Source organism: Dama dama, chromosome 20 (assembly GCF_033118175.1).
Source record: "Dama dama isolate Ldn47 chromosome 20, ASM3311817v1, whole genome shotgun sequence".
In the NCBI taxonomy this organism is placed as follows: Eukaryota; Metazoa; Chordata; class Mammalia; order Artiodactyla; family Cervidae; genus Dama; species Dama dama.
The window spans coordinates 2,446,445-2,590,623 of record NC_083700.1 but is presented as its reverse complement, the minus strand read 5'-3'; the positions used below and the strand labels follow the sequence as shown (position 1 = coordinate 2,590,623).

The following is a 144,179-nucleotide window of genomic DNA, read 5'->3' as shown; positions in this document are numbered from 1 at the left end:
TTCCCTCTCCACAAATTGAGGGGGGATTATGTTGACTCACAAGACAAAAGGGCACACAAACCCACAAACAAATGAACTGGCTGGACCGGCTATTGAATTGGGTAGACTTACTCTATGAATGAAGTTGAGTCCATTGACTTGTAGAAGTTTGTCAGTTCCTTGCCTCAACGACCAAGGACTGGGGGCAATTGGTGCCATTTCAGGTTTCTTGAAGGGAAGATGCTCAGGACAAATGGTCCCAGCAGTTGCTAGGGCCTTGCCCCAATATTCCCTAACCAAGATCAGCTAGCCATGAGCAGCAAGACTGCTGGCTGGCTTGCCAAATTTGTTATGGAGTCTAAGCTTGCTCTGCTTAGCACATGACAGGCCAATGAATCCAAGAGAAGAGGTGTTGAGGCAAGGAATATGACTTTTTTTTTCCAGAAAACTGGCTAACAAAGAAGATGGCAGACTAATGTCTTGGAGTAACCACCTTCCCAAGATCTGGATGCCAGGTTCTTTTATAGAGTCAGAGAGAAAGAAGCAATGAGGAACTTAAGTCAAAAGGCAGAGTAGAGAAGGAGAGGCAGTGGGGAAGTAAAGTGAAAGGGTCTTCAGTCTTCCAAAACATCTCCAAGAATGGCCAGCCTTTGGAAGGGGTATATTAATCTCTTCTTTTTGTTGTACCTATTCACAGGTGGGCTGGCTCAGATAAACTCTCTATGAGCTGAACAAAGGCACTTTAGTTTTCAGTCAGGCAGCTGGGCAGGGTCCTTTGAGGCAGGCTATTATATATGATTGTAATAACAAAAGCAATGAAAAGCAAGTCAAAGAAATGATTTCCAACATGGGGTCAGAATTGGCTTCTTCTCTGCAACAAATTAACCTGTATAAGTTTGGTTCCTCAAATGCAGAATGTGCACAATGATAGAACTGACTTCAGAGAGTAGGTATTAATGAGGTAACACACATTGATATGTATTAGGGAGATGTAAGAGACACAGTTTCCATCCTTGGGTCAGGAAGATTCTCTGGAGGAGGGCATGGCAACCCACTCCAGTATTCTTTCCTGGAGAATCCACATGGACAGAGGAGCCTGGAGGGCTATAGCCCAGAGGGTCACACAGAGTCAGACATGACAGAATGACCAAGCACGTTAGCATGCACAAACACATAGAGAACTATGGTGCTCAGTGGCTAAAATAACTGTCGTGACAACAGCTTTTTGGAAGAGTAGGTTTCTCTGGGGTTGGTCTGGGCCAGCCGTAAGTGGAGCCTCTTAGGTGGTCACTGCCTGGGTCACCTTGGGCCTGACTCTCCCACTTGAGGGAGCCACAGGCATTTGGTGCTGTGGACATCCTGGTCAAGTTCTCTCTTGGCCTGAATAAACACATAAGTGGGACTGGCCCTGCACCAAGAGGATCCAGGAGGTGGGGGCCAAAGCAAAGCAGGACAGAATGGGTAGTTGGCTTGGAGAGGAGTTATCCAGGAGAGAAATGGCTACCATGGTCAAACCATGGCTTGGGCAAAGCTGTGGCTCAGGGAAAGTGGTCAGCAGTGGTCTCACTTCTTTCAGTTCCACCTCCTTCCTTGTTTCTTTCAAAAGCTGACATCATGGGCCAGAGCCACAGGATATTCTTACATGGGACTTTTCCCTTACCTTCCATCAACTACGAACATAAATCTCAACAATAAATGGCCTTCAATTATTTATTTTAAAAGACACTTTCCTCAACCTTTTCACCCATCCATGGAAATTCTGGCCACTTTTACTTTGGTGATTCTTTTTTGTCCTGTTAATTAATCAATCAACATCACTACAAACAAAGCTAGTGGAGGTGATGGAATTCCAGTTGAGCTATTTCAAAGCCTAAAAGATGATGCTGTGAAAGTGGTGCACTCAATATGCCAGCAAATTTGGAAAACTCAGCAGTGGCCACAGGACTGGAGAAGGTCAGTTTTCATTCCAATGCCAAAGAAAGGCAATGCTAAAGAATGCTCAAACTATCGCACAATTGCACTCATCTCACACATTAGCAAAATAATGCTCAAAATTCTCTAGACCAGGCTTCACCAATACGTAAAGCATGAATTTCCAGATGTTCAAGCTGGATTTAAAAAAGGCAGAGGAACCAGAAATCAAATTGGCAACATCCACCATATTATCGAAAAAGCAAGAGTTCCAGAAAAACATCTACTTCTGCTTTATTGACTATGCCAAAGCCTTTGACTGTGTGGATAACAACAAACTGTGGGAAATTCTTAAACAGATGGGAATACCAGACCACCTGACCTGCCTCCTGAGAAGTCTGTATGCAGGGCAAGAAGCAACACTTAGAACAAGACATGGAACAACAGACTGGTTCCAAACTGGGAAAGGAATACATCAAGGTTGCATATTGTCACCCTGGTTATTTAACTTATATGCAAAGTACATCAGGCAGAATTCTGGGCTGGATGAAGCACAAGCTGGAATCAAGATTGCTTGGGGAAATATCAATAACCTCTGATATGCAGATGACACCACCCTTACAGCAGAAAGTGAAGAAGAACTAAACAGCTTCTTGATGAAAGTGAAAGAGGAGAGTGAAAAAGTTGGCTTAAAGCTCAACATTCAGAAAACTAAGATCATGGCATCTGGTCCCATCACTTCATGGAAAATAGATGGGGAAACAGTGGAAATAGTGACAGACTTTGTTTTTTTTAGGCTCCAAAATCACTGCAGATGGTGACTGCAGCCATGAAATTAAAAGACGATTGCTCCTTGGAAGAAAAGCTATGACCAAACTAGACAGCATGTTGAAAAGCAGAGACATTACTTTGCCAACAAAGGCCCATCTAGTCAAAGCTATGGTTTTTCCAATAGTTATGTATGGATGTGAGAGTTGGACTATAAAGAAAACTGAGTGCCGAAGAACTGATGCTTTTGAACTGTGGTATTGTAGAAGACTCTCTAGAGTCCCTAAGACTGCAAGGAGGTCAAACCAGTCCATCCTAAAGGAAATCAGTCCTGAATATTCATTGGAGGGACTGATGCTGAAGCTGAAACTCTAATACTTTGGCCATCTGATGCAAAGAATTGACTTATTGGAGAAGACCCTGATGCTGGGAAAGACTGAAGATAGGAGGAGAAGGGGACGACAGAGGTTGGGATGGTTGGATGACATCACCAACTTGATGGACATGAGTTTGAGTAAACTCCAGGAGTTGGTGATGGACAGGGAGGCCTGGTGTGCTGCAGTCCATGGGATCACAAAGAGTTGGACACACTGAGTGACTGAAATGAATCCATACTTACCAAGCACGGGTTATGCATACTGGACAGTAGTCAAGTCCTAGAAATGATCATTATGGTCTCCCAAGGTTACTTCAGGCACAAAAAAGGGTCATTTTGGGTGGCAGGAAATGAAACTTGCTTTCCATTGGGAAAATTTGTGGTGGCTATATTACCCAAAAACAGGGTTTGCCTCTTGGTGGGTGTCAAGTCAAAAGATACAACCAAGTCAAAGATTGGGAGAAGGGAGGATTTACTATTACTTGTAGCAAGTAACACTGGGACTCTTTCCCAAAGCAGAGTCTCTCTGAACAACAAGACTGGGTGAGTTTTAAGCTAAGCTGTGCTTAGTCTCTCAGTTGTGTTTGTGTCTGACTGCTTGTGACCCCATGGACTGTAGCCCGCCAGGCTCCCCCATCCATGGTGATTCTCCAGGCAAGAATACTGGAGTGGGTTGTCATGCCCACTTCCAGGGGATCTTCCCACCCAGGGATCAAACCCAGATCTGCATTGCAGGTGGATTCTTTACTGTCTGAGCCACCACATGCATATTCAAGAAGGGGTTTGAGCAGAGGAGAATTCAGCATTGAAGTGGAGCAAAGGTCTACAGAGTCTTCATTGACTGATGTCAGGAGGGTCAACATCATGATTCTCTTTTCCACCTGGGTGGGAGCCTTAGTTCCTATAGAAGTTAAAGTGTCAGATTGTTATGTACATTCCTTGACAAGGAACTAAGACTCCATTATATTGCTGAACTATTTTTTCTTAACTGCTTTTCCTTTGTTCCTGGGTTCCCTCATTTCCCCTACAATCATTGATTACTGAGACCCATTCAAGGGCAAGCATTGTGGCCAGGCTGATATTATAAAATGGCTTAGGCCAAAGTGGCTTCTCTTCTATCAAGTAAGCCATTCCTGGTTCTCTTTCTCCAGGGACCCCTTACCCAATCTGCTTACAGCTACACTACCAACTCCTGAAACTAGGGACTATGAATGAATTTTAAGCTCACTGTGGTTTATAAATATGATAATGGTTGGGATGGGTGGATGACAATTTGGATTAGCATGGAGAATGCTGAAGTAACTCCTGCTTTAGTCACCTAGAACCTGCCTACCTTTATGAGTTAATTCTGTTTCATCTCAACTTTTCACAGAACTTGTCTACCACTTAATCTAAAAGCTAATCCAAATTCAAGGACCTGTCTTCTTGATTGCTTTCCTAAGTAGAATTTCTTTATTATTTTAACCAAACAAGGCAGGGATTTCCTTGAGAAAGAGAAACAGACAAGGCTTTCTTGATGTAAGAGAAACCATTTTTGGCCCAAGTCATTTTGTGTCCTAAGCCTGGCCACAATGTTTGCCCTTAAATAGATCTCAGTAATTACTGATCTTAAGGGAACAAGAGAATGCATAAGCAAATGATTATTATCAGGCAAATATTAGCCTTAAGTGCTCAATTTCCGGATCAATTGGAACCTAAGGGATGATGATGTTGACCTTTTCTGACCCTCGTGACTTCAATCAACTAAAGCTTGGACTCTGTTGACTACCCAAGCCCCTTCATGAATATGCATGTATTAGCTTAAAACTTCTGAAATTTTGCTGTTCTGAGAGACTACCTTGGGAAAGATCCCAGCTGTTTCTTATTTGCCATAAGTAATAAATCCTTCCTACTCCAACTCTTTGGCTTGACTGTGTCTTTTGGCTTGACACCCACCAAAAGGAGAACCTGGGTTTCAGGTAACATTATCTCATGCTCCATTCAGCACAAGATCCAGAAATTCACTGCAAGTAAGGCTTTGGGAGCTTTTATCCTACTAACTAGACTTAATAGGAGATTGATGTATAAATCTGTATTACCAATTTTTCTCGGAAAAAGGAAATATACCTAACCAGGGACATTCTGCCTATTACATAAGGTTTTAGGGGTTGTTCCACTCTTAGCAACAGAGCTCTGGAATAGCAGTGACTTAAAAAAGATGGAAGTTTATTTTTCTCTCATGTAAATTAAGTTTGAATATGGGCAGTTTAAGGCTAATCTGCTGTCTCTGCAGAACCCTTTAATGCTTCTGACTCCTTCTAGAAGCCAAACTTATTGTGTGGTTACCATTCACAGATCACTTCAAGGTCACGGCTTGGACATTGCATGTCCAAACATTGAATCCACAGTTTTTTTGCAGGAAGGAAAGCAAGGGGAAGGCCAATGGGGACTCCCAACTGACTCAACAATCTTTTTTAAGGGGCTTTCCCCAAAGGTTCAATATTTTAGAAGCCAGAGCTTAGTCATAGAGTTACCCAATCTCTGTAAGACAAGTTGGGAAATTCAGTTTTTGGCTGGACATTTAACCACTCCCCTCCCCCCAAAATCACAATTATATTATAAAAAAAAAAGGGGAGAGAATGAATAGTGGGCAGACAGCTGGCAATCTTTTCCATTATTGAGGAGATAGAACTGGGCTATACATTGAAGTGAAGTGAAGTTGCTCAGTTGTTTCCAACTGTTTGCAACCCCATGGACTGTAGTCTACCAGGATCCTCAGTCCATGGAATTTTCCAGGCAAGAATACTGGAGTGGGTTGCCATTTCCTTCTCCAGGGAGATATATATATATATATGTATATATATATATATAATCAGAGATTAGCCAGTTAGGTAATTTTGAGTAATATCTTTTCTGGGCTATGGATAAGATGGATGAACATCCCAGCCCCAGTCAGGGTTATTCATTCCATTCCTGGAACACAGCGTCCACTTCCGTTTTGTGGGATTGAATAAAGACGGGTAGAGTCTTAGTGGTGTTCTTCTCCTCCTCCCATCCATGCAGACCACACTCTAGTGTGGCAGGAAGGGAAGTGGAGTGTGAGACCATAGTCACACCCCAGGGACTTCCCTGAGCCCTGGCAAGTCCCTGAGATGGCCTCCAGGTGTGGGCCTTGGCTTCTGACAGGAGAGAATTCAAGAGCAAGCCACAGTAAAGCAAAAGGAGGTTTATTCAGGGAGATACACACTCCACAGACAGAGTTTGGGCCATCTCAGAAGGCAAGAGGTGCCAGGATACGAGGTTGTCAGTTTTTATAAGGTTGGGTTAATTTCATAGGCTAATGAGTAAGAAGAGTATTCCAGCCATTTGGGGGAAGGGTGGAGATTTTCAAGAATTTGGCCACTGCCCACTTTTTGTTCTGTTTTTGTTGGCCTTGTAACTGTTATAGTTCTTATGGATGGGTCATTTATCATAGGTCGATGTATTACAATGAGCATATACTAAGGCTCTAAGTCTAGTGGAAGTAAATTGTATGCCATCTTGGACCTAGTTCGTTATAACCAGTTTGGTTATAACTTCAGTGGCTGTCATTCTTTTAAAGATTGTGCCCTGTCCCCTTCCTGTCTCAGTAGCACTCTTCAGCTTACACTGACATTGCTGCTCAGAGGTTTTCACTGAAATACTTATGATGGTTATGAGTAGAATGCTGATTTTTTTCCCTCTCTGGCTACTTGTTTCAGTCTAGGAAAGAGGAAAAAACAATCAGAGGCTTGTGACTCTGAGGAAGTTTTATTCTCTCTTCTCTCTATATTCTTTAACTTGGAGACTAGAAGGCAACAAAAGAGAAGACCAAGAGTAAGAGAAAGTGCTGGATAGTTCTGGCTCCCTGGCTTTCTGGCATCAGTAGGAAAACTCTCTGATGTCCTTCAAGATGAAACTTGGGAAGCTGCTCAGAGCTGTCCTTCACTTGAGGTAGGTGTGATGTAATTGACAGCTCTAGGTCCCAGCAGTTTAACCCATCTAGGATGGGATCCTGTGATTCCTGCCTGTGCTGGGGGAATGTTCTACCTGTCCTTCAGTACTCTGAACTCTGCCTTGACATCAAATTTTTAGTTAGCATTAGATCAGTTTCCTTTGGCTGATATCCAAATGGCCAGTTTCTGCTTTAATTGCAGAATGTTTTAAGTTTCATGCTTTCTAGGGCAGTCTCTTAGGTGCTGAACAGAGATAAGTTGAGTCCTTCACACAAACACATAAACACACACTGATAATTATTACAGAGAACATTTTGCTCTTGCACCACAATTCTGCAGCAACCTGCCAAGGGAACGTGAGTAAAGGCATTCTCTTAGGGTCTGGGGCACAGCTTAATTAATCTACCACAGTCAAGGATAACGTTGCCTAGCATCACTAATCATCAGAGAAATGCAAATCAAAACTACAATGAGGTATCACCTCACACTGGTCAGAATGGCCTTCATCAAAATGTCTACAGACAATAAATGCTAGAGAGGGTATGGAGAAAAGGGAACCCTCTTACACTGTTGGTGGGAATGTAAATTGGTACAGCTACTACGGAGAACAGTTCCTTAAAAAGCTAAAAATAGAGCCATCATTTAATCAAGCAATCCTACTCTTGGGCATATGTATGGAGAACCCCATAATTTGAAAAGATACATGCACCTCAGTGTTCATTGCAGCACTGTTAACAATAGCTAGGATGTGGAAGCAACCTAAATGTCCATCGACAGAGGGGTGGATAAAGAAGATGTGGTACCTGTACACAATGGAATATTACTCAGCCATAAAACACAATGAAATAATGTCATTTGCACCAACATGGATGGATGTATAGATTATCATACTAAGTGAAGTAAGTCAGAGAAAGACAAATATCATATGATATCACATATGTGGAATCTAAAGAAATGATGCAAGTGAACTTACTTACAGAGCAGAAACAGACTCATAGACTTAGAGAGCAGACTTGTGGATACCAAGGGGGATATGGGCGAGGTGGATGAATTGGGAGGTTGGGATTGACATACGCATACTACTATATGTAAAGCAGTTAATCAACAAGGATCTATTATATATCACAGGCAACTATACTCAATACTCTGTAATAGTCTATGTGGAAAAAGGATTTGAAAAAGAAGAAATAAATGAACATGTGTAACTAAATCACTTTGCCTCACACCTGAAGCTAACACAACGTTGTGAATCAATTATGCTCCAATATAACATTTAAAAGGTTAAAAAAGAAATAAAATAAACAATAGAGAAAATCAATAAAAAGCTGGTTCTTTGAATAAAAATCAACACAAGTGACAAATCTTAGCTAGACTGAGCAAGACAAAAAAATGAAAAAAAGACAGAAATTACTAAAGTCAGGAATGAAAAAGGGACATCATTACCAACCTTCCAAAAATACAAGAAGTTGTGAGGAAATACAATGAACAACTCTATGTGTAAATATAAACGTGCATGTATGAATTACTAAATAAGAAAGACATTTCAAAGCAGAAACTATAAAGAAAAAGTACCTGAAGAGGGTGGGCTGGAAGGGGAGGGCAATGGGTGTGCAGGTATAGCCAGGAAGTACAGAGCATCCTGGGGATAATGCACAGAGAGCTGGTGGCCAGAGCACTGACTCGTGAGCATTATCAGATGAAAGACTGAATCAAAGGCAATGCTGTTTTAGTTTCTGGTCTCTTTAAGAACAATGGATAATGAATAACCTGGACTAGAAGGTTGGTCTTGCTTGGTTGGGCTGATGGAGGACCTAACAATGGGGGACTCACATGAGCTCTTAGTAAGGCATTAGCCCAGTACCTGGCAGCAGGAGGCATCTAATAATCTTAGTTTTAATTAGAATTCAAACGATTATTCTGTATCGGCAAAAGTGTAAAACTGTATCGGCATATTTGATAATAACCAATGCAGCTGGGAATGTGAGAACTTGGCACTATTGCTGATAATGAATTTATACAGACGTTCTAGAAGGCAAATTGGCAATATATTACAAAGAAGTTTTTGTTTTTGTTTTTGTATGTGCAGGAATTTATTCTGAAGAAATAACAACACAAATACACAGCCAGGGATGTATAAGATGACTCATCTCAATAGTGTTTATTACAGGAAAGCCAGAAAATATAAGTAATAAAATATAATATAAGTAGTTAATCAATCATAGAAATTTGCAAAATGAGCCCCAAATCAAAAATAAAAATACTATAAAGTTTATTAAAAGTATCTTATATGGGAAAACTATTAAGTGAATACTAAGTTTAAAAATGTTAATGGCAAGAGTGAACATCGACATTTTAGGAATTAGTGAACTAAAATGGACTGGAATGGGAAAATTTAATTCAGATAACCATTATATCTACTACTGTGGGCAAGAATCCCTGAAAAAAAGGGGAGTAGCCCTCAGAGTCAACAAAAGAGTCCGAAATGCAGTACTTGGGTACAGTCTCAAAAATGACAGAATGATCTCTGCTCGTTTCCAAGACAAACCATTCAATATCACTGTAATCTAAGTCTATGCCCCAAACAGTAAAGCTGAAGAGGCTGAAGTTGAACGGATCTATGAAGACCTACAAGGCCTTTTAGAACTAACACCAAAAAGGATGTCCTTTTTATCATACGGGATTGGAATGCAAAAGTAGGAAGTCAAGAGACACCTGGAGGAACAGGCAAGTTTGGCGTTGGAGTACAAAATGAAGCAGGGCAAAGGTTAACAGAGTTTTGCCAAGAGAACGCACTGGTCATAGCAAACACCCTCTTCCAACACAAGAGAAGACTCTACACATAGACATCACCAGATGGTCAAAACCAAAATCAGACTGATTATATTCTTTGCAGCCAAAGATGCAGAAGCTCTATGCAGTCAGCAAAGACAAGAGTGGGAGCTGACTGTAGCTCAGATCATGAACTCCTTATTGCCAAACTCAGACTTACATTGAAGAAAATAGGGAAAACCACTAGACCATTCAGGTATGACCTAAATCAAATCCCTTATTACTATACAGTGGAAGTGAGAAATAGATTCGAGATATTAGATCTGATAGACAGAGTGCCTGAAGAACTATGGACAGAGGTTTGTAACATTGTACGGGAGGCAGTGATCAAGACCATCCCCAAGAAAAAAAAAAGGCAAAAAGGTTGCCTGAGGAGGCCTTACAAATAACTGAGAAAAGAGGAGAAATGAAAGGCAAAGGAGAAAAGGAAAGATACATCCATCTGATATATCATTGTTCCAAAGAATAGCAAGGAGAGATAAGAAAGCCTTCCTCAGTGATCAGTGCAAAGCAATAGAGGAAAATAATAGAATGGGAAAGATTAGAGATCTCTTCAAGAAAATTAGAGATGCGAAGGGACTATTTCATGCAAAAATGGGCACAATAAAGGACAGAAATGGTATGGACCTAACAGAGGCAGAAGATATTAAGAAGAGGTGACAAGAATACACAAAAGAACTGTACAAAAAAAGCTCTTAATGATCCAGATAACCAAGATGGTGTGATCACTCATCTAGAACCAGACATCCTGGAGTGCTAAGTCAAGTGAGCTTTAGGATGCATGACTATGAACAAAACTAGTAGAGGTGATGGAATTCCAGCTGAGCTATTTCAAATCCTAAAAGATGATGCTGTGAAAGTGCTGCACTCAATATGTCAGCAAATTTGGAAGACTCAGCAGTGGCCACAGGACTGGAAAAGGTCAGTTTTCATTTCAATCCCAAAGAAAGACAATGTCAAAGAAGGTTCAAACTACTGCACAATTGCACTCATTTCACCTGCTGGCAAAGTAACGCTCAAAATTCTCCAAGCCAGGTCTCAGCAATACATGAACTGAGAATTTCCAGATGTTCCAACTCGATTTAGAAAATGCAGAGGAACCAGAGATCAAGTTGACAACTTCTGCTGGATCATATGATATGGAGAAATATCTATATCATACAGAGAAATATCATATCATTTGGAGAAGTGTCAATAACCACAAATATGCAGATGACACCACCCTTATGGCTAATGCAAAGAAGAACTAAAGAGCCTCTTGATGAAAGTGAAAGAGGAGAGTGAAAAATTTGGCTTAAAGCTCAATATTCAGAAAACTAAGATCATGGCATCTGGTCCCATCATTTACGGCAAATAGATGGGGAAACAGTGGAAACAGTGACAGACTTTTTTCTGGGGGGCTCCAAACTCACTGCAGATGGTGATTGCAGCCATGAAATAAAAAGACGCTTGCTCCTTGGAAGAAAAGTTATGACCAACCTAGACAGCATATTAAAAAGCAGAGACATTACTTTGCCAACAAAGGTCTATCTAGTCAAAGCTATGGTTTTTCCAATAGTCACGTATGGATGTGAGGGTTGGACTATAAAGATGGCTGAGTGCCAAAGAATTTATGCTTTTGAACTGTGTTGGAGAAGAGTGTTGGAGAAGAGTCTTGAGAGTTTCTAGGACTGCAAGGAGATCCAACCAGTCCATCCTAAAGGAAATCAGTCCTGAATATTCTTTGGAAGGACTAAGGCTGAAGGTAAAGCTCCAATACTTTGGCAATCTGATGACAAAGAACTGACTCATTAGAAAAGACCCTGATGCTGTGAAAGATTGAAGGCAGGAGGAGAAGGGGACGACAGAGGATGAGCTGGTTGGATGGCATCACTGACTCGATGGTCATGAGTTTGAGCAAACTCGGGGAGTTGATGATAGACAGGGAAGTCTTGCATGTTGTGGTCCATGGGGTCATAAAGAGTTGGACACGACTGAGCAACTTAACTGAACTGAAGTTTAAAAATAGTCTGTATAATGTGATCTTGAAAATATAAAGTACATATTTATATATGCATAGAGAAATATCAAAACAGTGATTATCTCCAGGTGGTATGAAATTCTTGTGTATGTTTTTCTTTATGTTACAAACTTGCTTCACTGAAAATTTCTTTTCTATTTTTTTCTTTTTTGGTAATGGAAGAAGGAAATCTCAATAATTAAAAAAAAAAAAAAACGGTCTGTATCATTCCAGTTTACACCTCATTATCTACTCTTTTAATTCTTTAATTTACTCTCTAATTGATCAGTGAGTGTAGTTTTGTCTTTTCTAACCTGGAAACTGAATGTCTTACAAAAAATACTTTTGACGTGGAGAGCTTTCCTGTTATTCTCAATGTTTCTTTCAGACCAGAGCAATTAAGCCCCCTTTAAACTGTGCCTTTACTCTAGGGATAGAGCAAGTCTGCAGTAGTCACTAACTCACCAACATCCTTTGGCTACAGGTCCCCATAATTCCACAGTGGAATTACTGATTGTCTGTAATAGATGCAGATCTTTTACTGACACTGTGAAGAGGTGCACCTCTGCTTCAGAATGGCATTAGCAGGGCCTCCATTTCTCTTCCACATGTTCAGAGTACCTAAATCATAGTATTCAAACAACTTAATTAGGAAAGCTGAGAGTGGCATTACTAACAAAGGTCATTTTCAGTTTACCAGAACATTCTCAAGCAATAGGTATTAATAATGTTTTTGGTGTGAACCAACAAATCTGAGGGAGCACATCTGATTCCTGCAGCTAGCTCAAAGCCAAATGAGAAAATTGTTACAGAAAATAACAGATGGTCTCAGATCAAATATATCTCCTCAGAGGAAAAAGGAACAAACATAGAAAATAACTCCCAACATGGTCAGGACATTCAACTGAGGAAACATCAATATATAGACAATTCAATTAAAAATTGTGTGTCCAGGGCTTGTTATGCTATCAGTCTTTGATTTAGAGGTCTGGGAATGATAGTTAAAATAAAGTATGAGAATCAGAACAGCCCATGGAGTTCTAAAATTCCATGCCATATTTGTTAGAGCATTTTGTAATTGTGAGGTCAAGTAACGCGTAATTGAATTTCTCTAAATCGACTTCAGGTAAAATGGGTGGAGAAGGGCATGAGTGGAGAAGGGCATGACAAGCCACTCCACCCATTTCACAGATGAAGTAGAGTTAGAGAAATTCAATTACCTGCTAGGTCACACATCTAGACTGGCAAAATTAGCCTTAAAAAACATTTCAGCTTGACTCTGGAGCTAACGTACTCTCCCTTGCTTTACCTGAATGTAAATTGGTAGAGCCACTATAGAGAACAGTACAGAGTTTCCTTAAAAAACTAAAAATAGAGCTAACATATGATCCAGCAATCCCGCTCCTGGGCACATACCCAGGGAGAACCATGATTCCAAAAGACACATGCACCAGAATGTTCATTGTAGCACTGTTTACAATAGCCAGGACATGGAAGCAACCTAAATGTCCATCAGCAGAGGAATAGATAAGGAAGATGTGGCGCATGCAAGGAACAAAATAATGCCATTTGAAGCAACATGGATGGTCCTAGAGATCTCATACTGAGTGAGCTTAAATCAGACACAGAAAGACAAATACCACATAATAGCGCTTATATGTGGAATCTTAAACAATGGTACAAATCAACTTATTTACAAAATAGAAATAGAGTTACATATGTGGGAAACAGACTTATGGTTACCAGGGGGTAAGGAGGAATCAAGTGGGAAATTGGGATTGATATATATACACTGTGATATATAAAACTGATAATTAATGAGAACCTCCAGTATGGCACAGGGAACTACAGTCAATGCTCTGCAGTGGCCTGTATGGGAAAAGAATCTAGAAAAAGTGTATACATACATGAACGTATAGTTGAATCTAAGAAGAGTGTATACATACATGAATGTATAGTTGATTCACTTTGCTGTACATCTGAAACTAACACAACATTGTAAATCACTTATCCTCCAATACAAATTGGAAAAAAGGAGACTGTAGACTCAAAAAAAAAGCTGGGATTTCACTGAAGATCAGGGCTACAAGACCAGAGTTTAGAGCACCTGATTTATATTGTTTATTGTCATGGGGTGGTGAAATTATTTATAATAATTAATGCAATTTTAAAAATCATCCAGTTTGAAATCATATTGGAAACAATATTGCTGTGTCCAGGAAACACTACTGCCTAAAACTCCACAATTTTCGTGATGAAATAAAAAGCATTGCTTGGCTTGACTAAACTGCTGACACACACAGACTTTACAAAAACAGAAAGAGTGCTCTGCTCACTTCTTGTGATTCACTGCATTGTGTGCAAAGATGTGTGTGTCTTAAGAAACATAAACCAACAGAGAAGAAAGGTGGAAAGAGGTGCTCTTTTTGATTTGTAAATGGCCTCACATGTCCTTTGTTATTCCACTGACAATTTTTAGACTCTTGGGCCTTTTGATATTCCTCCATCAAAACTTTCTTTCTCAGTGTCTGTCTCATTTCAAAGGGACACTAGCTAATCCATGCCACTGAGCTACCCTTAATTCACAGACACTTTAACTGTAGCTGGTGCCTTAACTCAAAGGAAAGATTCTAACACTGGGATTTCAAGCCAAAGTAGCCTCTGGGCTCTGGAGTGCCTTTCATTAGAGAATCTGCTGGACTGTATTCAAACTCTTCAGAGAAAGACATTGTGTTTCATTCATCTTTCCATTTCCAGCACCCAGAAAAATTCTTGTCCCCTAGTAAAAACTCCACATGTGCTTGTGCAATGAAAGAAGGAATGAAAGGATGAAATCAACTAGAGGGATCTTTTATAGCAGGTCCCAAGTATTGTTGATTAATAAATATAATGTTTGTCTACTATTAAACCTATTTGGCTGAATTTTGCTCATACTGTTGTTGATCCCGGGTTTGGGTACCTAACGCACAGTGAGGGCAAACAAACCAAAACATTGGAATTTGGAAAAGAGAAAGGTTTATTGCAAGGCCCAAGCAAGGAGAATGGGCGGCTCCTTAACAGTTCCAGGGAAGGGTTTTAAAAAAATGATTTTATTTATTTATGTAGTTTTGGCTATGCTGGGTCTTCGCTGCTGTGAGGGTTTTCTCCAGTTGTGGTGAGCAGGGGCTACTCTTCATTGCGGTGCTTGGGCTTCTCATTGTGGTGTCTTCCCCGTGGAGCATGGCCTCTAGGCATGTGGGCTCAGTAGTTGTGACTCGTAGGCTCTAGAACACAGGCTCAATAGTTGTGTCACATGGACTTAGTTACTCTGCGGCATGTGGGGTCATCCCAGATCAGGGATTGAGTCTGTGTCTCCTGCATTGGCAGGTGGATTCTTTACCACTGAACCACTAGCGAAGCTCTCAGAGAAGTGTTTAGACAAAATCTGGGGGAGAAGGGCTGCAGGCTGTGTGACCTTCTTCTGTTTGGTTGGTGATAAGGTAATGGGGTCACATCTCAATTATCAGCCATCTGATTCCAACCAATCTGGAGGTCTAACTACTTGTGCTCAGCCTGAAGTTACAGCCTCCCACCTGGGTCGGGGGGAAGGCTTAGCTCCAGTAGAAAAACTCCAGTAGAGATATATTGATTGAAACTTTGCTTAAAACTGTACTGGTGGGACTTCCCTGGTGGTCCAGCGGTTAAGAATCCACACTTCCATTGCAGGGAGCACAGGTTTGATCCATTGGTCTTACATATACCCCTCAAGGAGAACATTGCTTTATCCTACACGACTGTTCCTTGACCGCTCCTCTGTTTCTGCATTCCCTCTCTTCCCTCATTAGTAACTGAATCTGCCCTTTGGAACTCAGGGAAGGTCAGGAAGGCTGTAGCCTTTTCCCTACAAACAAGAAACAGGGGACATGTAAAGGCTTTTGTAGGCTAGAGGGCACTGCAGGGTCCTGCTCCATTTCAAACTGCCCCCCCCCCCCTTTTGTGATACTCCTCGATCTGGAGGGGAACAGGTGTTGGAATCATAAACTCAGTAGAGGAACTTGGTTTTAGTGGGACTTTTTCAGTAACTGAAATCTTCATTCATCTTGAGTCCACTGCCATCAAAGATGGGGCATGTTCCTTCTGTTTAAGGGACCGAGAGGAGGAGCGATTTGCCTGATATCTCTTTGTCTGTTCCTGTTTCTCTGTCTCTGCCCTTGTTTCCTCTCTCTCTCACACACACACCCTCCAGCTCTCTGCATCTCTCCCAGCAGCCTTTGTAATAAATCGAGAGCTCCACAACTGACTATACTGTGCAGCTTTAAAAAGAGAAAGCTGTCTGAAAGATGCACAAATATTGTGACTCCCTGGAATGAAAGCTTCTCTCCTGGGAGTCAGAAGAGAAAGCGTGTTGAAATCTCAACCTCTTTGAACATACCATCCTTTAAGTAAAGCTCCTATTTAACAGCGGTCCCTCGGGGTTCTGGGCTTGTCATCTTCCTGGAACTCTTTCTCACTGGACTGATTATTAGTGAGCAGGCTAATCCTGGATGGAGGAAAGCCAGTCTGAGCTTGGGCTTTGTTCAGGGACTGTATCTTCTGGATGGTCAATCTGTCAGCAGCCTATAATTTGATTTCAGATTTTTCTGCAATTGTGCTTTTAATTCCTCCCTGGGCATAGATCTTTTTAAAGGAAAATGGTGGGGTAGAAAAAAGTGGCTTTAAAATCAGACAAATCTAGGTTCGAATCCCTGTTTCCTTACTTACACTGTGATCCTGAGCACATCATTTAATTCCTCTCAGGCAAATTTTCCCATCTGTAAAAGAGGGATATTAACACCAGCTTGGTGGAATTGTCATGTTGGTCAGTAGGCTAAATGGAATTGAGCTGAGAGGTGGTCAGCCAGCTTCCCAAAATGGACTCCCTAAGGAAGAGAAACACAACTCTGGGGACTTTCTTGCTCTGTATTCTCTGGGGCAATGGTGCTGGTGGGGAGAGGGGAAACAGGAAGCCATTGCACTGCTTCCTGTCTAAGCGCTTGTTTACATCTTCCTCTTGTTTGAGGAATGCTAATAAGGCAATGATCCATTTAAGCCACAGGGTCTCAACGTCCAGCAAAGGGCAGTGAGTCACGCCTGCGATCTGCCCTTTTGCCTGCTACAGGGGCCTTTGTTGCTCTGTGTTCCTTTCAGGAATGCCTTCTTCTCCCCAAAAAGCTCTTAGTAGCCCCATGTGAACGAGATCACAGCAGGCTGGTGGCAGCTGGCACAGAGCAGGGCCAGGAGCAGTTACTACTCCGATGGCTTTCCTTTTGCCTCCCAGCCTTCCTCCCCAGCCTCTGCTCTGGTTTGGAGAGTGTGGACATTTGTCAAGACTGGGCTCTACTGAAGCATTGGCAGAGTTACTGTGACTTGGAGAGAAATGCTTCCAGCAACTCTGGCCCAGCGGTCCATGTGAGAAGGGATGCTCTCCCAAGCAGCTGGCTGAGCCGCTCTGCCTCCCAGAGATGCCTGGAATTCCCTCCAACCTCCAGTATCCTATGATGCTTTCTCTCCCATCACTCCCTAAACAACTTGCCCACTCATCAGAGGTGGGTGGAGAAAGGGAGGAAAGAGGGAAAAGTGTCACTAAACAGAAACAAATTGACATCTTTGGGTCCTAAAAATGATTCATGCTGAATCATTAACTCACTAGTCAATCAATAATTCCACACTTTTAAAACAAATTGATTTAAAGACTAATAATTTAGTAGAAGATGTAAAAGATATTTACACAACAATTGTTGTGTGCCAGGCACTGTCCTGAGCTCTTTAGAGATGTCGTCTATCCTGCAAGGTATGTGGGCTCTCAAACCAGATCTCAATTTGAATTTTGAATTTGAGGTAGAGCAGCTATGTGGCCTTGGGTAATTTATTATTTTACCTCTCTGAGCATCAGTGTCCCTATCAGTTTCTTTGAAACATCAGAGAAATATTTCCCTAATCATCATGTCTAAGGTAACACCACACACCCCACCACCATCTTTCAGAGCACTATTATTTTTAGCCACAATAACTGTCTATTGAGAGTCCCCTTTTTGCTAGGCTTGGCTTCTAGTGCTGGGGATACAACAGGAAACAACTACCCCATGGAACTTACACTCCAGTGGGGAGAGAGAGTGAAAGTGAAAGTGAAAGAGTCGTGTCTGGCTCTTTGCAACCCCATGGACTACACAGTCCTTGGAATTCTCCAGGCCAGAATACTGGAGTGGGTAGCCTTTCGCTTCTCCAGGGATCTTCCCAACCCAGGAATCGAACACAGGTCTCCTGCATTGCAGCAGGATTCTTTACCAGCTGAGCCACAAAGGAAGCCCAAGAATACTGGAGTGGGTAGCCTATCCCTCCTCCAGCAGATCTTCCTGACCCAGGAATCAATCCAGTGTTTTCTGCATTGCAGGCAGATTCTTTACCAGCTGAGCTATGAGGGAAGCCCAGTAGGGAGAGAGTGACAGACAAATAAGCAAACAGATAATAAATATATAAATAATATTCTAAATTCCCTTTTTACCATCTATCTCCCTCAATAAAATTATTAGCTCCTTGAGGGCAAATTATCACCTGTTTTGACTTCTGCTGAATTCTCAGTGCCCAGCCTGGTGTTTAGCATAACACATGTTTAAAAACTGAAGTAAATAAATAAAGTTTAACTTTTTCAAAGAGAATAAAGTAGATAATCCATGCTTGAAGCTCTTAGCGTAGTGCTTGGAATACAGTAAATATGTAATAAGTTGGTGGTTTTTCAGTCAGATTATAAAGCTTCACCACATTGTGTTTATTATAATGATAACTATAACAATAATAATGTGTTGTTTTTATTATAGAATTACATATACCAATGTATAATTTACTTACCAAGTTCTATTGTATACCATGGACTGTCTAGGCATATTAAAATAATACCTTATTTAATTATAACTCCACAATAATCCTTAAGTACTATTAGTCCTTAAGTAAGGTAGACATTCTTAACCTTAAGTACCAAATTCCTATAATAAAAAGCAGAGTGTAGTAAGTGCCAAAGACAGGCACAAAAAAATACTGTGTGATTTCAGAGGAGGAAAAGATTCATGTGGTCAGGGTGGCTGGAAGAATTTTGATAAAAGAGAATCTCAGAGGATGGCAGTGTCTGAGCATGGAGATAGCAGGGTGGGGTGGGATGGGGCACCCTGAGGCAGAGAGGAAAGCCTGAGAAAGGGCACAAAAGAGTGTACACAAGGGTGTGCTGTCTTCACAGAGGCGGAAGTGTGGTACATGAAGGGAGAGGTAGGTAAGGCTGGAAGTGGAGGGGAAGGCGGCTCTCAAATGCCAAGGAAAGAAATTTAAACTTCCTTTCATAAGCAATAGGGAGCCATTAGAATTTTTAAGCAGAAGGATATAAAGAACCAGAATTGTGAACTTGAAGATTAATTTAGTTCTAGACTAGATGGAAAGGAAATGAGGCTGCAATTGCCAGGCAGAGTCCCGGTTTGGGGACGTGGTGGCGACCACAAAATGAAGAAAACACTTGTGAAGAGCAGACTCACCTGGCTCAGTGAGGACGAGGGAGAGGCTGTGAGCTTTAAGATTCAGAGGCTGCTGCTCTTCCTGGCTGCCTGGCATGCTGCTAAGCTCGGGCCCAGGGACCTTGATTGTTCTCTAACCTGGGCAATTTTTCAATAAACCTTTCTCCTGAGGGATTTAGGACTCTCTATTACTTGAGACTGTCTCTGTTTTCCATGACTTCATGTAGAATGATCATAATAGAACAGTGCCCTGGGGCAGTGTTGGTACAAGGCTGGCATTCACTCTAACCCTAACCAAACAGAGCTAAATTGAATTGAATTATTGGTTATGGCCACTCCTCTGGGTTTCCACCAAAGTTGAATCCAGCTTCTGCCTCCAGGAACCTAGACACAGATAGAGCTAAACCAAGTGGCTCTTCTGCCCACTCTGGGAGGCCGTGTCCACCTGGGATCACGGTGACTGAATGGCTGCAGTGGGATGGCTCCGTTGCTGCGGCAGCTGGTCTGTGTGCACAGATGCTCACAGGTGCTAGGTGGGGCCATGATGTCCAAAAATGACAGTACTGGGGTTTGGAACCTACAGAAATAAAGCTATGTTGGTAACTACCTTCACAAGCACATGGATAGATTTACACTAAATTTGGCAGATATTTTGGGGGATGATATGACTTAAAGGTTTTACATGAAATTTACTTTTGAGTCTGTGTGTGGCAGGGATGGGGAGGTGGTTTCTAGTTGGTATCTGAAAGAGATGGAAGGCATCCTGCATAGCCACAGGAGCTGACGCAGAAAATAGACAGTGCTTTAAAATATGAGCCCTGAACTGAAGTTCGTAAGGGTAAATGATCCCAAGGCTAGGTGTAAATTTTTATTCAAGATTCTTCTCACAAGGGCAATTCTGTTTAGCGTGTTTTAGGCAGGTTGTGGCAAGAAGTTATTTAATTGTCATTGGCTAATAACACCAGGAATAAAGGTTTCAGGGAATCCAGAGAAATTCATATGCCCTCTTCTGGTAGTTTTCCAAACACTAAAATCAGAGTCTTCATAACCTAAGGTCAACAATATATCACAGGATAACTGGTGTACCGGCCTGAAACCGTGCCCTTATTCTTGGATATTGTCCATCTGCTCTTGACTCTTCAGGCCCAGGGACCTAACCCTTAACTCCAGGGTACACACTATACCTCTCCATTCTGCCTGCACCTCTGTAAATGACTCCGTTTTGAATTACCTAATTTGGGTGTGTCTCCTGTTTCTTGCTGGGGTACTTCAGATCCACCTTGTTTTTCACAGACTCCATGACTTCATTTCCCCTCCAGGCCTTGGAGGTTAAAAAATGCATTCTCTGTCTCTTACCACCTACCTCCAAATCTTGTACAGGATTTCCACTCTTGTGGGGCCCCTTTCTGTTCTACTATTCTCTCCTTATCATGCAAGTCTCCCAGTGAGCTCTTTGTATAACTTAAAAGTAGATGACACATTCATTCAGATCTGTCCCCTCTTTTTCTTTGCTGTAAAACTAAATCACTGAATCTATTAGCTGGTCTTGTGTAGCTAAAACCCTGTTCGGGTCATTTCTCAATTCTTAGCAGTGGGTCAGTGCATGTTGTCCCCAGTCATTTAAAACCACACCATCAGAAAGGCTCTACTGAGATCGCCTTTCCATGTAAGTGTATTAACACCTGTGCTGGTAACTCTGCTTGCCCCTCCTAATTCACCTTTTGTTCTCCAGACTACTGGGTTTTCCCACCTGCTGGATCACACTTAGGTTTGGCTAAAAAAAAGTTACTAGCATGAGATCAATATTTAGGAGGAGAGAGAGGTCAGGGTATTCATTCTCCTCACTCCCCTGCCAGGTTGCTAGGTGGCCCTCCTCCTAAGGTTATGGCTCTTGCTGGGCTCTACAAATAGCTCCCTCACTTTGCCCCCTCAGTCCCAAGATGGGATCAGTATCCCACTATTCTAGTACCTGGGTGCTTTACGGGTTCCTGTTTGCTCTCTTACCCCTGCCCATGCCTCTGTAAATAGTTCCCCCACTGAACCCTCATCATCCACTTTGGGTGTGCCATCTTCCGAGACCTTTACTGACATAATACATACCTTTTCATGTCATTCAGAGACTGGAAGGCTGAAGTCCACCCCATCATCCTAGACTGGGTCTAATTCAGAAGTCACACTTGGGATCCTAACACTTCAAACCCGATCTATTCCTTCAAGCTCATTATAACTCATATACAGTTTTCATTGATGTGATTTACCAAAATACAATCTGGACTCCAGGAATAAAGTGAATTCAGAATCCTCCTCTCAGGTGGACACCTCCCTGAACACAGGATCCTGACGGAGCCATCCTTGGAGACATAACAAGCAAAAGTCTTTCTGCAGGTCTTGACTTTGACTCCTCTTGGGTGTCCTCCTCTGAGCCAGTCCACATATGGACTATGAGGGCCATTGCTGTCTTTCTAGCCTAGGAGCTCAACTAAAAGCAGACTAGGTCATTTCTTCAGTATGTGTTCACCAGGCTCAAATTCAGGTTTGGAGAAAGACTACATGGCTCTTCAAACCGAGATGTTTTAACATGCTTCCTTTTGTTAGGACCGACTAGAAAGTTTTAAAAAGTTTCTCGACATGATTGAGATCAATTTATTTATTTTCCACCTAGGTTAGTAAAAAAGACATGTGTAGAGATCTGTGTTAATTGTATCCTTATGAACAGGCACTGGGGGCAGCTGCTTAGCTGGCCTGTCAGTTAATTTAGTACTTCGACTTAGGTCTCTAAATATTGATGGTCAATTTGCAAGATAATTCAAGGTAAGAAGATCAGAAAAAGAAAAAGAGAACTGTTGTCCCAGGGATATTGTCAATCCTCTTTCTAGAAGATCAGTCTCCTAGAATGGATGCTCAACTGATTTTCTGTGCCTGTGTCAGAAACTTTCCTATAGGGGTAAAATAAGAGAGGAAGCTTTGAGCTTGCCCAGAAGGTAAAATGAGCCACAACCAGCCTTCTTGCCTGTGAGGATAGTGCCATCTTAGATGATGATAACGACCTGTTGAGCACAGAAACTAGGGACTAAGGCTGACTAAAGTAAAGTGAGCAAAGGAAGAAGGAAAGGGGGAAATGGGGCAAAGGCTGAGCTGTGTTTTTTTTTAAGGCCTCATTCTCCCTCAGCTAGTGCAGGGGAGATGAGCACCATCAGTGATTGAACTGCAGGCTGATGTGTTAGAAGGAAGGAGAGCAAATTAATTCAGTTATTTTGACAGCAGCTAATGTGCAAGTCTGGGTTTGAGCTCAAGTCTGTTCCTTTTGCCTTGGTGTATTCATGCTCACTGAAATGTGTAATGTTAATAATCCATGTAGAAAAGATGCATCATGTCCACGTTCTATAAAACTCAGTTTCTAGGAAAAATGATTGCATGATTAATGATCACTTACTATACATCCCATTGGTGGATTCCTCATTCCTCTTCTGCGCTCCCAACTATATCTCATGAATTAGATACATGCCTGTTTTCAAATCCTGCAAGACGCTGCAGGTTGAAAGGGACTATAGAAATGAGTTCCCCAATGTTTGAGATAGGTGCCCAAAACATGTCTCTTGCTTTGGCAATTCAACCTGTGTTTGGAAGGCTGGAAATCCTTGGGAACAACACATAAGAAATCTCACCAACCTAGCCCGTCCAGAGTCAGAAAAGGATCAAATGGACTGCCCACAGCATTGTCCAGTGATCCTCAAAGGAACGAAAAGCAAGGATGACCCCAAGACCTCATAAAAATACATCTCCATCTCCTTGTACTGGGCTTCTTTTCTTCTCTCCCTCATGGTGGTTTGCTTTTAACCCCTTCCATTCCAGAGGGACTCTCTACCTTTAGTGCACCACTATAAAACCTTTCTCTCTTGAGTTCCATCTATTACTCTCAAGAGTCCCCCTCGCTGTGAAGTAATTAGCCTCCAACTAAAAAAAAAAAAAAAAAAAAAAGTACTGAAAGGAGACTGTGGGACCCTCTGACTTAAAAAAAAAAAGAGTCCCCCTTGCGTGTTCCCCTTCCCTGGGGCTTCCCTGCTGGCTCAGATGGTAAAGAATCTGCCTGCATTGCAGGAGACCCATGGCTTCCCATTGCACTGTATGCTAAATACTTGGTTATTATTTTTATAATAATAAATAACATTTAAAATAATATTTTATATATTAATATTTCTTACATAAGGTGATATTGGTATTGTCTGGAGACACAGATTTTGTAGCACAAAGTGAGGGTGGCCCTTGGCAACACATCTGTGTCTCTTAAAGTGGGTTTCCACTAATATCCAAAGAGTTAAAAGTGACCAGAATGAAGAAGAAATATTTGACAACATATCAATTTAATGGAGATCCAAAACATTCAAAATAAACAACCAGAACTCAACATTGCTGGGAGAGGTGAGACTTGCCACAGGATAGATTTCTTGGGTCTCATTATGAAACCTCTACATATAGAACCATGTCCTGTCCTCACAGCCTTCCTGGAATAAGTTGGAGTCTCCAACAAACTACAGTGCCTTTGTAAGCTCACCTCTAGTCTGTGATGAAAAAAATCAATATAAGTGAAGCATCCAAGTTTAGAAGCATTGGGCAACAGAAATGGTGTCAGTTGGTCCCTCATTTGGACCTCACATTTACGGCTCTTCTTCTCCTTCTCTGTTTCCTCCCTACCCCACCTCTGGTGTCTTTCTGCCTGGTACAACTCATTTCACTTCTGCCCCTCCATACAATCCTTTCCTCATCCTTGTCCTTTGGTGGGCTGTGGCTATGTGTGTCTTGAGCCCTGTGCTAAGTTGTAAGGCTTCTCTCTGTGTTCCCAGTCTCTCCCAGATTCACTTTGCCCAGCTTAATCCTCCCTTCTTCTCTGCAGCTTAGTCCTTGTTTCTTCTTGCCGGCGTCTCCATGCAGCAATGATGGCTTCATCATCCATTTCCTCCTCCTCCTCCCTGTCAGTGCTTCTCCAATACCGGGACCGCCGCCCTGAAGCAAACCTCCCTTCTTCTCTCTTTTCCATCCTCTCTTTCTCTCCCTCCTCTTCAGATCTCATGAAACTCTGGGTGAATTTCCTCTTGGCTCCAAATTCAGAAAAGTCTGACTTGGATGACTCTTCCACATCTTCCCAGTCCCTGGATCTGGCCCCATTTGGATGCCGTGGTTCTGGGGACTCTTCTCCTTCAGAGGGCTCGGGGGTCCGGCGGAAAAAGTAGGGCTCTGGGCTTTCCTCTCGGGAGCTTGAGGTCTCACTAAACATGGACCTGGAGAATGTGTGCATCTCTCTGCCTTCCCTGGTGGAGGAAGCAGAGAACCGTGAAGTGCTTTTTACCGAGTTGCTGTTGGTCTCGTGGTAGGAGGAGGTGTCCTGTTCCTCTAATCGGGATTTGGAGAACTTGTAACTGGAAGACTTAGACTCTGTCTCCCGAAGCAGAGAAGATCTGGTGTACTTTTCCCTGGAGCTTCCAGACCAATCACTTTGGGGAGGAGATTTTTCCTCTGTCCTGAGGCCACTGAGCCACTTATTAATACTGTTATCCATCTCTCTGCCAGCTCTGCTGCCGCTTCCATAGCCATCAGAGACAGCCAGGGAGGAGAAGGTGTCTGTTTCGGGTTTCTGGGAATTACTGCGGGAAGAATACCGGAAGCTCCCTATGGCGCTGTCAGTGTCCTCATCCCTATCACCCACGTCATCATCTTCATCCTCATCTTCCTTGACCTTCTTCTTCTTGAAAAGGGAGCTGCGTTTGTTGTCGGAGGCCAGCTTCTCCATTTTGTACTCGGACATCTTCTCCCTCAGCTCTGTTTGCATCTCCTTCTCCTTCCGGCCAAGCTCCTTTAGATCAATATTGTCAGCAAAGAGGCTATAGATAGGCTTGCTGGTCCCCTTCACTTTGCTCCCAGCACCTTCAGCTCTTGTGCTACTCATGGTATGGGAGGACAACACAGACTGGGTCTCAGAGCTGGGTCTTGCCTGGCTTGGAGGCAGCAGGCAGCCCCCCAGGGAGGAACTGCTCTGTCCACTGAGCATGGAGCCTTGGTCATCTCCTAGGCAGCTGCCTGCTGGTGCCACCTTCATGCTTACAACGGATGGTGGGCGGGACGACAACAGCATTTCATTTTGCTTCTGGGCAAGAGTTTCACTGACTACGTTGGCAATCCAGTTCTGTATGCTGGCAATGGAAATTGCGTCTCCAGGCCCCACATGCAGGTTAGGTAGAGGTGTGGTGGGGGTGGAAGCCAAGCATCTGCCTACTTTGCTCAGGGCCTGAGAGGGAAGGGAGCTTTGGCTCTGGGTGCTGAGCACTGATGCTGTGTCCCCATCAGCGCTGACTGAGGGGGCTGCTGGCCAGAATGCAGACAGGGGGATGCTCCCACTGGCAGCTGAGCTGTCTGCCTCCCAGCTCCCCATGGACTGGCTCTCCTCCAGGGTCTGCCTGCTTCTCTCCAGCAGCTCCAGCCTCCGCTGCCTCTTCTTGAGCAAGGCCAGGTCCTCTCCCTTGCTGAGCTCCACCACCTCCTCCTTGTTCTCACTGCCCACCTTCTTCTGGTGTTTCAGCTTCCAGGCCTGGTAGGCAGACAGATTGACATCAGAGAGGCTTTTCTTCTCTCCCTCCACCTCCTCCGCACCTTGCTCACTGCTGCCATCTCCTGCCTCTGAGTCCTTCTTGTGAAATCCAAATTGGATTCTCTTGATCTTCCACCTTTCCAGGGCAGTGAGTTTGTCCTTGTTTCTGCTGCAGAAGTTATAGAAGGAGCTGGCCTCAGAGGCCACACTCTCCTCGTCATCCTCCCGCACCCTGCTCCCCACCTCCGAGCTGGCATCCACCTCCTCTCTCTTGTTCCTGGAGTGGTACTTCCGGGAAGCCTCCTTCTCAATCTCCTGCAGCCTCTGGTTCCACATGTCCCAGGTGCTCTCCGTGGACACGGAGTCAGAGCGGCGTCTCCCGCCTCGGTTCTGGCTGCTCATCTCCAGCTGCTGCTTCAGGACCCGGATGTCATGGCTGCTCACACTCTCGGAGGTGCTGCTTTCGCTCAGCGTGTGCCTCCTTCTTCTCCTCACGAAGGAGCCGCCATCGCTCTCCTCCTCCTCCGCCTCCTCCCTACCCCACCTCCGGTGCCCTTCTGCCTGGTACCTCTCATTTCGGCTCTGCCACTCCCAGATGATTCGCTCCACATCGTCATCTTCGGGCTCCTCACCTTGACGAGAGGAGGCCGAGAACCTGCCGTCCTCGCCCTGCGGGACCTTGCCCGTGGGGAGGCTCTGCCCCCTTTTCCACGCCTCGCAGAGCTTCTCCTCCTCCTCCTCACGGATGCGGGAGAGGGGCTTGGAGGCCTGGCTGGCCCTCCCCAAGGAGGAGCCACTCAGGTGACTGGCAGCGTCGTCCTCCTCCTCCACGGTGAGGGTGCGCACTCTGGCCGCCGCAGTGCTCCCGGCGTCCTCGTCCTCCTCCGCCGCCTCCTCCCCCCACTCCCTGCTGAAGTCCTCTTCTCGCTCCTCCATCAGCTTCTCGTTGAGCTCCCGGAGCTGCTTCAGGAAGCCGTCGTTGGGGTAGATGGCCCGCTTCTTGCGCACAGTCATCAAGGCCTCCAGGACGGCCATGTTGTGGAAGATCATCAGGTAGGCTACTACCAGCACGGCCGAGCGGCTGATGCCCATTTCACTGCTGACCAGGACTTTCCCTGAGAAGAAAACACAGCAGGTGGTGATGTAACAGCAATAGTTGGGCTGTCTTTGTTTTTTTTTTTTTTTAAGTTTAGGTGTGCTGGATTTAGTATGTTTCCTTTGCCTCTCATATTCATCCACGCTCAAGTCACATTAGGGACAAGCACCATTGTCCCCATATTACAGAAGTCAGACAGAGCAGTGAGGCTACCCTGTGCTTGTGGAAACATTTTCTGAGCATGTGCAAGGACTGGGGAGTGGGTGGGAAACAAAGGCTCTAACGGCTGTCCCCACTTTTGAAACACCGAGCCCACTTCTGCGCTGTGCTTAGTCGCTCAGTCGTGTGCCCAGCTGTTTGCAGCCCCTCTGACTGTAGCCCGCCAGGCTCCTCTGCCCATGGGGATTCTCCAGGCAAGAAGACTGGAGTGGATTGCCAGGAGTGCATTTCTGCTTTCCACCAACCTGAGCATCAGAAGGAGGAAAAATAAAAGAATAGGGATAATGGGGAAGAAAGGAGAAAACGAACAAGGCTAAGATGAATGAATCAGAAAGTAGAATCTCAGTGTTGGAAATGACCACAAGTCATTTGAGAATTCCCTTTACAACATCCTTGATTCTGGACAATCCATCTTTCAGAATCTGCCAGATAGTTCCAGTGACAGAGAGCTCAGTATCTTGGACAGAGAGAATACAAACACATCTCTCACTCCATATTTACGTCATTCTAATTTTCTGAAAATTCTTTTCCATGTTAGGGCAAAGAATAACTCTCTGTAACAGGCATTCAGTATTCCTACTGTGACATACTAGGGTAAATAATAAACCTATGAATTAGGTCTTTAATACAAAAATTTTAAAGAAAATCACTATTATATTCACTGAAGTTTTTTTTTTTTTTTTTCCTTTTCCTGTCTAGTCTGGATCTTTCAGTCATCAGACAAACACCTTTCCATGTTTCATTACTATATGATATACTCTCTTCAGGTCAAACTTGGATTTATTAGCTTTATTCCTAAGGAATTTGTGTCAGTGTGGAACAAGATATTTCAGGTTTGGAATGACCCATATGGAGTAGAGTGGGCCCCTCATTACTCTTGTTCTAGGTACTGGGCCTTCACTGATGCCAGCTGAGCTTGCAATGTGGGTGGATATGTCATACATGAACTCAAATTATTGTTTATATCAACTGAAACCTGTAAAGCCTTCTAAAACTGCTATTAAGTCATGTCTCTCTTTTCTTGTAGCATTCTTAAAGCATAAGAATAGTTGTACAAATTCCTATGAATGCTTTTGGTAAATATAGCCTGTTCTTACAGCCTAACAGAAGCTTTTCCAAGTCTCAACTTTACCATTCAATACATTAGTGATTCCCCAACCTCCCCCTCTACCTTGCCTCCTTCATAAAAATGATAAACATGCCTTCCATGCCTTCATTCTAATAACTGTTTAAAATGCACATTGGGATCACTAGAGATCTCCTTCCAGGCTGTCATCAATCTGTTTGCCAGCAGTCTTCAGGGATATTTATTAAATCATTCAGGACTCCTATCTTACAATATGGGATGGGGGTGACTTTTATTATTATATCTTTGTACCAGTTAAGGCCATGTCTTTGTCTTATAGCAGGTCAGAGACCCAGGCAAGACTTGAGGGGACCTGAGATCCAATAATGCTGAAAGGCCAATTACCAAAGGCCAGCAGTTACTAGGGGTAGGTAAGCAAGCCACTAAAGAATTAAGGCCTTACAAATAGCTGAGAAAAGAAGTGAAAGGCAAAGGAGGAAATGAAAGATATAACCATCTGAATGCAAAATGCCAAAGAATAGCAAGGAGACATAAGAAAGCCTTCTTAAGTGAACAAAGGAAAAGAAACAGAGGAAAATAATAGAATGGGAAAGACTAGAGGTCTCTTCAAGAAAATTAGAGATACCAAGGGAACATTTCATTTAAAGATGGGCACAAAAAAGGACAGAAATGGTATGAACCTAACAGAAGCAGAAGATATTAAGAACAGGTGGTAAGAATACAGAGAAGAACTGTACAAAAAAGGTCTTAATGACCCAGATAATCACAATGGTGTGGTCACTCAACCAGAGCCAAACATCCTGGAGTAGAGTGTGAAGTCAAGTGAGCCTTAGAAAGCATTACTAAGAACAAAGCTAGAGGAGGTGATGGAATTCCAGTTGAGCTATTTCAAATCCTAAAATAGGATGGTGCTGTTAAGTGGTGCATGCAATATGTCAGCAAATTTGGAAAACTCAGCAGTGGCCACAGGACTAGAAAAGAACAGTTTTCATTCCAATCCCAAAGAAGGTCAGTGCCAGAGGATGTTCAAACTACTGCACAGTTATACTCATTTCACATGCTAGCGAGGTAATGCTCAAAAATCCTTCAAGCTAGGCTTCAATGGGTCATGGTGGAGAGTTCTGACAAAATGTGGTCCACTGGAGAAAGGAATGGCAAACCACTTCACTATTCTTTCCTTGAGAACCCCATGAAGAGTATGAAAAGGCAAAAAGATAGGACACTGAAAAATGAACTCCCCAGGTTAGTAGGTGCCCAATATGCTACTGGAGGTCAGTGGAGAAATAATTCCAGGAGAATGAAGAGATGGAGCTGAAGCAAAAACAACACCCAGTTGTGGTTGTAACTGGTGATGGAAGTAAAGTCCAATGCTGCAAGGAGCAATATTGAATAGGAACCTGGAATGTTAGGTCCATGAATCAAGGCAAATTGGAAGTGGTCAAACAGGAGGTGGCAAGAGTGAACATTGACATTTTAGGAATCAGTGAACTAAAATGGACTGGGGAATTTAACTCAGATGACCATTATATCTACTACTGTGGGAAAGAATCCCTTAGAAGAAATGGAGTAGCCACCATAGTTAACAAAAGAGCCCAAAATACAGTACTTAGATGCAATCTCAGAAACGAAAGAATGATCTCTGTTCATTTCCAAGGCAAACCACTCAATATCACAGTAATCCAAGTCTATGCTCCAACCAGGAATGCTGAAGAAGCTGAAGTTGAATGGTTCTATGAAGACCTATAAGACCTTCTAGAACTAACACTCAAAAAAGATGTCCTTTTCATTATAGGGGACTGGAATGCAAAAGTAGGAAGTTAAGCAACACCTGGAGTAACAGACAAATTTGGCCTTGGGGTACATAATGAAGCAGGGCAAAGGCTAATAGAGTTTTGCCAAGGGAACACACTGGTCATAGCAAACACTCTCTTCCAACGACACTAGAGAAGACTCTACACATGGACATCACCAGATGGTCAACCCCAAAATCAGATTGATTATGTTCTTTGCAGCCAAAGATGGAGAAGTTCTATAAAGTCAGCAAAAACAAGACTGGGAGCTGACTGTGGCACAGACCATGAATTCCTTATTGCCAGATTCAGACTTAAGTTGAAGAAAGTAGGGAAAACCATTAACTATTCAGGTATGACCTAAACCAAATCCCTTATGATTATACAGTGGAAGTGACAGATTCAAGGGATCAGGTCTGATAGACAGAGTGCCTATGGATGGAGGTTAGTGACATTGCACAGGAGATAGGGATCAAGACCATTCCCAAGGAAAAGAAATGCAAAAAGGCAAAATGCTTGTCTGAGGAGGTGTTACAAGTAACTGTGAATAGAAGAGAATCAAAAGGCAAAGGAGAAAAGAAAAGATATACCCATTCAAATGCAGAGTTCCAAAGAATAGCAAGGAGAGATAAGAAAGCTTTCCTCAGCAATCAAGGCAAAGAAATAGAGGAAAACAATAGAATAGGAAAGCCTAGAGATCTCTTCAAGAAAATTAGAGATCCTAAGGGAATATTTCATGCAAAAATGGGCACAATAAAGGACAGAAATGGTATGAACCTAACAGAAGCAGAAGATATTCAGAAGAGGTGGCAAGAATACACAGAAGAACTGTACAAAAAAGATCTTCATGACCCAGATAATCACGATGGTGTGATCATTCACTCACCCAGAGTCAGACATGCTGGAAAGCGAAGTCAACTGAGCCTTAGAAAGCATCACTACGAACAAAGCTAGTGGAGGTGATGGAATTCCAGTTGAGCTATTTCAAATCCTGAAAGATGATGCTGTGAAAGTGCTGCACTCAATGTGCCAGCAAATTTGGAAAACTCAGCAGTGGCCACAGGACTGGAAAAGGTCAGTTTTCATTCCAATCCCAAAGAAAGCCAATGCTAAAGAATGCTCAAACTACCACACAGTTGCACTCATCTCACACACTAGTAAAGGAATGCTCAAAATTCTCCAAGCCAGGCTTCAACAGTATGTGAACTGTGAACTTCCAGTAGTTCAAGCTGGATTTAGAAAAGGCAGAGGAACCAGAGATCAAATTGCCAACATCTGCTGGGTCATCAAAAAAGCAAGAGAATTCCAGAAAAACATCTATTTCTGCTTTATTGAGTATGCCAAAGCCTTTGACTGTGTGGATCACAATAAACTGTGGAAAATTCTGAAAGAGACGGGAATACCAGACCACTTTACCTGCTTCTTGAGAAATCTGTATGCAGGTCAGGAAGCAACAGTTAGAACCAGACATGGAACAACAGACTGGTTCCAAATCAGGAAAGGAGTATGTCAAGGCTGTATATGTCAAGGCTGTATATTCACCCTGCTTATTTAACTTATATGCAGAGTACATCATGAGAAACACTGGGCTGGATGAAGCACAAGCTGGAATCAAGATTGCCAGGAGAAATATCAATAACCTCAGATATGCAGCTGACACCACCTTTAAGGCAGAAAGCAAAGAAGAACTAAAGAGCCTCTTGATGAAAGTGAAAAAAGAGAGTGAAAAACTTGGCTTAAAACTCAACATTCAGAAAACTAAGATCATGGCATCTGGTCCCATCACTTCATGAAAAATAGATGGGGAAACAGTGGAAACAGTGACAGACCTTATTTTGGGGGGGCTCCAAAATCACTGCAGATGGTGACTGTAGCCATGAGATTAAAAGACACTTACTCCTTGGAGGAAAAGTTATGACCACATATCAAAAAGCAGAGACATTACTTTGGCAAAAAGGTCTGGCTAGTCAAAGCTATGGTTTTTCCAGTAGTCATGTATAGATGTGAGAGTTGGACTGTGAAGAAAGCTGAGCACCAAAAAATTGATGGTTTTGAACTGTGTTGTTGGAGAAGACTCTTGAGAGTCCCTTGGACTGCAAGGAGATCCAACCAGTCCATCCTAAAGGAGATCAGTCCTGGGTGTTCACTGGAAGGACTGATGCTGAAGCTGAAACTCCAATACTTTGGCCACCTCATATGAAGAGTTGACTCATCGGAAAAGACCCTGATGCTAGGAGGGATTGGGGGCAGGAGGAGAAGGGGACAACAGAGGATGAGATGGCTGGATGGCATCACCGACTCAATGAACATGAGTTTGAGTAAACTCCGGGAGTTGGTGATGGACAGGAAGGCCTGGTGTGCTGCGATTCATGGGGTCGCAAAGAGTCGGACACGACTGAGCGACTGAACTGAACTGAACTGAAGTCTGTGACTGTGTTGTTGTTCCGTCACTCAGTCATGTCCAACTCTTTGTGATCCCATGAACTGTAGCACATCAGGCTTCCCTTTTCCTCACCATTTCCTCAAGCTTGGTCAAACTCATGTCCATCGAATCAGTGATGCCATCCAACTGTCTTGTCCTCTCTTGTTCCCTTCTCCTCCTGCCTTTAACCTTTCCTAGCAACAGTGTCTTTTCCAAGGAGTCAGCTCTTCATATCAACTGTGGAAAATTCTTAAAAAGATGGGAATATCAGACCACCTTACCTGTCTCCTGACAAACCTGTATGTAGGTCAAGAAGCAACAGTTAGAAACAGACATGGAACAACTAACTGGTTCCAAATTGGGAAAGGAGTATGTCAAGGCTGTATATTGCTACCCTGTTTATTTAGCTTATATGCAGAGTACATCATACAAAATGCTGGGCTGGATGAAACACAAGTTGGAATCAGGATTGCTGGGGAGAAATACCAGTAACCTCAGACGTGCAGATGACCATCCTAATGGCAGCAACTGAAGAGGAACTAAAGAGCATCTTAATGAAGGTGAAAGAAGAGAGTGAAAAAGCTGGCTTAAAACTCAACATTCAAACAACTAAGATCGTGGCATTAGGTCCCATCACTTCATGACAAATAGATGAGGGAAAAATGTAAACAGAGACAGACTTTATTTTCTTGGGCTCCAAAATCATTGTAGATGGTGACTACAGCCATGAAATTAAAGCTTGCTCCTTGGAAAGAAAGCTATGATGAATCTAGACAGCATACTAAAAAGCAGAGACATTGCTTTGCCGATAAAGGCCCATGTAGTCAAAGCTATGTTTTTTCCAGTAGTCATGTATGGATGAGAGTTGGACCATAGAGAAGACTGAGTGCTGAAGAATTGAAGCTTTTCAACTGTGGTGCTGGAGAAGACTCTTGAGAGTCCCTTGGACTGCAACGGAATCAAACCAGTCAATCCTAAAGGCAATCAACCCTGAATATTCATTGGAAGGACTGATGCTGAAGCTAAAGCTCCAATACTTTGGCCACCTGATGCAAAGAGCCATTGGTAAAGAACCTGATGTTGGGAAAGACTGAAAGCAAAAGGAGAAGGGGGCAGTAGAGGATGAGATGGTTAGATAGCATGACCAACTCAATGATCATGAATTTGAGTGAACTCTGGGAAATAGTAAAGGACAGAGGAGCCTGGCTGTGCTGCAGTTCATGGGGTTGCAGAGTCAGAGAAGACTGAGCCACTGAACTGAACTCAAAGAATCAAGGCCACTAAAAAAGCATCCATAGATTCAATGTCTTATCCCCTTCCTCTTCCAGCTCAGGGCTCAGCTGTCACATTTAACTGGCGAACCAGGCAACGGTTGACTACTGTGAGTACTGAAGACTCACTCCATTTCTTTAGACATGGTTACCGCTGCTGCTGCTGCTGCTAAGTCACTTCAGTTGTGTCCGACTCTGTGCGACCCCATAGACGGCAGCCCACTAGGCTCCCCCGTCCCTGGGATTCTCCAGGCAAGAATACTGGAGTGGGTTGCCATTTCCTTCTCCAATGCATGAAAGTGAAAAGTGAAGGTGAAGTCGCTCAGTCATGTCTGACTCTTCCTGATCCCATGGACTGCAGTCCACCAGGCTCCTCCATCCATGAGATTTTCCAGGCAAGAGTACTGGAGCGGGGTGCCATTGCCTTCTCCGGGACATGGTTACTAGGCCAGCTCAATTCAAGACACATCAGGACACAAACTGATAGGCTTCTTCAAAAGGGCATCAAATATTGAATACAATTAGACTCAGTCTGGTAGAGGCTAGGTTGCCATCCATGCTTTGTCATAATATGCTCCTTGCACCTGGGATTCCTCTGAGGAGCCTCAGGGGCTGCCTCAGGGATGAGGGAAAGGCTGGGTGGGTCAGACTCAGAGGTCCCTGCCCAATTCACCCAGAGCAGCAAAAGGATTTTCTATTTTCTTAGGCCACACTAAGGTATAGTTTGTGCCTGATATAAACTTCAGGGGGTGCCTTTCATTTTGAAGTGAAAGTAGATTTGTTTGGGTTGTGATGAAAACTCTCCAGCAGTAAAATGGCTTGAGGAAGGAAGTCTTTTCCAAATTTGAAGTCGTCATTTTGATCAATAGGAGGGCTGATTTTGGGGGTGTTGGGGCTCAGTCTTGAAGTAGAAATTACTAGACAGTCAGGGTAGAACTCTAAGACCTTGGTCTTGTTTTCAGTAAGCATCCTGCTCCATTGTCCTGAATTCCTTGAATGTGTCTTTAGTCTGATAAATTATCAGCACTCAGATCCAGTAATTAACTTCTTTTCCATATGCTTGAGGGAAAAACAACTGGTGATCATTAATCCATGGTAAAATGGTCAGAGGGCATGAAAAAGGCTGGTGACTTAATCCAAGAATCAAGAGAAGCCATAAAGATGTCAAGTATCTTGACCTTTAAATTGATTGGTTAGAAATAATGTGATTTAAGGAAGGATATAAAAACTGCAGTAAGTCCCACCTTGGGGTGAGCTCTTTACCCCCTCTCAGGGTCTATGCTGAGAGCTTTGTACTTTCCTCCTCTTTAATAAATTCTATTCTCTTGAGTGTTTGCATGTTCACTTATTCCATTCTTTTGCTCTGCAGGCAAGAACTCGGATTCCTGTCTCAGTCTGTCTAGATGTGCTTAAAAATTTGAAGAGTACTGCTAGTGGAGAGAGCCCTGGACTTGAGTAAGGCTGAGTTCAACTTCTCTCACATGATCAGTATGCCTTTATATGGAGGGTTTTGTGTTGTATCCTCTCAGTTCACAATCCTCTTTTTTCCTCAGAACTTTCTTCCCTCTCTGCATTCCAGGAAAATGAAAAGTACTTGCCCAGAAGTCAACCCTCCTTGTCACTGTGGATAGAATTCAGGGTAGACAAAGGACCAGAGTCTGACAACTTCTCTCTCCAGGGAATGTGGAAATGGAACTGAGGAAGAAAATTAGCAGTTATTGCCAGGCCTGTGGAGGGCCATGCTCTCGAAGTAGAGAGAGAAAGAGAAAATGGAACCAAGAGTCCTGAGGTTGTCCAGTCCTTGTTCCAGACCATCCTGAGGCCACATTCCTGTCTCTGGATTTCTTCTTGTCTTGTTATAGTTAATGCCTTTGCTGCTTGTTAAGTAGTTTGAGATGGTTTCCACTTACTAGCAACCAAGGGGATCTTAATTATTACATGGTTTCAGTCATTTAGGGGCTTCCCTGATAGCTCAGTTGGTAAAGAATCCACCTGCAATGCAGGAGACCGCAGTTGGACTCCTGGGTCGGGAAGATCCACTGGAGAAGGGATAGGCTACTGAATCCAATATTCTGGCCTAGAGAATTCCATGGACTGTATAGTCCATGGGATTGCAAACAGTCGGAGATGACTGAGTGACTTTCACTTTCAGTCACATAAGCTTCCATGAGTGGGGATTTCCCCATCTGTAAAAGGTAAATAACATGTTCTCAAGGGGTCACTGTGATTATTAGGTAAAATGCCCAGTGCCAGGTGTATATTTCCTTTTCCTCCTGGTCCTAGAGTGGAGAAAATTACAGAAACTAAGGCCCAGGAGGTTAATTTCAGGTCTGTTGGGAGGTAGGAACTACCCACAAAAGCAACAACCACTGTAAAGGATATTGGCCTTCCCCTGTCTCGCAGGGGTGCTGAGACAAGGGAGTGGGAGGCTGAAGTTCACGGCAGCAAAGGGAAGAGGAGATGGTCTGCAGGATACACGGGCCGAGCCGGAGACGGGACCGCCTGGCTGGCCCACGGTCTGGGCCGGCTCCAGCTGAGCTGCCACACTGGCCTGGGGCTGGATGCGCCGCAGTGGGTGGGGCTGGGGAGCCGGGCGTAGGGAACCAGCCCTGGAGTGGGTGCTGCTGCCTCTCCTTCCCCGTGACGGGACACTTCCCTGCCCCAGCCACAGCAGCTCCTGGACGTCCACACACCACCCTCGGGCAGCTTCTTGAGATTCTGGGCATACGTTTCCACTGTGCGAACTGCCTCTCTCACCCGGGATGCTGCGTGAGTCTGTGCTCCCCTGGCTCTGCCAAGAAGTTGGCGGATAGCACCGGGGAAAAGCAGCGGAAGAAATCCCCTCTCTCACAGACACCAGGCAGACATGCCCAAGTCTATTTTAGTCAGAAGAAATACGTTCTTAAAAATAGGGTTGTTTTTTTTAAGTATTGAAAAGAGGAGAAAATCATTTTATATAGATATATAATTTATCTATACATATATATAACACATGAATTATTTAATAAAAATATACATACATAAAAATATTTTCCCTCTCTCTGCCTCTTGCTGACCCTGTCTGTCTGCCTCTGGCTCTCTCTCTATGTACACATATACATGTATATGTGCTGTTGCTCAGTCACTAAGTCACGTAGGGCTCAGCCTCATGGACTGCAGCACAGCCAGGCTCCTCTGTCCTTCACTGTCTCCCAGAGTTTGCTCACATTCATGTGCATTGAGTTGGCCATGCTGTCTAACCATCTCATCCTCTGCTGGCTGCTTCTTTTGCTTTCAGGCTTTCCCAGCATCAGGGTCTTTTCCAGTGAGTCAGCTCTTCAAATCAGGTGGCCAGAGTATTGGAGTTTCAGCTTCAGCATCTGTCCTTCCAGTGAGTATTCAGAGTTGACTTCCTTTAGGATGGACTGGTGGGACTTCCTTGCAGTCCAAGGACTCTCAAGAGTCTTTCCCAACACCACAATTCAAAAGCATCAGTTCTTTGGTGCTCAGTCTTCTCTATGGTCCAACTCTCACATCCATGCATGACTACTGGAAAAACCATAGCTTTGACTATATAGACCTTTATCAGCAAAGCAATGTCTCTGTTTTCTAGATTTATCATAGCTTTCCTTCCAAGGATCAAGCAACTTTTAATTTCATGGCTACAGTCACTGTCTCCAGTGATTTTGGAGCCCCCCCAAAAATAAAATCTGTCACTGTTTCTACTTTTCCCCTTCTATTTGCCATGAAGTGATGGGGCCGGATGCCATGATCTTAGTTGTTTGAATGTTGAGCTTCAAGCCAGCTTTTTCACTCTTCCCTTTCACTTTCGTCAAGAGACTCTTTAGTTCCTCTTCACTTTCTGCTATTAGAGTGGTATCATATGCATATGTGAGGTTGTTGATATTTCTCCCAGCAATCTTGATTCCAGCCTGTGCTTCATCCAGCCCAGCATTTTCCATGATGTACTCTGTAGAGAAGTTAAATAAGCAGGGTGACAGGATACAGCCTTGACGAACTCCTTTCCCAATTTGGAACCAGTCGGTTGTTCCATGTCTGGTTCTAACTTGCTTCTTGACCTACATATGGGTTTCTCAGGAGATAGGTAAGGTGGTCTGGTATTCCCATCCCTTAAAGAATTTTCCGCAGTTTGTTGTGACCCACACAAAAAGTTTAGCATAGGCAATGAAGCGGAAGTAGATGTTTTGCTGAAATTCCCTTGCTTTCTCTATGATCCAACAAATGTTGACAATTTGATCTCTGGTTTCTCTGCCTTTTCAAAACCGAGCTTGTTTGGAGGTTCAAAATTTGAGGTCTTTAGTTCATGTATTGCTGATGTCTAGTTTGAAGGATTTTGAGCATAACCTTACTAGGTAGTTTAAACATTCTTTGCTATTGCCCTTCTTTGGGATTGGAATGAAAACTGATCTTTTCCAATTGTGTGGCCACTGTTGAGTTTTACAAATTTGCTGACATATTGAGTGTAGCACTTTAACAGCATTATCCTATTTTAGGATTTAAAATAGCTTAGTTGGAATTCCATCATCTCCTCTAGCTTTGTTCATAGTACTTATTCCTAAGGTCCACTTGACTTCACACTCTACTCCAAGATGTCTGGTTCTACGAGAGTAACCACACCATTGTGATTATCTGGGTCATTAAGACCTTTTTGTACAGTTCTTCTGTGTATTCTTGCCACCTCTTCTTAATATCTTCTGCCTCTGTTAGGTCCTTACTGTTTATGTCCTTTTCTTTTAAATTTCTTTTTTTATTGAAGGATAATTGCTTTACAGAATTTTGTTGTTTTCTGTCAAACCTTGACATGAATCAGCCATTGGTTTACATATATCCCCTCCCTTTTGAACCTCCCTCCCATCTCCCTCCCCATCCCACCCCTCTAGGTTGGTACAGAGACCCTGTCTGACTTTCCTGAGCCATATAGCAAATTCCCGTTGGCTGTCTCTTTTACATATGGTGATGTAAGTTTCCATGTTACTCTTTCCATACATCTCACCCTCTCCCTCCCTCTCCCCATGTCCATAAGTCTATTCTCTGTTTCTCAATTGCTGCCCTGTAAATAAATTCTTCAGTATAACTTTTCTAGATTCCTTAATATTCATTAGAATATGACATTTATCTTTCTCTTTTTGACTCACTTCATTCTGTATAATAGGTTCTAGGTTCATCTACCTCATCAGAACTGAGTCAAATGCATTCCTTTTTATGGCTGAGTAATAGTCCATTGTGTATATGTACCACAACTTCTTTATCCATTCATCTGTTGATGGACATCTAGGTTGCTTGCATGTAACAGTGTATTAGTGCTGTAATGAGTAATGCGATACATGTGTCTCTTTCACTTTTGGTTTCCTAGGAGTGGGATTGCTGGGTCATATGGTGGTTTTATTCCTAGATTTTTAAGGAATCTCCACACTGTCTTCCACCAACAGTGCAAGAACATTCCGTTTTCTCCACACCCTCTCCAGCATTTATTGTTTGTAGACTTTTTGATGATGGCCATTCTGTCCAGTGTGAGGTGATATCTCATTGTAGTTTTGATTTGCATTTCTCTAATAATGAGCAATGTTGAGCATCTTTTCATGTATTTGTTAGCCATCTGTATGTCTTCTTTGGAGAAATGTCTGTTAAAGTCTTTTCCCCACTTTTTGATTGGGTTGTTTGTTTTTCTGGCATTGAGTTGTATGAGCTGCTTGTATATTTTGGAAATTAATCCTTTGTCAGTTGTTTCATTTGCTATTATTTTCTCAAATTCTGGGGGTTGTCTTTTCATCTTGCTTATAGTTTCCTTTGCTGTGCAAAAGCTTTTAAGCTTAATCAGGTCCCACCTGTTTTCTTTTGCTTTTATTTCCATTACTCTAGAATGTGGGTCATAGAGGATCTTGCTTTGATTTATTTCATGTTCTGCCTATGTTTTCCTCTAAGACTTTTATAGTTTCTGGTCTTACATTTAGGTCTTTAATCCATTTTATCTTTGTGTATGGTATTAGGAAGTGTTCTAATTTCATGCTTTTACATGTAGCTGTCCACTTTCCCCAGCACCATTTATTGAAGAGGCTGTCTTTGCCCCATTGTATATTCTTGTCTCCTTTGTCAAAAATAAGATACCCATAGGAGCATAGGTTTAGTTTTGGGCTTTCTGTCTTGTTCCATTGGTCTATATTTCTGTTTCTGTGCCAGTACCATACTGTCTTGATGACTGTAGCTTTGTAGTATAATCTGAAGTCAGGAAGGTTGATTCCTCCAGCTCCATTCTGCTTTCTCAGGACTGCTTTGGCTATTCAGGGATTTTTGTGTTTCCATATGAATTGTGAAATTTTTTGTTCTAGTTCTGTGAAGAATGCCATTGGTAATTTGATAGGGATCACATTGAATATGTAGATTGCAGTTTGGTAGAGTAGTCATTTTCACAATATCGATTCTTCCTACCCAGGAACATGGAATATCTCTCCGTCTGTTTATGTCATCTTTGATTTTTTTTCATTATTGTCTTATAATTTTCTGTGTACAGTTCTTTTGTCTTCTTAGGTAAGTTTATTCTTAGATATTTAATTCTTTTTGTTGCAATGGTGAATGGGATGGATTCCTTAATTTCTCTTTCTGATTTTTCATTGTTAGTACATAGAAATGCAAGTGATTTCTAAGTATTGATTTTGTTTCCTGCAACTTTGCTAAATTCACTGATTAGCTCTTGTAATTTTCTGATACTATCTTTAGGGTTTTCTATGTACAGTATCATGTCATCTGCAAACAGTGAGAGCTTACTTCTTTTCCAATCTGGATTCCTTTTATTTCCTTTTCTTCTCTCATTGCTGTAGCTCAGACTTCCAGAACTATGTTGAATAATAGTGGTGAAAGTGGACACCCTTGTCTTATACCTGATTTTAGGGGGAATGCTTTTAGTTTTTCACCATTGAGAATAATGTTTGCTGTAGGCTTGTCATATATGGCCTTTACTATGTTGAGGTAGGTTCCTTCTATGCCCATTTTTCATAAATGGGTGCTGAATTTTGTCAAAGGCTTTTTATGCATCTATTGAGATGATCATATGGTTTTTATCTTTTAATTTGTTAATATGGTGTATCATATTGATTGATTTGCATATATTGAAGAATTCTTGCATCCCTGGAATAATCCCAGCTTGATCATGGTGTATGAGCTTTTTGATGTGTTGCTGAATTCTGTTTGCTAAAATTTTGTTGAGGATTTTTTGCATCTATGTTCATCAGTGATATTGGCCTGTAGTTTTCGTTTTTTGTGTTGTTTTTGTCTGGTTTTGGTATCAGGGTGATGGTGGCAGGGTAGACTGAGTTTGGAAGTATTCCTTCCTCTGCAATTTTTTGAAAGAGTTTTAGAAGGATAGGCTTTAGCTCTTCTCTAAATGTTTGATAGAATTCTCCTGTGAAGCCATCTGGTCCTGGGCTTTTGTTTTTTGGGAAATTTTTGATCACAGATTCAATTTCAGTGCTTGTAATTGGGTTGTTCATAATTTCTATTTCTTCCTGGTTCAGTCTTGGAAGATTGACCATTTCTAAGAATCTGTCTATTTCTTCCGGGTTATCCATTTTATTGCCATATAGTTGATCATAATAGTCACTTATAATCCTTTGTATTTTTGCATTGTCTGTTGTAACCTCTCCTGTTTCATTTCTAATTTTGTTGATTTGATTCTTCTCTCTTTTATTCTTGATGAGTCTCACTAAAGGTTTGTCAATTTTGTTTACCTTTTCAAAGAACCAGCTTTTAGTTTTATTAATCTTTACTATTATTTCTTTCATTTCTTTTTCATTTATTACTGCTTGGATCATTATGATTTCTTTCCTTCTACTAATTTTGAGGGGTTTTTTGTTCTTATTTCTCCAGTTGTTTTAGGTGTAAAGTTAGGTTGTTTATTTGATGTTTTCCTTGTTTCTTGAGGTAGGATTGTATTGCTATAAACTTCACTCTTAGAACTGCTTTTGCTGTATCCCATAGGTTTTGAGTTGTTGTGTTTTTGTTGTCATTTGTTTCTAGAAATTTTTTGATTTCCCTTTTGATTTCTGCAGTAACCTGTTGGTTATTTAGAAATGTGTTGTTTAATCTCCATGTATTTGTATTTCTTACAGTTCTTTCTTGTAATTGATATCTAGTCTCATAGTGCTGTGGTTGGAGAAGATGCGTGATACGATTTCAATTCTCTTAAATTTACTGAGGTTTGATTTGTGACCCGGGATGTGGTCTATCCTAGAGAATGTTCCATGTGCACTTGAGAAGAAGTTGTATTCTTCTGCATTTGGATGGGATGTCCTGAAGATATCAATGAGATTCATCTCATCTAATGTGTAATTTAAGACTTGTATTTCCTTATTAATTTTCTGTTTTGATGATCCACCCATTGGGTAGGGTGTTAAAGTCTCCTACTATTATTGTGTTACTGTCAATTTCTCCTTTTATGTCTGTTAGTATTTGTCTTATGTGCTCTTATGTTGGGTGCATAGATATTTACAATTGTTATATCTTCCTCTTGGATTGATCCCTTGATCATTATGTAGTGTCCTTCCTTATCTCTTGTAATAGTCTTTATGTTCAGGTCTATTCTGTCTGATATGAGGATTGGTACTCCAGCTTTCTTTTGCTTCCCATTTGCATGGAATATATATTTTCCATCATCTCACTTTCAGTCTCTATGTGTCTTGAGGTCTGAAGTGGGTTTCTTGTAGACAGCATATATATGGATCTTGTTTTTGTATCCATTCAGCCAGTCTGTGTCTTTTGGTTGGATCATTTAATCCATTTACATTTAAAGTAATTATTGATATATATGTTCCTATTGCCATTTTAATTTTTTGGGGTTGATTTTGTAGATCTTTTTTCTTCTCTTGTATTTCTTGACTGTATAAGTCCCTTTAACATTTGTCATAAAGCTGGTTTGGTGGTACTGAATTCTCTTAACTTTTGCTTGTCTGAAAAGCTTTTATTTCTCCATCAATTTTGAATGAGATCCTTGTTGGGTACAGTAATCTTGGTTGTACATTTTTCCCTTTCAATACTTTAGATATATCCTGCTATTTCCTTCTGGCCTGCAGAGTTTCTGCTGAAAGATCAGCTGTTAAGCATACGAGGTTTCCCTTGTATGTTACTTGTTGCTCCTCCCTTATTTCTTTAATGTTCTTTCTTCGTGTTTAGTTTTTATTAGTTGGATTAGTATGTGTCTTGGCATGTTTCTTCTTGGGTTTATCCTGTATGGAACTCTTTGTGCCTCTTGCACTTGATTGGCTGTTTCCTTTTCCATGTTGGGGAAATTTCAAACTATAATATCTTTAAAATTTTTCTCATACCCTTTCTTTTTCTCTTCTTCTTCTGGAACCCCTATAATTCAAATGTTGGTGCATTTGATACTGTTCCAGAGGTCTCTGAGACTGTTCTCATTCTTTTTACTTTAGCTCTTCAGAAGTTATTTCCACCACTTTATCTTTCAGCTCACTGATTCATTCTTCTGCTTCAGATCTTCTGCTATTGATTCTTTCTAGGGTATTTTTAATTTCATTAGTTGTGTTGTTTGTCTCTGTATGTTTATTCTTTAATTCTTATAGGTCTCTATTAATTGATTCTTGCATTTTATCCATTTTGTTTTCAAGGTTTTTTATCATCTTTACTATCATTATTCTGAATTCTTTTTCAGGCAGTTTGCCTATTTCTTCTTCATTTATTTGGACATCTGTGTTTCTAGTTTGTTCCTTCATTTGTGTAGTATTTCTCTCCTTTTCATTATTATTATTTTTTTTAACTTACCATGTTTGAGGTCTCCATTTCCCAGGCTTCAAGGTTGAATTCTTTCTTCTGTTTGGTTTCTGCCCTCCTAAGGTTGGTCCAGTGGTTTGTGTAAGCTTGTAAAGGGTGAGATTTGTGCTGAGTTTTTGTTTGTTTGTTTTTCCTCTGCTGGGCAAGGCTGAGTGAGGTGGTAATCCTGTCTGCTGATGATTGGGTTTGTATTTTTGTTTCATTTGTTGTTTAGATGAGGCATCCTGCACAGGGTGCTACTAGTGGCTGGGTGATGCTGGGTCTTGTATTCAAGTGGTTTTCTTTGTGTGAGTTCTCACTGTTTGATGCTCCCAAAGGTTAGTTCTCTGGTCGTCTAGAGTCTTAGAGTCAGTGCTCCCACTCCAAAAGCTCTGGGCTTGATTTCTGGTCAGGAACAAAGATTCCACAAGTGGTTTGTTTTGGGATTAAGTGAGATTAAAACAAATATCCAAAAACAAGAAACCATAGATAAACCCCAGACAAATGGCAATTACAAAATCAGGCAAATAATAAATAAAATAATGGAATATACACATATACATATACACCCATGAGCAAAGTGAAAACAGTCCACCAACAAAAGTTGAGTATAGTAGATTGACACAGCAAACAAAGGAAATAAAAATTTATATTTACCAGTTAAGAACAAAACTAACTAAAGCACGAACTGGAAAACAAAACTAAAGCAAGGTGCCAAGTGGGGAATAAAGCAATGAAAATTAAACTAACAAAATGTTGAGAGGAAAGGAAAGAAAGAATGAATAGATATGCAAAGTTAAATAGAGATAGATTAAGAAGATTTATATACATTAAAGATTAACTGCAAGGGAAAAAGAACAGTAGGAAAGACAAACAAAGGAATAAATGTAGAAAAAATATAATAGTTTTAAAAAATTAAAATTATAAAGAAGAGAAAAGAAAGAAAAAGCAGAAGAAGAAAGAGAAAAAAAGAAAAAGGAAAACTCCACAGAACTGTAAAAGCCCAACGTTGAGGCAAAAGTTTATAATAGCAATAAAAAATGTGACTGATTTAAAAAAAAAACTCAAAAGCTTAATAAGATTTCATAGTGCCAATAAAATCAACAACTACAACAGGAGGGAAAGGGGGGTGGGGAATCCAAAGGAATCTATAGAGTAAGTCAAAAGTTAAGAATAATAAATGTTTTTCTTGAGTCACTGCTGTCACAGTCCTTTGCCTCGCTGGGAGTCACAGTCTACCTCACCTCCCTAGGATGCCCTCCGACACTGCTGATCTCTGGACCTGCTGTGGGGACAGCTCAGATTCTAATCTGGACCTACTCCTGTGTGTTCTTGCCTCCAATGTCCACAGTTATCAGAACTACTGCATTTTCTTTTGTGGGAGCTCTCGGTGACCATTTATATATTCCATAGACACAGAGTCTGCCTAGTTGATCGTGTGGACTTAATCTGCAGCTTGTACAGCTGGTGGGAAGGTTCTGGGTCTTCTTAGCCACACTGCCCCTGGGTTTCAATTCTGGTTTTACTTCCACCTCTGCATGTGTGTCGTCCACTGGGGTTTGCTCGTGGGGCTGCCCTGGAGGGCTTGGGTCTGCCCCAGTGGGGGCCAGGTGTGGAGGTTGTGTGGCTGCTTGGGTCGCAGGGGTTCTGGCAGCACCAGGTACTCAGGGGTGTTGACGGCTAGGGCAGCAGGAACTATAGTGTTCTAGAAGGGTATGGCAACCAGTACTGGCCAATATACTCCAGTGTTCTTGCCTGGAGAACCCCCTTCCCTGACAGAGAAGCCTGGCAGGCCACAGTTCACAGGGTCGCAAGGAGTCAGACACTACTGAAGTGACCCTGGATGCATAGACACAAGACTTTTTTTGCCCATGGTAGCTCTGCCCTAGTGAAAGTTGAATGTGAAGGTGGCCTAGCTGCTTGTCCTGGTGGTGCGAAGTGTGCAGGGACATGGACTGCCTCCACCGCAGGAGTTATGACTCTATCAGAGTCTTTTTTTGAGCCTGTTGTAGCTGGAAATCAGAAGGCCTCTTTGGCCAGTCTTTCTCTGTAGCTCTGCCCATTCAGACACATAGAGGGATCCCACTGGCTGGGGGTCCTACTCTTGTTCTACACATCAGTCACTTAAAGGAGCAACCTGGGTGAGGTCCTACTCTGCAGTTCAGTGCGTCAGGCGTTTGATGGGCCAGCCTCTCTATTCTTCAGCTGCCAATGCTGGCATGTGGGGAGAGAGAGGCTATGATGATGGCTCCATTCCCTACGTGTGACTCAGCAGTATCGCCTTGCTTCCATGGCCACGTGGCTTTCCTCCACAGGCATTTCCCATCACAATCTCCTCCCTCACCTCCCCTCGATCTGTCTCTCTGCAGTCAACAGCAGCCCTTGCCCTGGGCTCACTCCACACTCCCCAAAACCTAGCTCCCAGCCGCTGCGCTTTCCAGGGGGCCCTCATCCCTGTTCGGGGTATGTATAACTGCAGCAAGGACTGTCTGATTCTCATTCCACTTATGCTGCCATGGATCAGCTGTTTCACTCTCAGACTTAAATGTTTCTCCTCTGACTCAGACAATTACCCTGATGTGGGGATCGGACCCCTGCTTCAGTTCCCCCACCCACCAAGGGCAGGTCCAGTTCTACTAACACTCCTATTTTTCCCCCTCGTTCCTTCATCCTACCGAGTTTTGCGTGGTTCTATATATTCTTTCCCGCTGGTCAGGTACTCCTGTCCGCTCTCAGCTGGTGTTCCGCATGCACTTCTGTATCTGAAGGTGTATTCCTGATGTATCTGTGGAGAGAGATGTAATCCACGTCCACCTACTCCTCTGCCATCTTCAGTCCTCTTTTTCTGTCCTTTATTGTGCTCATCCTTGCATGAAATGTTCCCTTGATAGTTCCAGTTTTCTTGAAGAGATCTCTAGCCTTTCCCATTCTATCGTTTTCCTCTGTTTCTTTGCATAGTTCATTGAGAAGGCGTTCTGAGCTCTCCTTGCTGGTCCCTGGAACTGTGACTAATTGGGTATATCTTTTCCTTTCTCTCTTCTCCCCCCCCGGCCCCTTCTCTGGGAAGACTTCTTGCTTCTTTTCTTTCCTCAGCTATTTGTAAACCTCCTCAGAAAATTGCTTTGCCTTCTTGCATACCTTTTTCTTGGCGATGGTTTTGGTCACTGCCTCCTATACAAAGTTAAAAACCTTCATCCATACCTCTTCAGGCACTGTGTCTACCAAATCCAATCCCTTGAGTCTATTCATCACCTCCACTGTATAATCATAAGGGATTTTATTTGGGTCATAACTGAATAGCCTAATGATTTTCCCTACTTTCTTCAACTTAAGCCTGATTTTTGCAATAAGGTACTCATAATCTGAGCCACAGTCAGCCCCAGGTCTTGTTTTTGCTGGTTGTTAGAGGTTCTTCATCTTTAGCTGGAAAGACTATAATCAATCTGATTTCAGAATTGGCTATATGGTGATGTCCACATGTATAGTTGTCTCTTGTGTTGTTGGAAAAGGATATTTGCTTGATAAAACTCTGTTAGCCTTTGCTCCGCTTCATTTTGTACTCCAAGGCCAAACTTGCCTGTTGCTCCAGGTATCTCTTGACTTCCTACTTTTGCATTCCAATCCCCTATGATGAAAAGGACCTTTGGTGTTCTAGAAGGTCTTGTGGGTTTTCATAGAACTAGTCAACTTCAACTTTTCAGCACTAGTGGTTGGGGCATACATTGGATTACTATGATGTTGAATGTTTTGCCTTGGAAATGAACTGAGATCATTCTGCTGTTTTTGCGTATCTGAGGTTTTTGCATATTCTGTCATTTTTGGATATCTGAGATTGCAGCCAAGTATTGCATTTCAGATTCTTCTGTTGACTATGAGGGCTACTCCATCTCTTCTAAGGGATTTATGGCCACAGTAGTAGATGTAATGGTCATCTGAGTTAAACTTGCCCATTCTAATCAATTTTAATTCACTGATTCTTACGATGTCTATGTTCACTCTTGCCCTCTCCTGCATGACCACATCCAATTTACCTTGATTCATGGACCCAACATTCAAGGTTCCTGTGCAATATTGTTCTTTACAGCATCGGACTTTACTTTCACCACCAGACACATCCACAACTGAGCATCATTTCCACTTTGACTCAGCTGCTTCATTCTTTCTGGAGCTATTAGTAATTGCCCTCTGGTCTTCTCCAGTAGCATGGTGGACACTTTCTGACCTGTGGGGCTCATCTTCTGGTGTCATACCTTTTTGCCTTTTCATACAGTTCATAGGGTTCTCATGGCAGGAATACTGGAGTGATTTACATTCCTTCCTCCAGTGGACCATGTTTTGTCAGAAGTCTTCACTGTGACTCATCAGTCTTAGGCGGCCCTGCACAGCATGCCTCATAGCCTCATTGGGTTATGCAAGCCCCTTCACCACGACAAGACTGTGATCCATGAAATATGTGTATATGTGTGCTCAGTCATGTCCAACTCTTTGCCACCCCATGGGCTATAGCCCTCCAGGCTCCTCTGTCCATGGAATTTTCAAGGCAAGAATACTGGAACAAGTTGCTATTTCCTACTCTAGGGGATATTCCTGACCCAGGGATCAAACCTGTGTCTCTTGCATTATATATATATACATATATGTATATATATGTATATGTACGTATGTATGTATATATGTATATTTCCATTAAAAGTTACCCTTCCTGGCCAGTTGGTGATAACAGGAAATGTCCCTCCCAGGAATCATTACTAATATTTATTATAGTAATAGCTATAACTTTTAAAACATTTATTATTGGTCCAATTCTGTGGTAAATGAGCTCTTACATGCATTTTGGCAATTTTAATCCTCAGTAATTTTAGGAGCACTAGATCTATTTGTTCTATAGGTAAGAAAACTGTGATTCCTTGTATAAAGATAGCATCGCAACTACTGACTGCAGCCTGGATTTTTGGACCCCAGATCCTAAACTGCCACTCACCCGCACTGCATAAACTCCAGTCTCTCCTTGTTGAGACCCTCACGAGACCGATGCCCATCAACTCTGTGGACAGTCTCCTATCATCCCACTGGGACAGCAGTGGCAGCATCAGCTCTGCTCGCCTCGTTCCCACTCTCATCTCCACAGCCAGTCTTGCCTCCAAAGCTCAAGGAATGAGTTTCTCATAATGTAGGTCAGATCAAGGTGCCTTTCAGCTCCCTTCCCCTGGCCCTCAACTTCCAGCACCATGGGCCCCTGCCATCCTCACTCACCCATCTAACCCACCAGGCTAATCGCCTTGTGATTCCTGAACACATAAATCTTATTCCACCTTTGGATCTGTGCACTGACACTTCCCTTGCCAGAAATATTCTTCCAATTTTTCCATGGCGAGTTCCTTTTTGTCACTCAACTTAAATGTTTCCTTTTCAGAGAGGCCTTCTCAGCCACTCTTGTAGGAGCTTGTCAGCCACTCCAGCACATCATCCCAGTTGTCACCTCTGCCTTACACTGACTGGTATCTGACAGTTTTCTTTTTCTTTTCTTTTTATATTGTTCTGCCTTCACTACAATGTAAGTATCAAAGGCCAGAAGCTTTGTCCATATCTTTCACCACAATGTCTAGAATAGCACCTGGCCCATGTTGGGCCCTCAGTAGTTACTTATCAAATGAATACTGCTCCATTCCTTTCCCCTTGTCCTAGAATGAGACAACAAACATCTTAACATAGATGACCTCCAGACAGCAGATAACCTGGAGGCTTTCCCTAACATTCTTTATGTTGCTCCTCCTACTGTGGAATTCCAGCAGCCTGGAGTGAGCAGACCCCCTCACCTCTATAGGTCAGCAGGGCTTCATCCAGGAACTCGGCTGCCTTCCGGAAATGCTGGGAGATATTCACCTCAGGAAAGTCATCAACCTCCACACCCAGGTACTGGATCTCCAGGCCAGTGTAGAATTCAGGCCCCGTGTAGACACCAGTGCCATGGGCAGCATTCAGGATGTGAGTAATTCCCAGCCTCTTCAGCCTCCCCTTGTTCACAGCCACACTCCTAAAGAGAAAGAAGCAGGGATTTTTTTTTTTTTTTTCCAGCATCGGAACTAGAAAGGTACCTTACCACTGATACTGGAAACCTGCTTCAGCAGGGTCAGGAGAGCCCAGCTGGGTGAATACCACTTCCTCTGTTCCACAGTATGTCTGGGGCTCACTGCAAATATTGTTATAAAAATGGACCAGTGACCTAGCTCTAGTAAGAGAGAGAAGGGAGGGAGAGCTGGGCAGGAGAGGACAGGAGAAAGAGAACAGGGCTGATGTGCAAGGAAACCATTGACCCAGAGAGCTCTAGGCTAAAATTCCACGCCTTCAGGATGGATATTTATCAAGACGCAAAAGTGGCAGTCAAAAATAATTATAAAATTAAGTATGTTTCACACTGATGTGGCCTGCTATATTTTTCAAAGTGCTTTCATATGCGCTATTTTAATTTCTCCTAATAATAAACTTAAGAAGTAGAATAACTATTCTTATTCCTATCTGAAGATTGTAAAAATGAATCAAATATGTTTTAGGACTTGTTCAGAAGAAAAGACTCCAAACAAGAACTGGAGTTCAGGACCACTGACAGCCCAGAGCGGAAGTGGCAGAGCAGCCGGAAGTTGCCAGAGTTCCAGTCAGAAAGACTGGCAGACAGACTTTGACAGGAGCCAGAGCTGTGCTGAGGAGCTGGTGGCCCTGGAGTCGGGCGAACCAATCTACAAGTCCGAGTACATCGAGACAGCATGTGAGAACAAAGTTAGTCGCCAGTCTGTGTTGTGTGGAAGTCAGAACATTGGCAAGAACAATGGCAAGACCATTGTGATGAACGACTATTGTCTGAGGGGATCTGGCAAACGTAAGAGTTGGACGTCATTGTGTTGTGAAAAGTCGGAGTGTCCTAAGGCCACCATTCAAGAAATTCAGCAAAGGCGTTGCATTTTTTCCTTTACATATTGGGGACCACATCTTTACTGAGGAAGACTGCGTGGCCAACGCAGCTCATATTGACTCTTATGTTCAAATTGGCAAGAATTGTGTGACTGGGCACCAGTGTGTGTTGAAAGGCTATTGCAAAATTCTTGACAACACAGTGTTACCCCCAGAAACTGTGGTCCCACCATTCACCATCTTCTCAGGCTGCCCAGGACTCTTCTCAGGGGAGCTTCCAGAATGTACCCAGGAGCTGATGATTGACATCACCAAGAGTGACTACCAGCAGTTTTTGCCCTTGACACAGGTCTAATGTCTTTGTCTTCTGTCTTGAATTCGACTGAACTCTAAGAGGAACTTGGGGACAAAGTGAATCAGACAGCATCTACAAAGAGCTCTTGTGTCTTTGACACCTCCTACACTCTTTTTTTTTGCTTGTTTGTTTCATTCTTTAGAATTTCTCAATCCTTCCAGGCTCTAAGCTCTTAAAACTTTAATAACAGAACAACTGGAGGGTTGTCTCCAAATGCTGTGCTTAAACTGTATCTATTCACCGTCACTCTGTACCATGATGTGGGGGCATAGACTCCTCTGTTTCCAGCACTCCCACCCCTTGGCCTGCGGGCAGCCGGATGGAGCAGAGCACTCTATCCCAGCGGGGAGGTTGTATGCAGCCCGTGGCCATGAGCTGCCACAGTGAGCCCCGTTCACAGGGGTCACTGTTGGCTTCCCTGCTGCTCATGCAACTGGCCAGTTGCCACAGCTGCTTGTCATCTGCAAAAAAAAAGTGTTTGCCACTTTTCAGAGCTCAGATTCCTCTTGGCTACTAAAACTTGAAGGGAGAGTGGTTAGTATTTCTCTTCTTTCCAAAATGACCTGATCATCTTAATTGGGGGAGAATAGTTAAAGACTTTCTAGCGTTCTATTTTAGGGCTTTGGCTTTCATTAAAAGGGGGGCCCTTAGCATCCAGATTTTGTTTTTGCCAAGTCCCATGTTTGAGTCTCACATGTGGATGGACCAGACTGGCAGCCACTTCTTGTCTCATGGTGTTTAGGGGCAGCAGTGTATGCCTTATTTCACTGGAGATGTAGCATTTGTGACACTTGCTGTCTGGCCTGGAACCATTCAAACCACCCTGCATGTGCCACAAATCTCACAGTTTAGACCAAAATATCTATTCTTGGGTCCAATCTCACATGCACATGGGGATCTCTTAAAATCATTCTGGGGGCATGGAGTCCCGAGGAGCAGACAGAGTTGCCAGTGCTGTCCTTATCTTCTGGGTAATGGTACAATCCTTCCCATTCTGCTCTAGTATGAAGACTTAGAAGTGAAGGCCTGGGAAGGCTGGCCTTGCCTGATGCTCTAGTGCTACTGGATGCCCTAGTGCTGCTGAGAATGGGATGGGACAGTTCAGCCTCAAAGGTTAGGATCTAGTAGCAGCTGTCTTGACTTAATATCTGGTCTGGGGTTTGCAAAAAGAACTGTATGTAGTCACCTCTGCTAATTCAATGTAAAACTGCTTTCTGGTTTATCATTTTTTATGTTTGTCACATTAAAGGCGTGACACATGAAACAACCAAACAGAAAAAGAACTTGAGTTTGGGATTCCTAGTTCAGAGTTCTTTTTACTGCAGTGGAATACGTGGAGCTTAGTTTGAGGAGCTCCTGCACACAGGGTTGCCCAAGAAGAAGCAGATGCCTTCAGCTGGGGATATCTGGAGATGCCCAGAGTCTCTGTTCATCACAATGTGAATGTTTCTGGGTCTATGGAGCTAATTAGGAATCACTTGGGACTTGGTGCCCAGCTCTGTGAATTGGATTCTGGGCAACATATTATACCATGCTGGAGTATAAGACCCAATGTCCAAAGCTATTTTCCCTATTGCCTGATTTCAGGGCCCCAAATTCCCTCCCTTACATTGGGAAAAGATCTCATTAAGAAGCCAGTAGATCAGCAAAAATGGTTTCACAAATCAGCCTTTTGTTACCAATTATGTACTGGCAAGACCATGATGAAGGAATAAGATGTGAGTGAGTTGTTTGGGGTTTTGTTCTGGATACCACTGATAAACTTTTGAAAAACAACATTTTGTTTTCTGATTATAAAAACAAATGTTTACTGTAGGATATCTATACAATTCAAAAGACACCTAAAGAAAAAAATGAAAATCACTTATAGAACCACCTCCTAGCTAGAAGTATTATGAAATTTTTATCACATTTGTTTCTAATTTGTCTATGCAAAAGTGTGCATGTGCATGCACACACACACACTATGTCAATTAGTATCATATTGTATATACAGGTTTTGTAACCTATCTATCCTCTTAATATATTGTGGATATTTTCATAAATTAGTAAATACATATAAAATCAATATTGTCAATGGCTCCAAATGCCCCATTATATGGTTGTTACGGATGTCATGGAATGATGGTAATAGTGAGGTGTGTGCTATTGGCAAGGCTCTGGGCAGGTAGGGAGGCCCAGAGAGGGCACCTGGGCCAGCGGGGAAGGCTGTGAATGTGGGCCCTGTCAGGAGGTTTGAGGATAAACAATCACACCAGCATTTTTGCCTGGGAGTCCCTGTGTGCAGGTGGGTGGGCTGGGTCTTTCTCCAAGGTGGGGGCTGGAAAAGTGCTCAGGCAGCATCCATTTGCTAGATGGAGCTATTGGAGCTGTCGGTCCAAGTTGGGGGAGTTTCATCTCTCTTGGGCACTACCCAGAGAGGTAGGACAAAGGCTATGACCACCCAGCCATCAGACTCACTTCTCTGCTATGAAGATGTTAGGCCAGACCTCATCCACCTCATTCCAGGGAGCCTCTTGGTGGTCTTGGACCAAGGCCCGCTGGAGGTCCAGGACGCAGGGAGTGTTGTACAGGCTGGTGTCATCCATCTTCTCCCGGACACGGTTGTACAGGTCCTCCACCAGCAACTGTTCGGCAGACTCCAGCATGCCTGGACACTCTGCCTCAACTCTGACCCCACGTGGCTTGAGTTCTAGGGTGAGAAGCAGCATTCTCATCAAAGAGAAATAACACCATGACCCTCCCTGCTCCTTGGGAGAATCTACTCTTGGCCCATTTTCTGCCAGGACTCTGTGTATGGGCTAAATCTGATCTGCCAGGAAGGACTTAACAAGGATCAGCAGTAGCATAGATGTACTGGGGTGGGCAAAGGGAACGTCAGTTTCCCTCATTTCCTCCCATATTTCTATAAAACTGGCTGATAGTTTCTTAGACCAAGGTCCTTAAGTAGCTAGTATGTGTCCAATTTATACTGTAAAACCAATAGTGAAACAAAATAGATGGTTAGAATCATTTACCAAATGAATACATGACATTCTTTAGTAACATAATTCATTCCATTAGTTTGATCCCATTATGTACAGAGGGCAAATAACTCTGGGAAAAGTAAATTTTCAACAGTCACTTATGCTATGTCATGTTTTAATATGCCTTTAGATCACTTATTTCATTTATTGTCTGAATGCAGAACTTGGGTGCAATCTCAAAAATGACAGAATAATCTCTGTTCATTTCCAAGGCAAACCACTCAATATCACATTAATCCAAGTCTATGCGCCAACCAATAACGATGAAGAAGCTGAACTTGAATGGTTCTATGAAGAGCTACAAGACCTTCTAGAACTAATACCCAAAAAAGATGTCCTTTTCATCACAGGGGACTGAAATGCAAAAGTAGGAAGTCAAGAGATACCTGGAGTAACAGGCAAATTTCACCTTGGAGTACAAAATGAAGCAGGGCAAAGGCTAACAGAGTTTTGCCAAGAGAACATGCTGGTCATAGCAAACACTGTCTTCCAACAACACAAGAGAAGACTACATATGGACATCACCAGAGGGTCAATACTGAAATCAGATTGATTATGTTCTCTGCAGCCGAAGATGGAAAAGCTCTATACAATCAGGAAAAAAAAAAAAAAAAAAAAGACTGGGAGCTGACTGTGGCTCAGATCATGAAATTCATGAATTCCTTATTGCCAAATTCAATTTAAATTAAAGAAAGTAGGGAAAACCACTAGGTCATTCAAGTATGACATAAATCAAATCCCTTACAGTGGAACTGACAAATAGATTCAAGGGATTAGATCTGATAGAGTGCCTGAAGAACTATGGACAGAGGTTTGTGACATTGTACATCCCCAGAAAAAGAAATGCAAAAGTCAAAATGCTTGTCTGGGGAGGCCCTACAAATAGCTGAGAAAAGAGAAGCAAAAGGAAAAGGAGAAAAGGAAAGATATACCCATCTGAATGCAGAGTTCCAAAGAATAGCAAGGAGAGATAAGAAGGCCTTTCTCAGTGATCAGTGCAAAGAAATAGAGGAAAACAATAGAATGGGGAAGACTAGAGATCTCTTCAAGAAAATTAAGAGATACCAAGGAAACATTTTATGCAAAGATGGGCTCAATAAAGGACAGAAATCATAGGGACCTAACAGAAGCAGGAGATATCAAGAAAAGGTGGCAAGAATACACAGAAGAACTGTACCAAAAAGATCATCACGAGCCAGATAACCATGATGGGGTGATCACTCACCTAGAGCCAGACATCCTGGAACTGGAAGTCAAGTGGGCCTTAGAAAGCATCACTACAATCAAAGCTAGTGGAGGTGATGGAATTCCAGTTGAGCTATTTCAAATTCTGAAATATGATGCTGTGAGTGCTGCACCCAATATATCAGCAAATTTGGAAAACTCAGCAGTGGCCAAAGGACTGGAAAAGGTCAGTTTTCATTCTAATCCCAAAGAGAGGCAATGGCAAAGAATGCTCAAACTACCGCACAATTGCACTCATCTCACATGCTAGGAAAGGAATGCTCAAAATTCTCCAAGCCAGGCTTCAACAGTATGTGAACTGTCAACTTCCAGATGTTCAAGCTGGATTTAGAAAAGGCAGAGGAACCAGAAATCAAATTGCCAACATCTGTTGGCTCATCAAAAAAGCAAGAGAGTTCTAGAAAAACAACTACTTCTGCTTTATTGACTATGCCAGAGCCTTTGACTGTGGATCACAACAAACTGTGGAAAATTCTTAAAGAGATGGGAATACCAGGCCACTTTACCTGACTCCTGACAAATCTGTATGCAGGTCAAGAAGCAACAGTTAGACCTGGACATGGAACAACAGACTGGCTCCAAATAGGAAAAGGAGTATGTCAAGGCTGTTTATTGTCACCCTGCTTATTTAACTTATATGCAGAGTACATCATGAGAAATGCTGGGCTGGATGAAGCACAAGTTGGAATCAAGATTGCCGGGAGAAATATCAATAACCTCAGATGTGCAGATGACACCACCCTTATGGCAGAAAGTGAAGAAGAACTAAAGAGCCCCATGACGAAAGTGAAAGAGGAGAGTGAAAAAATTGGCTTAAAGCTCAAGATTCAGAAAACTAAGATCATGGCATCTGGTCTCATCACTTCATGGCAAATAGATGGGGAAACAATGGAAACACGAGAGACTTTATTTGGGGGGGGGGGCCTCCAAAATCACTGCAGATGGTGACTGCCACCCTGAAATTAAAAGATGCTTGCTCCTTGGAAGAAAAGCTATGACCAACCTAGATAGCATATTAAAAAGCAGAGCCATTACTTTGCCCACAAAGTCCATATAGTCAAAGCTATGGTTTTTCTGGTAGTTATGTATGGATGTGAGAGTTGGACTGTAAAGAAAGCTGAGCATGGAAGAACTGATGCTTTTGAACTGTGGTGTTGGAGAAGACTCTTGAGAGTCCCTTGGACTGCAAGGAGATCATACCAGTCAATTCTAAAGGAAATCTGTCCAGAATAATCATTGGAACAACTGATGCTGAAGCTGAAATTCCAGTACTTTGGCCATCTGATGTGAAGAACAGACCCATTGGAAAAGACCCTGATGCTGGGAAAGGTTGAAGGCAGGAGGAGAAGGGGCTGACAGAGGATGAGATGGTTGGATGGTGTCACTGACTCAATGGACATGAGTTTGAGCAAGCTCTGAGTGTTGGTGACGGACAGGGAGGCCTGGAGTGCTGCACTCCATGGGGTCACAGAGTCAGACATGACTGAGCGACTGAACGGAACTGAACTCCCTCTCTAGAGTGTAGGCACCTGTGAGCCTCAACCTCCCAGCTCTATGGCAAGTGGGAAAACTTTACAATGAACCCTAATGCCAGTCACAAAACAGCATACAGGACCTGTTTGACAACAACCCAGAAAAGCTCAAATTTCAAATGAATTCCCTCTTGAGTGAAACTTTATCTTCTCCTTCCAATGTATTTTCTTCCAAATTAGCAAATATGGAGGAAAGTAAGATCTTTCATTTCTCTAAGAATGTATCAGTTCAGTTCAGTCACTCAGTCATGTCCAACTCTGTGACCCCATTGACTGCAGCACCGCAGGCCTCCCTGTCCATCACCAACTCCTGGAGTTTACTCAAACTCATGTCCATTGAGTCAGTGATGCCATCCAACCATCTCATTCTCTGTCAGCCCCTTCTCCTGTCTTCAATCTTTCCCAGCATCAGGGTCTTTTCTAATGAGTCAGCTCTTTCAAGCAGGTGGTCAAAGTATTGGAGTTTCAGCTTCAGCATCAGTCCTTCTAATGAATATTCAGGACGGATTTCCTTTAGGATGGACTGGTTGGACCTTCTTGCAGTCCAAGGGACTCCTGAGAGTCTTCCACATCACCACAGTTCAAAAGCATCAAGTCTTCGGTGCTCAGCTTTCTTTATAGTCCAACTCACATCCATACATGACTGTTGGAAAATCCGTAGCTTTGACTAGACGGACATTTGTTGACAAAGTAATGTCTCTGCTTTTTAATATGCTATCTAGGTTGGTCATAATTTTTCTCCCAAGGAGTAAGCACCTTTTAATTTCATGGCTGCAGTCACCATCTGCAGTGATTTTGGAGCTCAAAAAAATAAAGTCTGTCACTGTTTCCACTGCTTCCCCATCTATTTGCCATGAAGTGATGGGACCAGATGCCATGATCTTAGTTTTCTGAATCTTGAGCTTTAAGCTAATTTTTTCACTCTCCTCTTTCACTTTCGTCATGGGGCTCTTTAGTTCTTCTTCACTTTCTGCCATAAGGGTGGTGTCATCTGCACATCTGAGGTTATTGATATTTCTCCCGGCAATCTTGATTCCAACTTGTGCTTCATCCAGCCCAGCATTTCTCATGATGTACTCTGCATATAAGTTAAATAAGCAGGGTGACAATAAACAGCCTTGACATACTCCTTTTCCTATTTGGAGCCAGTCTGTTGTTCCATGTCCAGGTCTAACTGTTGCTTCTTGACCTGCATACAGATTTGTCAGGAGTCAGGTAAAGTGGCCTGGTATTCCCATCTCTTTAAGAATTTTCCACAGTTTGTTGTGATCCACAGTCAAAGGCTCTGGCATAGTCAATAAAGCAGAAGTAGTTGTTTTTCTAGAACTCTCTTGCTTTTTTGATGAGCCAACAGATGTTGGCAATTTGATTTCTGGTTCCTCTGCCTTTTCTAAATCCAGCTTGAACATCTGGAAGTTGACAGTTCACATACTGTTGAAGCCTGGCTTGGAGAATTTTGAGCATTCCTTTCCTAGCATGTGAGATGAGTGCAATTGTGCGGTAGTTTGAGCATTCTTTGCCATTGCCTCTCTTTGGGATTAGAATGAAAACTGACCTTTTCCAGTCCTTTGGCCACTGCTGAGTTTTCCAAATTTGCTGATATATTGGGTGCAGCACTCACAGCATCATATTTCAGAATTTGAAATAGCTCAACTGGAATTCCATCACCTCCACTAGCTTTGATTGTAGTGATGCTTTCTAAGGCCCACTTGACTTCCAGTTCCAGGATGTCTGGCTCTAGGTGAATGATCACCCCATCATGGTTATCTGGCTCGTGATGATCTTTTTGGTACAGTTCTTCTGTGTATTCTTGCCACCTTTTCTTGATATCTCCTGCTTCTGTTAGGTCCCTATGATTTCTGTCCTTTATTGAGCCCATCTTTGCATAAAATGTTTCCTTGGTATCTCTTAATTTTCTTGAAGAGATCTCTAGTCTTCCCCATTCTATTGTTTTCCTCTATTTCTTTGCACTGATCACTGAGAAAGGCTTTCTTATCTCTCCTTGCTATTCTTTGGAACTCTGCATTCAGATGGGTATATCTTTCCTTTTCTCCTTTGCTTTCAGCTTCTCTTCTTTTTTCAGCTATTTGTAAGGCCTCCTCAGACAGCCATTTTGCCTTTTTGCCTTTCTTTTTCTTGGGGATGGTCTTTATCCTTGTCTCCTGTGTAATGTCACGAACCTCTGTCTGTAGTTTATCAGGCACTCTGTCTATGAGACCTAGTCCCTTAAATCTATTTCTCACTTCCACTGTATAATCATAACAGATTTGATTTAGGTCATCCCTGAATGGTCTAGTGACTAAAGAGAAGGAAAAAGAAAGTAATTAGGAAATGCATGTCCTCCATGTTGTTCATAACCTCTTGCCAGCACCACCTCTTCTCTATGGGTGAAATGTGGGTGAAAGTACAGCCGCATTTGGCAAATAGATGTGGCCTTGCTCTTCATGGAATGAGCAGGTGTCTGTAAGCTGGGTTTGCTGTTCAAGTTCTGTTGATCCAGGAGTCCTGAGTTCTGCCCAGGGCTGAGTGCTTCATTTCCCTAAAGCTTCCCTTTCCTTTCCGCCCTCATTTCTGCACCACCTGATGGGCCCCCACATCCCATCACAGGTCTCAGCTCTAAATGTTCTTTGATATCTGTTTCAAAAGCAGAAAGAAGGAAACCTCTGCAATTCCAGTGCTCTATTTTGTTTAAAAATAGATGAAGTGTTCCTATTTTCTCCACCACTCTCGACTCTCCTGGGGTCTTAAATGGCAAATGTAAAAGCCTCTCTCTTTCCTTACTTCTAAGTAGAAGTAGGATTTTTACTTAGATATTTTTACTGCACTGAGAAAAAGACTCCCCACTGCCTCATTAAAATATACAGCTATGCCTTCCTCAGCTGTTTACATAGCAGTTTATTGTTTTGATTTCTTTCCCTTCCTGTTTAAAACAAATGTCCCAATCTCTTACCCACACCAGGAATTCCTACTTTCCCTAGGTTTCTAGTCCACATCTCAGCCACATCAGTTCCTCCCATTTATTTCTACTCCTGGAAGTTTCCTCAGAAGACAGTTAAGCCCAGCCAATTCTCCTCTGCACTCTCTCAGATGTGTGGCATATGCAGACTTTCCTGAAATTGGAAGGTTCTTCCACATCCATTTTTACTTCTGTAGTCATTACTGAATAGGGCAATGTTTTGAAAGATCACTTGGTACATTTTCCTTTTTTCTGTAATTTTTTCTTTGTTTCTTCTTCCACCACCCATCAGCCACTCAGACTACTGAAACTTAGACTTAATGCCTAGATATGACCTAGGATTGAAAAAAAATGCAATGCTCATTTTCAGGTCTCAGTATAAATGTTGAATGTCCCTAGAATCCCATAGACCTGATACTGAAGCTTTCAAAGAGAGCACATGGTTTTCTCACTCCCCCTAAAACCAGACTCTTACTCACACACAGAGCCTGGAGAGTAGCGCAGAAAGTGAAGCACGGAGCACGGATGGTGCAGGATGGAGTGTTAGGGATGTTCCGAACCACACACGAGGGACAGAGAACTTCCGGAGTCAGAGGGGTGCTGGGAGCAATTTAGAAAAAACTAGACTGGGGTCAAGACACCTTGGCCAGGGCTTCTCTGGTGGCTCAGTGGTACAAAATTCTCCTGCCAATGCAGGAGACATGGGTTCGATCCCTGGTCCAGGAAGATCCCATTTGCTGTGGAGCAACTAAGCTCATGTACTGCAACTGTTAAGCCTGTGCTCTAAAGGCAGGGAACTGCAACTTTTGAAGCCCGTGCCCCCTAGAGCCTGTGCTCTGCAACAAGAGAAGCCACTGCAGTGAGAAGCCCTCACACTACAACGAAGAGTATCTGCCACTTGCCACAGCTAGGGAAAAGCTGGTGCAGCAACAAGGACCCAGCACAGGCAAAAATAAATTAATAAAAATTTTAAATGCACACCTTGGCCTGACTGGGAGCAAGGTAATAGCAACCCGGGAAGGGCAATAAAGAAAACAGAAAAAAAGTAGTTATTTGAGAAGTGGAGTCTCCTGGGATTCCCAGACCAACAAGCAACATCAGGTGAAATATCTCATTCCTCACCAAGTGTACAGGGGATCCAGATGTCCTCAGAGACCCAAAGCGTCTAGGACCCAAGGCAGACCTGGGTTACTTGGAAAAGGAGTGGCATGTTTGTTCTCATCACTAGGGATGATCATGACCACCAGCTGTGGATGCCAGATCAGGCTCAAGGCCAGGTGGGTGCTATGTCGTTAATAGGACTGCCTTATCCCACTATACCCATCAGAAGTGAGAGAGACACCAAAGGCAAAGCCATGAGAAGGGAGAGGAATGAAATTGTGAAAGAGTATTGCCCAAATTTCCATCCAATCTGGATGAGTATCCTTGAATGAAATACTGTATGGATTCTGCTCTAAAATTTCCTGCGTAAATATTAACATCTCTTGCCATTCCATCTTTTTTTTAAACCTCCTTCCCATTCAAACGTCAGTTTGAAAACTGTCTTTAATCTCTGGTGGAAATGCAGGTTTAAATATAGGCATGCCTTTGAACAGAACTTTGTGGATGCTACCAGCCATTTTTGGGCTCTCAGGTCTGCATCTCTGGCATAACCCGGACCCCTGAGTTTAACTGAAAAACTGGATTAGAGGTCCCAGCAGGAGATTGGAGTTACCTCCCTGGCTATTTACTAGAGAACTGTTCACACTGAGACATTATAATTTCCACTCTGTCCCATGAAGGTTGATGAGGAGGGATAGGAGGAGCTGTCGTCTTTGGACCTGCTCCTCTTAATGTGATGGGAATCAAGTGAGAGCCACATGACATCTTCCAATGAGCCCCCTTTGAGGGTCTCCAGACGACCCGTGGACCCTCCCACCTGGCATCTGATGGCATCACCTTCATTGATGATCTGTTTAGCTGCAACAGCTGAGGAGAGGTGAATGGGATCCATGAAAATGCTTTCTGTTTCTGCATCTGAGACCATTGAGTACCTGAAAGAAGAGGGTATCATGTGAGATGACTTAGGAGAGCATCTGAATGGAAGGTAATCTTTTTAGACAAGAAGCCTAGATCTGATTATAGCCATGAGTGGAAAACAGTGAGAGAGAAAGGGAATGCTTTCTTAAGAACGCAGAACCCTGGGTATGCTATGGCTTACTCACCTACTTATTTTTAAACCAGAATTGATGCCTTGATATCTGATGATGTGGTAGTCTGGGTTGTGGAGGGGAGAGACTGGGGAGAACTTACACTAATGTGGCTTCACTTTCTCTGTGTGCTCCTACCCTTGGATGTACTGCTGCTCCTTTTTTCTTTTCCTGTCCCTGCCTCTCTGTTACTGTTACTATCGGATGTCCCTACCTGTGCTTCCACCAGGGTTCTGCTGGATTGTTGGGCTGGGTAGGCTGCCATCACTGCCTCCATGCACCCATGTCTTCTGCCTGCTTAAAGGGCATGGGCTGATGAAGGGCTGGCACAGCACCAAGGGAAGTGGGAAGATGTGATAAACTTCACAGTCCTGATTCTGAATACAAGAAATCCAGAATCATCCTAAGTCCAGGGATGCAATAGAGTCACTTAGGTAAATGTTAGTTTTCTGGAAAGAATTCAGCAGAAGTGTCCAAAGGGATCTTTGAAGAATATGGTGAATCAAGGGCAGAAACAAGACTTAGGACCATATAGTAGTGGGTCCCTGGAGAAGATGACAACCCACTCTAGTATTCTTGGCCAGAAAATCCCATGGACAGAGGAGCCTGGTGGGCTACAGTCCCTGGGGTCACAAAGAGTTGAACACGACCGAGCGCACACACATACATGCATAGTGGTAGGCTCCCCGCTCCCTCATGGGTTCTCCTCTTTTCTAGGTGTCATGGTGAGCTTTAGGTCTTTTTTACTTAGTCTTTCCTTTCCTTTATATCTACAGAGGACTTTTTAAAAGTGAGAAGGCTTAATGGATACATTTTCCCATAAAAACTTCATCATGCCTCCTTTGTTTATAGTCAAGCCCTCCCTGTGCCTCACCCCCCAGCAATCAGCAATCTGTTTTCTGTCCCTAAGTGTGGCCTTTTCCAGAAGGTTAAATAAATGTAATAATATAGTAGTCTTTTTGATATGGTTTATTTCACTTAGCAAAATGAATCTGAGCCATCTAATCTATTGCAATAATAGAATAATAATAATAACAATAGAGTCAATAGTTTGTTCCTTCTTATGGCTGAATAATATTTCATTTCTTAGGCATTGCAGGCAGGCTATTGCTGCCATCACTGTCACACTGCCTGAGTGAAGACTGTGTATTCCATAGGAAAGTATGATACACTTACTGCTGATGTGGTGATACTTTGGATTCTGGCTTTCTTCCTCAATCTGCCTTCTATTATTTACTTTTCAGAATCCTGAAACAGTTGCTGTATCCTTCTGTCCAGGTTTTATAAGGGCAATCCATGGGAGAGTCTGGATGGAGGGTGTGTTTTCCATCTTTTCCAGAACTGGAAACTTGTACTTTATCTTTTTGATTTTAAAAGTCTGAAGTCAATATGTTTCCTGACCCTTATAATTGACCTATTTTCTCTCTGTGGAAACCAATAGGGTCTTTTTTAGTTTGCAATGTTTAGAAATTTCCTGGTGATGTTTCTTTTTTGGTATTAGTTCTAGAAGGTCTTGTAGGTGATATCCTTTTCATCATAGGGGACTGAAATGCAAAAGTAGGAAGTCAAGAGATACCTGGAGTAACAGACAAATTTCACCTTGGAGTACAAAATGAAGCAGGGCATAGACTAATAGAGTTTTGCCAAGAGAACACACTGGTCATAGCAAACACCCTCTTCCAACAACACAAGAGAAGACTCTACACATGGATATCATCAGATGGTCAATATCGAAATCAGATTGAATATGTTCTTTGCAGCCAAATATGGAAAAGCTCTATACAATCAGCAAAAACAAGACCAGGAGCTGACTGTGGCTCAGATCATGAACTCCTTATTGCCAAATGCAAACTTAAATTGAAGAAAGTAGGGAAAACCACTAGCTCATTCAGCTATGACTTAAATCAAGTCCCTTACAATTTTACAGTGGAAGTGACAAATAGATTCAAGGGATTAGATCTGATAGAGTTTCTGAAGAACTATGGACAGAGGTTCATAACATTGTAAGGAGGCAGTGATCAAAATCATCCCCAAGAAAAACAAATGCAAAAAGCAAAATGGCTGTGTGAGGAGGCATTACAAATAGCTGAGAAAAGCAGAGACGTGAAAGGAAAAGTAAAGATAAACCTGTCTGAATGCACAGTTTCAAAGCATAGCAAGGAGATAAAAAAAGGCTTCCTAAGTGAAAAATGAAAGTGAAATTTGCTCAGTTGTGTCCGACTCTTTGCGACCCCATGGGATTTTCCAGGCCAGAATACTGGAGTGGGTAGCCATCCCCTTCTTCAGGGGATCTTCCCAACCCAGGTATCAAACCCAGATCTCCCACATTGCAGGCTGATTTTTTACCATCTGAGCCACCAGGAAAGCCCCTTCCCAAGTGATCAGTGCAGAGACATAGAGGAAAACAACAGAGTGGGAAAGCCTAGAGATCTCTTCAAGAAAATTAAAGATACCAAGGGAACATTTCATGCAAAGATGGGCACAATAAAGGACAGAAATGGTATGGACCTAACAGAAGCAGAAGATATTAAGAAGAGGTGGCAAGAATACACAGAAGAACTGTACAAAACAGACCTTCATGAACCAGATAACCATGATGGTGGGATCACTCACCTAGAGCCAGATATCCTGGAGTGTAAAGCCAACTGGGCCTTAGGAAGCATCACTGAGAACAAAGCTAGTGGAGGTGATGGAATTCCAGCTGAACTATTTCAAATCCTAAAAGATGATGCTGTTAAAATGCCATACTCAATATGCCAGCAAATTTGGAAAACACAGCAGTGGCCACAGGACAGGAAAAGGTCAGTTTTCATTCCAATCTCAAAGAAAGGCAATGCCAAAGAATGTTCAAACTGTTGCATAATTGCACTGTCATTTCATACGCTAGCAAAGTAATGCTCAAAATTCTCCAAGCTAGGCTTCAATAGTACGTGAACCAAGAACTTCCAGATGTTCAAGCTGGAATTAGAAAAGGCAGAAGTGCCAGAGATCAAATTGTCAATAACTGTTGGATGATAGAAAAAGAAAGAGAATTCCAGAAAAACATCTACTTCTGCTTCATTGACTACACTAAAGCCTTTGACTGTGTGGATCACAACAAACTGTGGAAAATTTTTCAAGAGATGGGAATACCAGACCACCTTACCTGCCTTCTGTTAAACCTGTATGCAGGTCAAGAACCAACAGTTAGAACCGGACCTGGAACAACAGATTGGTTCCAAATTGGGAAAGGAGGACGTCAAGGCTGTATATTGTCACTCGTCTTATTTAACTTTATGCAGAGTACATCATGCAAAATGCTGGGCTAGATGAAGCACAAGCTGGAACCAAGATTGCAGGGAGAAATACCAATAACCTTAGATGTGCAGATGACACCACCCTTATGACAGAAAGCAAAGAGGAACTAAAGAGCCTCTTGATGAAAGTGAAAGAGGAGAGTCAAAAAGTTGGCTTAAAATTCAACATTCAAAAAATTAAGATCATGGCATCTAGTCCCTTCACTTCTTGGCAAATAGATGGAGAAACAATGGAAACAGTGCCAGATTTTATTTTCTTGGGCTCCAAAATCATTTCAGATGGAGATCTCAGCTATGGACTAAAAGATGTTTGCTCCTTGGAAGAAGACTTATGACAAACCTAGACAGCATATTCCAAAGCAGAGATATTACTTTGCAAACAAAGGTCCATCTAGTCAAAGCTATGGTTTTTCTAGTAGTCATGTATGGATGTGAGAGTTGGACTATAAAGATGGCTGAGCACCAAAGAATTGATGCTTTTGAACTGTGGTGTTGGAGAAGACTCTTGAGAGCCCCTTGGACTGCATGGAGATCAACCCAGTCAATCCTAAAGGAAATAAGCCCTAAATATTCATTGGAAGGATTGATGCTGAAGCTGAAGCTCCAATACTTTGACCACTTGACATGAAGAGCTGAGTCACTGGAAAAGACCCTGATGCTGGGAAAGATTGAAGGCAGGAGGAAAAGAGGCCGACAGAGGATGAGATGGTTGGATGGCATCACCAACTCAATGGACATGAGTTTGAGCAAGCTTGGGGAGTTGATGATAGACAGGGAAGCCTGGTGAGCTGCAGTCCATGGAGTCATGAAGAGTTGGACATGACTGAGTGACTGAACAACAATAACAATATATGTTCCTTGGTCAATGTTAATCCAATGTGTTGGTTATGGATACCATTTTGAGTGCCTTTTATGAATTTATAATAATCCTGACAAAATAGGTTTTATTTTTCATGCTTTAAGGTGAGGAAATTGTGGCATAGAAATGTTAAAAAAAAATTGCCCCAAACAGTAAATAAGTGGACTAGCTAAGTTGCAAACATAGAACAGTCCTGCTCTGAGTCCAGTCTTCGGTCCATTGCAATGCATGCATACCATTTTGATTGGAAAGGGGAGATGAATTGGTTGGTGGAGAAACTCCAGCTGGATCCCAGGCCCAACATAAATTTTGACACAGAAAATACTTAAAGAATACTTGTTGAAAACATGGATGGATGGTTGCATGGATTTGGTTGAGTTGAGCTGAGTACAGCTGAACTGAATGGAGCTAAGTTGTGCTAAATTTAGCTGAATTGATTAGCAGAACAATTTCCTTGTAATAGACAACCACACTGGATTTCCCACTTGGGAGAATGATGTGATCAGAACCAGCAAAGATATGAAGGAAGAAATGTCTTCGACAGAAGAAAGGAGTAGCTAATGTCTCTACCCAGGATGTGGCTAAATCTGTCCATGCAGGTCAGCACAATGTGGCATCGTCACTGGTAGTTCCTGAGGGATTTCCAAGAACAACTGTGATGGATTATTCCTAAGTATAACTTGTGACCAGAAGATGCATTTCAAATAAGTGTAACCAGGGAGTGAGTGTGAATATTAAGAGTGAGATTTGGGAGGCATTAATATTATCCTGGATGCCAGAACTAGAGAGGTTTTTTTTGAGAACTCATTGCTTTGTAAAGATAATAAAGAGTAGACTGCCTGGTGGGGTGTACACAAGCTCTGTAAATGTACAGATTTGTTATTATTCAGTTGCTAAGTCATGTCTGACTCTTTACGACCCCATGAACTGCAGCACACCAGGCTTACCTGTCCTTCACTATCTCCCAGAGTTGGCTCAAACTCATGTCCATTGAGTCAATGATGCCATCTACCCATCTCATTTTCTGTCACCCCCTTCTCTTCCCACCTTCAATCTTTCCCAGCATCTTTTCCAATTGTCAGGAAGCATTTAACAAGAGGCTTCCTGTGTGCTATTTTGGATCTGTCAGGAACCCTCTGGCCCTTACTGATTCCTGAATATTCAGGAATTAAGAGGAGAGGCACACCTTTCCCAGGGCTGAGGAATCCAGGCATTTCTCATTACAGTGATAAGTACCCTCTTCCTTATTATGAGCCAAATGGTAAAAGATGATTGTTTGCAACTCCCTCTCTTTGATAGGGATCATCTTATGTTTTGTAAGTCTGGAATTTTAATCTTTATCTTTGCTGAGAATTACTACGGTATATATGCCCACGCCATGTTGATTAAAACACCTTTGCTCCATCAGAGCTTTGGTCCCCGTGTCTTTCTTTCTTTCCTTCTTTCTTTCTATTCCTTCTTTCTCTCTATTTCTGGCTAATTCCTTGGAGCGCGGAGGCCCGCTGAGCTCACTTTCCTGCCCGGGGTTCTAAGACCCACTCGAGAGGGCGCCCGGTGCCTACGTGCAGCCGCGCGAGCCCTAAGAACAGGGCTCTATTGGCTTTCCGTGTAAACCAGGGGATGTCAGCCTCTTTCTCTTACTCTCGGAACCACTAGGTTCCGGTCCATTAAAGGACCAACACCAATGAGTCAGCTCTTCGCATCAGGTGGCCAAAGTATTGGAGCTTCAGCTTCAGCATCAGTCCTTCCAATGAACACCCAGGACTGATCTCCTTTACAATTGACTGGTTTTATCTCCTTGCTGTTCAAGGGACTCTCAGGAGTTCTCCCGCACCACAGTTCAGAAGCATCAATTCTTTGGCATTCTGCCTTCCTTACGGTCCAGCTCTCACATCCGTACATGACTACTGAAAAACCATAGCTTTGACTATATGGACCTTTTTCATACAGATTAAGCAGTCATATTTATCCCTGTACCTCCAACACATGGAAGGTGAGTGACCAGGCAGGTTTTGATGACTGCATGGATGGTGAGTGGACAGATGGGTAGACGGGTAGTCACATGGGTGACTGGATGAATGGACAGAATCCTAGGCACCAGGCAGGGTGTCCACATACCACCTTGGCGATCAGACTTGATAGTCTCCAAGGTCCTGCAGTCTCTGGTCTCTTTCTACTCTCCAGCCTCGGCTTGTGCTGGTTTCCCTTGGGCTCACTTCTGTCCAGCACACTGATTTTCTAGGCTTTCCATCCTCACCAATTTTCCTTTTGCCCAGGCATTTTGCCAAAGCCAATTTCCACTGCCTGGATAATCGGTCCTCCCCCTACTCACTGATCTTTCAGATCTTAGTTCAATCATCATTTCAGTAGGGAAGCTTTCCTGTTTTCCACCTCTCATTGCACTATACGCCTTTTCTTTATGGCACTTCTATTAATGTAACTTTACATTTATTTACAAAATAATTTGATAAATTCTGTTTCCTATAAAAGACCATACCCTTTGTGAGGCAGAGACCACACCTTCTTTATTAGACTCATTAAACCACATCTGTGGCAAAATAGTCTTAGTGCTGTTAGAGTATTTCATGAGCTGTTAGGTTCCCAGAATCTAGTTTAATGTCTACTTAATAGTTATTTTCTGATTCACTGACTGACTGAATTTGTCCTCAGGGAAGTACCATATTTAAGGGTATGTGGCAGATATGATAGTTACAAAACAATGATATTTATCAAGTATTGGCTACTGGCTCATCATTTTACTGGAATGCAAACCCAGTATCAAACCCAGGGTGCTGGTTATCTTGTGTCCATGCTCATTCTCAGCTCTTCTGAGGCCAAGATGTGTACATCTCGGAGGCCTGTATTGGCAGTTAGAAATTCTTTTCTCATGGTGGCCCTGGATCCATCCTCACACAGAGGTGGTCTTTGTCCCCCTCCCTTGGATCCTGTTGGTTTCCGTGACTGTTCTCACATAGAATATGGTGGGAGTGACACTACAGTGTCTGAATCTGAACCTTAAGGGTAGCTCTCTGCTCCTGGCTCTTGGTGTTCTCTGTTCAGAAGCCCTGAGCTTCCATATTAGAAGTCAGATGACCTCAACCACCCCAAAGCCACCAAGCTGGAAAAGCTATTGACCAACGCTCCCTGCCAAGCTCCTAGCCAACATTCAGCCATGTGGGTGAGCCTTTTAGAGGAACATCTTTCACCTCTTGGGCCTCTCCAGCTGACACCACATGAAACACAGACAAGTTGCCCCATCCTGTCCAGATTCCCACAGAAAGAAGGCAAAATAAAGTTACTGTCTGAAGTCATTACATTTTGGGGCAATTTGTTAGGCTGCAGTAGATGACAGCAACACCATTTCAAGGACTAAGTAAGTAGTGAATTTTGAGCAAATGCCAAGGCCTTCTTCTCCCTGATAGTAATACAGAAACTAGTAAATGTCAGTGGCTGACCTCAGTTTGTTGCAGTTGGGAAGCAACAATAAAATAACACCAATATGAAAGTAAGCCCTAACACTGTTCCAGACCCTGGTGATATTTTGGGCCCAGGATTCAGGGCAGTCTCAGTTTTTTAAAAATTGGAATATAATTGCTTTACAATGTTTTTTTTTCTGCTACAACAAAGTGAATTGCCTATATGTATATGAGTTAGCTATATATATGTACATATCCCTTCTTTCTTCAGCCTCCCTACCACCCCACGCCCATCCCACCCCTCTAGGTCATCACAGAGCTGAGCTTCCTGTGCTATAGAGCAGCTTCCCACCAGCTATCTATCTTACACTTGATAGTATATGTGCACGTCTATGCTTCTCTCTCAATGTGCCCCATGCTCCCTTTCCCCATGTATGTCCACATGTCTGTTCTCTACATCTGCATCTAAATTCCCGTCCCGCAAATGGGTTCATCTGGAGCTGGAGGAAGCAGGCTCCTTGACTTCAGACTATAATATAAAGCTTCAGTAATTAAGACAGTACGGCACTGGCACCGAAACAGAAACGCAGATCAAGGGAACAAGACAGAAAGCCCAGAGATAAACCCACGCCCCCATGGCCATCTTACGTTTGACAAAGGAGGCAAGAATACACAATGGGGAAAAGACAGGCTCTTCAATAAATCGTGCTGCGAAAACTGGATACCCGAGCTACAGGTAAAGGAATGAAACTAGAACACTTCCTAACACCATACACAAAAACAAACTCAAAATGGATTAAAGACCTACGTGTAAGACCAGAATCTATAAAACTCTTAAAGGAAAACATGGGCAGAACACCATATGACATAAATCAGCAAGATCCTTTTTGACCCACCTCCTAGAGTAATAAAAATAAAAACAGAAATAAACAAATGGGACCTAAAGAAACTTAAAAGCTTTTGCGCAACAAAGGAAACCATAAGCAAGGTTAAAAAATAACCCTCAGGATGGGAGAAAATATTTGCAAATGAAGCAACAAAGGATTAATCTCCAAAATATATAAGCAGTCTCAGTTTTAACATGTCAATATTTCATAAAACTAGATTCAGAGTCTTAAATTTTGTATAAGTTTGAGTCACATTTCCATCTCAATGATATTTATTAAGGGAGTTTTACTTTTTTATTTATTAATGCATAAAGTGCAAGCAGGCTCAGCTGTGTTGACTCTTTGCGACCCCACAGACTGTATTTCACCAGACTCCTCTGTCCATGGGACTTCCCACACAAGAATACTGGACTGGGTTGCCGTTTCCTTCTCTAGGGGCTCGTCTCAACCCAGGGACTGAACCTGTGTCTCCTGCACTGCAGGCGGATTCTTTACCACTGAGCCACCAGGAAAGCCCTTATTTATTAATTGTTAATAAAATAATTATCTTGTTTCTTAAGGGTCAGTATTATTTTAAAATGAGATTTGAGTTGATGAGGGGGATCAAATCAAAACCTTGAAAGGGTAGTCAGCCAAGAATTCTCGTGTTACTATGGGGATGATAAGGGCTTCCTCCTAGCATGGCCCCTCATTCTCCCAGAGATCCGTTTTCTTTGTTCCTCTGCAGGTCTCCAGGGCCTTGCATTCAGGGAGGTGACAGGCACAAACTGAAAAGAGATATAGGAGAAGTCCTCACCTGTCACGTGTGCAGAAAGACCCGAGTCAGAAGCTCAGCAGTTGGTGTCCCCTGGGGTCCCCACCGGGTACTGTCTTTCTGCGAGCCCTTGGTCCTAGCATTTTCCCTAAACAATGCTGACTTCAGATTGTGTGGATTTGATTTCACATGACAAACACCGGGAACTAACAGCCTGTCCTAAATACACTGAAACTCTGGGGCTGTACATTTGATAGGGGAGTATTTGAAATTAAAATCTGAAAATAGAAATGGTGGATAAACATTCTTCCTTCTTGTTGGTGGTAAAGACTGAATTCCAGCTCATGCATCAGTGAACTTGAGAAATCACATTTGAAGACTACCCAGTACACTTTTGAGAAGTTGGAGGTTTTATGATTGAGAAAAGAGGGAAGTTAAGCTCAAACTCCCCTCCCCAACCTCACAATGCATCTGTTTTGACTGCTGATGCAAAAATTCAAGCAGCAGTAAACTCAGCTCAGCATCCTCCAGTGTTAAGGAAGGATGTAAATTCCAAGTGCTTTTATGAGTTAACCTGTTATGAGAGGAGGAGATGTAAACCTAATAGTCCTAAGACTATTTTGCTGGAGACAGTTTACTGAGTCTAATACAGGTGTGGGGGTAGGACTTGAAATGACCTGAATGGAGAACAAGTGTCCCAGCGGCATTGTGAAGCTGCCCTTATTTTCTCCTGAGAAGCAGGACTGCAGAGAAAGAAAGGAGGAAGGAGGCTGAGAGCTGGACAAGTGGCCCTATTTATATCTGCAAGGTCAGTGAGACAGCGGCTCTAGAGGTTTTGATTTATGACCATGTCTGTGCGTCCACCCGCATGCCTGAGATGGAGTGTGATTATACACTGTGATTGGGAAGCAGCAAGGGCTGGCTGTTCAAACAGGCTGGCAGGGAAGCAGAGGCTCTAGGGTCGATACCTCGTCACAGGATCAGGAAGCAGCAGCTAAAAAGCCTGGAAGGTGAATTGAGGATAAATAATAAAGCAGAGTTTGATGGACTTCCTAACCAACAGCAGAGATGGGGGCAGCTTTCTTTAAATCTGTGTTTTTTAAAATTGCAGACTGTGACCTATTAGTGTATCATAAAATCAATGGGTCGCACCTAGCATCTGGAAAAGAAAAGAAAAAAAAAAAAGAATAGAGAATGATACTATCCATTTTAAAGATAAATACAATTTTTGAAACCTGTTTAAAATTTACACAAACCTATACGCATATGCTGTGTGTAAATGGTATGTCCCACTGTGGATTACAGTTGGCAAAGTTTGTAAGCCAGTTTTAAATCAGTTGCCCGGTTGTCAAGACCCAAAATAGAGTGGAATTGGGATCCTTCAACCCAGGCCCCCTGACAGCTGGTCACTTCCTTTCAGTGAGTCCCTTGGAAATGAAATGTAGGCAAAGGCACGGGAGGGGGTGTCTTCCTTGATTTGGCTTTTGCAAAAAAGGAACAGATTTCTGAGCTTCAGTGAAAGTGACCATACAGGCAAAGTTCAGGCTCCAAGGAAGAAGAGAAGTCACTGAAGCAAATCTATTTTTAGCAAGCTGCTTCTAGCAAGCTTTGTGAAACAGGCAAGGCAGAAAAATTTTCATGGGAAAAGAGATACAAGAGCAAGGGTGTATGGGAGGAGCCATTTCCCAAGGACACATGATGAAGGCACATAGACCTACCATGCCATGCCCCCCATCTCTTGCCCCTCCCCCCAAACCAGGTGTGCAGACCTCAAGAGAAGAGAGGCAAGCAAAGCACAGCTAAGGATCTTTGCTGAAAGGGAAGGGGAAAATGCCACCGAGAGAGGCCGCCTGACCAGATGAGTGAGAAGTTCTAAGACACTGCAAAGGCTTGAAAAATCAGATCTGAAGTCAGGGCAAGAAATGAATTTTTGACTTGGCAAAAAATTAAGGAAAACAGAAAGACATTATTCAAATTAGAATAATAGGAGGATAAGGAAGTCTGATCCTTTATTTGGAAAGGACGAGAAAACTGGTCATAGCTGAGGAGGAAGCGAAGAAGCAGAGGGAGACTCCAGACCCTCTGTGTGGGCAGGCCTGGCGGGAGCAGCCTCCCGCGACGGAGGGGAGGGCCTGTTGGGAGGTGGGTTTGCATCACAAGAACACCAGTTCTTAAAACTGTGCTGGGTTTACTGGGGAGGTTTGATGGAGGTGATGGATAAGCGTGAAGGCTCCACCAAGCGGCCTCACTGGATAGGGGGTTTTACATTTTAATGTTAACTCAAGAATTACCTCAGGAAATTTGCCCAGATGGAAGATGGGTGACTCTTTACCTATAGATTTTCCTCCGGAGAAAGTGACACACAGCAGCTAGGTTTGAATTTAAGGTGTTTGAGGTCAGGGTCTAACTCAGGCAAAAATAGAAGTCTTGACACCTCTGTGCAATGTCTACACCCCTTTCTTAGGTTCTTCATTCACCCAAGGATGAGATTTGCAGATGAGGCTGGAAATGTTAAGACTCCCTGCTGGGACAGCAAGCACACCTCATCCCTGAATGAACTCTTCCCTGGTTGGCTCTGCCTCTTTGCAGCACTAGGTGCATTTTTGCAAATATCTCTCCTGGTTCCACAGAAAAGAGTACAGCTGTATCACTCCGGGGCTGGATCTAAAGTTACAGTGGGTTGAATGATAGCCCCAGCAAAGATATATCTCCTAGAACCTGCAAATGCAAGCCTTTTTGGATAAAAGATTGTTGCAGATTAATTGAGTCCAAAACTTTGAGAAGAGATCATCATGGATTCAGTTCAGTTTAGTTGATCACTTGTGTCCAACTCTTTGCGACCCCATGGTCTGCAGCACACCAGGCCTCCCTGTCACTACCAAGTCCTGGACCTTACTCAAACTCAAACATTGAGTCGGTGATGCCATCCAACCATCCCAACCTCTGTCATACCCTTCTCCTCCTGCCTTCAATCTTTCCCAGCATCAGGGTCTTTTCAAATAAGTCAGTTCTTCGCATCAGGTGGCCAAAGTACTGGAGTTTCGGCTTCAGCATGAGTCCTTCCAATTCAGGACTAATTTTCCTTTAAGATTGACTGGTTTGATCTCCTTGCAGTCCAAGGGACTCTCAAGAGTCTTCTCCAACACTGCATTCAAAAGCATCAATTCTTCGGCACTCAGCTTTCTTTATAGTCCAACTCTCACATCCGTACATGACTACTGGAAAAACCATAGCTTTGATTAGACAGACCTTTGTCAGCAAAGTAATGTCTCTGTTTTTTAAAATGCTATCTAGGTTGGTCATAGCTTTTCTTCCAAGGAGCAAGCATCTTTTAATTTCATGGCTGCAGTCACCATCTGCAGTAATTTTGGAGCTCCCCCAAAATAAGGTCTCTCATTGTTTCCATTGTTTCCCCATTTATTTGCCATGAAGTGATGGGACCAGATGCCATGATCTTAGTTTTCTGAATGTTGAGTTTTAAGCCAACTTTTTCACTCTCCTCTTTCACTTTCGTCAAGAGGCTCTTTAGTTCTTCTTCACTTTCTGCCATAAGGGTGGTGTCATTTGTATATCTGAGGTTATTGATATTTCTCCAGGCAATCTTGATTCCAGCTTGTGTTTTTTGCAGCCCAGCATTTCGCATGATGTACTCTGCATATCTGTCTCTTCCCTGGTAACTTGGACGGTAAAGCGTCTCCCTTTAGTGTGGGAGACCAGGGTTCGATCCCTGGGTCAGGAAGATCCTCTGGAGAAGGAAATGGCAACCCACTCTAGTATTCATGCCTGGAAAATCCCATGGACCAGGGAGCCTGGTGGGCTACAGTCTATGGGGTCACAAAGAGTCAGACATGACTGAGCGACTTCTCTTCTTCACTTCACTCTGCATGTAGGCTAAATAAGCAGGGTGACAATATACAGCTTTGACATACTCCTTTCCCGATTTGGAGCCAGTCTGTTGTTCCATGTCCAGTTCTAACTGTTGCTTCTTGACTTTCATACAAATTTCTCAGGAGTCAGGTAAGGTGGTCTGGTATTCCTATCTCTTTGAGAATTTTCCATAGTTTATTGTGATCCACACAGTCAAAGACTTTGGCATAGTCAATAAAGCAGAAGTAGTTGTTTTTCTGGAACTCTCCTGCTTTTTTTTGATGATCCAACAGATGTTGGCAATTTGATCTCTGGTTCCTCTGCTGTTTCTAAATCCAGCTTGAACATCTGAAGTCCACAGTTCATGTACTGTTGAAGACTGGCTTGGAGAACTTTGAGCATTACTTTGCTAGCATGTGAGATGAGTATGGTTGTGTGGTAGTTTGAACATTCTTTGGTGTTGCCTTTCTTTGGGATTGGAATGAAAACTGACCTTTTCCTGTCCTGTGGCCACTGCTGTGTTTTCCAAATTTGCTGGCATATTGAGTGCAGCATTTTAACAGCATCATCTTTTAGGATTTGAAATAGCTCAGCTGGAATTCCATCACCTTCACTAGCTTTGTTTGTAGTGATGCTTCCTAAGGCCCACTTGACTTCACATTCCAGGATATCTGGCTCTAGGTGAGTAATCACAGCATCATGGTTATCTGGGTCACGAAGGTCTTTTTTGTATAGTTCTTCTGTGTATTTTTGCCACCTCTTCTGAATATCTTTTGCTTCTGTTAGGTCCATACCATTTCTGTCCTTTATTGTTCCCATCTTTTCATGAAATATTCCCTTGGTATCTTTAATTTTCTTGAAGAGATCTCTCATCTTTCCCATTCTGTTGTTTTTCTCTATTTCTTTGCACTGATCACTGAGGAAGGCTTCTTGTCTCTCCTTGCTATTCTTTGGAACTCTGCATTCAGATGGGTATATCTTTCCTTTTCTCCTTTGCCTTTAGCTTCTCTTCTTTTTCCAGCTATCTGTAAGACCTCCTCAGACAACCATTTTGCCTCTTTGCATTTCTTTTTCTTGGGGATGGTCTTTATCACTGCCTCCTCCACAATGTCACAAACCTCCATCCATAGTTTTTCAGGCACTCTATCAGATATAATTCCTTGAATCTGTTTGTCATTTCACTGTATAATCATAAGGGATTTGATTTAGGTCATACCTGAATGGTCTAGTGATTTCCCCTTTTTTCTTCAATTTAAGTCTGAATTTGGCAATAAAGGAGTTCATGATCTGAGCCACAGTCAGCTCCCGGTCTTGTTTTTGCTGACTGTATAGAGCTTCTCCATCTTTGGCTGCAAATAATATAATCAATCTGATTTTGGTATTGACCATCTGGTGATGTCCATGTGTAGAGTCTTCTCTTGTGTTGTTGGAAGAGGGTGTTTGCTATGACTGGTGCATTCTCTTGGCAAAACTCTATTAGCCTTTGCCCTGCTTCATTTTGTACTTCAAGTCAAAATTTGCCTGTTACTCCAGTATCTCTTGACTTCCTACTTTTGCATTTCAGTCCCCTATGATGAAAAGGAAATCGTTTTGGGGTATTAGTTCTAGAAGGTCTTGTAGGTCTTCATAGAACCATTCAACTTCTTCAGCATTACTGGTTGGGGCATAGACTTGGATTAATGTGTGATATTGAATGGTTTGTCTTGGAAATGAACAGAGATCATTCTGTCATTTTTGAGATTGCATCCAAGTACTGCATTTCAGACTCTTTTGTTGACTATTATGGCTATTCCATTTCTTCTAAGGGATTCTTGCCCACAGTAGTAGATATAATGGTCATCTGAGTTAAATTCACACATTCTAGTCCATTTTAGTTCGCTGATTCCTAAAATGTCGATGTTCATTCTTGCCATCTCCTATATGATCACTTCCAATTTGCCTTAATTCATGGACCTAACATTCCAGGTTCCTGTGCAATATTGCTCTTTACAGCATTGGACCTTGCTTCCGTCACCAGTCACATCCACAACTGGGTGTTGTTTTTGCATTGGCTTTGTCTCTTCATTCTTTCTGGAGTTATTTCTCCACTGATCTCCAGTAGCATATTGGACACCTACTGACCTGGGGAGTTCATTTTTCAGTGTCCTATCTTTTTGCCTTTTCATACTCTTCATGGGGTTCTCAAGGCAAGATACTGAAGTGGTTTGCCATTCCCTTCTCTAGTGGACCACATTTTGTCAGAACTCTCCACCATGACCCGTCCATCTTGGGTGGCCCTATACTGGAATGGGTAGCCTATCCCTTCTTCAGCAGATATTCCTGACCCAGGAATTGAACTGGGGTCAACCTGCATTGCAGGCAGATTCTTTACTGACTGAGCTATGAGGCAAGCCCATTCATGGATTAGGGTAGACCATAAATTCAGTGGAAGATGTCACTTAAAAAGAACACAAGAGCTGTAAGAGTTACTTATATATTCTGGAGATTAATCCTTTTGTCTGTTGTTTCATTTGCAATTATTTTCTCCCATTCTGAGGTTTGTCTTTTAATGTTGTTTATTATTTCCTTTGCTGTGCAAAAGCTTTTAAGTTTGAGTAAGTCCCATTTTTGTTTTTAAATTACTTAGTTTTTAAATTTTTTTAAATTTAATTTTTTATTATTAAAATTTTTATTATTAAAATTTTTTTAATTTAATTTTTAAATTTAAATTTAAATGTTTTTAAATTACTTAGTCATAGAGGACCCTGGTGTGATGTATGTCAAAGAGTGTACAGCCTATGGTTTCCTCTAAGACCTGTGGCTGACTCATGTTGATATAGAGCAGAAACCAACACAATATTGTAAAGTAATTATTTTCCAATTAAAAATAAATAAACTTATATGTAAAAAAAGGACACAAGAGAAGACAGAGACGAGATGACCATATGAAGACAAAGGCAGAGGTTGGAGTTACACTGTCCCAAGCCAAGAAACTCCTAGAGCCAACAGAAGCAAGGAAGAGGCGAGGGCAAAATCTTCCCTGGAGTCTTTGGAGGGAGAGTGTCCCTGCCAGCACCTGGATCTCAGATTTCTGGCCTTTAAACCTGAGAGAATTTATTTGTGCTATATGTGTGTGTGGTTTTTAAGCCACCCAGTTTGTGGGAATTTGTTACAGAAGCCCTAGGAAATGAGCACTGGGATTCTGCTGGTGGGATATTTGCTCTCTCCATGAATAACTTAATTTTAAAAAGGCTCAAGCTTTTAGCTAAAGAGATAAAACAAGGAGGATGGAATTTCAGGCATTTATTAAGTACAGGGAGGATTGTTCAGACTTGGGTGATGATCTGTTGCTTAGAATGGGCTTCCCTGGTGGCTCAGTGGTAAAGAATCCACCTGCTAATACAGGAGATAAGTGTTATATTGTAATAATGTAGGTTATATATTGTATATAATATAAATAATATATGTTTTACTATATTTTTAAATTTCTATCACTAGGTAAAACTGATATCCCAGTTTTATGACTAAGTTATTTATATAAGCTTTCATGGCTACTAAGTGGCAGAGCAGAGCTTAATTTTGGCCTTAATTACACCATTTTCATTCTTCCCACATCACTATATTGGCTCCTAGAAGATAATTTTATTAATAATTCTCTTTCCATAGCTTTAAAAAGCCCACAGTTTTATTTAAGTAATAATTGTTATTCATACAGCACATATTTAAAATGTGCAGATTGGTAAAGTTTGATACACAAATCAGTGAGATCACTACCATAATCAAAATTGTGTTGTTTCTTTTTTACTGGGTTTTTAGAGTTTTTTAAATGTATATTTTGGATATGAGTTCATCATCAGATATGTGATTTTCATTTTTTTCTCCCAGTTTGTGAGCTGCCTTTTCATTTTTAAAGATACTGTAGACATTCATCTGAGCTAGTTTAAGCCCAGCTCTGTACAGTGCAGTAGGGTTGATTGGATGATGACTCAAAAGTCAGTGCAGCTGTCTTAGTTTATACCTCAGATTTTATGATGCTAATTGCAGGAAGGGATAGCCTGTGAAGTGTTACTGTGTGTTTGACTTTCTTGAACATGTCTGAAAAGGGCTAGTTATTTTGGGATCAGCTACTAAAAACCGACTGCTAAGGAGTATGCTGTAGAGAAGGAAATGGCAGCCCACTCCGGTATTCTTGCCTGGGAAATCCCACTGGACAGAGGAGCCTGGTGGGCTACAGTCCATGGAGTCGAAAAAGAATTGGACCCGACTCAGTGACTGAACAACAACAAAGGGATATACCGTACACAAACCAACATGACATTGACATTGAAGTCGCTCAGTTGTGTCCGACCCCGTTTGTGACCCCATGGACTGTAGCCCACCAGGCTCCTCCGTCCATGGGATTTTCCAGGCGAGAGTACTGGAGTGGGTTGCCATTTCCTTCTCAGGGGATCTTCCCCACCCAAGGATTGAACCCTGGCCTCCCGCATTGTAGGCAGACGCTTTACGGTCTGAGCCACCAGGGAAGTCTACACAAACCAAGAGGGGCTTTACAACCAAGTGGACTTGGGAGGAGTCACTGAGAACCCAGAGAAAATGTGCTCTGTCTGCGGGACCTGACTTTTGGGGAGTTCAGCCCTTTTCATGTGTAAGTGGGGCTTTCGGGTTGAGCTTGTTTTTGTCTAGGAGGGGGGACTGGCAGCTGGAAGGACTAAGAACTGAATGCTGCTGGAATGTCCCTATTAATCAATGTTTTTGTCCTGTGACCAGCTCACTTTATGTGGAACTCTGAAACCGGCAGAATTGGTTTTCCCTGCAGTGACCCACCTTCTACCTTCACAGCCAGTACTCACTGATCACCCTCTCCAACCAATAACCTCAGAAGCTCAATCACACCAAAGTGATAGGCACTTAATAAAATGCCTATTCTCTAGGTCAGTATTTAAATATATTTACCAGACTTTATTTATCTAGCCTGCTATTAATTAGACAGTTCTTGTTGTTCAAACATTCTATATTCTTAATGACTGTTAGCTGCTGAAACATTCTAGTATTAGTACTTCTCTTCTGGTGCACATATATACTTACTTCTGTTAAGTGTGAATCAGGAGTGAGCCTGCTGGGCCATAGGACAAGCATGTGTTTAGATACTAGGAAACAATTTTCCAAAGGGTTGTACTAATTTACCCTCTTACCAGCAATGAACAGGAACATCCTGTTTGCTTCACATCCTCATTAATATTTGCTATTGTCAGTGTTTAATTTTAGGCAGTCTGGTGAGTATATCGTAGTATCGAGCTATGGTTGTAATTTGAATGTCTGTCATCCATATATTTCAGTATATCCCATCCCACTTGCTCTCTTGTAAGCGTCACCTTGATGCCTCTCCAGGGGAGTGGTGGAGTTTATGTTGTCTCCTTTTGAATATTTGTTTCATGTGACTTTCTTTCTGAGGCTAGATCATGAAAATCAATGAACTTCCATCCTGTTCTCTTAGATACTAACTCTTGAAATTTCTATTGTGTATTTTGTCTTTAATGATTTCTAGCTTAACTCTGCAATGATCAGAGAACATGTTTTATGTGATTTCAAGCATTAAAAACTTGTTGATATACATATGACCCAATGCATGTGTGAAATTTTTGGTAAAAATTCCACATGCACATGATAAGAATCTATCTCTTGCAACTGTTGGGTATATAGTCTATAAATGCAAATTAGGTTAATTTTATTTATTCTTTTATTTACATTTCTTGTATTCTTGATTGTTTTTTGCCTCATTCTATCAGTTGCTGAGACTGTGTTTTTTAAAACGTACATTTGACTAAGATTGTGAATTTTACTTTTTCTTCAGTTCTGTCAACTCTTTGCTTTACATATTTAGAGGTTACTTTATGAGATCCTAGAAATTTTAATAATTTAAATGAATATATCTATTGTATAGCGAATTTGATTATTCTGAAACTTTAAGGTAATGTCTCCCCTAAGGTTTTCTTTGCCTGCTATCAATAAATCACTTCACTGGCTTGCTTCTAGTCAGTGTTTGCAATTACAGGAGTGGGTACTTTCCAAAGAGGGCCCCAATGTACCCCCTCCCACCCATTCTCCCTACAACATGGCCCTAATACACCTTCAATGGAATGGTAGAGTCCGTGTTGCCTCCTTTGAACTTTTGTGGTCCTCTCTGTGACTTCTGAAGCTAGATCATGAAAATCAATGCACTTTTGTTCTATTGTCTTGGAATTCAGCTGCCAGGCTCTGAGAAAGCCCACAGTGTCCCACATGGACAGATCATATGAAAAGACCATGTTAGGTATTCAGGCCAATTGCCTAGCTGAGGTCTTGACCTCAAGTGCCATATGTGTGATGATGCCTCTCTGATACCAGCTCCCAGCTCTTGAATCACCCCAGGCTAAAATTTATCCCCAGTCTCCAAGTCTTTTTAGCTGAGGCCCCAGACATCCTGAAACAAACAAGCCACACTACTGTGCCTTGTCCAGATTCCAAATTATGAACATAACAAAATGGTTATTTTATGACACTAAGTTTTGGAGTTATGAACAATAGTAACCAGAACAGTGTAGTATAAGTTTTCTATCTTTTGTTCACCTTTGTACATCTTTATTTTTGAGTGTGTCTCTTGTAAAAAGTATGTAGGCTTGTAAAAAAATTGAGTCTGCCAATTTTTGTTTTTTAATTGAAGTATTTAGTCTGCTCTGCTGCACTTAGTCACTTAGTTGTGTCTGACTCTTTGCAACCCCATGGACTGCAGCCCACCAGCCTCCTCTGTCCATAGCGATTCTCCAGGCAAAAATACTGGAGTGGGTTGCCATGCCTTCTTCCAGGGGATCTGCCTACCTCAGGGGTCAAACCCAGGTCTCCTGCACTGCACGCTGATTCTTTACCATCTGAGCCACCAGAGAAGCCCAAGAATACTGGAGTGGGTAGCCTATCCCTTCTCTGGGGGATCTTCCTGACCCAGGAATCAAATTGGGGTCTCCTGCATTGCAGGTGGATTCTTTACCAGCTGAGCTACCAGGGAAGACCATGTATTTTAGTCTATATATGTTTAAATAATTACTTATATATTTGGGTTTAAATCTTCCATCCTAATATTTTCTTATTATCGATTATGCTTTTCCTATATTCTTTTTTCTCTTGCCTTCTTTTGGATTGATTACATTTTATTATTGTATCCTCCCCTCTAATGAGGGAGCTTGTTGATTATACATTCTAAATAACTTTGATCCTGAACTTCCTACTCAAATTTAAAGTTTCAGATAATCTCTCAAGATATCTATCATTAAGCTGAGAGAGTGAAGCATGTACACAAGGAATCAGAGAAATAAATTAGGATTGAAAATTATATCTAAGAAAGAACCATGTGTGTGATTTCTGGCACATGGAGTTGTCTGGTTTCCATAAATCAGAAAACAATTAAACTTTTGAAGGGATAACATTTTCTAAGAAGTCATGACTCTTAAAAGGCCTTTGGGTCATATAAGCCTTAAAACAGCCCTTGGACCTCCAAGTTTTCATAAGCAGGACAAGTCTGCAAAAGTTATGCAGCACTCAAGGAAGAGACCCTCTTCAGCTTCACTTCAGATGTGGCTGTGGAGGATAACAGACAAGGAAAAAGGCCCAGGGGATGGAGCTAGAAGCCACAGAGAACAACAGACAAAGAATGCCACCCTGAGAGCCACATCAAGGTCACACCTAGGAGAGCTCCCCACTTCTGGGGCAAAGACACACTCAACAGGGTCATTATTCATAAGGACTGATGGCTGCTGTATCCCCTACTGCTCCTTTCATTGGGTGGGAGGCTTTTTTCTTTTTTTTGGTAGGGCCAGGGGTTGTTATCCTGGTCAGACCATGAGGAGCTGCATTCAGCCCCGAGGTGGACAGGGCATACTTTCCAGAGAGCCCAGCCTTTGAACTTTGCAGCAATTGGTAAATGGGATTTCAGGCTGTTTCCCTGGGAAGGCAGTAAGTTTGGTCTAAGAGTGGGAAAAAGGAGACATGAACATTAACTGTCTTGAGAGGCTACAGTGGCTGAGCCTGCTGTGTGTTAATAAGCCCACTTCTTCTTTTTCCTGGGTTCACGGACCATCCTCCCTTACAGGAAAGCATGGCCTTGCTGAGTTCCAGCCAATGGAACATGGTCGCACAGAGTCAGACACGACTGAAGTGACTTGGCATGCATGCATGCATTGAAGAAGGAAATGGCAACCCACTCCAGTATTCTTGCCTGGAGAATCCTAGGGACAGAGGAGCCTGGTGGGCTGCCATCTATGGGGTCGCACAGAGTCAGACATGACTGAATCGACTTAGCAGCAGCAGTGCTTAGCCGCTCAGTTGTGTCCGATTCTCTGCGACCCCAATCAACTGCAGCCCACCAGCCTCCTCTGTCCATGGGGATTTGCCAGGCAAGAATACTGGAGTGGGTTTCCATGCCCTTCTCCAGGGGATCTTCCCCACCCAGGAATCAAACCAGGTCTCCTGCATTGCAGGCTAATTCTTTACCAGCTGAGCTACCAGGGAAGCCAATATGAGTGGAAGCAAAATGGCATTTTCAGGCCTGGCCCATAAAACCCTCCTGAGAGAGTCTCCATTCTGTCTCAAGGCTGATGAACACAGTCACTTTAGAAGTCAGGGCTCACAGTGGAGGATCTACAAGACAAAAGGAGCCTCAGTTCCTGAATCACTGCTCAGGTACCTGTTCTGAAACACACCTGAGTGAGAAAAAAAAGTCCATTTGCTATAAGAGCTATCATTACTCCAACTACGACATGAAGCCATCACTTACCCTATCAACACATAAAACTACCTATGCCTTGTCTGGTAGCATAGAGGAGGAGGGCTGTACTTTAAATCTCTCAATCCTGACAGTTTCTCTAAGTGGGAACATAAGCCTGAATTTTAAGGGAAAATTCCTGAAGCTCCATTCGGTCGGTGTGGCCTGGCCCATCATGGTGATGAGTGCCTACATTTGCTCCCATCTCACTCCAAAGGGGAAGCCTGGTGAGCCCCAGAAGCAGGAGCCAGCAAGACCCCAAGAGACCCAAGGAACAGGAAAGTCAAGCAGAATCAGAGATGCTCTGATGTGAATTTATCTTGAAATATTCTGAGTCTTTTCTTCCCTTTTTCTAGATAAGGAGACATAGGCTCAAGAATTAAAGTGATTCTTCACTTAAAATTTGGTGACAGAGTTAAGATTAGAAGTCAGGTCCCCTACTATTAGTTGCGGCAATAGAAAAAAGAAAAGGCACACACACTACTACTTTAGCAAGCAATTAAGTATTTCTTTGTTGCTTTATGCTTTTTCTTAAAATTGTATGCAAATTTTTCATTCTACATTATCATATATCCTCCATGATTTTACGTAAAAGAAACTTTAAAATTAATTGTCACAAAATAAAGAAGACCCTCCAGGAAGCAAACATCCCAGTGGAAAGACACAGCCTGATCACAGATACAAAATTACCTTAGTGCTAGAATTTGGTGTCTTAAGGGCTTCTTCCTGTTCTATTGCCTTCTCTTATCTATGATCTATGGTCTATCATCCCCATTCCAGGCTTATCTCCCTCCTAGGGAAAAAAGTACTATCACCCAAGGACACCTGCCAAATTCCTACTCACCCTTTGAGGTTCAAGTCCAACATCATCTCCTCTAGGAAGTCTCCTATAAACCTTCCAAGCCCAGGTGATCCTTTCCCTCTCCCCATCAACTAAACCCTAAGCATGCTAATTCTAGCACTTACCAAGCCGTGTTGCAATGTGTCTGTTTGCAAGTTTTTTCTTCCATAAAGTATAGCACATAAAAAATTTGCAAACAATGTTTGCTGAACGAGTGAACTTAAGGTTATGGCTGCAGGCTCCCTGGGGTCCACTTGTCATCACGCTCCCTAGCGCACTCCATGATGGCCGGCGGGAGGCCCGCACGCAGCAAGCGCATACTTACTGGCTGGGGGAGGGGCTCCGGAGGTACCGGGCCTGCACAGCCCTCACGTCGGCTTCATCCTCTTCACTCGGGACTACCTGCTCCTCTTCTGGGTCCCCACTGGTTGCCATGTCAGCCTGTCAGCCTCTGTAGGTTTAGCGCGAATAAGGCAGTTAGAAAGCCTAGTTCTGGAGGTTTTGTGGGGGTCAGGGGTGTGTTGGTGACGTCACCTCAATGGAACTAGGAATGGGAAAGTCACCACATGTTAATCGCCTAGTGGGGAAACAACTCATGAGGAAAACCCAGTCAGACTTGATTCAGCTACTATTATCAGGACACCAAAATGCACACTCGGCCATGTAAACAGTCCACCTTGGAGTCATGAGATTTAAGAAGTGATACCTTGGCTCCTTCCACAGGTGCCAGCAAGAAAGCAGTGAGGGGAGTCCAAAGTTTGCCTTGACTATAGCTTAAGCTGAACAAATGTGTATTCCCCAGACCAGAAAGGTCTTTCTCTGAAACTTCTGGGTATACACACTCTCTCTCTCCCGCTCTCACACAAGTAGAGACACCTTTTGTCTCTACTGGGAAGGTAGCTTCTTCAGCGACTCTAACCAAGGCCGCAGGAGCCACTGACTTTGGCTCAGGAGCCATTCCACAGCTTATTAAGGAACATGAGGCCCCCCAGGAGCTGGTCCCAGACAAGGCTGGGCCCTGACACTCAGGGAAGAGCTCCTTGCCTTTGTTTGTAAGTCCCGGGCTCACAGGACAAAGTGAGGGGAGAACACTCACCGCGGATCTGCCTGTATCTCCACACCAAGAGGGCAGCCACCCAGAGGCTGAGGGACCCAGACAAAATGGCCAGAGGCTCCGACCAGTGAGACGGACCTCCCTCCTCTCTCCCGTCTCTTCTCTGAGGCGCAGGACAGCTGTTCACAGGAAACCTTAGCTGTCTTCTAAATTTAGCCTCTGGCCCCTCAGCCTGGCAGATCTCTGAGAGGAAGGCATGCAGGCTCAGGACTCAGACCCGAACGTGGGCCCCACTTAACTCTTTCCCTCCTGGCTGTTTCTTTGGAAACTGACCTTGAGCCGCAGAATTGGGAGAAGTTCATGCTTCACAGAGAGGCCTAAAGAATAGGTTTACTTTGGGCTCTCTCTCCATACCTCCCTGCCTGGGGCTGCCTGTTCAGAGTGCTTCCAGAAGATAATCTAAAGCCAAGGATCTAGAAGAATGAATTAAACTGTACTTTAACCCTCTGTCAGCATAGAGGGGTTTTGGGGAAATACCAGATATATAGAGTGGGGAGGATCCTCTGATAGATGTTGGGAGAGCACCATGGTGAGACTAAGGGGTAGTAACTGCCTGTGACCAGGACTCCATTTCTTTGGAGAGAGATGACTCTGGATACTGAGCTGGGCAGTTGTGCATCTCTTCCACAACCCCTGTCCCACACTCATCCCATGTCATCCTGGGTGATATAAACACCCCTTGAGCTTCATAAACTTCAAATGAGTTTATAATCCATCCTACTCCACTACACCAACTCCCATCAACATTACAATCAAAACAAAGCCCAATAACCCAAAAGTTCATTCCCTCACCCCATACATTCTGTAATGACCCCTATCCCTTCATCCATCCATCTGCCCATTTGTCTACCCATTCACAAATACATATTGATATCCACTATGCATCCGGCTCTGATGTGACCAAAGTTAGTAAGACACATAATTACATGCTTAAAATGGTGTTTCTTCCCAGCTAGGTGGAATAATGCCTGGGGCATAGTATCATTAACAACTGGCCAAACAAATGAATGACCTCATAGCTTATTAGAAGGAATGAGACAGAGACCAAAAATAGCTCAAGCACAAGGCAGAATGTAGTCAGTTAGTGTCCTAAGAGAGATCCAGAGTGCTGTGTGAGTTCAAAGGAGGGAGAGAGCCCTTCTGACTGAAGAAGTCAGGAAAGGCTTCACGAAAGAACAGATAACACCTGAACTGGGCTTTAAAGCACATATCGGATTGCAATAGCAGATATGGTGAGGGGAGGATTTCCAGAGGGGATGACATGGAAAAAGTTTTAGGGTAGCAGAAATTAATTTCACATAGTGACTAGAGCTTTGAAGAAAGAAAACAAGGTTGTGTGCCGAGACTTGGCAAAGCAGAGATGGGAGCATCTTTGGAGAGAGTGGTTCCGGAAGGCATCTCTGGAGAAGCACGTGGTACCACCATTGACCAGTTGCCAAACCGCTGTCCTGGGCATCAAAACAGGGGCTCAGTGAGCAGCTGCGGAAGATGGAAGAAGGACCACAGCCGAGTAACCATGGGGTTCAAGGTGCCTTCAGACTTCAAGGTTCCATGAGGATGAAGGCTTCATGAAAGAACCTCAAGGTTCCATGAGGAGGGAGGGATGGAGAGGGGGTGGGAATTGGGCAGGGAGCCAAAGAGTGGCATCAGGTGGGCAGACCGCCAGCATAAGGAAGCAGAAGGTGGGTGGGAGGTGAGAGAGGGAGAAGGGAGAGTGCGTACACCTAAAAGTGGCAGCAGATAAAGCAGGGACCGCTCAGGAGGAGGGGGTGACAGAGGGCCTCTGTTTTCTTTATAACCTTAATCACCACCCTGAGCTCACAGAGGGTGACATCCAGATCACTAGCAGAGTGGACTAAAAATCAGAAAACCACTTGCCAGCTATGTGACCATAGGTAGCCCATTTAACTTCTTTGAGATATAGATCCCTGTCTGTGACATAGAGAATCGAAACACTCATTTCCGCACTGTGTTCTGACCACCCAGGCCAAGGTGGATCCCCTTCCATGGCCAGTCTTATTACCTGTGTCATCTCCCAGGTTATGCTCCCCACGGCACTGGTGATCTTTAAGTGGGGTGACCAGCTACCTCAGTTTCCCTAAGATAGAGGCATTCCTGGGACATAGGGCCTTCTGTTTTAACACTGGGGCAACTCCAAGTTAACTGAGATGAATCAGTCGTGGTATTTCTGGCTGTCTTGTTTGACTGTATACTATTTTCCTCCTCAGTCAGATTAGCAGTTCTCTGGGGTAGAGACTTCTGGTCTTCTTCATGACTGTGTCTCTAGCATGCCGTGGGATGGGGGGAAATGAAAAGGAAGGGAAGCAGAGGAACAGATCATAGTATGTCTCGAAGTGTTTCAGCAATTGTGGCCAACACCCTTCTTTTATTGACTTTGAAAGCCTTCCTCTGAGATCACTTCCCTTTATATTATAAGGTGGCAACTTCCTGTCTCATACAGGTAAACACGCATTATAGTGAGAAGCCCAGGACTTTGCCCACCTGCTAAATGGAGAGAAGGCAGGGGAAGGAACTGAGAAGGTGAGGAAGGTTCCTGCTGGGGCCTTTGGTGGGGTGGGCGGGGCTGGAGTCTAGTCCCACAGGTGAGCTCGCCTGTCAGTCCAGCTGAGGGGTGGGGCATGGGGGCCAGGCTGGGCAGAGGTAGACAGGAAGGGAGAAACTATAGGACTGACCGAAGGCTGGGCTGGGCCAGAGGCCGCTGTAGCTTTAACCAGTCAGCCCCGACTGATTCAAGACAGGAGCCCACCAGTGCCAGTGTGGACTTGGGGCAGAGAGGGAGCAAGACCATGGAGGGGAAGATACAGCTTCTGCTGGGGGTGCTTTGTGCAGGTGAGTAGTGCCCAGGGGTGGGCAAGATAGGGGCTGAGTGCTCAGGGTCTCCCAGACACCCCCAGGGAGGGCCTCGAATGACACAGTGTATTCCCTCTGGGCAGAACGACATGTTCTGTTGCTGAAACAGCAGGTTCCAGGCCAGAATCAGAATTTTTTTGTTCTCACATTAGTAAATAAAATTTGAGCCCATTTATGGAATGAAGAATTCATAAGGGTCTCAAAACTATATTTTCTGATTCCAAGTCAAATCATCGGATCAAATATATTAATAAAATCTGGAAATTAGAACAAAATATTTAAAATCAGGGTTTTTAAACCCCAGAAAGGCCAGGATGTGTGGATCCAGGATGTGTGTTCACTACCTGAGATTTTGGAGGAGGAAATGGCAACCCACTCCAGGAATCTTGTCTGGGAAATCCCATGGGCCGAGGAACCTGCCAGGCTACAGCCCAGGGGGTTGTGAGAGTCGGACACAACTTACCGATTAAACCACTAATACGTGAGATTTTAACCGTTGCCTTAAAACCAGAGAAAGAGGCACTGGTGAAAGTGGTAACATCTGTATCACATACATGGAAACTGACAAAGAGAGACACTACTCACCCAATATCATTTACAGGGCAAGAGAAGACTAAGCCCTTCAAAAAACAACCAATTAGAAAGGCCCTTTCCAAGGGTCAAAGCTCTTTAGCTCTCTTCGTACTCTGGTCATTGAAAGCTCAGAACATGGGGAAAACCCTGCATAATAAAAAACAGACATTCATTAATATAATGGTAGACTCCAAGTCAAGTGCTAGATAGCCAAGTCATTGTGTGAGGATCCATGGAGTGTCTAAGGGTTAGGATGGAGGTCTTGGCATTAGACTCCTGGGAACTGACGCAAAGTAGAATGAGCAAGGAATCTGAGAGATAAGGGTTGGGGGAATTTTAGGAACCATGCTGAGAATCTCATCAGCTTGCAATTTATTTATTTATTTTAAAATTTGGCCATATTTTAAAACTAAAAATATTGTTTTTCTTTGAATGAAAGATTCTTTAAATTCTGTAGTGTTTTACAATTGTCAAATATTTTACATACAAGATTTTATATAATCCCACAATAACCCTTTTTTCTCCTACTCCTATCTTGCCCTTCCTCTTTTCCCTCTCCCCACTGGTAACCACTGGTTTGTTCTTTATATCCATGAGTCTGCTTCTTTTTCATTTTATTCATCTGTTTGTTGTATTTTTTAGATTCCACATGTTATATCATACAGTGTTCATCTTTCTCTGTATTAGCTTGCAGTTTAGAAATTATTGTGGGCTTCAGGGATCTAGCAAGACTAGGGTATGTTGTTGAATCCAAGTCGATGTGCCCCATGTACAATGAGGCTAAATAAACTGAAATACTGGAGTGTGGAAGAGAAAGTTTTACTGCAAGGGCCATAATTGGAGAAGGGGTGGTTCATGCTCAAAAGACCTAAACTACACAATGGGTTTCAAGAAAGCATTTTCAAAGGCCAGGTGAGGAAGGAGAGTCACAGGATGTGTGATCAGCTTGTGCACAATTTTCTGTTTGGCTGCTGGTGAGGTAACAGGGTGGTGTCACAGGGGTTAACATCATTCTCAGGCTCCAGTAGCTCTGGGCGCTGCATGCTCACGGTCATCAAATACTTCCTTCCATTTGGTAGGGGTTTCAGTAACTCCAAAACAACTCAGGAAATGTGTGTCATGTAGTGCTGTCTAGGTTCTTCAGGGAGGAGGAGCTAAACATTCTGTGACTGCTGTATGGCTAATTTAGTGTTTAAATTCTTACCAATTTTCCTGGCCCACCTGCTACTTTTGCATTCACTCTTGATTCAGACTTTTATGACTCAGGGTAGGCCTGGAAGACCACAGCTTTTCCACAAACAAGGGGCAGGCAGAGGACATGCAGAGAAGGATCTGTCCTGGGCAGTCCCATAGGGTCCTGCACAGTTACAGGAGGAGGTGAAGAGTTCTGCCAGCAAACTTGGGAGCCCTAAGGCCTGGGAAGTGGAATGGAACAGAGTCTGATTTAGGGCTCACTTTTCTGCTTCTAGAGGCAAGCTCCAAACCAGTTGGCCTGCCAGCCCAGGGTGGTTCTCCCAGGTGCCCAGGTTTCCCCAGGTTCCCCTTCTTTCCCCATCTCTCCAAACCCAATCTTGAAGCTGTTGGTTGCTCGGGAGGGTCTGATCAAACTCAGAGGCCCTGCCAGAAGGCCCATCTGACTGGGGCAGAGGGGCCCTTGTCATCAGGCTAGAGGGCCTACTTGGCTCATTCTTTCATCCAAACAGCTCTTTACCAAGCACATAGTTTGTGCAGGAAACACAGGAGTGAGGGGCCTGGAATGAATTACAGTCATCAGGGAATCTGTCTCAGCTATCACATCCAGACCCAAATGACGTGCTTCAAGTCTCGAGGGGAGGAGGCTGAGGGGAAATGACCATCCTTTCTGGGCTGGGCCAGCGACCTCTGATCCTCTTCTCCAGAGCCTAGAAGTCTCTCTCGTGCCTTGCCTCCTCCCCGCCTCCTCCCCTACACACCCCTGCATTTGCTGGCTGCAACCCGAAAGCCATGCACCAATAAAAAGAAGGGCTTTGGGGTTAGGGAAAAAACAACCCAAAACAAAACGGACTGAAAAGTGGCCCTAACTGTGAACAGCCTGGAGCAGTACATTTCACCTCTTCCTGTGAGAAGGCATGTGACCCCTGGGTGAACTCATCCAGTGGAACCAGTTCTTGGGATTGTGTTCAAACACACTGATAGAGTGTTCTGCCCCCCTCCACTTCCCTCCGCCCCCAAGTCTGGCACCAGCGGCTCATCGCCTTTGCCTCCATACTTTATACTGAGGGGAAGGGGCTGGAGCAGTGGAGCCGTGGGAGCTGGGCTTGGTGGCTAGCTCTGGGTATGTGTTTGCCAAGTGGAAATGTTTGTGGGTGAAATAGTCATTTCCATGTGTAAGTGAGCAATAAAGGCCTTCAAAAGTCAAACATAAAAGCTGTTGGGTGAGACTCCCCGCCATGGCAGAGGAGGAACAGGGAAATTAGGGAGGGCTTTCTGGAGGAGATGGAGATTAAGCTGGATTCCAGAGGACCTACTAGCTCTCCCCGTTGTTCTGTTCTTCACCTGAACTTGCTCAGTAACCACTAAAATTTTGCTGATGTCTTGGGCAAAGTACCATAGCAGCATTAATGAAAACAGGCCCCAGGACTCATCAGACTTTGGGGAATCAGAATAAAATCACATTAGGTCATATGAAAGGTCAAACAGAAGGTGGTGCATTTGAGAATTTAAAAACAGTACTTACACCAACTAAAAGTCAACATGACAATTCCAAAAATGTCAGTGACATAATACCTCTCCCTCCCTGGCAGATGCTCCCACCCGCTTCTCCTCTTGTGTCACAGGCACTTGAGAAGGGCAGGCCCTCTTCCTTAACTGACTTTAGCGTGAGGCAAATTAGTTGCCTCAATAAATCTCAGTTTCCTAATCTGTAAAATGGAGAGGGCAACCTATACTGTATAAAAATGCACATTGTAACTCCCATTTGATTATTAGGGATAGCAAATGAGGTTGTCAATGTAAAGACCCTGGATTCAGTGCCTGCCACATAATAAGCATTCAATAAATGCCCGTTATGATTATTGTTGTTATCAGTATGGGCAAGTGTAAATTATAGGAAAGTAACTAGACTTTGATGATCAACTGGCTGATCACTCTGACCTGGCAGACATCTGCCGAGAGAATGAGAGTCACTGTGGATGAAGGATTTTGTCACCCCTCCCAAAGGCTACTAGAGAAAACATACCACCTTGTGTATAAGACCAGGCTCTTCCACTCTGGGGATTTTTTCAGCCACCAGACTCCATGAAAGACTTGACATAGTAGAAGGTACAGCTGCAGGAAGAGAGAGGCATAAAGAGGAGTCCACCAAGGGGAAAAAAGTCTCTGAGACTTTTTTGCATGGAGTCACTAAAATCTTTGAAGACTTGATAAAAAACATAACCAAACAAAAAGCCCTACCTTCCTTGAACTAGAGGAAACCTCAAAGCTTAAATTAGAAAAGCAGAAAGTACTGCTTTTCACCAAGAAATAAGGGAATCTATCATCCCAAAATATTTAAGATGAGAAAATATTTTTTTTTCTCCTCCATCTAAAAAAAAATTTCAATAAGCTCATGGATGATTCATCCATGATGGGTTTTTGTTGGGAACTATTAATAAGTTTCAAATTTCCTATCTTTCTAAAGTTGATCATGCCATTTTAGAATCCTTCCCCAGGGGCCTTTGTTAGTGCTACAGTCCCCAGCAGGAGAATTTCCCTACATGACTTAGATTTGCCCACTCTGAAGTACCATGTTCCTGTTAGTCACACAGGCTTGGGAAGCTTCCTGAGACCTTCCCTGTCAGAGGGTGGCATATCTCAGCCTCGTGTCCCTTGCATCTCTGAGTCCACACAGTGACCTGGTCCAGGCGCCGAGGTTTACCAGGCTGCATCTCAAACATGTACAAAGATGAGACCAGATAAGAGAGTGGCCTTGGGCCCAGTTCATCTTGACCCCATGAGTGCGTGCTGAGTAGCTTCAGTCCTGTCCGGCTCTTTGCAACCCCATAGACTGTAGCCTGCCAAGCTCCTCTGTCCCAGGGATTCCCCAGGCAAGAAAACTGGTGTGGGTTGCCATTTCCTCCTCCAGGGGATCTTCCCGACTCAGGGGTCGAACCTGGGTCTCCTACATCTTCTGCACCGCAGGCAAATTTTAAGAGAGTGGCCTTGGGCCCAGTTAATCTCCACTCCAAGAGGGTGGCATTCAGACCAGAGCCAGCAGTGTGGGCCAGTAAGTGCACTGCAAGATGGCCAGGCTGGCCTTTCATCTGCGCCCTGGCTCTAAGCCCTGTTGCCACAGCAGACCCCAGGGTGTGACTCACACCTGGAACCTGGGGAGGGTCTGCTGGTGCCTGAGCACAAGTCAGAAGCCAGTGCTCACAGGGAGGGCTCGTGTGCCTGGGGAATTACACTGTCTGCCTGTCAGAGACAAATCAGATTAAAATGCTCCAGTCCCAGCTCCAGCCTTGAAGTGGGAAGAGTGCAATGAATGGTCACCCTAAGAGTGGTATGCCTGCAATGAGTGATGGTTTAGGGCAGTGGCTGCCACCTAGGCAGCCCATCAGTATCCCCTGGGGAGTAAAAGTACACATGTCCAGGCCCCCCAGACCCTCTGAATCAGACTCTTGAGAGGCAGAATCTGGCCATCTCTTTGATTATGAAAATTTACCCAAGTGATTCTGATGTGAAAACCTCAGTTCAGAGTTGCCTATTGGACCTTGAGGAAAAATAGGTTTAATGAATAGCTGTTTCTGTGACTGGGGCTGATACTCTGCATGTGATTTGCAGCTCAACTTTGCAACATCTGGCTGCTTCCCTGAATTAATGCCCAGCCTCTAAATTGATGTCTTAACTCACACTTCCATATGCATAGAAGTCATCTGGAGATCTTGTCAAAACATAGATTGATTCAGTAGGTCTAGGGAAGGGCCTGGGTATCTGAATTTCTAACAAACTCCCAAGTGATGTTGCTGCTCCTCCAGGGACTACAGTTTGAAAAACAAGGCTCCAGGGAAGAACTGGTTCATGGGCACAGGTGTGATCTTCATCTTGCCTTTTTGCCCTCTAGGGCCCCATTCCAGGCAGTGCTTACTGTGGTGCTGGGTAGCAGGGAGGAAGCCGGGGGGAAAGCGAGCCTGGCTCAGCAGGTGCTTGTGATCCTGGCAAGGTCTAACCCTGATAATCCCTCCCTCCTTCCTAACATACTCTAGTCTGTCGGTCCCCCAAGATACACCCGTTCCTGGTTCTCCTCTGGCATTCCTGGGCTAACCCTTTCACATCTCCTTTGCAGCTTCATGCTTCTCGGCCTGCCATGAAATGTTAGAATTCCCTCCACTTAGACTCATCTACATCTGCATCTTTCGTTGACACCCATTCTGACTGGGCTTCCCTTGTGGCTCAGCTGGTAAAGAATCCGCCTGCACTGCGGGAGACCTGGGTTCAATCCTTAGGTTGCGAAAATCCCCTGGAGAAGAGAAAGGCTATCCACTTCAGTATTCTGGCCTGGAGAATTCCATGGACTGTGGAGTTGCAAAGAGTTGGACACAATGGAGAGACTTTCACTCACTCACTCACTCATTCTGATTGACCCACATTTGACCCCATTTTTGTCTTCAAACTCAATCTCTCTCTTGAGCCTTAGACCCATAAATCCAAAAGTATGCGTGACTTTTCAATTTAGATATCTCAGAATCAGTTCAAACTCCCAAGTTGTAAACCAAACTCATGATCTTTGTCTCCGCATCTGGGCCTTTTTCAGTGATCTCTACATTAGTAAATGACACCCAATCCCTCCAGGAATGAAAGCCAGAAAAATAGGAGTCATCTGTTACTGTTTTCTATTGCTATGTAATTATCTATTCCAAAACTTAGTAGTAACTTAAAATGGTAATAATAAGCATTTATTTTGCTCACAAATCTGCAACTTGGATGGGGCTTGGCAGGGACAGCTTGTCCCTGCTCCATGTGGTGTCAGCTGGGGTGACTTGATTGGGGTTGGAAGACCCAATTCCAAGACTCTGGCTCACTCGCTGGCAAGTAGTTGCTAACTCTGATTCCTCTTTTTGTGAACTTCTCCACAGGGGAGCTTGGGCTTCCTCACAGCATGGTGGCTAGATTATAAGTGTGAACATCTAAAGAGATATAAGGCGGAAGTTGCCAATATCTTAAAGTCTGGGCCCAGATATTGACCCCGCATCTTTTACCATACTTCCACCATATTCTATTGATCAAGCAATCACAGAACCTAGGTTCAAGGGAGGGGACATGAATCCTTTTGATGAGAGGAGTTCCAAAGTATTTTGGGACCATATTTTAAAACCACCATATCACCCTTGACAGCTTCTTCTCCTTCAGCTACAAATTTAAGTCATCCCTATGTCCTGATGATTTTAGCCCTCCAGTATCTCTTAAATCTGTTCATCTTTCTCTATTTCCTCTGACACCTCTCTGAAGTAAGCTCCCTCTCCTAAGCTACTTACATAGTCTCCAACTGGGCTTGTGAGCCTATTTTGCCCCTTCTATCTGCTGTCCACCCTGAAGCCAAAATGATCTGTTAAGATAAAATTATGACCATGATACTGCCCCTATTAGGAGCTATTCAGTGATTGCCCATTACTATTAGGATAAGTTTCCTCATATAAATATATCCTCATATTGTGAGGATAGTTTCTCCTAACTCTTATTTAGACTCTGTAAACCACTGGGACATTCTTCCAAATTCCAATATTTCAGCACCTAGAATGTCTCTACACTTTTGATATTACAAAAATGTTTGTCACATTACATCTTGCACTTCTTGGTCTGGAAAAATATTATCATCAGACCTCTTTGTAGTGTCAGTACCTTCCTTTTTTCTGACTAACCTTTAAGTATCACAAGTTCTTTCTCTCCATAAAGCCTTTCCAGGTAACTTTAAGCCACATTTTTTTTTTTCCTGATTTGACTTTGAGGTCTCAATCACTTTTTTTTTTCCCATCTGATTTACTGCCATTTAACCTTCCATCCATTTTGGCACCTGTTTGCCTAAGCAGCATGGGGACAAGAACTACTGCTTATATATATATATATATATATATATATATATATATATATATATATATAATACATTTTTTTTTTTTTCTGTATCATAGTTTCCAGAACAAGTGCTCACAATCTATTTGTGAACAATTTATTTTGGTTTTCTAGGATCAAGTTATAGTTTTTCTGGTCCTCTTTTTTTCTCCAAATCTTTTTATTGGGCTCTCTCCTCAAATATAAAACTCCCTTTAATCCAGCAGGGTATCCATCTTACCAAGCATTCTCAGATACTATTGTTGACCTTTAAATTATGAGATTCTACCATGTGTGCTAAACATAAACAGCTAGATTCTTGTTCTTGATGATTGATTTTGAGGCTGTTCTGCCTACTTATCTCCTTTATAATTTTTCTTTTTGTCCCTTCCAAATCTAACTTAACTTTCTATCTGGGCAACTTTGGCTAAGAAGCCAACCTAGGCTTCTTTCCAACCAGCACTGACCTCTAACCAGCCCCACTGCCTCCGCCAGTGCCCATTTCTAAGCCCTCTTTTCTTAGATGGCCCTCAGAAAGCCTAGGGTGGGCCATGCAAGCTCCACTCCTGCAAGGCTACTAGCATCCTGTGGGCCAGACATTGCTGCTGCTGTTGTTCAGTCGTCCAGTCAAGTCTGACTCTTTGTGATTCTATGGGCTGCAGCACGCCAGGCCTCCCTGTCCCTCACCGTCTCCCAGAGTTTGCCCAAGTTCACGTTCATTGCATCAGTGATGCCGTCCATCCTCTGAGGCCCTCTTCTCCTTCTGCCTTCGATCTTTCCCAGGGCCTTTTCTAATGAATCATCTGTTTGCATCAGATGACCAAAATGCTGGAACTTTAGCTTTAGCATCAGTCCTTCCAGTGAATATTCAGGGTTGATCTCCCTGAAGGTTGACTGGGGGCCAGAGGAGGACGGGTTAAAAGAAGATGGTCCCGAGGAGCTGGCACGGAGGAGTGAGAAAGGCCAGAGAAAGAAGTCCAAAGACAGTGGCGACCATGAGGCCCACGGCTGAGCCCCTAGCTCCACACTCTGACTAGAGCCAAGACTGCTGAGCATGGGAAGTGGGGGCCTTACCTTCAGCATCAGGACCTGGAAGTGAGCTTTGCTGTGACACAGATGTGGGGCGAGGGGCACTGAAGAACAAGTGTGTTTGGACCATGCACTTGGATTTGCCTCCTTCATTTCCAATTTGGAAGTATCTTACAAACTATGCTGATGTCCCAAACAAGCAGTGATTCACTGCTTGTCCCTTTATGCTCTCCACCAGGTTCCTTGGGTTGAAATCAATCATCATACTCAATTTGTGAGAACAAAAATCATATCGAGCAGGATACTGTCAACCAAACCAGGAAACTTTGATAAGAGACAGTGGCTGAGAGCATAGCAGTGCCCTCCTTGAAATGAAGACTGGGATAAAGATTTGTCGCAGCAGATCCTGTTTGTCTGGGGCACAGCCAGCTAATACAGTAACACAGCCCTGCAAGCAACTTAGGTACGAAATGTAAGCTTAATCTGGCTTCACACACCCATGTTCTCAAGTCTCTGCCCTATGTTCTGTCCTGGAAATGCACAGTAACAAATATCTATCTCATCAAACGCCAGACCCTAGAGGACTCTTGCTTCTTCCTGCTATCAGTAGGTTCTTCATTTTTCTCCTAATTTAATTATCTAAAGATAAACATCAGTGATTTTCAAACTGACAAGTGCTCACTCATTCAATGCAAGAAAGAACCCTCATACTCAAAAGAACTGTTTCAAATAGATGTAGATAGTGGAAAAAAAAAAAAAAAACACAAAAAACCCTCAATTGCTATCATGGCCTGTTAGACTTGGGCCCATCCCACATTTCTGACCACGCTGGGGGAGGTGTAACTTCGGAATTGCTTTCTAGGAGAGTCCCTAAGGGTGAAGTTTGGCAAATAGCAAGAATTGTCCTAAACTGCCCTGAGGGCACAAGTATGAAGTTTGTACTTGGCCTCTGTTTATCTGGAATCATCACAGGAGGCTAAAGGAATCACACTCTCTGCCCTGCCCCCTCCACCCCCCACCCATTGCTGCACATCGGCTTGAGTTTCTGGACCATGGCCCACCTTCTCCCGTGCCCTGACCTCTGTACAGGCTCTCCTCCTTTCACCTCGCCCCCTCTTCTATTGTGGCTCCCTCCTGCCCATCCTCCAATGTCAGCTCCTCAGGACAACCTCTCCTCATCCCCACATCCTCTGTTATATCCTGTCATTGACTGTGTACCACTGGTTACCATGATGGTTTTACATTTATCTCTGTGATTGTTCATTATTATCGTTTGACTCACACAGAGGATCGGACACCACGAAAGTGGGAACAGTGTCTGTCTCTGCTTGCCATCTTCCCCCAGAGCCCAGCAGAGCCCTTGGAACACAGGTGCCCAGCAGCCATTTGCTGAGTGGGGGTCAGTGAATGAGCACCCACCCCTTTGAACCTCAGCAGGCAGCAAGCTGGTTTGCTCTGTTTCCTGCCTTGTCTTTCTTCCTTTGCCTTTACACTATCCTTCTCTCCAAGCCTCAATTTCCTAATTGCATTTGTTTTTTTATCAACATTTATCCATCCTGTGTCCCCTTTCTAGGGATGGATGGGTGAGAGGGAATACATTAAGGAAATGTATTTGCCCGGCGGGTTAAAGGAAGAGAGTCACTCACTGTGTCTTCCCTCCCTCCCAGGCAGCACTTGCATTCCTGGGAAGATCCCCTGGAGGAGGTCAGGGCAACCTGCTCCAGTATTCTTGCCTGGATAATCCCATGGACAGAGGAGCCTGCGGGCTCCATGGAGTTGTAGAGTCGGACATGACCAAGTGACTAAGCGTGCACACACACACACACACACACACACACACACACACACACACACACAGTGCCTTCACTCAATGGTGGGAATTTTGGTGTTGAGACAGCCAGTGGAGAATCTATTTGACTTGGAGGTAAAGTTCAATTGCTCCTTAAACCACTCCACCTTGACAGCACTCAGGTTTTGTTCCCATATCCCTAACCCCTGACTGTAGAGCTTGTCTCTGTTCGCAGAGCTCCCTGTCCCCGGAGCACCCTCTCTGCCTAGGGCACCAACTGTCACTCTAGGAACCCGCCTCCTTCCTGGGGCTCCTTCCTCTCCTGCCACTCAATGACCTTTGGGCTGCTTCCTTGTTCTCTGCCCTGGTGAGTCAGGGACGCCGTAAACACCTGGCATCAGCAGAACATGGTGACAGACAGACGCTCCCATGCTGAGAGAGAGCACAGAGGAGGGCAGAGCCCCACTCGGAACTCACTTCTCCGCTCCTGCCCACCGGCTGATCTCTTTCTGCACACACGGGCACAGGTACCTCTTGCCATGGGCAAGGCTAGTCCTCCACCTATGCCCATACCCACCCAGGCAGGGGTAATGCTCCATCCAGCTTCTCCTCCTTTTTTTTTTTTTAAAGAGTCACTTCTTTTCTAGGAGCTCCATCCCTGTAACCTAGGAGCCTGCTCAAGTCTCTCCATCTTCCATTCCAGAGGGGTGAAAGAGACCTTCTCAAGATCTTTCTGGCTCAAGAAGCTTGAGCCTTCTGACGCCAGCTTTCCCATTTCTCTGTGTTAGGCAAGCTCCCTGACAAAACAGTCTGTCCCCGCTTCTCTACTTCCTTATTTCCTACTTGACTTGTAGAAATGTAACTCAGTTTAATGGTTACAAGAGTACCACATGTCTGCCGCAGAATGTTTGGAAAATAAAAATACACAAAGAAGAAATCCAGAATCCAGAGATAACTGCTATTAATTCTATACTTTGATATATTTTCTTCTAACATTTACTTTCTTTCTGTGACTCTGTGAAAGTGGGATACTGTTATATGCACAGTTATGCACCCTGCTTTACTCTCTTAGATACACAAGTTCAACAATGTGAACTGAGTCCCTTGGGGGCTATTTCAAGTCCCACCATCTCAGTAAGGCTTTCCATTAAAATCCTTCTTCTGGATCCAAACGCAGTCCCTCCTCTCTCTCCCTACCTCCATCCCTTCACACTTCACTCCTTAACACTTGCACTGAACACTTAATTAGGCTTTGTTAGGATGCTGGCTGACAGGGACTGCTTCCTGGGCAGAGAATGCAAACCACTGGACAAACAAGGTCTTATTAGCACCCAGCTCTGTGCAGACACCTTGGGGGTGGGAACTGGCAAGTGATGAGTAAAAGAGAGGTCTGAGACACAGACCCTGCTAGAAGGAGCTGCCATCTGATGAGGGGAGGCAGCCTGCAGACACAGACCCATGTTGACATGATAATAATGTGTGCATGGGACACAAGCTCCCTGGAGCAGTTCAACAAAGCCAGTAAGGGCTGAGATGGTCCTGGTGGATTCCCCAAGAAGGTGGGACATGAACATGCCTCTGATCATTTTCTCAGTGCCTTGCACTAAATTAGGGCCTTAGGAACAATTCATTAAATTGACCGGAATGTATAGATTCCTAAAGATCTTTGTTGAAAAAAGACTTCCACAAATGTCCATTGAGTTCTAACCCCTCCTCCCCACCTCTCCATCTGTCCTTCCCCAGCTGTCATTCTGAGAGCCTGCAGGGGTCCTTTCCACCTTGGGGGGCAGGACAAACCAACATGCACGTGCACATATGAGCTGCACCCCTTGCCCTAGAGACCAGCACTTTCTCACTGTAAGAGCTCTGTCTATCTAGTCCTAGGGCACAATGGGTCCCTTCTGGCCTCCAGCACCTCCTCCCTAACTAAGATTGTGGTTTTTCTGTGCAAATGGATTTTCCTAAGTGGAGGCATTACTGCCAGTTTCCCAAGGGTTCCCATAATGTGCTGTCTCTGCCTCAAGCAGCCAGTTCCATCAAGCATTTCATTAGCCTCCTTGGATGTATTGCTTTCTAGTTAGCTCTCAAGAGACAGTTTATTATCTTAACAAACCTTAATTATTTACAAGCAATTCTGGAGGCTTCAAGCTGGGTCTTCACACCCCAGTCACTTTGGGAGTTTCAACGACCTTTACCATTTCCACCTGGGGCCACCTGCAGACTTGGTGTCCCCTCTCTGAGGCTCCTTTGGTTATTTATTTGATTTTTTTTTTTTTTTTTGACATTTTCTAGCAACTAAGCTTCTCTGGTTGTAAATCCTACCCATCTTTTAAACTTAGGTTCTCTGAAACTCATTCATTTTGCTGGCAAAGGGTGCTTAATTGAGCATCTCCTATGTATTAATTAGGCACTTTATTGAGCCCTGAGGGTATGAAAATGAAAGAAGCACAGTGTAGCAGAAGAGAAGACAGGACAATACGGAATATGGACGCAGTTCTTGCTTATGTGCCAGAGTAAAAGTTGTGCATGCTAAGTACGTTGTCATCCAACCCTCACAAACTTGAGTTAGGTAGCATAATTAACCTCATTTTATAGTCAAGGAAGCTTAGGTACAGAGAAGTTAATTAAGTTGTGCAAGGCTGCACTGCTAGGAAAACTAAGGATGAGGGTGCCAGCCTGGGCAGCTTGGCTCTAGCAGCTGTGCTTTTGGCCACTCTGCCATGTTGTGTAATAAACTTTCTTGAGCGAGTACTAGGATGAAGGTACTCATGGGTGGTACTTGGGGCACAAAATTCTGAGATTTTGATTCCTTCTTTGCAGGTGAAAGCACTTACTCTCCCAATTTGTATACCCTTGGGAAGGTTAACACATCACCGAACTATTAGTTTTTAACACCTTATGGTGAATTAGCTTCGACAGATGATCTTCATCAATATCAGAAGAGCCCAGCCTTGGATAAAAAGAAAGGAGAGCAGGATGGAGGAGGAGAGAAAGAACACTTCTGGAGTAGGAGAGACACAGCTGTTAGCAGCAATAGGATGTGAGAGTGGCAACTACTGGGGAGAGGGTAGGTTCTGGGCAGCTGGAAAGAAGATACCCAATGTGGGCCTACACAAAAAGTAGAAAAGGAGGTTGTTGGGAGTCTCTAGAAACCAACTTCTCCACGTCCTAGTGTTCTGATTTTAGATTAGATACCCTCAGCGGGTGCTTTTCCCTCATCCACTGGGTAGGATGCAAAGATTCCATAGAATGTGGGTCACAGAGCTAATAAACAGTAAGCCTATGGGAAGAGGTGAAAGGAACTGAGCTTATTACAGTTCATTACAGAACTAGGAATGAGAAAGCTGGTGATTACAAACATGAGAATACTCTGAGTTTATGATGGGAAGTTATTAAGAAGTTAAGCCAGAGGTCTTTGTTGCCAGTAACGTCAGAACAAGAGGATACTGACTGAATCAGTGAGAAGGATTTAGATTAGCTATGGAGGATTCCCAGTGATGGCTGTTGGCATGAAGTTCTTAAACATAGGATAAATTCTCATCTAGGATTATGGAAAATGTAAGTGTGCCTTAGGGCACAGGATTGGCCTTTAAAAATCCTTCTCAGGTTTACAAATAGCATTTAAATAGCACTCTATATTTGTTCAAGATATTTTCCCTTTCTTTATGAGTTCTTCCTCATCCATTTATTTCAATCTCTTCTCTCACAAACTAACATAAAATGACTCTAACTCGGTGTTATTATGATCTTTAAAAGTGGTCTATTCTTTTTAAATTAATTAACTTGTTTATTTTTCGCTGCACTGAGTCTCTGTTGCTGCTCTTGGCCTCCTCTCTAGCTGCGGCACATGGGCTTCTCACTGTGGCGGCTTCTCTAATTGCAGAGCATGGGTTCCAGGGTACACAGGCTTAGTTGCCCCGCCATACGTGGAATCTTCTGGGACCAGGGATTGAACTCATATCCCCTGCGTTGACAGGCAGATTCTTAACCATTGGACCACCAGGGAAGTCCCTTGAGCTATTCTTTAGTTATAGTCATTAGTAATTATTATTTATTTATGATAGTTCACCCATGGTGATGGTGATGGTTTCTCTTGTGATTAAGTTCTAATTAAGGATGCACCTCAACAAAAAACTATGAGATGAGAAAGTAATGTTATTCAATATGTGTGTGTGTGTATATATATATATATATATACTGAACACACACATATATAATGTAACTGTCATATATTAAGCACTGATTATGGGTCAGGAATCTTTCTAAACAAAGTACACATTTCATGTTATTTAATTTTCAAACAACCCATTTTTTAAGCAAGGACTCTGGCACAGAGAGCTTAAGTAAGTCACCCAAGGCTATGTATACATTTAGTAGACAGAGGAACTGGAATTCCAAAGAGGCATTCTAGCTCTGAAGCCTGTGCGTTTAAACTCAGTGCCATGCTCCTTCCTGAACTGGCCACAGAGAGGCTGTCTATTAAATGCGGACTGGTTAGGAGGGGTCCAAGATGGCTACATAGAAAGACCCTGAGCTCACCTCCTCTTCCAGTCACACCGACTCTACACCTACATATAGGGCAATTCCTCCTAAGGAAGATCTGAGGGCTGATCAAACAGTTACTACATATAGAAGGACAACATAGAAATGAGTAGGAAACACAAAGATGTTGTATCCATGTGAACCCAATCCCTGACACAGAAACCAATAAGGAGGGTTATTGCTGATGGGCCCAAGTATGGACTTGCCTACCTGAGAAACAGCATAAAAATCAGCAGTTTGAAGGGCACCCAGACTATATGGGAAGGAAATCCACTTACTAGAGCTTCAGCCAAATGGGCATCACTCACACTGTAGTCACAGGCCCACTCAGATTCACGGGGAGGGGACGCAGACCCCAGGTCTTGATGGAGGAGAGTCAGTGTCACATGGTAAGAATGTATGTGATGAGAGATGCTGGTGTGACCACACTTTCTCTCACCATTTTTTTTTTCCTGATAAACTTATGCAGAATAAACGCCCCTGGCAGTACCCTCTCTCTCTTTACCTTGACTTAATCTTATTCAACAAATTTACCATATATAAGTGCTCCATAAATATGTATTAAATACTGACTGAATTATCATCACAACAAAAGAAGATGGGGGGAAATATTTATTGAGTATGTTCTGTGTGCCAGGCATTAAGAAATGCATTTACATGTTATCTCATTTAATTCTCCAAACAGTTCTGAAAAGTATCAGATGTATCCGTTTTCTGGATGAGAACTGAGGCTAAGAAAAGTTTACACAATGCCTAAGGGGAGGGGTGGGGCTGAGGCTCAAAGCCAGGCTTTTGCCCACCACACAGGCCACTTCACTTTATTGAGATGCTGCAGGATGGGGACAGGGTGAACCAAGGTGTACGTGTTTGTCTTCACCCAAGGCTTGGAGGAGAATAGCTGGTGTGCCATGGCCAAGACTGCAGTTATAGTGTGTTGAGCTGTGGTTGGAGGAGATCCAGTGGACAATGAATGGGCATGCCATGTCATTTACTTTCTGCTTTCTTTCCAGTCTGGATGACTGTCCATACCATCTCTGTGGAAACCCCAAAGGATGTTCTTCGGGCTGCTAGGGGGAAAAATGTTACCCTTCCATGCTCCTACCAAACTTCCTCCCCCGACCGAGAAGGGTTTATCCAGTGGGACAAGCTTCTAAGGAGTCATACGGTAAGGATTCTTAAAACGTTGGGAGTATGCGTATAGGATTGAGTGTGACCTGACCATAAAGCAACAGTTACCAACCTTTTTGGCACCAGGGACCTATTTTGTGAAAGACAGTTTTTCCAGGGACTGGGGGGTGGGAGATGGTTTGGGGATGATTCAAGCACATTAAATTTATTGTGCACCTTATTTCCATTATTATCAAATTGTGATATACAATGAAATAATTGTACAACTCATCATAATACAGAATCAGTGGAAGCCCTGAGCTTATTTTCCAGAAACTGATCTGACAAGAGGCAGAGCTCGGTGGTAATGCGAGTAATGGGGAGCAGCTGTAAATACAGATGAAGTTTCATTCATGTGCCCGCCACTCATCTCCTTCTGTGTGGCCTGGTTCCTCACAGCCAAGGACCAGTGCCGGTCCATGACCTGGAGGCTGGGGACTCCTGTCTTAGAGGACAAGCACTACAAAAACCTTTCAATACATGTTAGATAGACTAAACCTAGTTAACACCCAGGCTGGGCTGGGTGGGGAAGGAGCAGGGAATGTTGGACCCAGGGAGGGCTGTACTGTGCCATCTCTAGTTTGGAAGAGTTACCTTCCCTCAAACATCTTTCTGTTGTCCAGTCTCCAGTGACCTTTACTGTATCATTTGAGTCAGTCTTTACTTTTGATCAACACAGAGCTCTCCCTGAGACCAAATTTTGTTGTAGCTTTTTTTTTTTTCTTCCTGCTTGGGTTCTTTCAGGGAGTATGGGGAGATTTTATTTTCTATTTTGGAATAGATAGTAATCCTATGGTTCAAAAATTAAAACATAATGAAGAAGTACATTGAGAAGTCTCATTCCCATCCTTGCCAATCTTGTCCCATCCCTGCCCCAGTTTCCATACCCTAATCCCTTTATGTCCCCATTCTCCCAGACAAGGCTAATTTTCATCAGTACTGGTTCTTTGGGGGCATCATTTACTCTAATTTATAGGTATTTCTGCCACAATTATTCAGTACTGTGAATACCACGTTTGGCTAAGATATGGTTTCTTGTGTTACCTTCCAATGGTTCTTTATGCCAGTTCAGAAAATGTATATATTCATACACATGAAAATACATCTGCTTTCCACCCTAGAATCCCAGTCCCCTATTCCCCTCACTAGAGGTGTGTATGAGTGTGTGAGTGTGTGTGCTTAGCAGTGTCCAACTCTTTGCAAGCCTGGCAGGCTCCTCGTCCATGGAATTTTCCAGGCAAGAATGTTGAAGTGGGTTGCCATTTCCTATTCCAGTGGATCTTCCCAACCCAGGGATCAAACCTGGTCTCATATCTTCTGCATTATCAGGTGATTCTTTACACTGCACTACCGGGGAAGCCCACTAGAGGCAACCACTATTACCAGATTTTGGAGTGGCCTTCCATAGATGCATCACATGTAAACATAGGCATATATTTACATATATGAATATGTAAGTTTCTATAAACTTCATGCACACTGTCCTCCACTTGGCTTTTTTTCTCTTAATATACTTTGGAGCTGTTTCCATGTGTCAGTGCATTTATATTTATCTTATTTTTTTTTTAATTCACATTATGTATTTCATTTTATTAATGCTCTATATGTACCAATGATGGACATTTGTTTTACTCCCTATATTTTGCTACTACAAATAATATTGCAATAAATATCCATATATGCATGTCTGTAGGTATATATTTATAGCTACTATTGTAATTGTTTATAAATTACTTATAATTCATTGTTTATAAATATCTTACTCATATGTAAGATAAATTATTTTAAAATGGAACTTTGGGGTCAAAGGCTATGTGAATTTAAAATTTTGATAAATGTCAAGTTGCCTTCTTTGTATGTCTGACCGACTTTCAGGTTCACCAACAACAGTGCAGGCACTTATTTCTCTAATTCAGACTATTCTCAAACTATCTGATATTTGTGAATTTGATGAGTGGAAAAATATCTTATTATTGATCAAATTTATATTTCTTGACCTGTAAGCAGAGGAACATCTACTCATAGGTTTTTGGGTTTAATTTTTTTTGCTGCACCAGGTAGCATATGGGGTCTCAGTTCCCTAACCAGGGGTCAAACCCGCACCCCCTGCAGTGGAAACAGTCTTAACCACTGGCCACCAGGAAGGCCCTATTCATAGATTTTAAAGTTACTTCTACTTTTAAAATGCAAACATGCCTGGCATTAGATTCCCAGCTATTCAGAGAGAAAGCATTAAGCTTTTCCCTGACAGAGAAGAAGGGATGACCCAAGACACCCAAGTCCTAGAGCAGCAGGGCTGAGGAGAAAGGAGAGTAATTCTTGGCCTGAGGCACCTTACTGTCTGTTGCCCAAGGGACCCTGATGGGCCAGGGTACCTGTCCTATCTGTTTCAAGAATCCCAGGAACAAACCTACAGAAGTCAGCTGCTGCCGTTAGCTTGCAGAAACTGAAGACATATTCTCTCAGCAAACCAGATGTTAGGTCTCTGCCAGGCACCTAACAAAGATAAATTTATCTCTGTTGAGATAAATACTAAAGATCTTATGTTGACTGATTCCTTACTTCCTAAAGGATTTGGGGCAATCACATTGAGAGCAAGTAAGTTCAGTTCAGTTCAGTCGCTCCATCGTGTCCAACTCTTTGTGACCCCATGGACTGCAGCACATGAGGCCCCCCTGTCCATCACCAACTCCCGGAGCTTGCTCAAACTCATGTCCATCGAGTTGGTGATGCCATCCAACCATCTCATCCTCTGTCATCCCCTTCTCCTCCTGCCTTCAATCTTTCCCAGCATAGGGTCTTTTCTAATGATTCAGTTCTTCACATCAGGTGGCCAAAGTATTGGCGCTTCAGCATCAGTCCTTCCAATGAATATTCAGAACTGATTCCCTTTAGGATGGATTGGTTGGATCTCCTTGCAGTCCAAGGGACTCTCAAGAATATTCTCCAACACCACAGTTCAAAAGCATCAACTCTTTGGCACTCAGCTTTCTTTATGGTTCACCTCTCACATCCATACATGACCACTGGAAAAACCATAGCCTTGACTAGACAGACATTTGTAGGCAAAGTAATGCCTCTGCTTTTTAATATACTGTCTAGGTGTGAGACTACTCTTTCAGTTCTACCACAGCCCTATTTTTAATTTTAATTGGCTGTTACTTGAGAGCAAGTAAGGGTGCAGAGAAAAGGATTACATCTATGCCCTCAAGCAGATTATTGGACAGGTACTAGTAAGAGTGGGAGATGACATGGGGGAAAGTCAAGGAATGGGAAGCCTTAGGGTAGCTGTAACTAGTAGGTCAGAAAAAAAGTTGAACTGAGAAAGGCCAACATCCATACACTCATCCACAGCTCAAGACAGGTCCTCATCTCCTGCTTTCTTCTTCCTCCCTTCCTCAGCCAAGCTTCCTGAGAGTCATCTGTTCCTACCAGAGCTGTGGCATGTAACCAGGCGAATTATGCATCTGGGTACCCAGCCCAGGGGACCTGATCACCATTAGCTTGGCACATATGTGTCTGTTCAACAACTGGAGTATCTTTTCCTGACTTGCATAAAGAGTATGTGCAGACCTCAGACCTGACTCTATGTCTTCACACTCTTTTCCCTACCCAGCATGGTCTGCCTTCCTCCTCTAACACTCCACCGTAATTACCAGCAACTTCTCTTTTGTTAAATTTAATGTACTGATTCTGTCCTCATCTTATTTCATTTCTCCCTAGCTTTTCTTTATCAACCACTTCCCATCTCGGAATCTCCCTCTCTTGGCTTTCTGATAGTCTTATCTTGGCTTCCCCTCTTATCTCTCTGACCTCTCCCTGACTTTCTCAATTAAGTAGCTTAGGGGCTTGCCATTTCTCTACTTGTTTACCTGAGGTGGCTTCATTAAGCCCATGGCTCAATGCCATTTGCTTTTCATGTATTATCTACTTTAATCCTCACAAAAATCCTATGATACAAGTGTTATCATTATCTCCACTTTGTAGAAGGAGAAATAGACTCATAAAGAAGTCAAATTATTTTGCTCAATTCAGTTCAGTTCAGTTGCTCAGTTGTGTCTGACTCTTTGTGACTCCATGGGCTACAGCACGCCAGGCTTCCCTGTCCATCACCAACTCCTGGAGCTTGTTCAAACTCATGTCCATTGAGTCAGTGATGCCATCCAACCATCTCATCCTCTGTCATCCCCTTCATCTCCCACTTTCAATTTTTTCCAGCATCAGGGTCTTTTCAAATAAGTCAGCTCTTCGCATCAGGTAGCCAAAGTATTGGAATTTCAGCTTCAACATCAGTCCTTCCAATGAATATTCAGGACTTCAGAACACTTCCTTTAGGATTGACTGGTTGGCTCTCCCTGCAGTCCAAGGGACTCTCAAGAGTCTTCTCCAACACCACAGTTCAAAAGCATCAATTCTTTGGCAATCAACTTTCTTTATAGTCCAACTCTCACATTCATACATGACTACTAGAAAAACCATAGCTTTCACTAGACAGACCTTTGTCAGCAAAATAATGTCTCTGTTTTTTAACAAACTGTCTGGGTTGGTCATAGCTTTTCTTCCAAGGAGCAAGTGTCTTTTAATTTCATGGCTGCAGTCACCATCTGCAGTGATTTTGGAGCCCCCCAAAATAAAGTCTCTCACGGTTTCCATTGTTTCCCCATCTATTTGCCATGAAGTGATGGGATCGGGTTCCATGATCTTAGTTTTCTGAATGTTCAGTTTTAAGCTTTTTCACTCTCCTCTTACACTTTTGTCAAGAGGCTTTTTAGTTCCCCTTTACTTTTTGCCTTAAGGGTGGTGTCATCTGCATATCTGAGGTTATTGATATCTCTTCTGGCAATCTTGATTCCAGCTTGTGCTTCATCTAGTCCAATATCTCGCATGATGTATTCTGCATATAAGTTAAATAAGCAGGGTGACAATATACAGCCTTCATATACTCCTTTCCCGATTTGTGAGCCAGTCTGTTATTCCATGTCCAGTACTAACTGTTGCTTCTTGACCTGCATATAGATTTCTCAGGAGTCAGGTAAGGTGGTCTGGTATTCCCATCTCTTGAAAAATTTTCCACAATTTGTTGTGAGCCACACAGTCAAATGCTTTAGTGTAGTCGATAAAGCAGAAGTAGTTGTTTCTCTGGAACTCTCTTGCTTTTTCAATGATCCAGCAGATTTTGGCAATTTGATCTCTGGTTTCTCTGCCTTTTCTAAATCCATCTTGAACATCTGGAAGTTCACAGTTCACGTACTATTGAAACCTGACTTGGAGAATTTTGAGATTTACTTTGCTACGGTGTGAGATGAGTGCAATTGTGCGGTAGTTTGAACATTCTTTGGCATTGCCTTTCTTTGGGACTGAAATGAAAACTGACCTTTTGCAGTCCTGTGGCCATTGCCAAGTTTTCCAAATTTGCTGGCATATTGAGTGCAGCATTTTAACAGCAGCATCTTTTACGATTTGAAATTGCTCAACTGGAATTCTATCACCTTCACTAGATTTGTTTGTAGTGATGCTTCTTAAGGTCCATTTGGCTTTGCATTCCAGGATGTCTGCCTCTAGGTGAGTGATCACACCATCATGGTTACCTGGGTCATGAAGGTCTTTTTTGTATAGTTCTTCCGTGTATTCTTGCCACCTCTTCTTATTATCTTCTCCTTCTGTTAGGCCCATACCATTTCTGTCCTTTATTGTACCCATCTTTGCATGAAATGTTCCCTTGGTATCCCTAATTTTCTTGAAGAGATCACTAGTCTTTCCCATTCTGTTGTTTTCCTCTAATATTTTGCTCAAGATCATACAACTACTATGTGGCAGAGCTGGGATTTGAATTGAGGCAGTCTGGTGCAAAAGTAGTGATCTTAGCTAGTACCATGTTTTATTTGATAAATGATGAATATATTGATGAATAAACAAATTCCAAAGGTAAGAGTCAAATAAATAAAGGGGGTTGCAAGCCATGGATGACTGCCCAACACAATGCTTGAACATCTTATATACTCAATAAATACTGGTTGACTGAAGGTTTGAGAGCAGACAATGAACTAAAATGGAGTAAGTAAGAGGTGCCATAGGTTACAAGAAGTGAAAGCCTCTGATGTGAAGTGCCTACCTGCCCCAGGATTTAGTGCTATAGATCATAAGAAGAATCCATGAATGGGCCCCACATGTAGAGCTCTTTGTTCTGCAGGGTCGGCTTGTCAGTACATCTGGGCCTGGGGACAGTGGGTGAGGGTAGACAGGACAGTCTGCAGCATTGTGCCAGGGCCTTAAGCTGAAGACCAAGTGGTATTTCTTCTTCCTTCCAGGAAGGGGTGCTCATCTGGAAATTTTTGACCAAAGAGTATATCTATGGTGAACTTTATCAGAATCGTGTTAGAGTGTCAAACAATGCTGAGCAGTCAGATGCCTCCATCACCATTGACCAGTTGACCATGGATGACAATGGCACCTTTGAGTGCTCCGTCTCGCTGCTGTCAGATCTGGGTGGCGTCTCCAAGTCACGTGTCCATCTCTTGGTCCTTGGTGAGTGTCTCCTCCTTCCTGGGATGATAGGAAGAGGCTGGGGAGGGTGGGGTGTGAGGAGGAGGCACCCTGGTGGCAAGATAAAACTGGAAGCAATGCCTGATGAAGAGCTAAGACTTCTCCCCTCATCTGGTCTGTCCGGAGGCTTGGGGGTCTGCTTCTCCCCCTGGAACCAAATACGATTCTCTCTGGGCATACAGCTCCCCAGGACAGAGGTCAAGGCTGATTTGGAGTGGTTCCTGGGGGTCAGCCCTGGAGATTCTGTCCATGCACCATCCAGTGCTCTTTCCTTCACACTAGCTCCTCTCTTTTTCATGGAAAACTTACTAAAAAGAAGAAAAATGGAAATCCTAGATCCTACTGGAAAGATTCTCACTGCCTTGCTGTGAAGCTGAGGGCCAAATCATGACTCTTACATGTCAGGCATCTTTTCCAGCTCTAAATTCAGCTAATCAGTAGAAGTCCTTCACACCACCATCTCCCCAGCCCTTGGCTCTAACACACCATTCATCAGGTTTTATTGTTTCTGAAATATATCCCACAATAACATTCTTTTTACACAAATAGCTTGTTATTGAAGTTTATAATTTTGGAATGATTGGAACAATCACCTACTTTTAGAATCTTCATTGACCTGACTCAACGTCAAACAGTTGTTGGAAAAACTTTAGTGAGCTGGCCTGTGTCTACTCTAAGAAATGATCCCCACACTGGTGGGTAGCAATACTTTTTAGCCATACTTTAAACCAAAGAAATGGATCATGTTCCTCCATTTTACCTCCTTTACACTACATAGTGGGATTTTATTTTTAATTGCATAAGGTGGCTGCCTGGGTTTTTGAATCATGGTAGTGAGTTAAACAATAAAGCCCTGAATAAAGAATAACCATCTCCTCCTTGCACCCTCGTGCTAACAAGGTGGCCAAGGCCACCTTGAATGATTCCTCTCCAAGTCTTTTCAAGACACACACACACACACACACACATTTCATTTTTCTTTCTTTCCTTTTCTTAAAAAAAGAGATCATATTATAAAGGTTTTTTGTAACTTTCTTTTTCTTAATGTTTTATGTAAATTTCTCCAGATCATTACATACAAATATACCTATTAATATAATACATTCCTTTGCATGAATGTACTATGATTATTCCAGTGGCCCATACTGATGTACATTCTCAAGCTGTTTCCGTTCTTCTGTACAAACAATATATATGTATGTATAATATGTGTATATATATGTATGTATATATATACATATATATGTATATTCTTTTACTGTGTTATCTTTGTTTCTGTTGGATAGATTCTTAAAAGCAGGATTTCTATTTGCTCAACATCATTAGGCATCAAGGAAAAAAAATTTAAAAAGAAGGATTTCTAGGTCAAAGACTTTGCCTTCATTAAAAGTTACTCCATACTGGCAAGTTGCTTTCTCCCAAGCAACTTACTATTGCCATGAACATTATGTGATCATGCTTATTTTCCTATATTCTTACCAGAATTGAATGTTAACAATCTTCTTAATTTTTCTGTGAAAGTCGCTCAGTCATGTTCAACTCTTTGTGACCCCATGGAATTCCATGGAATTCTCCAGGCCAGAATACTGGAGTGGGTAGCCTTTCCCTTCTCCAGGGTTCTTCCCAACCCAGGGATTGAACTCAGGTCTCCCACATTGCAGGCAGATTCTTTACCAGTTGAGCCACAAGGGAAGCTTAATTTTTTTTTACAAATTTTGTTAATTGACTAGGTGAAAAAAAAAAATCTGTTCAGTTCAAGTTTCACATCCATGTTAAGTCACTTCAGTTGTGTCTGACTCTCTGCGACCCTGTGGACCATAGCCCACCAGGCTCCTCTGTTCACGGGACTCTCCAGGCAAGAATACTGGAGTGGGTTGCCACACCCTGCTCCAGGGATCCTCCCAGCCCAGGGACCCAACGCTCACCTGTTATGTCTTCTGCCTTGGCAGGCAGGTTCTTTACCACTAGCACCACCTAGGAAGCCTGGATAAGCTTCACATCTCTTCTTAACTTGGCGCTGACCCCCTAAGGTGAGGAGACCAGCGGTGGATTAAAGGCTGGGTCTGTTTCCTTATTCTCCTTGTTCCCTTCTTCCCACTCTCACCTCTGTGACTCTGAGGTCATGGCCAAGTGTTAAAGGGGAAAGCAAAGCCGTGACCACCTAGCCAGGCCCCTTACCGTCCTCTCTTGCCATCCCGTGATCCCAATCAGAGCAGACATCCCACTGCTGCCTCTTCTGTGGGGTGCGTGACAGGGTTCTCAGCACTGGCCCCACCAAGGGACCCACCTGACACAAGTATTTTGCACACCTGCAGGCCAGATTTTCACATCTTTCACCCTTTCCCACCTTCCCCTGATTATGGTAACTTGCTCTTACTCTTCACTGTCCACTCTGGGCTCCCCTCACCCAGCCAACAGCTCTCTGGGGCCAAATCCTTTCAGTGTGACAAGAACACACCTCCATCCTTATTCTGCTAAAGCCTGCACCTGGAAAGGCAGTTCCTTCTCACTGCTGCATGCTCTCCTCGCCTTGCCACTGCAGTCTGCTCCAGCCAGCTTCTCCGAACAAGTGCTAGGACCTGAATGTGCCCCCAGATGGTTTCTCAGATACCCAAGGACATCTATACAGCCCTTCCATCATCACGTTCCAGGAGTAGGCTGCAGAAACTTTTTGACTCTTTATAAGCCTCAGCGACAAGTGAGAAGTGCCAGTTCCCAACAGTAGAAAACCGCTATCTCCACATGGTATTCTCGTGGTTCCTCCCTGGCTGGGAACGAAATGCGGGGAAATGCCTCCTTACCTTCCACCAAGAGAAGGAGGAGAGATGCTCGTGGTCCCTATTTCTGACAATCTTCTTTAAAGAAATCTCTCTGATGAATCTCTAGTCTTCTCTTAAATGGGAAGCAGGAGGGTAACTGATAATGGGAAAATTCACTACTGGGAAGGTCACTCCTCTCCTTAGCACTGAGGATACTAACCATTCAGAGCCTCAACCCGAAGATTTTAGTGGACATTCTGAGACACAGGAGAAGTACCCCGCCCCCCTCCATATCCTATTGATGTCTTTTGCTCTGGATTTGGGGACTCTTGTCTTGTGCAAGATCTCCCACGCCACCTTTGGGGTTATAAAAATGAACTTAATGTTCTTTTCTTATGTCTGTAAGTCTTGTTTTTTTACCCTTAGATCTTTGTTTCATCAGGAATTTATTTTTGAACATAGGATACTAAGGGTCTTTGTTTTCTTCCAAATGGATAGCCAATTACATCAACATCATTTATTACACCAAAGAAACAATTATTTTCCCACTGGAATGCCAGGTTTGTCACAAGTTAAATTGTTACATATACACAGCTGTTTTTTTACTCCTTATTTCATTTATTTTCCTTTTGATTATTCCTATGCCAATATCACATTGTTGTGATCATAGTATGTCTGTAGTCCGTGTGGAGATACAAACACACATGCACGCATACATATTTAGTTATCAGTATTTGTGTGCATGGCTTTTAAAATCTGGCACTGTGTAATATCTTCTCTTATTAAACTTTTCCAAATCAGTTTTACACATTTATTCTTTCATGTTAATATTAAAATCACATTGCTATGTTTAAAAAAAGTTGGTTGGAATTATATTCAATTTACATATTAATTTGCAATGGAATGACATTTTAATGATATCAGGAAGATGATATATCAGATTTTCTGACCTATATTGGCAAATCTATAATGACTGGATTCCAGGCTTTCTGTGGCCAAATAAAGACTAATGTGTTTACTTAGTTGTGTAAGAGGAGGGCAAGAAACCGAACCCATTCCATGTAACCAAATACCCAATCTCTGTGTCCTCCTGCTCTGCAAACCAAGGGGATCCTCTTAAATGGAGGGAAAACTACCATCAAATTGCAATGATCTTTGCCTGTATCAGTCAGTTCAGTCGCTCAGTCATGTCCAACTCTTTGCGACCCCATGGACTGCAGCACACCAGGCTTCCCTGTCCGTCACCAACTCCCAGAGCTTACTCAAACTCATGTCCATCAACTCAGTGATGCCATCCAACCATCTCACCCTCTGTCATCCCCTTCTTCTCCTGCCTTCAATCTTTCCTAGCACCAGGGTCTTTTGAGATGAATCAGTTCTTCGCATCAGATGACCAAAGTACTGGAGTTTCAGCTTCAGCATCAGTCCTTGCAATGAACACCCAGGACTGATCTCCTTTAGGATGGACTGGTTGGATCTCCTTGCAGTCCAAGGGACTCTCAAGAGTCTTCTCCAGCACCACAGTTCAAAAGCATCAGTTCTTCAGCACTTAGCTTTCTTCACAGTCCAACTCTCACATCCATACATGACCACTGGAAAAACCATAGACTTGACTAGATGGACCTTTGTTGGCAAAGTAATGTCTCTGCTTTTTAATATGCTGTCTAGGTTGGTCATAGCTTTCCTTCCAAAGAGTAAGAATTTTTTAAATAGATAACACCAAGTTCACAGTCATAACAACTATCCTTTTTTGGGCATCTGTTGGCTATGTACCAGGCATCACAGTAAGTCCTCTATGGATATGATCTCATTTCCTCTTTGCAATACATCTGTGAAAGTGGGTATTAACATTCATATTTGATAGAAGGGAACACTGAGACCCAAGCGGTTAAATGACCACTAGAAAGTGTCCAAGCTTTGATGGAAACAGGGCTGCTCAATCCCTTCACTGTTCCCAACCATCAAGCCTTCCAATTCCGGGTGATTCCCAAACTCTTCATCGCTGACAACTTTTCAGCATACCCTCTCTTTCTCTCCATGGCAGATGTAAGCTTGCCAGTTATGTTTTATGGTGTCATTGCATTAACTTGTGTCTTGCCCTTCCTGCACCCATGCCAAGGAAAGAAGGTTGGAGAGGCAGAGCAGTGCGAGCCATGGATGTGCCCACTGTCCACAGGACATGCCCACCTTGGAAGCATCACTCACTGAAAACTGAGGTTCTGTAACTGCTCTTCCACATCGAAGGTCTTAACCTAGGTCTGGGACACTGAAGCCCCACAGCCCTCTGAGTACATGGATATTTACTTCATGGGGAGCTTTCATGGGGAGCTTTGATGGTCTTAGAGCTGTAGGAACACCTCCCCTCATCTCCTGGACAGGGCGACACCTCACATTTTGTTATCTTACGGCATTTTTACAGCGGTGTTTCAGTTGACCCAGACCAGGTGGAGTGCCTTGATGTGTCTTTCTACTGGCTCTGTGGAATCAAGAGTCTGCCCATTTGTGAAAGGCTCCTCATGTCAAACTCTCTAATGCACCAGACTGTTAGAAAGAAGCCTGCTTCTGCTCTGCTGTCCTGTTCTTGTTCTCCCGCCACAAGGACCTTAGTCCTAACACAAATAAACAAATAGCTGTGTTTGGTGACCCCTTGCCTCTTAAAAAAATACTAATTTAAAGAAAGGTGGAACAAAAAAAGACAAACATTCACCTACGTCATTGGGTTTTATTTCTCCATGTTTTCTTCCAGCTCCTATCCACATACTTATTTCCGTACATAACTGAATTTGTAACCTAACCACAGGAACTTCTCTCTTTTCATTTCATTACCTGCTGTCTTGGCACTTGCTGTTCTTTAAGCTTCATGCCACTTCAGCAAGGGAATGCTGAGTCCTCTGTCCTAGAACTGGACACTGTTTCCAATTTAAGCTATTATAATTAATGCTGCATTAAACCGTTGTGTGTTCACGGCGCTTAATTTTATCTGCATTAGCTCCCGAGAGAGATATTACCCAGCCAGGGAAACGAGCATTTTCCTCCAGTTCCTCTTCTGCACTGTCTGCCCTCCCTCCCCGCCGCCCCTTAGCCTGGTTCACCCCCAGCTGAGCCCCTCACTCTGCTCCCCCCACCCGGTTCTTCTCTGGCTGATTCTGGCTCCTCTGGCTCCCGTATTTACCGGCTTTGGTTTTCTTCTGGCAGCAAGCTGCCTCCTCTCTTAGGCACCAGCTGCACTTTAAGAGACGAATTAGTTAAACTCCAAGGGCAAAGACTACAAATTTAATCTGAGATTATGACACTCGGTGAAAAGACTGTTATGCTTTAAAAAGAAAGATAATTGGTGCTATATGTTAAGTAAACCCAGGAAAAAAGATTTTTACAAGTTTTATTTCCAAACGGCTTGCTGCTGGGCTGATTTTAGGCAGAAAAGCTTTTGAATTATATGGGGTTGTCCGTTCAGGCTGCGTGACCTCACAGTAAGCTGAGGCGAGCACGGAGCTTCCGGAAGGAGGGGAACCGTCTTGGTCACCAAGGGGCAGTCACCTGGCCCGGGGAGCCGGGGCCTGGCGCCGCCGGGCTGGACCGGCCGTCTTCCCGGCCTCTGGCGCCCCCTGACGTCTGCAGCGGGAGTCGCAGGCCTTGGAGAGGCCTGGACCCGCTCCCTCCCATCACTCCGCCCTCTATAAATATTCAGGTATAATCTACAATCTGTTTAGGAGCTGGGACGCGCCTTCTGAGAAACCAAGATCTACGAGAGTCCTACATCCCCCTTCAGCGGGTGGAAGGGCTGTTTGAACTAGATCTGTATGATTCTAGGTCCTAGTTGTTCTTGATGGGGAGGGCTGCGGAGGGCGGTTTTGGGGAGGGGCTGGACGGAGTGAGGGCTGGGGGTGCGTAGGATGAGCCGAGGTGGGAAAGCAGTTTGAGGGCTGCGGTTTAGGGCCTGGGGAAAGGACCCTAACACATTCCTTCATAACGTGGGTCTCCTAGGAAGTGGTTAGTCCCTTGTTTGCCGTTCTTTCTACTGCTGCCTCTAGAGTGGATTAGGGATTTGTTTTTAATAATTTTCCCTCAGCAAACCGTGGCATAAGAAAGCTAGTCACTGGATATGTTCAGCATATGCTGGCTGCTAGTCATGCCCCCTTAGCATGGCTCCGAGTCAATGAGAGACTTCGAAGATGGTATTGTGTTTGTGGCCAGTCTCTTTTGTGGAATAAAAGGTTAGGATCCTGTTAAGCAAGGGTGAGAGTTTTTACTGGTAGGGAGGGATGTTCCTGGACCTCTAGAGAGCTCAAGAGATAAAGCTTGGCTCAGGAACAGCTCTGACCAGAGCCAGTCTCCTCAGAAGTGATGCTCACTCTCTCTGTCCTGCAGATACCTGCAGGCTGGGCCAGCAGGGAGGGCGGAGGGCTGTTTGTGAGAGCAGCAGTGGGTAGCAGCCTTTTCTTCCCCAGGCTGCTTCAGTCTCTGGGGTCTGGGCATGGATACCTGAGTCCTGTTCTTGAACCTAGGGCCTTTTAGGTTTAGGGTGGCAATGGGAAATGCCTTTGATTTGCCCCTCGCTGCTCCACGCCTGACTGCCCCTCACCAAGACAACAGGAAATGAGGGGGCACACCCAGCAACCACCTGCCTTTGTCGGAGAGCAAATACCAGAGCAAATGTGAGGCCAGAGGGGAGAGGCGCATCCTGGATAGCTTCTCGCAGCAGCTCTGGGCCAAGCAGAGACGGGAATTCACCCTCCACGCCCTGTGACTATGCACCTGTGCAGTCTGAATTGTGGAAAGGGCAGGATTCTTTACTGGGGCGAGCAAACTGTCCAAGGGGGCATAGAAAGCAGCAAGCAGAATGGACAGGCGTGCCCCTGGGGAAGTCAGCAGTAGTACTTTCCGCTGGGTGTCCTCTTCTTCCCCCAAAGAAGGGCACTACCTGAAGTCTTGCCTCAGGGCCTTTGCACAGGCTGCTCCCTCCCCGCTGGAGCGCCACTCCCTGTCTTTCTCCAGCCCCTCCCACCACCTCCACTGCCGGCTTCATGATTGGGTCATGCCTTTGTCATGCCTTTCCTGTCCCAGCATTGTTGCGTCCTGCCTGGTCATTGCTTCCCCCCCCCCCCCCCCCCCACTGGATTCCTTAAACACAAAAACTCACACACTATGTCTCCATGCATGTCTCCATGCTTTTTTTTTTTTGCCCCCACTGGATTCCTTAAACACAAAAACTCACACACTCATCTCCATGCCCAGCAGAGTCAGGAATACAGTATTTTTGTAGAACAAACCACTGTACACAGTGGTATGGTAATTTACAGTGTTGAGTGAACGGCTTGAGGGCTTCAGGAGTTCTAAGAGGTCAGGTTAGGCTTGTGCGTTGAGGGTGGCCTGTTGGTTTCCGCCACCTTCTTTCTGCGGGCTTCTTTTTTGTGTGTGTCTGTTCCTTTCTGTCCCCTCCATCTCCACAGCCCTCTTTCTCTGCCCTGCACATAATCCCACTGCCGCCAGGGGTCTCTTCCATCACCCAGTCACTTGTGGTCATTCCATTTCATCAGCAAAGCACAGGAAGAGGGTACTGCTTAACTGAAGGGAACATTCCTAAGAAGTTAGCATTGAAGGGTTTCAGAGAGAGAGGTTTTCACTGAAACCAAGGGTAGGCAAACTACAGCCAAATCCAGCCTGCAGACTGTTTTCTCAGGCGAGTGAGCTAAGCAAGGTTTTTACATTTCTCTGCCTGTGAGCAAACAAGGCAGTGCATGTGTGTCTGGGGCGAGGGAGGAGCTGTCACCAAGCCCCAACCCATTCACGGCTTCCCTTCGGCTCTCCCCACACAGTGCCGCCCTCCAAGCCAGACTGCAGCATCCAGGGAGAGACCGTCATTGGGAACGACATCCAGCTGACCTGCTGGTCAAAGGAGGGCTCCCCAGCCCCTCAGTACAGCTGGAAGAGCTACAATGTCCTGCACCAAGAGCGTCAAGTCACACCAGGTAAAAAGGTCTGCAAGGAAGGCCAGCCCCCCACATCGAGGTGCCGCTGGTGTGGTTAGCATTGCCAGAGGAGACCCTGGGCTGACCAGTCAGATGCCCCTGAAGGTTGCCCTTCCCCCCTGCATTTTGCACTGGATTATCTCGGACCATCTCTCTAAGCAGCATTTTTCTCATGGTAGTGCCTACCTCATAGGTTATTGTGACAGATAATTACATCGTGCATGTTAACTTGTTTTCTTTATTCCCCATAACTGAATTCTCTCAAGCAAGCATGTATCAGTAACCAGTCGCTGCACAGGCACTGGTGGGATTTTAGTTTTGATTATGATTATGTCCTAAAGTATACATTTAAGTCCTCTGGTCTAACTCTGTGGCTCCACTTAAGGGCGGAGAAGTTTCTATTTCCATCCCTTATCTAGGCAGATACATCTCGGACTGCCCTGGTTCCCAACCCCAAACTCAACCCCATTGTATGGTCCGCACTACACAACTGGGTCTGCTATGAGGTTCCCACATTCTCAGGGAAGGAAATGGTAGATTCTGCTGTCGTTGCCAGGAGACTGGTTTTGTACCAGGCAGTTTAGTATTTGACCTTTCGATCAGGAAACAAACTGGAAAGAAAAAAGGAGTTGTATAAACATCCCGCTGCCATTACCTTGGAGTCGACTAATGTGGGAAAACCCCAGTGGAATCCCTGGGCCCTGTTTCCACCAGCTGCTTAGCCAGCTGCACCCACCACTCCTGAAGATCAAGAAAGACAAGGTCTGGGAAGTCCCATTGGATTAACTTCTGGGAAGACTTTCTGTCCAGTGTGGGCAGAAAGGAAGTGGGTGGTGGAGCAGTGGGTACAGACAACAGGTCTGAGGAGATGAGATGGGAGAGCAAGTCCCTCCAAGTGAGGGCACAGATAGGGGCTCCTGCCAAATGAGGGGAACTTGAGCACTCTACCATTAGTTTGGGGGTAAAACAAGAACTTCTGGAAAGTTAAAAAAAAAAAAAATTAGTAGAACCCAATCTATTGAACATAAAATAGAAGATGTATTATGGATTTCAACAAGCTTCTGGATTTGTTTACTTATTTCTGGCTGGCAAGTTTTTCTTGAGTGTGTCCAAACTGGTTGGCAGCTCTCCTCTGGCTGTATGACCTCCTGCCTCCGGGCTGTGAACAGCCCAGGGACTCCATAGATGGTCAGGGGCCAGCCACAGACACCGGTTGACCTGACCTTCCAGCAGAGTGTGTAGAACAGAGGGTTGCGTGAGTGCATGCTCAGTCACTCAATTAACTTTTTGTGACCCCATGGACTATAGCCCACCAGAGTCCTCTGTCCATGCAATTGTCCAGGCAAGAATACCGGAGTGGGTTGCCATTTCCTTCTCCAGGGGATCTTCCTGATCCAGGGACCGAACCTCTGTCTCTTACCTCTCCTGCATTGGCAGGCAGATTCTTTACCACTGACCCACCTGTCAGTGAAGCTAGCAGAGGGTAACAAGATGGGAAATGCTGCCATAGTTTGTATCTAGTGGTGCTAGAATCCAGAGGGGTCAAAGAAGGTTTCTTCAAGGAGGGGGCACTTGAACAGGCAGGAGAGCATGGTGGTTAGGAGCATGCATGGGCTTGAATCCTGGCTTGTCAGCTGTGTGACCTTGGCAAGTTAGTCTCTCTTTGCCTTCGTTTGTACATCTGTAAAATGGGCATAAAATAGTGTTTATTTCATAGGGATATTGTGAAGATTTTTTTTTTTTTGGCTTCTCTTTGCAGCCTGTGAGATCTTAGTTCCTCAACCAGGGATCAAACCCATGCCCCTTGCATTGGGAGTGTGGTTAGGGAAGTCCTATTGTGAAGTTTAAATAAAAGTACATATAAAATACTGAGACCAAGTGCCTGGTAGAATGATTAGCTGTTGTCTGAGCTGGTTCCTTAAGAATGAGTTGGCTAAGCGTGGAGAAAGCCTAGGAACTGTGCCTGCAGGAAGGATGGGAGATACCACTGAAGAGAAGCTGAGATGAGAGATGATGTAGGGCCTGCATATCAGACTAGGGAGGCTGGCCTCTGCCCTGTAGGATGTGGGGACTCACAGCTCTCCTGTGAAAGATTCCTCTGCTTGTTAGAAGCCAGAACTCAGTTTTTCAATGATCCAAAAACATGAGGGCACTAAAAGAGGTTAAATGGAGATTGCTTAGTTACCTTGGAAAAGATTTATTCTGGCTCTAATTAAGAATTACTCGGAGTCAGAATTGGGATTTGACAGTGACCGAAAAAAGCCTCTGGATGGTGGTGTGGGTTGGGCATTGTTCTTAAAGACTTCGGCTCTGTCTTGCCTCATGGAGCCCCAGAGAGTCTATCATGTCATCTTCTGTCGGTCAGTTGAAACCTGTTTCTGACTTTTAAAATATTTTGAAACAATCCACAGTGGGCAATCTGGGGAGCAGAGTTCCTCAACCTTCTTTATCTAAAGAGAGAATTCTCAGCATTAGAGATTGTTTCCTTTAATTTAGATCAGCGGGAGTAAACCAGCAGTAAAAAGACATGGAATCTGGAATCAACAAATGAGGGTTTGAGTTCTGGCTTCTTCTGTCACTCGTGGCCTCTCAGACTGTTAGTATCTTCATTTGCAAGATTGGGATGATCATTATACAGCCTTCCCCAAAGACTGTGGAGAGGGTAAGAGGCGATCACGTATGTGATACCTCTGAACATCCTTGTAAACCCTGTCAGTCAGCTGAGTTTCATGCACTGAAGGAGTAGGAGTCTGCATAGTAAGGAAGGCGGGAGAAGTGATTCTAGGGGCGGGAGCACTTTAGGGGAGGATGTTCTGAAGGGTGGGCTTCCCAGGTGGTTCAGTGATAAAAGAACCCACCTGCCGATGCAAGAGACACAGGAGACCCAGGTTTGACCCCTGGGTCAGGAAGATCCCCTGGAGGAGGAAATGGCAGCCCACTCCAGCATTCTTGCCTGGAGAATCCCACGGACAGAGGAGGCAGGTGGGTTGCAGCTCATGGGGTCACACAGAGTCGGACACGGCTGGCACACTGCGCACACGCACTCCCACATGCTTTCTGAAGGGTGGGCGTGGACGTAGCTCCCAGCAGCTGGGCTTGTTGAAGGCAGCTTGAGCTTGTTGACAAACCTTGGGATCAGGGAGATGGTGGGGTAGGGGGCAGAAAAGTCAAACCTTCCAATTTGACATCAGTGTCTCTTACTGACCTGGGCTCTGGAGGGAAACTGCTCCCTAGCTGCAGCAGAGGCAATGTGGAAACCCTACTGTCCAATGTGTTCCCCTTCTTGACCACGAGGTGTCATTGCAGAAGAAACATTCATTTTGGTCAGACTTCAAGAACTATTGGGTCTTTTCCAGAGGAAAAGGGACTCGAGAGCTCCAAACCAGAATCCAAACAGGTCTTGTGGCAATGTGTGTGCACTGGTTAATCCAAGAGTAGCTTCTAATGTCCATTGTTTGTTTTGAGAAACAGGAAGGAAAGTGCTGACTCTGGCCTAGGCTGCCACATGTTCCCTACCCTAAACAAGGCCAGGAGCTCCAAGCTGGGCTCTGAGAAGTGGGAAGAGCCTGGCAAGAGCCTGGAGCTTTCCACCTTGATCTGTCTGAAATGTGCTGGGTACATTCAACACACAGATTGAGTTTCATGTTCTAAAATAGTGGGACTCTGTTAAGAGACATACACCCCTGAAACATGTCCAGGTTCATAGAGTATTTCTCAGAATAGCTTTGCGTTCCTTCAAGATGCCTCTTAAAAATATAAAAACCCAATTGGCTTAGAAAATGGGGCCATTAATACCATAACCCCGTGTTAGAGGTGTCCGGTGCTGTTAGCACGTCAGAAACTCTAACTCATGCTGAACTTGCTTTGGTCATAAACCCTTTCTTAGTATCATATGTTACTATCACATGTAAACAGTGTTCCAGAAAAATTGCCAAGGTATGAAATTCTAGGATAGAAGGAATAGCATGTTATAGAGAATGAGTAACCAGAGACTATCATGCTGAGTTTCAGGGGATGAAGCTGGAGAAAGTATATATGAAAGGATTGGAAGAAAATAATCTCAAATCAAAGTGCTATTATTTCCAGCTGGTGAGATTATGAATGATTTTTATTTTGTTCTCTGCTCTTCATAGAGGCCTCCTCTGACCCTTCAGATGAGATTAAGATCTGATAGGGCTCCCATTATGAACTCTAATCACTATGTAATCACCATTGCTTTATGTCTGTTCTCCCTTATATACACCAAAGGATAGGGACCCTCTTCATCCTGCTTTGAACTGATGTGATGAGCATAGCAAGATTTTCTAGATTAGACTAAATGGAAGTAATAATTTTATGTCATACATTATTGTATGTTATGTACATATTATTGTAATGAGCATAATGTAATATATGTATAAGTTTTTATAATGAGCTTCCATTGCTTGTATAATATATCTTTTTCTTTCTTTTAAAAAAATTTTTATTTTATATTGGAGTATAGTTGATTTAAAATGTGTTAGTTTCAGAATGATTCAGTTATACATATACATATATCTATTCTTTTTCAGGTTCTTTTCCCATTTAAGTTACTGTGCTATACTGTAGGTTTTTGTTGACTATCTTATATATAGTAGTGTGTATATGCTAATCTCAGCCTCCTAATTTATCCCTTCCTGCATTTCCCCTTTGGCAACCATGTTTGTTTTCTAAATCTGTGAGTCTGTTTTGTTTTGTAAATAAGCTCCCCTCATATCATTTTATTAGATTCCACACATAAGTGGGCTTCCCTTGTGGCTCAGACAGTAAAGCGTCTGCCTAAAATGTGGGAGACCCGATTTCAATCCCTGGGTCGGGAAGATCCCCTGGAGAAGGAAGTGGCAACCCACTCCAGTACTCTTGTCTGGGAAATGCCATGGACGGAGGAGCATGGTAGGCTACAGTCCATCGGGTCGCAAAGAGTCAGACTTCACTTTCACTTTCTTTCACATATAAGTGATATCGCATGATATCTGTCTTTCTCTGATTTGTTTCACTTAGTAAGATAATCTCTAAATCCATCTGTGTGGCCACAAATGGCATTATTTCATTCTGTTTTATGGCTGAGTAATTGTATATATGGCATCTGGTCCCATCACCTCATGGGAAATAGATGGGGAAACAGTGGAAACAGTGTTAGACTTTAGTTTTTAGGGCTCCAAAATCACTGCAGATGGTGACTGCAGCCATGAAATTAAAAGACGCTTACTCCTTGGAAGGAAAGCTATGACTGACCTAGACAGCATATTAAAAAGCAGAGACATTACTTTGCCAACAAAGGTCTGTCTAGTCAAGGCTGTGGTTTTTCCAGAGGTCATGTATGGATGTGAGAGTTGGACTGTGAAGAAAGCTGAGCGCCGAAGAATTGATGCTTCTGAACTGTGGTGTTGAAGAAGACTCTTGAGAGTCCCTTGGACTGCAAGGAGATCCAACCAGTCCATCCTGAAGGAGATCAGTCCTGGGTGTTCATTGGAAGGACTGATGCTGAAGCTGAAACTCCAATACTTTGGCCACCTGATGCGAAGAGTTGACTCGTTGGAAAAGACCCTGATGCTGGGAGGGACTGGGGGCAGGAGGAGAAGGGGATGACAGAGGATGAGATGGCTGGATGGCATCACCGACTCGATGGACATGAGTTTGAGTAAACTCTGGGAGTTGGTGATGGACAGGGAGGCCTGGAGTGCTGCGATTCATGGGGTCGCCAAGAGTCGGACACGACTGAGCGACTGAACTGATTGTATACAGGTACCACTTCTTCTTCATCCATTCGTCTGTTGATGGACATTTAGGCTGTTTTCATGTCTCGGCTATTGCACATAGTGCGCATAAACACTGGGGTGCATGTATTTCTTTGAAGTATGGTGTTCTCTAGATGTATGCCCAGGAGTGGCATTGCTGGATCATATTGTAGCTCTGTTCTTGAACAGTATTCTGTACTGTTCTCCATCATGGTTGTACCAATTTACATTTCCACCAATACTGTAGGAGGGTTCCCTTTTTTCCACATCCTCTCAAGCATTTATTGTTTGTAGGATTATTGATGATGACCATTCTGGCCCGGTGAGGTGATACCTCTTTGTAGTTTTAATTTGCCTTCCTCTAATAGTTACTGATGTTGAGCATCTTTGAGTTAATGATGTGCTTTTTGGCCATCTGTACGTCTTCTTTAGAGAACTGTTTATTTAGATTTTCTGCACATTTTTTGATTGCATTTTTTGTTATTTTGATATTGAGCTACATGAGCTGTTTATATATTTTGGCGATTAATCCCTTGTTGGTCATGTTGTCTGCAAATATTTTCTCCCGTCCTGTGTGTTGTTTTTTCATTTTGTTTATGGTCTCCTTTGCTGTGCAAAGGTTTTTAAGTTTAATTAGGTCCCATTTTTTTTAATATTTTAATTTTTATTACTCTATGAGGTGGCTCCAAAAATTGTTACGATGTATGTCATCGAGCGTTCTGCCTATGTTTTTCTCTAAAAGTTGTATACTGCCTGGTCTTACATTGAGATCTTTCATCCACTTTAAGTTTGTTTTTGTGTGTGGTGGTAGTGCGTGAGTGCTAAGTCACTTCAGTCATGTCCAACTCTTTGCAACCCTGTGGACTGTAGCCCACCAGGCTCTTCTGTCCGTGGGATTCTCCAGGCAAGAATACTAGAGTGGGTTGCCATGCCCACCTCCAGGGGATCTTCCTGACCCAGGGATCGAACCTGCATCTCCTGCGGCTCCTACATTGCAGGCAGGTTCTTTACCACTGAGCCACCAGGGAAGCCAGGTGTGTGGTGTTGAGAATGTTCTAATTTCGCTCTTCACATGCAACTGTCCAGGTACCCCAGCACTGCTGATTGAAGAAATCATCTTTTATCCATTGTATTGATATTATTCTTGCCTCCTTTGTTGTAGATGAATTGGCCAAACATGTGTAGGTTTATTTCTGGGCTTTCTCTCCTGTTCCATTGACTTATATTTCTGTTTTTGTGCCAGAACCACACTGATTTGATTATTGTAATTTGTTGTATAGTCTGAAGTCAGGGAGCCTGACTCCTCCAGCTCTGCATTTTTTTTCCCCTCAAGATTTCTTTTGCTATTATAAGTCTTTTGTTTCCATACAAATTTAAAAACTTCTGAAGTCAGGGAGCCTGACTCCTCCAGCTCTGCATATTTTTTCCCCTCAAGATTTCTTTTGCTATTATAAGTCTTTTGTTTTCATACAAATTTAAAAACTTCTGAAGTCAGGGAGCCTGACTCCTCCAGCTCTGCATTTTTTTTCCCCTCAAGATTTCTTTTGCTATTATAAGTCTTTTGTTTACATACAAATTTAAAAACTTTTTGTTTTAATTCAGCAAAAAAATGCCATTGGCTTGGATAGTGTAGTCATTTTGATAGTATTGATTTCTCCAATCCAGGACCAGGGTGTATCTTTCCATCTGTGTCATCTTTCATATCTTTCATCAGTGTCTCATAGTTTTCAGAGTACAGGTTTTTTGTCTCCTTAGGTAGGTTTTTCCTAAGTATTTTATACTTTTTGATGTGATGGTAAATGGAATTGTTTCCTTAATTTCTCCTTCTGATCTTTCATTGTTAGTGCATAGAAGTGTATTTCTGTGTATTTTGCATCTGGCAACTTTACCAAATTCTTTGATGCTATCTAGTCATTTTCTGGTCTCACTTCTTTTCTAATTTGGATTCCTTTTTTTTTTTTCTTCTCTGATTGCTATGACTAGGACTTCCAAAACTATGTTGAACAAAGGACATCCTTGTCCTATTTCCGATCTTAGGGGAAATGCTTTCAGCTTTTTGATCACTGAGTATAATGTTAGCTGTGGGTTTGTCACACATGGCCTTTATCATGTTGAGGTAGTTTCCATCTATCCTACTTTCTGGAGTTCATTTTAATCATAAATAGGTGTTGAATTTTGTCAAAAGCTTTCTATTTTTTCTTTTCTGCATCTATTGAGATGATCATATGTTTTTTATTCTTCAAATTGCTAGCACACTATATCACACTAACTTGGTTAATTTGCAGGTATTGAAAAAGCCCTGCATCCATGGGATAAACCCCACTGGATCATGGTATATGATCCTTTTAATGTATTGTTGTATTTGTTTGAGTAGTATTTTGTTGAGGATTTTTGCATCTATATTCATCAGTGGTATTGGCCTGTAATTTTCTTTTTTGTAGTATCCTTGTCTTGTTTTGATATCAAGGTGGTGATGGCCTCAAAGAAGGAGTTTGAGAGTGTTCCTTCCTCTGTAATTTTTGCAAGAGTTTCAGAAGGATAGGTGTTAAGTCTTTTCTATATATAAGTACCAAGTACTAATGGATTGCATAACTGGAACTCTGGTTAACTGCTCTCTAAATGTTAGGTAGATTAGCCTATGAAGCCATCTGGTTCTGGATTTTTATTAGTTGGGAGGTTTTAAATTGCAGTTTCAATTTCAGTACTTGTGATTAGTTCATATTTTGTATTCTTCTCAGTTCAGTCTTGGGAGATTATACGTTTCTAAAAGTTGGCCATTTCTTCCAGATTGTCCATTTTATTGGTGTATGGTTGCTTGTACTAGTCCCTTATGATCCTTTCTATTTCTGTGGTGTCCATCGTAACTTTTTCTTTTTCATTTCCAAGTTTATTGATTTGAGTCCTCTCCCTTTTTTTCTTGATGAATCTGGCTAAACATTTATCAATTTTTTTATCTTCTCGAAGAACCAGCTTTCAGTTTCATTGATATTTTCTATTGTTTTCTTTGTCTCTATTTCATTTCTTTCTGCTCTGATTTTTATGATTTCTTTCCTTCTGATAACTTTGGGTTTTGTCCGTTCTTCTTTCTCTAGTTGTTTTAGGTGTAAGGTTAGATTGTTTATTGGAGATTTTTCTTGTTTTCTGAGGTAAGATTGTATTGCTATAAACTTCCCTCTTAGAGCTACTTTTGTTGCATCCCATAGGTTTTGAATCATTACTTTTATATTTTCATTTTCCTCTAGGTATTTAAAAATTTTTTATTTGATTTCTTCAGTGATTTATTTGTTGTTTAGTAGCATATTATTTAGCCTCCACGTGTTTGTTTTTCAGTTTTTTTTTCTTGTAGTTGATTTCTAATATTATAGCATTGTGGTCAGAAAAGATGCTTGATATATTTTCAATTTTCTTAAATTTACCAAGACTTGCTTTGTGGCCTAGCATGTGATGTATCCTGAAGAATGTGTACTTGAGAAGAATGTATATTCTGCTGCTTTTGGATGGAATACTCTATAAATATCAATTAAGTCTATCTGGTTTAATGTTTCATTTAATGTCTGTGTTTCTTTATTAATTTTCTTTTTTTTAAAAATCCTTTTGGCCACATCACACAGCATGTGGGATCTTAGTTTCCTGACCAGGGACCAAATCTGTGCCCCCTGCATTGGAAGTGTGGAGTCTTAACCACTGGACCACCAAGGAAGTCTGTCCTTATTGATTTCCTGTCTGTATGATCTGTCCAATGATGTAAGTGGGGTTGTTAAAGTTCCCACTATTATTGTGTTACTATTTCTCCTTTTATGTCAGTTATCATTTGTTTTATATATTGAGGTGTTCCTATGTTGGGTGCGTATATAGTTATAATTGTTATATCTTCTTCTTGGATCAATCCTTTGATCATTGCATAATGTCCTTCTTTGTCTCTTATAACAGCCTTTATTTTAAAGTCTATTTTGTCTGATATGAGTCCTGCTACTTCAGATTTTGATTTCCATTTTCATAGAATACCCTTTTTCATACCCTCACTTTCAATTTGTGTGAGTCCCTGGATCTGAAGTGGGTTTCTTCTAGACAGTGTATATACTGAGTCTTGTTTTTGTATCCATTCAGTCAGTCTATATCCCTTGGTTGGAACATTTAATCTATTTATATTTAAGGTAATTATTGATATGTATTTTCTTATTCCCATTTTGTTCATTGTTCTGGGTTTGTTTTTGTAGGGTTTTTTTTCTTCCTTTCTCTTCTGTTTTCTTGCAATTTGATGACAAACTTTAGTGTTATGTTTAGATTCCCTTTTCTTTTTTGTATGTGTATCTATTGTTTATTTTTGGTTTGCAGTTAGCATGAGGTTTTGAAATAACAGTCTATATATATGCAAGATTGTTTTGAGTTCTGGTCTTTTGATTTCAAATGTATATTCCAAATGCTGCATTTGTTCTCTCCTCTTCTCATGATTGCTGGTTACTATATCATATTTGTGTGTGGATAATTTCTTACCTTTACTGTTTATTTGCCTTTACTGATAAGCTTTCCCATTTGTAATTTTCTTGTACCTTTTTCTTTTCCACCTAGAGAAATTCCTTTAGGATTTGTTGTAAAGCTGGTTTGGTTGTACTGAATTGTCTTAGCTTTTGCTGGTCTGTAAAACTTTTGATTTCTCCATTGATTCTGAACAAGAGCTTTATTGGGTAGAGTATTCTTGGTTGTAAGTTTGCTTTCCCTCCCCTTTTTGTCTTTTAGCCACAACATGCAACATGCAGGATCTTAGTTCCCTGACCAGGGATCAAGCCCAGGCTCCTGTATTTGGAGCATGGAGTCTTAAATACTGGACTACAAAGCAAGTCCTGATTTTTCCCTTTTATCACTTTATATTGTGCCACTCTCTTCTGGCATGCTGAGTTTCTCTTGAAAAATAAGCTGATAACTTTATGGGAATTTCCTTGTGTGTTATTTTTTGCTTTTCCCTGTTGCTTTTAACACTTTTTCTTGATCTTTAATTTTTGTCAATTTGGTGAATATGTGTTCTTGACATGTTCTTCATTGAGTTTATCATACATAGGACTCTCTGTACTTCCTGGACTTGGGTCAGGTTTCCTTTCCCATGTTAGGGAGTTTTCAGCTTTTGTCTCTTCCAGTATTTTCTCAGGGCCCTTCCCTCTCTCTTTTCCTCCTGGAACCCCCACAATGTGAACACTGGTGTGTTTAACATTGCCCCATAAGTGCTCGTTTCTTCTCGCTCTTTTTCTTTATTGTGGTGTGCCACAGTGACTTTCAGCACTCTGCCTTCAAGCTCCCTCACCTGTTGTTCTACCTCATTCACACTATTAATTCCTTCCAGTTTACTTTTCATTTCAGTTACTATATTGTTCAGCTGTTTGTTCTTTATATCTTTTAGCTCTTTGTTTTACCATTTTTGTATCTTCCCCATCTGTGCTTTCATTCTTTTTCTGAGGCCTTGGGTCATCTTTACTATTATTATTCTGGATTCTTTTTTGGGTAGATTTCCTATCTCCACTGCGCTTAATCTTCTTAAGGGGTTTTATCTTGTTTCTTCATCTGGAACACATGCTTCTGGCCATCACATTTTGTCTAACTTTCTGATCTCCATTTCACAAGCTGCAGGTCTGTAGTTTCTCTTGCTTCTGGTGTCTGCTCCCTTGTTTGTGAGGTTCTCCTAGAGGCTTATGCAAGCTTCCAGGTGGGAGGGACTGGTGCCTGCCCATTGGTGGGTGGAGCTGGGTCTTACCCCTCTGGTGGGCAGAACCAAGTCAAGGGCTGTGTTTAGAGTTGGTTGTGGGGTCAGGAAGACCTTAGGCAGCCTCTCTGCTGATGGGTGGGGCTGTGTTCCTGCCTTGTCTGCTGTTTGGCCTGAGGCATCCCAGCACTGGAGCTGTTGGGTGGGGCCAGGTCAAAATGGCAGCCTCCAGGAGAGCTCACACCATAGAGTACACCCCCATACCTCTGCCTCCAGTGTTTTTGTCTCCACGGTGGCCACAGCCACCCCCTGCCTTCCCTGGAGACGCTATAAAACCAGCAAATACTTCTGTCTCAGGCTCCTATGAAGTCACTGCTTTTTCCCTGGGTCCCAGTGCACATAAAACCTTGTGTGCACCCTCCAACTCAACAGAGCTGAGTTTCTGTTTTGCACAGTTCTGTGGCGTTTCTGTGATCAAGCCCTACCGGCCTTCAAAACCAAGTGCTCTGAGGAGTCCCTCACTCAGTGCCAGACCCCCAGGCTGGGCAGCCTGATGTGAGGCTCAGAATTCTCACTTCTGTGAGAGAACCTCTGTGATATAATTATTTACCAGCTTGTGGGTTTCCCATCTGGTGGGTATAGGATTTGATTGGGCATATTGTGAATGTGCCCTTCCTACCGTCTTATTGTGGCTTCCTCTTTGTCTTTGGATGTAGAGTATCTTTCTTGGTGGGTTCTAGTCTTTTTTGTCAGTGGTTGTTTCACCAGTTAGATATGATTTTGGTATTTTTGTGGGAGGAGTTGAGCTCAAGTCCTTCTACTCTGCCATCCTGTCTCCAACCAGAAGCCAAAGTTCTTTAATAACCATAGATGTGGACATGTGGGTAATCCTTTGGGTGTGTCTTCTCAGACAAATTCACATAAAATATATGTCTGTACTTGGTATTTCCACAGGCACAGCAGCCTAAGATTGGTTTGTTGGTCACCCCATCAAATATGGAATCTTGTTCACAAAGTTTCTTGGTCAGAGAGGCCTCATTTTGAAAATAAATGATGTGTTTCTATATGATGCTAGCCTTTAAAACCACAGCCTGTTCCTGCAGCCATTCCTGCAAGTGGCAGTGTCCAGAACACCAAGATTCATGTTCTCTTCCATGGGGTGTTTTCTGAGACCACAATGGGGCAATTACTCATAAACTGTGCTTCTTCTTCATCTATGATATGGGAGGTCCTGGCATGGTCTTTCTACTTATCACCCTCTCTGTTCTCGTTTCTGTATTTTTTTTTTTTTTTTTAAAGAAAGTTGTCAACTGTTCTTGGGAATTCTAGACCTAAAAATGAATTTTTGTTACTGTTTTGTCATTTCTTTTTTTTGTGACCTTGGGGAAATCACTTAATTTCTCCAAGCCTCCAGTTACCTCTAGGGCACTGGAGATTGAAATAATTGTTCCATCCACAATACAAGATTGTTGGAAAAATCATATTTGAGGAAGTATAGTGAGTAGCACATTCAGGCAAGAATAATTCACACTGAGACACAATCTTGCAACAGAGTAGAGGTGGGCAGGGAAAGAACTGGCCACCAGGGGAACTAGTAAGAGGTAAAGCTGGATTACAGTGAATGGAGGTTTGTGACACTGTACAGGAGACAGAGATCAAGACCATCCTCAAGAAAAAGAAATGCAAAAAAGCAAAATGGCTGACTGAAGAGGTCTTACAAATAGCTGTGAAAAGAAGAGAAGCCAAAAGCAAAGAAGAAAAGGAAAGATATACCCATTGGAATGCAGAGTTCCAAAGAATAGCAAGGAGAGATAAGAAAGCCTTCCTCAGTGATCAGTGCAAAGAAATAGGGGAAATCAATAGAATGGGAAAGACTAGCAATCTCCTCAAGAAAATTAGAGATACCAAGGGAACAATTCATGCAAAAGATGGGCACAATAAAGGACAGAAATGGCATGGACCTAACAGAAGCAGAAGATATTAAGAAGAGGTGGCAAGAATACACAGAAGAACCGTGCAGAAAAGATCTTCACAACCCAGATAATCATGATGGTGTGATCACTCACCTAGAGCCAGACATCCTGGAATGTAAAGTCAAGTGGGCCTTAGGAAGCATCACTACGAACAAAGTTAGTGGAGGTGATGGAATTCCAATTGAGCTATTTCAAATCCTAAAAGATGATGCTCTGAAAGTACTACACTCAATATGTCAGAAAATTTGGAAAACTCAGCAGTGGCCACAGGACTGGAAAAGATCAGTTTTCATTCCAATCCCAAAAGAAAGGCACTGCCAAAGAATGCACAAACTACCACACAACTGCATTCATCCCATACGCTAGTAAAGTAATGTTCAAAATTCTCCAAGCCAGGCTTCAACAGTAGATGAACCGTGAACTTCCAGATGTTCAAACTGCCTTTTAGAAAAGGCAGAGGAACCAGAGATCAAATTGCCAACATGCGCTGGATCATCGAAAAAGCAAGAGAGTTCCAGAAAAATATCTGCTTTATTGATTATGCCAAAGCCTTTGACTGTGTGGATCACAATAAACTGTGGAAAATTCTGAAAGAGATGGGAATACCAGACCACCTGACCTGCCTCTTGAGAAATCTGTATGCAGGTCAGGAAGCAACAGTTAGAACTGGGTATGGAATAACAGACTGGTTCTAACTGTCTAACAGACAGTTCTATACTGTCAAGGCTGTATATTGTCACCTTGCTTATTTAACTTATATGCAGAGTACATCATGAGAAACACTGGGCTAGAGGAAGCACAAGCTGGAATCAAGATTGCCAGGAGAAATATCAATAACCTCAGATATGCAGATGACACCACCCTTTATGGCAGAAAGTGAAGATGAACTAAAGAGCCTCTTGATGAAAGTGAAAGAGGAGAGTGAAAAAGATGACTTAAAGCTCAACATTCAGAAAACTAAGATCATGGCATCCGGTCTCATCACTTCATGACAGATAGATGTGGAAACAGTGGCAGACTTTCTATTTTTGGGCTCCAAAATCACTGCAGATGGTGACTGCAGCCATGAAATTAAAAGACGCTTACTCCTTGGAAGTAAAGTTATGACCAACCTAGATGTCATATTAAATAGCCCAGACATTACTTTGCCAACAAAGGTCCATCTAGCCAAGGGTTTGGTTTTTCCAGTAGTTATGTATGGATGTGAGAGTTGGACTATAAAGAAAGCTGAGTGCTGAAGAATTGATGCTTTTGAACTGTGGTGTTGGAGAAGACTCTTGTGAGTCCCTTGGACTGCAAGCAGATCCAACCAGTCCATCCTAAAGGAAATCAGTCCTGGGTGTTCATTGGAAGGTCTGATGTTGAAGCTGAAACTCCAATACTTTGACCACCTGATGTGAAGAGTTGACTCATTTGGAAAGACCCTGATGTTCAGAAAGGTTGAAGGCAGGAGGAGGAGGGGATGACAGAGGATGAGATGGTTGGATGGAATCACCAACTCAATGGACATGAATATGAGTAAACTCCAGGAGTTGGTGATGGACAGGGAGGCCTGGTGTGCTACAGTCCATGGGGTCACAAAAAGTTGGACACGACTGAGCGACTGAACTGAATGGAACTGAAAGCTGTATTGTCAAGGCCAGATCTGTAACAACACATCCATATTAAGAAACTTGGACTTATTATTGAAGATGAGGGACTGTCTCTGAAATGTCACTCAGATCCTATTTGCAATTTAGAATATCTCCTTCGGAGGGAGTGACAGCAGGGGAGGCTGGCTCAGCAGCAAATTAGAGGACAAAGGTCACTAACTCTTCTCTCATGATTGTGGTTATGACAGAGCATCAGTGAGGATGTGTGTGTGTGTGTGTGCTGAATTGCTTCAGTTGTGTCCCACTGTTGGAGACCTCATGGACTGTAGCCTGCCAGGCTTCTCTGTCCATGGAATTCTCCAGGCAAGAATACTGGAGTGGGTTGCCAGAGTGGGTTGCTCTCCTCCAGGGGATCTTCCTGACCCAGGGATTGAATCTGCATCTCTTATGTCTGCTACAGTGGCAGGGGGTTTCTTCACCACTAGCACCACCAGGAAAGCCCATCATTGAGGATGGGATATATAAATTTGTCCAAACATTTATGTTTTATGCTTTAGCTTTCCCTTTCAAGGTGAAGACATTTGTAGGATCATAGATTTAGTAGAACGTCTTCTCATGAGGACATCTAGGCCATCGCCCTGAATTTGGGAGGATCAGATACTTTCCCTCCCAATTCCAGATGAAGTAACTACAGCTCACAGAAGTTAAATGGCTTACTTAAGTGGTGGAAAAGAAAGAGGAAGAGTCTAGACTGAGTGCCTGCCTCCTCCCTATCCCACCACACATATACATACATACACAACATACAAATACCATATACACTCACACACATACCACTCATGGTAGAGAAATATAGAAGCCAGAGTCCTTGAGGTTCTAAAGCCTGCTTTCACATGAGTCTAAGCTGAGGAATTCTGTTTCTGAAGATCATAAAAGTTGTTATAATCATATAATCTAATTATAAAACATTTCTATGTAATATATAATGCATATTATGTTTCCTAAGCATTTTCAGTTCAATTGCTCAGTCGTGTCCCACTCTTTGTGACCCCATGAACCACAACACACCAGGCCTCCCTGTCCATCACCAACTCCTGGAGTTTACCCAAACCCATGTCCATCAAGTTGATGGACATCCAGCCATCTCATCCTCCATCATCCCCTTCTCCTCCTGCCCCCAATCTTTCCCAGCATCAGGGTCTTTTCCAGTGAGTCAGCTCTTTGCACCAGGTAGCCAAAGTATTGGAGTTTCAGTTTCAACATCAGACCTTCCAATGAACACCCAGGACTGATTTCCTTTAGGATGGACTGGTTGGATCTGCTTGCAGTCCAAGGGACTCACAAGAGTCTTCTCCAACACCACAGTTCAAAAGCATCAATTCTTCAGCACTCAGCTTTCTTTATAGTCCAACTGTCACATCCATACATGACCACTGGAAAAACCATAGCCTTGATTAGGTGGACCTTTGCTGGCAAAGTAATGTCTGGAATTTTTAATATGCTGCCTAGGTTGGTCATAACTTTACTTCCAAGGAGTAAGCGTCTTTTAATTTCATGGCTGCAGTCACCATCTGCAGTGATTTTGGAGCCCAGAAAAATAAAGTCAGCCACTGTTTCCACTGTTTCCCCATCTATCTGCCATGAAGTGATGGGACCGGATGCCATGATCTTAGTTTTCTGAATCTTGAGTTTTAAGCCATCTTTTTCACTCTCCTCTTTCACTTTCATCAAGAGGCTCTTTAGTTCTTCTTCACTTTCTGCCATAAAGTGTGGTGTCATATGCATATCTGAAGTTATTGATATTTCTCCCAACAATCTTGATTCCAGCTGTGCTTCCTCTAGCCCAGTGTTTCTCATGATGTACTCTGCATATAAGTTAAATAAGCAGGGTGACAATATACAGCCTTGATGTACTCCTTTTCCTATTTTCCTAAGCATTTACATCAGGCATCTGGTTGTGGGCTTATATTCATTAGTAGTTTATTTCATGTTCACAATTACCCTATTGTGAAGGCACTATTATTATTTTATTTATAAATAAACAGATTTAATGAAGCTAAGTTCCTTGCCCAAAGTCACAAAATTAATGTGGCTTCAAACTCACGGTTCCTGCCTGAATTCTAAACACTTCAGAATGGTGCAGTCCACCTGGTTTAATCGTCCTGCAGCCCTAGAGGAGGATATTTTGTCCACATTACAGATGAGACTCAAACATGTTCAGTGGCAATGGTTTTATCTACATAAGAGTTCAGGAGCCCACACTCCTTCCTAGCTGTTTCTATTCTACTATGATGGACTGTCTCCTCAGCCTGACTCTTCTTGCTTCCCAGTCACAGGACAGACCTTCTCTCTGAAGAACATCTCCACAGAAATGTCGGGTTACTACATCTGCATCTCCAGCAATGAGGTGGGGACCGAGTCCTGCAACATCACTGTGGCTGTCAGACCTCGTAAGAGCAGTTTGGGATGGAGGGAGAGAGGGAGGGTGAAGGCCAGAAGGTGACTGGCTGGGGATCCAAAGAGTCAGCTGACTGGGAGGTGAGCCGGGCAGCCTCTTTGGGGTCTCCCATCGGCAGGGTGGCTGAGGTGACGACCAGATGCTCCTGTCCCAGATTCCCCTCATCTGGAGGCTAGCCCAGTTCCCTTTGTTGTTTGGAAATAGCACCTAAGATTGGCTTCTGGAGACCTTAGTCCTACCCTTAGGGTTGCTGTATGGGCATGGGGCAAATGCCCAGACCTGGCTTCCACAGAGTCATTCCCCATCATTCGGGGAGGGACACCCTGACCTGCTTGGAAATGAGCTAGAGTAGGAACTGGCACGACACCTGAAGGTTCTTTTGGAGCCTGAGTAGCTAGGATCTGTTGGTCATCTGGCCTTTTCTACACTTGCATCCTGAAAAGCATCCTCCAGCCTTGTCTGGTCATGCCCAGGAGGCCGTGCTGCTGGCGGCACTGCCCCTTGGGCTGGGAAGGCAGGCGCCACTCAGAGCCTGGGAAGGACCACCTCTCACATCGGGGACACTGGCTACTGTGGTTCCGCATCCCTGGCATGCGCACCCTGCATCTTGTGTTATGGGCTCGAGTTGGGAACTGCGGTTAGGGCTCACAGGACTTGCGGCTCTGTCTCTCCCAGCCTCCATGAACGTGGCTCTGTATGCGGGCATCGCTGGGGGCGTGGCTGCGGCTCTCGTCATCATTGGCATCATCCTCTACTGCTGCTGCTGCCGGGACACCGGCAAGGCTGAGGACACCGACGTCGCACGGCCGTGAGTGTCGGGGGCAGCCTGTTGGCAAGGGTCTAAGCACGTTAGGAAGATGTGCCCCAGCTCCTCACAGCCTCTTCCTCTCATAGCACCTCAAGGGGCAGCTGTTAACAATAAAAACAACTTTTATCCATCCCATTTTATAGTTGAGAAAAGAGTAAATGATTCACCCAAATCATAAAGTGGCATTGCTATCTGGGACATGACTCCAGGGCCCATGGTTCTCCAGTCTCTAATCCCAGGGTAGAGTTTCCTGTGGGTGTCCAGGGCCAGGTGTGGGGGCAAGCCTCTGTCACAGGCCGCTCTCTCCTCATAGCAAGCACTAGACCCGGCTCCCTCAGTCCTGAGTGGGTGAGTGTGAACCCTTCCCCTCTGTCCTCAATGCCTGCAGGAACCGGGCGGCCTACCGGGAGCCACCAGAGCAGCTGACAGAGATTTCCAGAAGACAGGAAGAGGAGGGAGAGGATGACTACAGGCATGAAGACCAGAGGGACTCCGGCCGAGAGACCCCTGACCAGGCTGGCCGATGATCCAGGCCTGCTGCAGGCTGGGGTCAGTGGGAGGATTAAGGGGTCATCCCCCTGCCTCAAGGCCTCTCCTCTCCTTTCCAAACCTGACTTTTCTGACCCTTTGCCCCAGTTATTGAGGGATGCTTCATTCCCCATGTTGGCTGCTGGAGGACTTGTCTTGGCCTAGCCAAGGGGACGTCACTTCTGACTGACCTGCCAAGTGCCCTCCCCTTTGAAGTGACCCTCCTATTACAGCTCAGGGCCCTTCACCCTGGACTAGGCAGCAGCCTCCACTTCCCCATGGCATTCCTGCTCCCCAGAGGTGATACTAGCCTCAGGAGGGCAGAAGTTGCCCTCCCCACTGTGTGCCCAGCATCCCGGGGAACAGCACCTGGCAGAGGTTTTGCATGCAATACATTTTTGTTGAATGAATGAAAGAATAAATGAGTACACAAAGACTTTATTTATCCAACTTTGGTGTGAACTCCTTGCTTTGGACCCATGTTGGCCTGACCTCAAGCTCCCTCTCCAGCTGCATCTCCCACAACTTTTCTGAACATTCCAGATGCTCCCTGCAAGGGCCACCTCAACTCCCACTGCGCACTCCCTCATGAGGCTTTGCTTTCTCCATTTGACTGGGAATGCCCATGAAACTCCCATCTCTGCCTGTCAAATCCTACCTGTCCCTCCAGGCCCATCTCAAATCCAAGTGAACTCTATAACCCCATCCTAATCTCACACACAGATGGGGACAATCTTGTTACTTTGTCCCACACCCATCACAGGCCACATGGCGCAGTTGTCTGAGTGTCTCCCTCTGTGTATAGTCCTGCCTCCTGGAGCGGGGCCTGGGCCTCAACCCCCTGCTTTTCCTGGAGCCCTCACAGTCTACAGCCATTCTAGCAGGCTCAGTCCAGCTAAATTTAGGAAACTGCTTTCGTAGATTGGGCTTTCCCCTCTCTGGTCCCCGAGACACAAAGATGACTCCCACCCAAACCCACTTGCTAATTTCATGAATGAAGGAAGAGATGATTTCAATGAACACATACTCATGTGAGTACATACACTGGAGTTAGTTTGCAGCTGGTCCTGTGGTCATAGTGATTCTTCTTAAGGCCAGAGTAATTGACATGCTCACTCTGCTTCCTGATACCTAATCCCTGCACTGCCCGGTCTGTTCCTATCTTGGCTGGGCTGCCAGATCTGCTTTGCTGGCTGGCTGTCTAGTTGCCCCTCCCATAGCCTCTCACCTGTTGGTTGATTACTTCTGTTCCCAAGAGCTCCGCAGTGTTCTGGCTGCTTGGGTCTTGTGATCTAGTGGCTAGTTTCACTCAAATGCAATCTACCAGTAAGTAGACATTATCATTTCTTTTTTCTCTGAATGATCAGAAAAGCAAATCTGTAAATCTGTTGTCCTTTAGCTTCACAACATTAGTCCTTCCAATGAATATTCAGGACTGATTTCCTTTAGGTTTGACTGGCTTGATCTCCTTGCAGCCCAAGGGAATTTAAAATATATTTTTTATGTATTTTTATATAAATATATTTTTATGTGTTTTGTTAAATTCTTTGGTTCATTCAAAATGCTGTCAGTAATAATAAAATTGTCAGTGGAAATTCTTATTTCTTTTTTAAAGTGGGTTTTATTCACATCTAAGTAGAGATTATGTCATTCATTGTGGTGTGTCAGCCTGCTGTGGGCCTCTCTTGGGCTTTCTGGGAGAGGTGAGGTGAGGTGAGGGAGTCAAGGAGAGAACTGGGTCAGAGCCTGTGGGTCCCATTGCTTGTAGCCATAGTAGGGTCAGGCAATGATTGCTGGGGACAGGACAGAGCCCTGCCTGATTATGGAAGAATATTCCAGGTGCCTGCAACATCAGAAAGAACACACGGACCTGGGATTTGGTGCATACACTCTAAGGAAGATGGTGGAGAGGCTCTGGCCAGATATACCCCAAAGAGCGCCCCTCCTGAGAGAGGGAAGAAGAAAGCAGACCCCCGTTCCAACTGTCAGAGATCTGGTGATTCTTCCTCCTCCCCAAGCATTCAGCTCTGTCACCCTCTCCCACTACACATTCAAAGTCCTCTTGACCTATGTACCCCTGTCTTGCACCTGTTCCACAGTACTGTCATTACCATGGTCTGTGTCTGCCTAGGCCGGTGAGGTTTGTGAGAATAGGAACAGATCTTACTTATGGCCTGGCACATATTCACACAAAACTTGATAGATTTTTGTTGAATGAATAATTTCTTTTGTCACCGTGTCCTGTTCAAGGCCATTTCCTTGTCCTCTAGATACTTTGGGTGTCTCCCAGCCCTCCTGGTGCAAAGTTTTACACACATGATCTTGAAAGTGGTGGAAAGGAGGTGGCCACCTCCCCCAGCCCTGACATGGCTGACCTCTCTGCCCCTGGAAGGGCTCTGAAAGTTCACTCGCCTTAGCTCCAGGCTTGGGTAAGAAAACGAGGGAGATTGGAACCCATCACATTCCTTCAGCAATAAATATTTTGTGAAGTCCTGCAATGTGTCACATTGAGAAACCTGTATGCAGGTCAAGAAGCAACAGTCAGAACCAGGCATGGCACAATGGACTGGTTCCAAATTGGGAAAGGTGTACTTCAAGGCTGTATTATTGTCACCCTATTTAATTTATATGCAGAGTACATCATGTGAAATGCCAGGCTGGATGAAGCACAAGCTGAAATCAAGATTGCCAGGAGAAATATCAATAACCTCAGATATGCAGATGACATCACCCTTATGGCAGAAAGCGAAGAACTAAAAAGGCTCTTGATGAAGGTGAAAGAGGAAAGTGAAAAAATTGAAACTCAACATTCAAAAAACTAAGATCATGGCATCTGGTGCCATCACTTCATGTCAAATAGATGGGGAAACAGCAGAAACAGTGACAGACTTTATTTTCTTGGGCTCCAAAATCACTGCAGATGGTGACAGCAGTGAAATTACATGAAATTCACATACAGCCATGAAATTAAAAGATGCTTGCTCCTTGGAAGAAAAGCTATGACCAACATAGACACCATATTAAAAAGCAGAGACACTACTTTGCCAACAAAGGTTTGTCTAGTCAAAGCTATGGTTTCTCCAGTAGTCATGTATGAATGTGAGAGTTGGACCATAAAGAATGCTGAGTGCTGAAGAATTGATGCTTTCAAATTGTCATGTTGGAGAAGACTCTTGAGAGTCCCTTGGACTGCAAGGAGATCAAACCAGTCAATCCTAAAGGAAATCAGTCCTGAATATTCATTGGAAGGACTAATGCTGTGAAGCTAAAGCTCCAATAGTTTGGCCACCTGATGCAAAGAACTGACTCACTAGAAAAGACCCTAATGCTGGGAAAGATTGAAGGCAGGAGGAGAAGGGAACCACAGAGGATGAGACAGTTGGATGGAATCACTGACTCAATGGACATGAATTTGAGCAAGCACCGGGAGATGGACAGGGAAACCAGGCATGCTGCAGTCCATGGGGTTGCAAAGAGCTGGACATGACTGAGTGACTGATTAGCAACAACAATGTGCCAAACACAGTACTGGATATAGAGCTCACTATGACATCATTACTGAGGAGGTGCTATGATCCTCCTGATAGAAGTGACAGGCGGGAGCATGGTCATGTGAGATGGAGAAGATGCCATGAGAATGCAGTACAGGGGCCTGAGTTACTCAGCCAGAGGGCTTTGGGAAAGCTTCAAAGAGGTGACCTGTAGGTTGCATCTTGAAGGAAAACAAGGAATTTTCAAAGTGAAAAAGGGGGTGGTGCTGAATCTTCTGTCCTCCATTTCAGGTCTCTTTTACTTTGGTCTTAAATTACATTATGAGTTGATAAGACTACTCTACTGCTGTATTTATTTCAAGCCATAAACTCAATGACAATCAGATAATCTTCGGTTCCCTTACAGTCACCATTAGCCCAGCAGTACAGCCTCCTTCCCAATTCAGGTTTCCAGCTGATGGTTCATAGCCTTACTGTGTTTGACAAAAGAGGCCAAGAAAAAGAAAGAAGAAAAGAGACCCATGTTTGAGGGAAGATTGTTTGCTAGACACTCATTAGGCACTTGAGACAGTTTTTCAAGTAATCCTCACTTGGACTTTCAAATATTAATGCATATTTTTTTCTCTTTATCTGCTTTTATTTATTTATTTTTAAAATTTATTTATTTTAATTGGAGGCTAATTACTTTACAATATTGTAGTGGTTTTTGCCATACATTGACATGAATCAGCCATGGGTGTACATGTGTTCTGTACATGTGCCTGTTTCACATATGATATATGTGTCAATGCTATTCTCTCAAATCATCCTACCCTTGCCTTCTCCCACAGAGTCCAAAAGACTGTTCTATACATCTGTGTCTCTTATGCTGTCTCATATATAGGGTCATCATTACCATCTTTCTAAATTCCATATATATGCGTTAGTATACTGTATTGGTGTTTTTCCTTCTGACTTACTTCACCCTATATAATAGGCTCCAGTTTTGTCCACCTCATTAGAATGGATTCAAATGTATTCTTTTTAATGGCTGAGTAATATTCCAGTGTATATATGTACCACAGCTTTCTTTCTTTTTTTTTTTAACGTAAATGTATTTATTTTAATTGGAGGCTAATTACTTTACAATATTGTAGTGGTTTTGCCATACATTGACATGGATCTGCCATGGGTGTACATGTGTTCCCCATCCTGAAGCCCCCTCTCACCTCCCTCCCCATCCCATCCCTCTGGGTTATCCCAATGCACCAGCCCTGAGCACCCTGTCTCATGCATCAAACCTGGACTGGCAATTCATTTCACATATGATAATATACATGTTTCAATGCAATTCTCCCAAACCATCCCACCCTCACCCTCTCTCACAGAGTCCAAAAGACTGTTCTATACATCTGTGTCTCTTTGGGTGTCTACCACAACTTTCTTATCCATTCATCTGCTGATGGACATCTAGGCTGCTTCCATGTCCTGACTATTATAAACAATGTTGTGATGAACACTGGAGTACACGTGTCTCTTTCAATTCTGGTTTCCTCAGTGTGTATGCCCAGCAGTGGGATTGCTGGGTCATGTGGCAGTTCTAATTCCAGTTTTTTAAGGAATCTCCACACTGTTCTCCATAGTGGCTGTACTAGTTTGCATTCCCACCAACAGTGTAAGAGGGTTCCCTTTTCTCCACACCCTCTCCAGCATATATTGTTTGTAGACTTTTGGATAGCAACCATTCTGATCAGCATGAAATGGTACCTCATTGTGGTTTTGATTTGTATTTCTCTGATAATGAATGATGTGGAGCATCTTTTCATGTGTTTGTTAGCCATCTGTATGTCTTCTTTGGAGAAATGTCTGTTTAGTTCTTTGGCCCATTTTTTTTGACTGGGTCATTTATTTTTCTGGAATTGAGCTGCAGGAGCTGCTTGTATATTTTTGAGATTAATTCTTTGTCAGTTGTTTCGTTTGCTATTATTTTTTTCCCATTCTGAAGGCTGTCTTTTCACCTTGCTTATAGTTTCCT

The 144,179-nt window shown here is 43.3% G+C and overlaps 2 protein-coding genes and 1 pseudogene across 4 annotated transcripts; 2 read left to right on the top strand and 1 right to left on the bottom strand.

The window, feature by feature from the left end:
• Nucleotides 1-23,746: 23,746 nt before the first annotated feature.
• Nucleotides 23,747-85,702, bottom strand: STYXL2 (serine/threonine/tyrosine interacting like 2). Of its 2 annotated transcripts, none has more exons than XM_061119783.1 (6): nucleotides 85,642-85,702; nucleotides 84,775-84,900; nucleotides 61,509-61,603; nucleotides 53,272-53,503; nucleotides 49,367-49,584; nucleotides 23,747-27,024 (listed from the first exon to the last, which is right to left on the bottom strand). In XM_061119783.1, exons 2-6 carry the CDS (start codon nucleotides 84,882-84,884, stop codon nucleotides 24,197-24,199), a joined length of 3,483 nt encoding a protein of 1,160 aa, XP_060975766.1. In that variant the 5' UTR covers nucleotides 84,885-84,900; nucleotides 85,642-85,702; the 3' UTR covers nucleotides 23,747-24,196. The 2 variants fall into 2 exon arrangements, with proteins under 2 accessions (XP_060975766.1, XP_060975764.1); XM_061119781.1 differs by having other exon boundaries at nucleotides 85,546-85,680.
• LOC133040271 (dynactin subunit 5-like) lies at nucleotides 50,082-50,811 on the top strand (annotated as a pseudogene).
• A 2,527-nt stretch (nucleotides 85,703-88,229) lies between the features above and the next one.
• On the top strand, nucleotides 88,230-139,115 carry GPA33 (glycoprotein A33). Of its 2 annotated transcripts, XM_061120174.1 has the most exons (8): nucleotides 88,285-88,413; nucleotides 97,337-97,561; nucleotides 104,440-104,594; nucleotides 110,905-111,121; nucleotides 119,715-119,867; nucleotides 137,211-137,330; nucleotides 138,014-138,146; nucleotides 138,535-139,115. In XM_061120174.1, the coding sequence occupies exons 3-8, from the start codon at nucleotides 104,445-104,447 to the stop codon at nucleotides 138,671-138,673; spliced, it is 912 nt and encodes a 303-aa protein (XP_060976157.1). In that variant the 5' UTR covers nucleotides 88,285-88,413; nucleotides 97,337-97,561; nucleotides 104,440-104,444; the 3' UTR covers nucleotides 138,674-139,115. The 2 variants fall into 2 exon arrangements, with proteins under 2 accessions (XP_060976156.1, XP_060976157.1); XM_061120173.1 differs by lacking the exon at nucleotides 97,337-97,561 and having other exon boundaries at nucleotides 88,230-88,413.
• The last annotated feature ends 5,064 nt before the right edge of the window (nucleotides 139,116-144,179 follow it).

Excerpts from the sequence above, each read along its gene's own strand:
- STYXL2 (XM_061119783.1), bottom strand. The coding sequence starts at position 84,884 with ATGGCAACCAGTGGGGACCCAGAAGAGGAGCAGGTAGTCCCGAGTGAA. Across the intron at positions 53,504-61,508 it reads TAAACAGATCATCAATGAAG|AACTCAAGCCACGTGGGGTC; the intron begins GTGATGCCATCA and ends TTCTCACCCTAG. Across the intron at positions 27,025-49,366 it reads AGCCCTGCTGACCTATAGAG|GGAAAGTCCTGGTCAGCAGT; the intron begins GTGAGGGGGTCT and ends TTTTCTTCTCAG.
- GPA33 (XM_061120173.1), top strand. The coding sequence starts at position 88,371 with ATGGAGGGGAAGATACAGCTTCTGCTGGGGGTGCTTTGTGCAG. Across the intron at positions 104,595-110,904 it reads AGCTTCTAAGGAGTCATACG|GAAGGGGTGCTCATCTGGAA; the intron begins GTAAGGATTCTT and ends TCTTCCTTCCAG. Across the intron at positions 138,147-138,534 it reads GACACCGACGTCGCACGGCC|GAACCGGGCGGCCTACCGGG; the intron begins GTGAGTGTCGGG and ends CAATGCCTGCAG.